Source organism: Lygodium microphyllum, chromosome 11, assembly GCF_053477565.2.
Source record: "Lygodium microphyllum isolate KBCC chromosome 11, Lygodium_microphyllum_v1.1.10, whole genome shotgun sequence".
Taxonomy (NCBI): Eukaryota; Viridiplantae; Streptophyta; class Polypodiopsida; order Schizaeales; family Lygodiaceae; genus Lygodium; species Lygodium microphyllum.
Window position 1 is genome coordinate 158,009,342 of NC_141145.1, and position 144,179 is coordinate 158,153,520.

The following is a 144,179-nucleotide window of genomic DNA, read 5'->3' on the forward strand; positions in this document are numbered from 1 at the left end:
CTCATTTTTAGTGCTTATGATCACAGTTTGTGTTAACTAGGCACAACATCAAGACTCCCAATCTATCAAACATAAGCTGTTAACAAGAGCTTAGACAATGGTCTAGAACTTCAATAACGATTCTTTTCTAGACAACGCTATTTGCCATGCAATCCTTTAGGCATGCAAGTTGCAACATATACCTTCAAAGTGAGAAAAACGCACCTACTATTGCGAGGACATCCTTGAAGCCTTAAATGTTGTTTATAAGTTCATCTCATGGTATCTAAATACAATTGACTTCTTTTGACACACACATTTGGGAAATTCAATCCTTTGAACACTTGCGATGCAGTTTGTTCTTTTTAATATCCTATTTCTGTATGGCATAACATGGGTCTAATGCATCTCATGCAGGAATCAAAGTAAGCATTTATCAATTTGGAAATACATTACTTATGATCGGTACCGCGGTTGGATGGGCAGTGATGTCCTTGCGCGGGGCTTTGTTGCTTGTTGTGGGGTTTCCATCCACGTGTGTCATTTTCCGCTTCATCCTCAATCTTTGTGAGTCACACAAGACTTTGCACCTTGTGCTCAATTAGTGGGGCCAATTGGGGAGAGAGTCAAGTTTACGAATGGGGGATAATCCCGTGAGACAAGTATAGGTTCGCGGCTACGAGGGGGGGGATGTTGAGATGGCAAGCTCAACATGTGCAGACATTGATGATGGACCGCATGGCTAGATGAGTCCTCATGTCTACACTTAGCACATTGGTGGTTGTTAACCGTTAGTCGAACAAGGTGAAAAATCTAAAAAAGCTAAAGCAGAAGACAAAGGCCAAGGAAAAAGTGAAACGGAATATGAAGGCGTGCCAAGAAAAATATGGAAGCACAAGAAATGCAAAAAAGTCCTAAATAAAGGAAAAGGGCGCACAAGAAAAAGCATGAATCAATACTTTTGTAAAAGAGCGCAAGCGCATCATGGTTTAATTTAAAGAGCGCCGAGCTCTCACCCATGCAATTTGTAAAGGTAGATGGGCGGTAGGAAGGAAGCTAGGAAGATAAAAGGGCAATGGGAAAAAGGGCCTAGGCCACGATCAGCCATGTAAAAAAGGGGATAAGGGGATGATCACCCAAAAGGGATTTAGGGTTTTGTATATAAAGTTGAAAAGTCAATGAGAAACTCATTCTTGTGTGTGGCCAAAATTAGCTCTCCTCTTATTCTTCTTCTTCTTGTTCTTGCTTGCTTGAGCTTGTGCTTGAGAGAGGGAGTGTGAGAGTGTGAGGGAGTGAGTGTGTGAGGGTGAGGGACAGTGGGGTGAAGAAGCTCTCCATCTTCTCCTCTCTTCTTCTCTTCTCTTCTCTTCTCTTATCTTGCTCGCAGCGATGGAGCTTGGAGCTTGGAGCAGGAGGATCGAGCTTGCTTGAAGCTTGCACTTGGATCGTGGAGCTTGCTTGAAGCTTGCACTTGGATCGGCATGAAGGTAAGCTCACTACACCCGGTAGGCATGAGAGTGCGTAGGCTATGTGAGAGGTAGCCATTAGCATTCGGCTCGAAACCCTTGAAGCAATAAGCGGTCCGTGGGTCTTGGCGGTTGAGCGAAAGCTCCCACATTTTGGTTCCGTTGTCAGGACAAACGAATTCAAGCCTTGAGCACTTGCATGCTTCAAATCGAGCATCGAAGTAAGGGTTTTCCCCCCAAACCGGTGCTTGAGATAGATAGGTAGGAAGAAATGGAGTTTGAAGAGGTATTCGATCTCCTTAGCAAGTAGGTTTTTGGTTTTTTGGATTTGGAAAAGCATGTTGGAGTAGGGTAGTTATTTGCTTTGTGATTTGGGTGCATTAGGGTAGGAAAAAACAAAGAAAAAGAAGAAAAATAAGCATCAGGGTTTCTGCTGTCATAACAGGACATGAGGGTTTGATTCGTTTGCCGATTTGCATTTTGGAGCTTATTGGGTATTCCAGGTATATACAACTCTTCCTCTCCATCCATAGCTTTGATCTGGAGGTGTGTTTGATAGGCTGTGACCTAAATCGTGTGATTTGAGCGATTTATCATTGTGCCCGCAAAAAACACACCGCGCTCGGCGTGTCCGAGTGACAGTGATTCTGGGCTGAGTCCCAGAATCGGCCCTCGGCCCACTACCACTCAGACCACTTGGCTCGGCCCACCTGACTCAGTCCTAAGACCGCTCAGCCATTCAGCCCTCCGCCCACTACCACTCGGACCACTTGACTCGGCCCACCTAACTCGGCCCTCAGACCACTCAATCATTCGGCCCTCGATCCACTACCAGTCGGACCACTTGACTCGGCCCACTCGACTCTGATACCCACCGCTCGGCCTGTCCGAATTGATCATTCAGACCAACTTTGAAATTCGGCCCTTGGCCCTGCCGACTCGGCCCTCGGCCACTCGGCCACTCGGCCCTCGGCACACTCAACTCGGCCATCGGCCACTCAGCCCTTGGACAACCAGACTCGGACTGGTCGAATTTGACATTCGGACTAGTCACATTCGGCCCTTCCTACTTGGCCCTTGGATGGGCCGAATCGGGTACTCGGCCCCTGCAATTTAGATTTGTTGGGCCGAATTTAGATTTTTTCAAATTTTAGCCTGAAGGCAGTGAAACTAACCAAGAGACCATATAGAGCCGAAACCATATGGTAAATCGATCACTGGGCTGAAACTTAGAGCAAGTAGTTTAAAATTTGGATATAAACGGTCTTTCAAATCACATATGGCAGGTCCTCCTAAACAGACCCTAGTGTAGCAATGGCTCTACACAAGCATGGATTCTTACTTGCAAAAGAGCAACCAAAAGCCCTACCCGGATAGAGACAAACAGAGACCCTAGAACCTCAATGGGCCCATCTAGCCAACAAGGGCTAAAAGGCCACACTGCAAAAACACATATGTGTTGCATTCAAACTGCATCTAGTCAAAGTGGAAAGCAACAACATCAAGCTACAATAGCGAGAATGACTAGATATGACAATCCTGACGATAGATGCTCCTTGAATAGCACTACACTGATGATCCAAGGCACCATTGGAGAATCCACATCTGGTCGTGCAGTTGGGGACTCAAGGGCATTTGTCAGAAGGCTTAAATTTACAAGCCAAGACCCGGAAGATGAAGACATAGTACCACTTGCTTATCTTACGGTCAAACTCACCACGAAAAGAGTGCATACTATCGATGCTCTAATTGATGAAGGAGCCGATTTTAATATCTTGACCTATGAATCATGGACCCTACTAGGCCAACCAGAGCTCACACTGACTAATGCAACTCTTAGCCCTTACAGGGGATACCCACAAGCACTCATAGGGAAGTGCAAAATCCTTGAGACAATTGAAACTAAAAGCTTACCTATCATATTTCATGTTCCTCCAAATAGTGCTAATTGTGAGAAGGGAACCCTCCTTGGAAGACCCTTCAAAAGGGTGACCAAGTGTGAGGCCGACTATGTAGCACAGAGGATACACCTGACACTACCGGGTGTAAGGATAGTCATGACCTTTAGCAAGGGTGACCTCATCGAACCTCAAGGGAAAGGCAAGCAAGATGCTGACATAACAGTCAAGCCTGCTGAAGAGAGCAAGGACTTGTTGGAAGAGTTAATACAAGCACAAGTCGAACAACAAGAACCAGTGAGTGAGGCCATGCCTGAAATAAGAAGGTCAGGAGACAATGCCAAGGACGTCCTTTGGACTTACAAATATCATAGAAGACCCCAAAAGAAGCCCAAGCGATGGAGAGTCAATACAACGCCGTGATGGATATCCAAAGCGTTGCTACGTGCTTAAGGCTATTATGCAGGTAACCGATGGATTTGGGTACCAAAACCCCCTGTTAAACCTCCTTTGTCAACTGAAGGCCAAATCATATCAAGAGCAAAGAAGCATAGGAGGAGATCTAAATGAAAAACTAAGTCTCAAGTCAAAAACAATGGAGTGACCAAGCCCCTCATGATTGAAATCAAGAAACCCAACAGGACCGATTGGAGGGTAGATCCTCAGCCTAGCGTGCTTGACAAGCAGACATCAGATGTAATCGTTGAGGATACGCAAAAGCCACTAGTGCCCAAGGAGCCTTTGATTTCCCAAGAGGATAGCAGGCATCATAGACACAACATTGCTCATGGCAAGGTTAAATGCTCAACAAAGCAAATAGCAAAATCATCTAACAGCCCACGAGCAAATCTCCCAACCAGTGTCAAAGCCACTTAGGAGTCCCAAGTCTCCTACACCCTCTTCCCCTAAACGGACACATGAAGCACAACACTTGTCAAGTGCGGCTACTCAATCCCAATCTCTACCTACATTAGAGCTTCCAAATGTCCAAGAGGCAGGACACGACACCACCCTTAGCTCTCAACCTAAGGATATGCATGTGCAATCCACCATGGCTAGCTCAACTGATACTCGATCTACGCAAGTGAATGCTCTAAGGGCAACAAAAGACATGACCACTTCCAATTGCCCTAAGGACTTGACACCGCAATCCACCAATAGTAGCAAGTCCACTGAACTAGCTACTACTACTTCAAATCAGGGATCACAGTAGTCACACCCCTTGGCCGTGACAATGCCCCTTACGGAACGTATCCTTAGTAGTCTACTTGGGGCGGAGGTGTCGTAACCAACTTCATTAACAACTCCAGCACTTCCAAAGCGCCTAAAGCCTAGACTGGAGGAGTTAAAGAGAAGGGAAGAGCTAGACTCTCCAAAAAGGGAGGTAATTGTACCCTCACAACCTAGCAAGGCTATTCAACAGGCCACGGCTATGTCCCATGAGGACACACCAGAGAAAGGGAAAGTTGAGGCCCAACCAAGCACATCAATGCGACTGACCTAGTTCAGGGTCTTGAGTCATTAAGTTATGCACCTTCACTGACCAAGAAAAAGAGGAGAAAATAGCAAAAACAACAGTAGCTACAGGTGGTTGTGGACACCAAGAGCGCTGGAGAGCTAGGGAATAAAGCATCAAGTCCATCCATCAATGAACCCATTGATGTCTCTCCTAATAGCAGTGAAACCTTAGACACATCCGTGTGCTCTGAAAAATCAAAGCAGCCGTTGCCATCAACAGTTGCTTTCAACACTCAATCCATTGACAATAGAACTCGCATCGACCAATCAAGAGTGGATACAATGTTGTCACAACAGGGTGACAAATCTATACCAGTCACATCCGAGGAGAACCATGAAAAAATAGCAGCAAAACCTCAGAAAAAACGCACAATCCCCGAGAGCATAAGAAATCCTAGCGTTGACCAATCTTGCTCATCTAGGCCTGAGCCCCCAGCTATGCTAAAGCCTAGGCAAACTCCTAGAACCTTGTATGAGATAGCAGCCAAGCAAGCCCTCGTTGAAAATAGAAGTGTCATAGAATGCTTAACTGAGTTGGATGCTAAGCTCAAGGTGTTCGCACGTGTCTACATCCTTGCGGACATGGGCACATTCCCTAAGGAGCAGCTTGGAGAATACTTGCCATTTTCCCTATCTTGGGAAGAGCAAGAACATCTTAACGAGCACTATGATAGGCTCCTGCATGAACGCATGCGACTCATCTCTGACGAGGAAGCCGACGAACTACGCTTAACCGTAACATTCAATTATGTGCTCTACCAACCAAATCTCTTAGAGATAGAGCAATTAAAGTGACAATCGAAGGGTCAAAGTCAATTTGAGAAATATTGGTTTGAAAACCGTGTTGCATTGGCCGAAGTAGGAGCCCAAATCATGATAGTCTCAGAAGAGAGATTGGCCAAATAGTGGTCTCAAAGAGACCCAACCTATGTGGCACCAACTTCCTTTCGAGTGTTAATTGCCATTCGGGGTACGAACTTAGTTGGAACTAGGCAAGAGAACTCTTTAGCCGATAAGGTTCTCACTAGGAGGAGCTACATGTTGCCAGTAGACTCGGACAAGGTTCAATGCTACTCGATGTTGCAAAATATATATCGATATTGAGTAAGTTGCCATGAGTACTAAATGCGTGTGCCACACTTCAGTACAATCCGGAGTTCTACAATTGGCTTTTATCCTCGCGAAGTGACATGGATTCGTAAATATGTATATAAATAAACAATGATTTTTGTGTGATCCTGTATAGACAATATCAACACACACAAGCAATGATAGTCAAGCGCAAGGAGAAGAGTTGGGTTTGACAGGCTAAGCTCCTTAGGTCCTCCTCTCATTACACATTTAAAATTCGTGTGACCATCCCCACCTCCAAGTGAAGGGCATAAAACCCTCATTACCGCCATAGGAAGCCTTGACCAACAACTCTAATGGTGTAGACGGGGTACCGTCCCTTTCTATACACTTTTCCCCCCTTTCCGGTCTATCCTTCCGAGGATGAGCCCTGCCCCACTCCATGACAACCAGTCCACACAACTTAGCATAAGCCAATATCTGCTAATGGCTGGAGGCAAAACGAACATCATCATGGGGGCCATCCCTCTACAACAAACATTGCATGCCTCACCTCTCCCCTCCTCATCATATGCGCTTGATAACCCACTGTATAATCCCTTCCATGCAAATAGTTTTATCCTACCTCGAGGCCTAATCCTTGGTTCACATTTTGTAGGTCCCCCTACAATAGCCGACATGAAGCACCCAATGCAGTTGGCTTGCAAGGACGCTATCCATCGTCGAAGGGAGCATGTAGCAAAAGCGCCTCCGACGGAACGCTACGTACCTACCCTTAAAAGGTATGCAAAGAAACGAAGCGACACCGGCCCAGACGTAGGCCAAAAGATCCCCAGGCCAAGAAAATAGAAGCTTAAGGGAGCACACAGGGCATGGCAACACCAGCCATGCAGGCTCTTACCAGATGCTCGAGCACCAGGTGCTCAAAAGAGGAGAGGGTAGCTCGAGACAAGCAAGAATTTGACGCATTGTTTAAAAGCATTCTTGAAACAGATGCGACCAGGGACTACATCATCCGGATCCTAGCTGACATTTTCCCCTCCCAGCCTCACAGAAGCCCCTCACCAGCACAACCTCAGTCGCCCGACCACCCAGACTCGTCCCGCCTCGTACAAATAGAGTAGCCCCATGTTGTATAAAAGGCTTATCAAATGCTACCTAGCCATGACTTTTTGTCTTTAAATGGTTAAGTGTTGAAATGTTCCCCAATTGTACAAACTTTTCATATCTACGTTTAATATATTTCACGGCTTTAGCAAAAGAAAAAGCTAATCAAGCGCAGGTGATAAGTATCTAAGGCAACACCATGGAATTCAGATAAGTGATGTCTCCTTACATTGCACTGGTTTATTATAGTTGCGGCATATACCATGCATGTACTCTCATGAAGTAACAAGTGGATGTAGGATGATACAGGTCTTTGTGCGAAAGTGTTCAATGCCCGATCACCGCAAGATCATCAAGCCCACAAAGAGCCACGTGTGGTAAGTGTCATCAAGCACGCCATTTAGCCACAGAATGTACACGAAAACCAACCATCCCTGGAGCTTTCTGTTCCTACTGTTTGCAGAAGAACCATACAGAGGATATTTGCTCTCTGAAGGAGATGCATGATAGGAGAAGGAAGGAAGAAGACGCAAGATTTAACTTGCTGGAATCCAAAATGACAACACAGGATATTGGACCCAAGCCTAGAGAGTTTGGTCCTAATTTCGGACCCAGAAGATTTCCATCCCAAAGTTACAGAGGAAGACAGTCTGGCGGTGGTCAAAGATCAGAAGTGGAGTGTTACAGATGCGGAGAAAAGGGACACATTTCACCAAATTGTCCAAATCCCAAAAGGTCAATGGATTACAAGCCCTTATGCAGTCGATGCAAAGGAGAAGGCCACACTACAAAAGACTATCCAAGCCCAGCCCCAGTGAAAAACAGTGCTACTGATAGTCCGGCCAAGGCCCAAGAGCCTACCTCCAATTTAGTGGAATTGGAAGTTGCTGCCATCACGCGTGCAAAGAAGAAGGAACCACCTATCCAGAAAGAAAACAATCCTCCTGCCAGAAGAGTGAAGTTCAATCTTCCACTAGAAGAACAGAACAGAATAGAGCCTTACAGTGTCGTACAGAGCACTACAGTGCCACAGAGAGTCACAGAGATAGTTCCAGAGACAGGACCAGAGGTCCAGGAGATAGAAGAGGAGGAAGTGCCACAAGTGACAGAAGAAGTCCCCATGATGCCCCTGTTGGAAGAAAAAAGGAAAATGAAAATGGGTGTTCCCCCATTCCCTAACCGGTTAGAGAAGCCAGTGGATCCTATTAAGGAATACGATCTGGTCAGAGATCTAGATACCTTTAAACCAAACCTCACATTCCGACAATTATTGATGTTGTCTCTCAGTTGTCGAAAAAGGTTCAAAAGTATACTGACAAGAAGACGTGGCTTAAGGATTGCTCCCTCAACAGCAACCAAGTCCAACAAAGCTCCAGAGCCTGTAAAAGAAGTGGATGTGGCTAACGCCTTCCTAGATCCGGGTACCCCAGAGACTGGCGTGTGGATAGAAGGTTGCTTCATTGCAAATGCACTGATTGATGGTGGTTCATCAATGAACATTATGATAGATGTAACAATGAAGGATCTAGGCTTACAAGGTGTGCAATCAACCCAATGGCTCATCAGACTGGCGGATCAGAGCAGAATAAAGCCTTTGGGCATTCTCCCATACGTGAAGACTACAGTGGCTGGAAAAGATTATTGGCTAACCTATCTAGTGGTGAAGCCAAACTCTTATGGTACATCCTACCCTCTGTTACTGGGCAGACCATGGCTTTTTGAAGCCAGGGCAAGGACGGATTGGTTCAAAGGAACCTTGACCTTGGGTAGAGGACCCAACAAAGTGGTGCTGAAGCTATATGGTTCTCAAAAAGGGCATGGATCCACCTCCTTGGAATTATCTTCTGACTCCCCTAATGAGGCTACAGAGGGAACATCAGCAGACAAAGATGCTGTCAAACAGATCCTTCCCAAGAAAACAGTGGCACGTTCCTTAACAGTGGATACTGTAAGCCAGCTCCCAAAAGATGCAAAGTCCCTGTCAATGGGTGAATACTTCCTGCCTGAACCAGGAACGATTTCCGAAATCACTTCTGACAGTGAGATAGAAGCATGGATGTGCTGCTCTCCCTGTTACATGGCCATACAGAGCCAGAGACAGAGGCAGAAGATGAAACAAAGAACCTGTTCTTCTCTTACAGAGCTCCTACAGAGACAGAGCCAAAGACTGAGACTGAGACTGAAGAGGAAGGCGATAATATTGAAGAAGAAGGTTATGAAAGCGAGATGGAAGGATCTATCCCACTCAAAGAGGTTACATATAAAGAAGAAGTTCCAGAAGCATCAGAAGCAGACGAGCTCATGCTGTGGGATAGAATGGTGATGATACCATTTGGTCTGGTAAATGGATCTTCTCATATGCAAACTTAAGAAATGGTTAAAGAAGAACAAGCCATCTTTCAGTAGTGGCTCTTGCCGTCCTAACCCACCTTTGCCAAGAAAAGATGATGATGATGCACCGTGCCAACAAGCACGAGTCCCACAAACCCAACAGACATCACAGGGTCCCTGTTATGTGACGTTCCTGGATGTGTCATCAGAAGATGAGTCTTCAAGCCAAGAGGTAACTAATCTTGAAACCGAACCCGAAATGGCTCTAATCCCATTTCAACATCTCCAGAGGCAACCTAAGTCTCCACCAAAAGAAGAAGTTGGTTCTAGTGGGACATTAGAAGAGGACACCACTCCCTTGAAGGAGTCGGATCTATACCCAGAAGCAGTCCGCGGGACCTTCATCCATGAAGTAGAAGGTGAAAGGCAGTTAACTTTTGTGGATGCAGATGGCATTGAACGCCACTTGAAGTTGGGTAGCAGCCTCCCAGAAGAGGAGTTGTCAACTTTGTACAACTTGTTGAAAGAGAATTTGGACGTGTTTACTTGGTCCTACAAAGACCTAAAAGGGATTGATCCCACAATATGTCAGCATCATATTGACTTGGAGCCTGATGCCAAGCCAGTACGGCAACGACAGAGGTGAATGAACCCGAATTATTCCACATTGGTGAAAGCAGAGCTGCTGAAGCTTCTGGAAGCCGAGTTCATCTATCCAGTGGCAAATAGTGAATGGGTCTCACCCATCGTGGTTGTACCTAAGAAGAATGGCAAGCTTCGAATATGTGTCGATTTCCGAAAGCTCAATTCCAAGACGAAGAAGGATCACTTTCCGATCCCTTTCACAGACCAACTGTTGGACACAGTGGCAGGACATGAGCTTTATTCCCTTCTGGATGGATTCAGTGGATACAACCAAGTCCAAATCGCAGAAGTAGACCAATCCAAAATAACCTTCACCACAGAATGGGGGACCTACGCTTACCGAGTGATGCCATTTGGGCTCTGCAATGCCCCTGCTACCTTCCAGTGAGTCATGATGGCCGCATTCCAAAATCATCTGCACGACTTTATTGAGGTGTATTTGGATGACTTCTGTGTCTATAGTTTGATCCGTGAACACTGGGGACATTTGGAACAATGCTTTGATCGATGCCGGGAGTATGGGATTTCCCTCAACCCCAACAAATGCATCTTTGAGGTCTCTTCTGGAGTTCTGTTGGGCCACATTGTCTCTGCACAAGAGATATCAATAGACCCTGCAAAGATCGAAAAGATCGCAGCTCTGACAACACCCACCAACCTCAAACAGTTGAGGGGATTCCTAGGTCATGTGGGTTACTACAGAAGGTTCATAGCCCATTTTGCAACAAAGGAAACCTCCTTGCACAAGCTTCTGAGGAAAGATGTAGAGTTTACTTGGATGGAAGAATGTGACAAAGCCTTCAACACTCTGAAGCAGTGTCTGATTGAGGCACCCATTCTGCAACCTCCTGATTGGACGAAGGATTTTCATGTACATACTGATGCATCTATTGAAGTCTTAGGCGCAGTTCTCTGCCAGAAGGGCTCCTCAAAGCTCGATCAACCCATCTATTATGCAAGCCGAAAAGTCACTGATAGGGAATGGAACTACACAGTGACAGAGCTAGAGTGCTTGGCAATGGTGTTTGCCCTAGAAAAGATTCGCCACTATCTGCTGTCCACCCACTTTAAATTTTATGTGGATCATGAGGCCCTATCCTTCCTGATGAACAAAGCAGACGTGAAAGGACGAATGATGAGATGGCTCCTTCTATTTCAGGAGTTTGACTTTGAGGTGATTACTAAGCCTGGTCGTTCCCATGTTCTGGCTGATCATCTGTCGCGTATCCCACAAATTGCAGACGAGGAGCAGGATGATCCAAACCTCCCTGATGCTTCCCTATTCCTGGTAGAAACTGTAACCCCCTGGTATGCAGACATCGCCAATTTGTTGGCACCACTACCCTCCTGGCATTTCTAGTCGGGAAAGGAAGAAGCTTATGTTAGAATCCATCCCCTACACCCTGCTAGGCGATGCACTGTACAAGAAAGGCAAAGATGAAGTGCTCAGAAGATGTGTTGCAGGAGACGAGATTGGGATTGTTCTGAAGGCTTGCCATGACAAGCCATGTGGAGGCCACTTTGCAGGAGAAGCCACAGCCAGGAAGGCTCTGTTAGGCAGGATACTGGTGGCCTACCATTCACAAGGATGCCTATGATTACTGTAGAAGATGTGATGCCTGTTAGAGAATGGGGAATCCCAGAAGACAAGTGCCATGCCATTGCAACCTATCCTCCCCCTAAAGCCATTTGAGAAGTGGGGAATCGACTTCGTAGACCCAATCGATCCTCCTACCAAAGGAAGCAGAATCGATACATCCTCGTATGTACGGATTATGTCACAAAGTGGTGTGAAGCTAAAGCCCTAAAGCGGGACGATGGTAACAGCGTGGCCCTATTCATGTACGAGAATATCATCACCCATTTTGGTAGTCCCTTAAAGCCAGTAAGTGATAGAGGCACTCATTTTATTAATAAAGTTATGGAAGAACTGATAGAACTGTATAAGATCCGCCATCGCAAGTCCACTCCTTATTACCCCAGAGCCAACGGCCAAGTCGAAGTCATGAATCGCATCCTCTGCTCGATCTTGACAAGAACAATTGCCGCACATCATCGTGATTGGGAGGATCGACTTACAGAGGCCCTCTGGGCGTACAGAACCTGCCATAAAGCAGCAATAGGACAGACACCCTTCCAGCTGGTGTATGGTACAGAAGCTGTTTTCCCTGTTGAACTGGAATTACCCTCTTTGAGAGTGGCTATCAAAGAGCATTTGGGGGACGATGATTCATTGCAATGCCGTCTCTTGCACGTGGAATGTTTGGACGAAACTCATAGGATGGCTCTACAGTGCATGGAAGCCACGCAAGCTCGACGTAAGGCTTACCATGACAGTTTCATCAAGCACAAGGAGTTCAAGGAAGGTGACTTGGTCCTAGCCTATGATTCATGATTTGGCAAGTTTCATGGCAAGCTCCAACAGCGGTGGATGGGCCCATATAAGGTACTTGCCGTCAACCCTAATGGCTCTGTCCAAGTGCAGACCGTTGATGCCTCTGATGATCCCTTCCTGATCAATGGATATCGCCTGAAGAAGTACTTCCCTCCTTGGGGATCTTGACGATCAGAGTCACCTGATCCTTTCCCTCATTGGCGTGGCACTGTAACTCTTATGATGCTACTTTTGATAGCCATTCTTCAGCCACTTCTGATGAAGTGGACACAACCCTCTGTCCCCTCAGCCCCACCTTCCAGCCTTGATCTCTTATCCTCTATTTTCCACCAGCGACAGTGGTGAGGTTGGTTCTGACAAATGGTATTTCTACCATTCCCTTGCTTAATTCGAAAGAAAAGAAAAAAAAAACATATCGGTCATGGGAGAAAAGGACTTAGGTCCCTGTCATGCCGACCTATTCTTCGAGAAAAGGTGGAAACACCCTCGAGAGTAGGAGAAAAAGAAAAGAGAGAGAAAAAAAAAGAAAACGAAAAACAAAACTGTTATGGGAGAAAAGGAAGCAATTCCCTGTCATAGCAGGCCTCATTCCGAGAAAAGGTGGCAAACACCCTTGGGTGAGAAGCTGGCTGTGGAAAAGGTGGCAACACCCAGCAGTCCAGAAAGTGGATTCATCAATTGATATCCCCAAGATCCAATTCCGCAGCTGCCTCCCTTGGTACGCTATGTCCTGGGTCTTTCTGCAGAGCGTCTAACTGTCCTCTAGCAGACGCCATGTCCTATCCAACACAATGTTCAATTTGATGGCTACCTCCCTGGGTATGCCTCTTCCACAAACTGACGACGCGATCTTCATCGACAACCCCTCGAGTGATGTGAGCTTTCATCCTAACCGGATGGGGAAGTGAGTATGGTTGCCCTCTGTATCAACAGAGAGTGAGACAGAGGGTGGGGCGAGTAACCAGTATTTTCCCTTTAAATCAAATGAGAGGTGAGAAGTGTGAATGAAGTGTTGCACGCACGGGATGGGCCTCTCAATGCACAAAGCACAATTTGTTTCTGTGCACTGCACCATAAGGCTCCCTGGCCTTCCTTCTCACACCGTATGCCAGCACAGGGAGGGATGCACAGTTGCACCATCAAATGCGCACAAGGCATACAACCTCTGCACAAGTGACCGTGAGGATAACATCAATGGGTTTCAGGAAAGGGCTGCCCTCCTGTATCTATCAACAGAGCGTGAGACAGAGGGTGGGTTGAGTGTGACTGGAGTTTCTTCAATCAATTACCGAGAGGTGAGATTGAGGGACGTTACGATACTTGGAGTCAGGTATGTTCCCGTTTCCCTATGCACCCACGGGATGGGTCTCTACCATCATCACAGGACACGTCACCCTATTCTGTACACTGCACTGTAAGGCTCCCTCGCCTTCCTCCTTGCACTTATGCCAGATGGGTTAGACGCACTAATGCACCATCAACTATGTACCCTGGCATACTCCCTCTGCATCATTCCTCTCTTGATTTCTAAACCGGGTACGAGATATGGGTTTCAATCATTCTTCCTCGAGTGATATTAGTCCTCGGGTGAGTGACAGTTCTTTCATTTCATTTAAGTGATTGTGAGTTGAGTGCAATATCCCTCGACATCGAATTTCCTACAATTCCTTCAACCAGCTACCTCCCTGGGTGCTGCCGTGTGGTCCTTGCCAAGAAGGACATGTACTCTGAAGATACCTTGGTACCTCCTGCAGCCGACAACGACAAAGGACATGCCATCGACAATCAACCTTGATCCTCAACAATATGGGCCAAGTTTTTCTAACCCTACACCTTCTGTTTCTCAGTGACGTTCATGTTTTAAGTGTGGGGACATTAGTGGATGGTCTGTTGAGCGGTCCTAGGTCCCTATTGCTCGGTTAACCCTGTCCGTTAAGGTCTTAAGTGTGGGGACGCGTCCCTGCGCATCTACATTGTATACCCTTATGCATATGCCTCAACCTGCTAATGCATCTTTGCCATGCCTTGCTGCCCACCCACCCGTCCATTTTTCACCCACCCTTGGGGCTGTTCCCTTGCAGTTTTCCTTCATTCCCTAATTTTGCGGTCCTGCCATGTGAACGTACCCTACGTTCACTGAAGTCCACATCCAACTTTATAGCCCTGTTCCTCTCTTTGAATTGCCCATTTTTTCTTTTTACTCACCCATGTTCCGGTGCACGATTTTCGAGTTATTAATTTTTGAAGCCTTTTGCGCCCATTAGCCGGTTTTCCATGTGAACGCACTTTGCTTGCTTCGGAACCGTGATGTGACATCATAGCCCTGACAATCACTTTCTCCCTGACCTTTTTCCTTTTTACTCCATGTCATTTTGATACACGGTTTGTCCAATATTAATTTTGCGGTTTTTCACGACTTTTTCGTGTGTCTTTTTGACAATTTTTCCACGTGAACGGATCTTATCTCCATCGGACCTATGTTTTGATGTGATAGGATTGTCGGGCACATCTTTTTGTACATTTTTCATTTTTCTTGCACCTCGTTCCGATGCACGGATCTTTCGATATTAATTTTTAATTGCGTTTTTGGATTCGTTTTTCGTGTTTTTTGCATGTGAACGCCCTTTACCCCCCCTCAGAACCCCCGTTTCACATTTTCCCTGTCTTCCCCCTGCCGTCCTGCCCACTTTTTGTTTTTACGACATTTCGTTTTGACGTCCGGATTGGGAGATATTAATTTTTATTTATTTTTCTGTGTTTTCACGCGACTCGTCCCGCGCGTGAACGCGCTCGTTTTCGATTTTACGCGTCTCCATGCACCCCGGTCGCATCCCCGTGCCTTGTCCCACCATCCCAGTGCTCTTCCGATCCCGTCACGGCAATTTTTTTTACCCAGCCCCGCGCACACGCGCGGGACGGGTACGCCTTTCTCTCATGGGCCCCCCGCCCATTCTTTTCCCTTGGGCACCCTAACCCATGGGCTCCCCTACCCAACCCTACCCCTACCCTTTCCCCATGGGCCTCCTACCCATCTCCTCCTTTGGGCGCCCCACCCTTCAGGCACCCCACCCCCTTGGACACCCCCCATGGGCCCCTGCCCATCCCCACACCCTTCCCTATCCCCCCCTACCCCGACCCCTTTCCCCCCCAACCGTCTCTCTCATCCCTCTCCCTCTGCGTGTTCCCTCCTTCTTCTTTGCTCCTCCATTCCCTCCTCCTCCTCTGCTCCTCCCTTTCCTCCATTTTCTCCTCCCTCTCCTCCATCTTCTCCTCCACCTCTCCTACCCTCCTCCTTCTCTCCTCCCTTACGCCTTTACAGTGCCCTACCTCCTCGCCGAGCGCCATGTGGATCTCCCACGCCGTGGCCGTCGCTGACGTGGCGCCCGCCTGCGCCCCCGCCGACTGGTGCCCGCCATCCGCCCCGTTGATCTTCGCCTTCGCCACGTGATGAGCCGCCGCCGCCGCCCTCTGACGCCCCGCCTCCCTCCTCGCCAAGCGCCCCACTGTACTCCTCGCCAGCCCGCCGCCATCCGCCGTGGTGACCTCCACGCCGCCTGCGCCCGTCCCGCCGCCACCCTGTGCTCCCTCGCTGACGATGCCGTTGACCCCGCTGCGTCCGCCATTGCCACGTGCCCCTATGCCCTGCGCCGGCCTGCCTCGCCGTTGACCCCCACCCGTGGTCCTCATCCGCCGTGTACCCCGCCTGCCTGCTGACCCGCCACGTGCCACCTGCATCACATTAAACACACCTACCTCATCTAAGCCCCCCTTCCCCCCAGCAAACAAACACACCCCACTTACCCCCATCTAAGCCCCCCTTCCCCCCAGCAAACAAACACACCCCACCTACCCCCATCTAAGCCCCTTTTCCCCCACCACAAACACAAACCCACAGACACACAAATCCCCTTACCCTATCTAAACCCCCCTTTCCCCCCTTCTCACCATCACATTAAACACACCTACCTCATCTAAGTCCCCCTTCCCACCATTACACACCACCCTACCCTGCAAGCCCCTTCCCCCCCCCCCCCATCCCGCACATCCGCAGCCATCACATTAAACCCCCCTACCCCCCTGTAAGCCCCCTGTCCTACCCCAGCAGACCCGCAGCAGACAACCCCCCCTCCTAGCCCCTGTTCCCCCGCAGCAACGCCACCACCGCAACCCCCTCTATAAACCCCCGTCCCACCCGCCGACACCCTCGAGACGCAGTCACACGCGCGAGTGTGTGATTGTTCGATTGTTCGTGATTGTGCAGGATCGGGTGCGGGAGATCGTTAGCTGGTTGCTGACACGCCACTGCCACGCAGCCTATTTCTGCGCATTTTCCCAGATTTTTAATTCACAAACCCGCAAACACTTTAAAAAATAATTTTAAAAAAAATGAACAATAAACAAAAATCATTAAAAAACACTTAAAATTCTAAAAACAATTCTAGAAAAATCTAGAAAAATTTCCACTACTTTTGCAGCAAATTGCCCTATTTTTTCTAACCTGCAAATTTCAGAAAAAAAAATCAGACCATTTTCAAATTCAAAATTCTTTTAAAAATACCCAAAAAAAATGAAAATTTTCCTTAAAAATGGTTAAAAATTCCCAATTAATTTCCAAAAAATTCCTAAAAATTCCATTTACATTTTTATTTATTGTGGCATATTTTCTAAGTTGTAAAAATACTTCATGAAACACCTAAATTCATTAAAAAAAACAAAAAAAAATCATCTTTCATTCAAAACACAACCTGAAAAATATCGAAACAAATCCAGATATTTTTTGGATTGAGGAGAGCGCATTCTTTGCATTCACATACACCCACTACTAGGTATTTTCTCTTTTATTTTTTTTATTTTTTTAGCTATCCCAAAATTCACAGTTAATTATTAAAATGAACCCTAAATACCACCATGGCACGCACATTCGCGCTAAACACACCATTTTTTTTCATAAAAATTAACCCGCCGTTCACTTAGCACGCGCTAAGTGCGCTACAAAAGCACTTTAACATTTTTAAATTAAAATGAACCAGCCGTCACAAGAGCACGCGCTGGCAAAAAAGTGCTTCACATCACCTTAATTTTTAATAAATGAATTTTCATTTAGAGACCCAGTCTGGGTATCGAAGTCCAGGATTTGAATTAAAGCATCGCTTTAATCTAATAATTGGTAATTAAAATTTTAAGAAGGAACCGCCGTTTTCTTGCTAAATGAACATTTCATTAAATTAATTCCCCCTCACTGCACTTAATTTTCCCTTTTTAATGAACTCGTTTCGTGGGATGGGTATGCGAAGTATTCGGAGTTCTCTCCATGGTAAAACCTGTTTATCAAACGTTGTGGTCTTGATATGTGTGGGTTGTGGTTATGTTTTGGTTCAGTTTCTTTGTTACGGTTAAGGGTACGGTGTGTAGTTTTTTCTTTATTGCCTGATACGGGGATTTGGGTGTTTGCATGATGCATAGCATGAAGCTTTCGGTCGAATAAGTGTAGAGGTCATGTCGAATTTTTTCTAGGCTGTGGTTTGCTTGGGGATAGTTGGTCGAGTCACGTTTTATCGTTTTGGTTGCTATCTTATCCTTGGTTTTTGTCTGTTGCTTTGCAGGCATTCTCCTTGATTGTCTGTGTTTGTGGTGTGTGTGTAACCATCTGAATGGCGCCTTCTCACGCTCCTCCCCCTATCCAGTATGTCCCACTAGTTAGTAGGGATTACTCTTCCCTACTCACTTTTGAGCCTCTTACGAAGGTGGGACTCGCTGCTTTTGTCGCTACCTCCTTTCCATTGCTTCCAGAGGATCCATCGATGTGTGATGAGTTTCTGGCCTCCTACAGCAAGAAGTCGGGACTGGTCCAGGGTATTTCCATGTCTTTGACAGCTCGAGGCCTAGGGAAGGCTCTGTCTCTTCCCTCCAAAGGTGAACCCTTTGTTACCACTCGCCAGGTTTTCTCTAACGAAGAGATTTTGAAGTTGTTACAAAAGCAGAACAGGGAAGTGCTAGATGTTAAGAAGGTGATCAACTCTTCAGGAGTTTCCTTTTCCATGATCACTGATTCTGTGTGGAAGTTGGTCTGTAAGTTTCTCCAAGATAGGTTTATGCCTGCAAAAACGCCATCCCATTACTTGTCCAAAGAGCTTTTCACAGCTTCAAGGATGGTGTTAAAAGGAGTAGCCATTGATTGGAGCACTTACCTACTCACTAAGATGGATCAACATTTCGTCAAAGTCACCAGGGGCAATGTTACCAATGTCACCTATGGATCGTACTTGTCTGCCTTCTTGACCTACTCAGGTTTACAGAAGAGTGTCCCTCCACCTCCTCCATTTGATCCAGTACCTCCTCCTCCACCTTTAGATGAGTCAGAACCAATTGATATAAAGGATTTGGATTCTCCGCCTCCCCTGGTCATACAGCGCAAACGCTTGAAGCGGGTAGCGGATAAAGCTCCTTCAGTTCTTCCTTCAGTGCCCATTCCTGCTACCTCTGGCAGTGATCTCCCTGGTTATCTCGCCTGTAATAACCTGTTCAGAGCACATCGAGAAGGTTCGTTGGATATATCAGTCCCCTCATCACTGAACAGTCTAGTCTCGGGAGATGCTATTCCTTTCCTATGTAAAGACATTCAAAGTTCCATTGAATTGTCAGTGATGACAGCCTGTGTTCAACAGCTGTACGCTTCCTTTTATGAAGACCTGATGTAGTCTAAGGACCAGTTGCATAAGGCAACATCCGAGTTAGCCTCTGCTAAGGATATCCTAGCAGATTTATTTAAGTTGATGGAGCAACAAACCCAACTGGTTGCAACCCAAAGAGATGAGATATCTTCTTTGAAGATTCAATTACTAAAGGCTCAATCAGAGGTTACTACCCTTTCAGAGGAGGAGAGGATGTCCAGAGAAGCGCAGGAGTTCCAAACTCTTTTAGATGTCAAACTTTGAGCCTTATAGACTGCTAATGACACAGTGGAATCATAAGCTTCCCAAATCAAGCAGTTGCAAGATCAACTGGCCAAGTCACGGTCTGTTCCTCCAAGCCCTCATGTTTCCTTGATCCCTTCTCTTTCACAGCAGGACTTGGCAGCTCTTCAGAGACAAGCTACCTTGTGTCCTCTATTCCAAGATAAAGTGGAAAGATTGCAATCCAGAATGGACTTGTTATGGTCTACATTTGAGCAGTTTCAGGAATATGTTCCTCCAGACCATTCTTTCTTTGTCCACTACCAATTACAGAAGTTGGCCTTCTACATGAAGCTTTCCACGATGGATCTTCCTCTTCCAGAGGATGGTTGGAGTGGGGCTTGGTCTGCTGAGTTGCTGACAGAGGTGGTAAGGATGGTGTTTGAAGATTCTGTCATGACAGATACCATGTTGATGTCCTATATGTATCTATGAGGAGACTTGTTGATTCCAGATGAGGTGGATATGGCTTGGTATGTGGGAGACATGGTTCTACAAGCTGTTTTGTATGTCAACCATTTGGAGTTGCACATAGCTGACATGTTTCAAAGTTACTCCTCCAAAGTGGCTACTTGTCCTGATAATTCCTGGCATACCATGATTGATTCTGTGGTCCTGAATCAAAGACAGAACACAGCCCCTACCTATGTCCAGAGCACTAATCAACTGAGGGTGGATCTCTTAGCTTATCTTTCCAAACATAATCCATTTGATTCTACCTTTTTTGATGCCTATCAGAGAAGATCTACCTTAGGACCTTCTGTTCCTACCCTACTGTATTACCAACAAATGGCTCACCGATATGATATATATCTTTCCCTCTGTCAATCCAATTCCACAACCATCTTACCCCTTCTTTTCCAGCCTTCATCTTTTCCTCAAATTCCCATATTTACATACTATTCTTTTATTGAGGATAGAGTATTTTTCCCTTCTCCACCATGTCCTTCTCCATCCATTCATGTATCTTCTACCTTTCCTATTTATCAGTTAACACCCTTTCTAAGTGATTCCCTACAATTTTCAGCCACTCCTTCTTTAAATCATTCTTCCTTTTATGATTTTGCCTACCCCTCTCTTCATCCACTTTTCCTTATTCCACTTCCCTCTCCTGCCACTTCTATATCTCAACCACCTCAGTTGGTTAGTGACTATGACGGATTTGATCATCAGATTCCCAGAATAAGGGGATGGAGCTCGAATGATTCCCTTACAAGACCTCAGATAAACTGGCCAGTAATTCCAGGAGAATGGACAGCTGCCAGTCAAGCATATCAGAACTATATTCATTTTGCTCAGCAATATTCCCAGTCTGCAGATCCTTCAGTGAGATTAACTGCTCATTTTGCTTGGTATCTGGCGTATATGCATAGGCATTCTCATAATGATTCAAAGCCTATTCCAAAGTTGTGCATGAATGTCAATGTGAGCATTGATTCCTAGCAGCTGGATATATTGTATTTTCATGCCCTTTGTTTGCCTAGCAGATATCTTGTCCTGTTGGAAAGGATGTGCTGCCTTCAGTTTTTTCAAAATCCTCCCAAGACATTTGTAGATGAATCCTTGTCTATGGATCGTTTCCGAAATCACCAATCTTTTAAGAGGGATCATCTTCATTGATATCTTTGCCATGTATGGTGGATGATTTTTAATGAAAATCTCTCTTTTTGGAGGAGTCATTCAGAAGGTTGTGTTGTGTGTAGTGTTTGTGTTGTGGATTAATTTATGTAATAAGATTGTGGTGATTGCCTATTGGATTGGCTTTTGTGCGAGCTACATTTTTTAAGAATTGTAGTGATGGTGTTGTGGGTTGGAGAGTTGAAGATGATGATGCAGAAGAAGATGAAGAAACCTCTTATATCCTTTACAAGTTTGTTGTGATTTCTAGTTTGATAAAAAGTGTTAATGTATAAAGTGTTTTCCTTTCGTTGTATTTTTATATTAGAGACAGGTTATAAGTTGGGGTCGTAGTTAGATGGACGGTTTTTGAAGATGTATTGAAGATCAAAGATGAGCTTTTGACTGAACTTGTATTCCCTTTTTCTTGGGTCACGAGGACGCTTCCTTATTAAGTGTGGGGATATGTTGAGTGTTGAAATGACCTGTTTTTTGGCTGATTTTTGTTGTTTTTGAGAGCTGAATGGTTGATTTTATGAGATGATTGATTGGTTTGGAAGTGGTTTGAGAGTGTTTTGGATGGGTTGGAACTGTTTTATTAAGTTCATGATGTTTATTAGTAGAGATATGAGGTTTTCATTGGTTCTGTATACCTTCTATATAGCTTCTGTTTTGTTCTGTTTTGTTCTGATTGTCTTTTGTAAGGAGGGATGGATTGATGATTGATAGAGATTGAGATCTTGTGAAAGCTTATTGAATAGTTTTTGAGAGTTTGGAATGGTTTGAGTATAAGTTATGAGGTTTTGATGACCTTTTGTAACCTTCTGTAGGTCTTCTGTAGAGCTTCTGTCTCTCTCTGTACTGTAACTGTTCTATACTGTACTGTACTGTACTGTGACTGTGACTGTGACTGTTCTGTATGCTTCTGTTTGTGTTCTGATGGATGAGAATGTAGCTTGGGAAAGTTTTCTAACCTTGGAAAGAGGTGAATACAAGTGCAAAAGAGCTAAAAGAAGTGAAAGAAGTAGCTGCTGAAGACTCAAGTAAAGACTGGAGTGAAGTGACAGTAGTGAGCTGTGAAAAGACACTGTAGTGGCTCTGGTGACTCTTCATATCAGACATACCTCTTGGGAGGGGTATCCACGACCTAAGAAGGATTATTGTGAGTGATTTTTGAGAGATTGTAGTGAGGATATGATGTATTATTGATGGAGAGAGAGAGAGAAAGTCAAAGATAGCCAATTGTACTAAAATAGAGTGATTGTATATGAGAGATTGAGAAAGAAGACTATGAAGATAATGAAGATGAATACTATGTGATGTATTTCCATTCAAAGATGGTGTATTCCTTTGCTTTCTTTGTTTTATTGATGGATTTTGTTAAGATATTAAAGAATATGGTTGATTCTATCAAATCCGTGGGAGATCTACATGATGCTGCGTGAAGATTTGTTGTGCCTGGTGTTCTTTTCTTCATTGTGATCATATGAAACCTAATAAAAAAGCTTGTTTATGTTACAAGATAGATTTTCTTGCAAGAGAATTCCCTTTTCCTTGGTGTTCCTCTTGGGGCTCCACTTTCCTAAGAAAAAAGAGGCACAGTCCCTAACAGTGGATACTGTAAGCCAATTGCCAAGGGAAGTAAAGTCCTTGTCCATGGGAGAATACCTCCTGCCTCAACTAGAATTAACTTTTGAAATCACCTCTGACAGTGAAATAGAAGCATGGATGTACTATTCTCCCTATTACATGAAAGTCATTAAGACAGAACAGAGGCAGAACAGATACAGAGCAGAGATAGATACAGAGACAGAGCAGAGACAAAATAGAGGCAGAACAGATACAGAGTAGAGATAGATACAGAGACAGAGTAGAGACAGTACAAATACAGAGCAGATACAGAGCAGAGGAAAAACAAAGAGAGAGCGGATACAGAGACAGTCACAGAGACAGTAACAGACACAGAATTAGAGCCAGAGCTAGAGGCAGAAGCAGAGTTAGAAGCTGTGACAGAAGCAGAAGCAGATGCAGAGACAGAAGATCTGTTCTTCTCCTACAGAGCCTCTACAGAAGCAGAGATAGAGCCTCTAGAGGAAGAGGATGAAAATGATGAGTAAGAAAATAAAGTAGGTTATGAAAGTGCAGATGAAGAATTTCCTCTGATAGTGGATGATCTTGTTGATGTGCCTACAGAGACCTCAAAGGTCGAAGATCTCAGGGTGCTAGATGGAATGACCATGGTTCCATTTGGGTTGATCAATGGACCACAAAGTATGTAGAATTTGTATAAGTAATGGATTAAAGGCATAAAAATTAAGTTTACTAGTGGCTCATGTCGCCCTAACTGTTCAGTTCAGAGAAAAGATGATGATGATGCCCCTCGTCAACAGAATCCAAAGCCCTCAGAGCCACGACCCATCGAAGGTCCATGCTATGTGACATTCCTGGATGCATTCTCTAAAGATGAATCCCTAAGTCTAGAAGAAATCACCACACACACAGAAGCAAACAAAGCTCTGATATCCTTCCAGCAACCTCAACAGACAAACGAGTCATCTGTTCAGAAGGAGAACACTGGTTCTAGCGGAACATCAGACGAGGATACCACTCTCTTGAAAGAGTCAGACCTCTATCCAGAAGCAATCCGTGGGACATTTATCCGTGAAGTGGAAGGTAAAAGACAAGTAACGTTCTTGGATACTGACGGTACTAAACGTCACCTGAAAGTGGGTCTCAATCTTCTAGAAGGAGAACTAGTAGTCCTATGAGAGCTACTCAAAGAGAACTTAGATGTGTTTGCTTGGTCATATAAAGACCTAAAGGGAATTGATCCCATAGTATGCCAATATCACATTGACCTAGAGCCTGATGCCAAACCTGTAAGGCAAAGACAAAGGCGTATGAATCCTAATTATTCTACTTTGGTGAAGGCTGAATTATTGAAACTTCTTGAAGTCGAGTTCATCTATCCCGTGGCTAACAGTGAATGGGTTTCGCCCATTGTGGTAGTACCTAAGAAGAACGGGAAACTTCGAATATGTGTCGACTTTCGAAAGCTGAACTCGAAGACAAACAAGGATCATTTCCCCATCCCTTTTACAGACCAACTGTTGGACACAATGGCAGGCCATGAGCTGTATACCCTTTTGGATGGATTCAACGGATATAACCAAGTCCAAATTGCAGAAGAGGACCAATCCAAAACAACCTTCACCATAGAATGGGGGACCTATGCCTATAGAGTGATGCCATTTGGGCTATATAATGCTCCTGCCACCTTTCAATGAGTAATGATGGTTGCCTTTTAGAATCATTTGCATGATTTCATTGAGGTGTATCTTGATGACTTTTGTGTCTAGCTTAATCGGAGAGCACTAGGGACACCTAGAGCAATGTTTTGACAAATGTTGAGAGTATGGGATTTCTCTCAATCCCAACAAATGTGTCTTTGGTGTCTCCTCAAGAGTTCTTTTGGGCTATATTGTCTCTGCACAAGGGATTGCAACAGACCCGGCAAAGATTGAAAAGATTGCCACCTTAACATCACCAACAAACCTCAAGCAATTGAGAGGATTTCTTGGCCATGTGGGCTACTACAGAAGATTTATTGCACATTTTGCAAACAAGGCAGCCCCTCTGCACAAGCTCCTAAGGTTGGACTGATGATTGTGAAGAAGCCTTTAATACCAAAACAGTTTCTTATCCAAGCACCTATTTTACAACCTCCTGATTGGACGAATGAGTTCCATGTACACACAAATGCATCAGTTGAAGGGCTAGGTGCTATCCTATGTCAAAAGGGCCCCTCTAAATTAGATTAACCGATATATTATGCAAGCTAAAAGGTCACTGATAGGGAATGGAACTACATAGTGACAGAGCTTGAGTGCTTGGCAATGGTGTTTGCACTAGAGAAGTTTCGACACTATCTATTGTCAATGCATTTCAAGTTCTATGTGGAGCATAAAGCCCTGTGACTAATGAGATGGTTTCTCCTCTTCCAAGAGTTTGAAGTAGTCACTAAGCCTGGCCATTCCCATGTCCTAGCCAATCATCTATCACGGATTCCTCAAATAGAAGAAGAGGAACATGATGATCCTGACCTTCCTGATGCTTCTTTGTTTCTAGTGGAAATAGTTACTCCCTGTTATGTAGACATAGCCAACCTCTTGACAACTCAACAGTATCCTCCTGGCATCTCAAGCCGTGAGAAGAAGAAGCTTCTGTTAGAATCAGCCCCCTACACCTTGCTAGGCGGTGCACTGTACAAGAAAGGCAAAGACGAAGTGCTACGAAGATGTGTTGCAGGGGATAAAATCGGCATAGTATTGAAAGCATGACATGACAAACCATGTGGTGAACACTTCGCAGGAGAAGCAATAGCCAAGAAGGCTTTGTTAGCAGGATACTGGTGGCCGACCCTCCACAAGCATGCATATGATTACTGTAAGAGATGTGATGCTTGTCAGCAGCAAATGGGGAAACCCACCAAAACAAGTGCCATGCCACTGCAACCCATTCTTTCCCTAAAGCCGTTCGAGAAGTGGGGGATTGATTTTGTGGGTCCCATTGATCCACCCACCAGACAAGAAGCAAAACATATACATCTTAGTATGTATGGATTATGTCACAAAGTGGTGTGAAGCTAGACTTACAGAGGCCCTCTGGGCGTACAGAACCTCCCATAAGTCAGCTACAGGATAGACCCCTTTCCAGTTAGTGTATGATACAGAAGCCGTCTTCCCTGTTGAGCTGGAATTGCCCTCTTTGCGAGTGGTAGTTAAAGAATGCTTCGGAGATGCTGAGTCACTGCAACGCCGTCTCCTGCACTTGGAATGCTTGGATGAGATTCAACGGATGGCCCTGCAATGCATGGAAACTACTCAGGCGCGACGTAAGGCCTACCAGGACAGCTTCATCAAGCACAAGGAGTTCAAAGAAGGTGATCTTGTCCTAGCCTATGATTCGAGATTTGGCAAGTTTCGTAGCAAGCTACAACAACGGTGGATGGGCTTGTACAAGGTACTTACTGTCAATCCTAATGGCTTTGTTCAGGTGCAGACCGTTGATGCCTCTAATGATCCTTTCTTGATCAATGGCTATCGTCTGAAGATGTACTTCCCTCCCTGGGGATCTTGACAATCACAGTCAACCTACCCTTCCCCTTTTGGGCATCGCACTGTCCTTCTCATCGTGCTTCTAATAGCCCTTATGATTCTCCTCATGAGATAGTCTCATTCTGCTAGCCCCTCGCGCAGAAATCTCTCAACCCGACCTTATTCTCTCCTCGTCTGATCCAACAATGGTGGCGAGGTTGGTCCTGATACATGGTATTTCTAACATTCTCTTTCTTCATGAAAAAAAGAAGAAAAAAAACAAAACAAAACAAAACAAACAAAACTGTTATGGGAGAAAAGGAAGAAATTCCCTGTCATAACAAACCTCGTTCCAAGAAAAGGTGGAAACACCCTTGGGCGGGAAGCTGACTGTGGAAAAGGTGGTAACACCCCGCAGTTTAGGATAGCTGACTCATCACCAGTAGAACCATTCTAGCATATAATTCGAAGTCACCTCCCTTAGTGCACTGTCTCTGCAATATCAGTCCGTCTGCCCTTCTTAACATATGACTTTTCTTACAAATCATTGAAGTATGAGATTTGTTGGTTGCCTCCCTGGGTACGCCTCGTCTTTAAAATCCTGCTGTTAGGAACACCTGGCACGATCTTCATCACCAACCCCTTGAGTGATGCGAGCTTTCATCCTAACAGGATGGGGATGTGCATATGGGATGCCCTCTGTATCTATGAGAGCGTGAGACAGAGGGTGGGGTGAGTGACTAGTCTTTCCCTTCAAATCAAATGAGAGGTGAGATGTGTGAATGGAGTGTTGCACGCACGGGATGGGCCTCTCAATGCACAACACACGATCTGTTCCTGTGCACTAGACCATATGACTCCTTGGGCTTCCTTCTTGCACTGTATGCTGGCACAGGGCGGGATGCACTGTTGCACAATCAATTACGCACAAGGCATACAAGCTCTGCACAAGTGACAGTGAGGATTACATCAATGGGGTTCAGTAATGGGCTGCCCTATGTATCTTTCAACCGAGCGTGAGACAGAGGGTGGGCTAAGTGTGACTGGTGTTTCTTTAATCAATTATCAAGAGGTAAGGATTGAGGGACGTTACGACAATTGGAGTCCGGTACATTTCCGTTTCCCTATGCACCCACGGGATGGGGTTTCTGCCATCAGCACAGGATACGTCATTTTGTTCTATACACTGCATTTCAAGGCTCCCTGGCCTTTCTCCTTGCACCTATGCCAAACGGGTTGGATGCACTGATGCACCATCAATTGTGCACCCTGGCATACCCTCTCTACACTATCCCCTTGTCGATTTCTAAATCGGGTGTGAGCCTTGGATTTCATCATTATTTCCTTGAGTGATGTTAGTCATGGGGTGAGTGACTGTCTTTCATTCCATTTGAGTGATCGTGAGTGGAGTGCAATATCCCTCGTCATCGACGAATTTCCTGCGATTCCTTCAACCAGCTACCTCCCTGGGTGCTGCTGTGTGGTCCTTGCCACGAAGCACGAAGAACGTGTGCTGTGACGACACCTTGTTACCTCCTGCAGCCGACAATGATACAAGATGCAACCTCGATAGTCGACATTCCTCCTTGGTAATATGGGCCAAGTTTTTCTAACCCTCCACCTTCTGTTTTTCTAACCCTCCACCTTCTGTTTTTCCGTGACGTCATGTCTTAAGTGTGGGGACGTTGTGGTTGGTCTGATGTGAGGTACGAGGTCCTTGATGTTCGATTTACCCTTCCTGCTAAGGTTTTAAGTGTAGGGACGTGTCCCTGCGCGTCTATGTTGCATACCCCCATGCATATACCCTGTTCTGATCATGCATCCGTGCCATGACTTCATTTTATCCTAATGGGGTCCCTTCCCCATCCTTCCATTTTATTTCACCCTATCCCCGGATATGTTCCTTGATCGTTTGCCTTTATCCTTTGTTTTGTGACTTTTTCATACGAACGCACCCTACGTTCACTGAAACTCACATCCAACCTTACAGTCATGTTTGTCTCTTCAAAATTCCAACTTTTCCTTTTTACCAACCCATGTTGTGACAGACGGTTCTTGAGTTATTGATTTTTGAAGCAATTCCCGTAACTGGGACATTCCAATTTAACTTGACACCCGTGTCTTACCAGCCTTTCCCCCACTTTTTTCTTTTTCCTCCTCCCTCTTCTAACTGTTGGATTTTTAGTTATTAATTTTTATGAGTGTTTTTTGATGTGTTTTTCGTGTTTTTTTCAGGTGAACCCCTCCTAATTCCTTTCCAACTGAGTTTTGATGAACTAGCCCTATGAATCCCTTTCTTTTGGATGTTTTTCCTTTTTACTATCCTCTATTCCGGTGCACGGTTTTTCTTGTATTAATTTTCGAGTCCATTTTCGGGCCCGTTTTTGGGGTTTTTCCCATGTGAACGCATCCTATCTCGATCAGAACTGTGTTTTTCCATGATATAGTTGTTGGACACATTGTTCTACACAATTTTCCTTCTTTACACACTTCATTCCGATGCGCGAATTTTTTGTTATTAATACACGTATGTGTTTTTCGGGCTTTTTTTGTGTTTTTCCCACGTGAACACCCTGATTTTTTAGTCTCGAACCCGGTGTTTCATGTTTCCATCATTTTTCCCTCATCTCCCGGTACATTTTTCCTTTTTACAAATTTTTGATCCGACGAACGGTTCGGGTTTTATTAATTTTTATTCCTTTTTGTCATGTGACCGTGTTTCTCATATCACGCGTGACCGTGCCTGTTTTTGGTTTTATGTGCCTCAAGACGCCCCCGTGGCGTCTGTGGCTTGCACATTGCCGTTCCTGCCCTGTTTGATCCCGTCATTGCAAATTTTTTAAACGCTCGCCCGCGCATGCGTGCAGGACAGGGGTACGTTCTTTTGCACACACACATTTAATTTCTTTTTATTTATAAAAAACACATTTAAAAAATTCAAAACAAAAAAAAAACAAACACACAAAAAAAACCCAAAAAAAAAAACAAACAAAAATTTATTTTTAAAAAATTAAAAAAACACCTACACCACACAATATTCCATGACTTGGAAAAAAAAACAACGAGAAAAAACGAAAAAAAAAACACCTCAATTTCACAATTTTCATAACAACAACTAATAAATTTACACAACCAATAAATTTTTTAAAAAAAATAAAAAAAAAATTGCTGACATGCCGGACCGTTTCTCCTCCACATGCCTCATTCTCCCCTTCTCCCTTTCCCCTGCTATCGCCGTCAACTGCCCCCATCTCAAGCACCAAGTTACCCTTCAACCCGCCTAGTGTGCAGATCGGTCGCAGTATGCTCACGTAGTGAATCCCGGAAGGTCCCCAAGAACAATGAACTCTACCTTTTTGCACAAAAAAACAATGTAAAAGCATGAACGACAAGAGCAAGAGACCAATTGGGTTCAATTTCCCCCCATGCCTTGTGTGAGCGCTTCACAAAGCATGTATTTTATGTATATTTCCATCTTCATGCTCAATAATAGCCCAATTTACAAAAATATGACAAGCTTTTAGCTTTTGAGTTTGCCTTCTACAAAAATAGGAAATAAAGCTAATGGACGGTGCCCCTAGAGTCTGGCACACCCAACATAATGTCCCAAATAGAAATAACATATCCGTGCGCATAGGCGCATACAAAATAATAATCAATAATCAATGCCTCAATAGACATGACAAAATATAGGTGTGGCGCCTATCAAAATATAATCCATAGGTCGAATACTCGCTAGACTCCAATGCTTTCCTCCACCACAGCTGCTATCTCTACACATCAACTGAAGCATTCACAATCGTTAGTAAAACAATACAATTAAACCGAGAAAAGTGAATACCTAGCAGTCTTCAGCTACATAAATAAATCAATTGGTTAGAAATAGATCCTAACCTTAATTTATTACGAGTGCGCACTCTAAACTCATAAACGTTTATTAATTTAATATGTATTTTGCGGAATCACCCATGTACACACTAAATTAATGAAATGCCCGAAAAGGACAGGCGTCCCCATCAACTTCTCGTACAAAGAATCCACTTTGTGTATGAGCCCCGGCATCTAAGTTTACGGAATCCACCGTAAAACCTCACGGAATTCACCGTGGCACGGAATCCACCGCGAAATATGCCTCTTGGCATCATACCCCCGGGGTGGGATAGCAATTGACCTCAATTGCTATTAGCTCAATGTGGAGCTAACAGAGTGGGGAAAGCATTTAAGTCTCTAGCGTGCATCCATTGTGCTTCCTCTACAGGATGGTTCTTAAATTTAACTAGATATCTAGAATACCTTCGGCCAGTTCTAGTGGTCATATAATCAGTGTCTATGATGGCTTCTGGTTCAAGTATTTAAGTCTCTTCCTCTAATAAAGGTGGATTTTCATAAACAGGGTGGACAGGTAATTGGCCTCTAAATGGTCTCAATAAACTAATGTGAAATGTATTGTGAATTTTCCAATGAGATGGTAATTCTAACTTGAATGCATTATCATTAATTTTATGAATGATTCTAAATGGTCCATAGAATCTAGGAGCTAATTTGACAACTGGATGTCTATCTACACTTTGCAGTCTATGTTTTTCTATTCTGAGCCAAACATAATCATCAACTTTGAAATTCATAGCTTGTCTTTTCTTGTTGGCTTGTTTGGTATATGATTGCTGGGCTTTAGCAATCATATCCTTAACCTCATCAAAAATACTGTTATGCATACTAGCAATTTCATCAGCACTCTGAATTCTATTAGACAAAGATGCAACAGGTGTAGATAATCTATATCCATAAATGACTTCAAAAGGTGCTTTCTTTGTAGATGTGTGCGGTGTATTGTTATATGCAAACTGTAATAAATGCAAATGAGTGTCCCATGTCTGAGGTTTAGAGATAGTATATGCACGTAAAAGATCTAGAATGGTGCTGTTTGTGGCTTCTGTTTGTCCATTTGTTTCTGGATGAAATGCAGATGAGAAATCAATCTTTGTGTCTAGATTAGCAAACAGGGTAATCCAAAAATTGTTACAAAATCTAGAATCACGATCTGAAATGATAACTTTGGGCAATCCATGGTTAGTAAAAACAGTTTTCAAAAATAACTGTGCTGCTTGTGATGCTGTTAAAGTTTTCTTACATGGAATGAAATATACTTGTTTACTAAATCTATCTACAATAGTCCAAATCATATCATGGTTAGATTTAGTATTTGGTAAACCAGTAATGAAATCCATAGAAATATGTTCCCAAGGTTTAGATGGAATAGACAAAGGCATGAGTAATCCATACTGTTTACCATGATGTCTCTTAATTCTTTGACAAATCAAACATTCAGAAACGAAATTAGATACATCTGCATCCATATGCGGCCAATAAAAATCTTCAGTTAACATACGTAATGTAGATATGATACCTCTATGACCTTGATATGGGGGACAATGAATTTCATTCAAAACAAAAGATTGGAATGGAATAGTAACACACAGTCTCTTTTCATAAAATATAAATCCATCATTATATGACAATGAATCAACAGGAATGAAATTATTTTGAACTAATTTATTCCAATCAGAATGAAAAGTAATATCCTGGTGATATGTATCTTTCATAGCAATCAAAGAATCAAAAGATATGACAGAAATATTATGAATTGCAGGTCTTCTACTCAATGCATCAGCAACTACATTTTCTTTTCCAGGTTGGTATTGAATGATAGGATGAAAACTTTGAATAAAGGAAGCCCATTTGATATGACGGTCAGAAATTTGGGGTTGGCTAAGTAAATGTCTAATGCTTTGCTGGTCGGTCTTTATCATGAATTCTGAACCCATTAAGTAGTGTTTCCACTGTCTTAATGCTTGTACTACTGCTAATAGTTCTTTGTCATATGTGGAATATTTCAGCTCAGAGGGTTTCAGCTTAGAACTAGAATATGCTATTGGATGATTGTCTTGCATTAGTACGGCTCCTATTCCTGATCCGTTAGCATCAGTCACAACTAGAAAGAATGGTCTATTAAAGTCAGGCAACTGTAAAACAGGGGCATTGGTTAATGCATGTTTCAGTAAGTCAAAGGATTTCTGTTGATTTTCAGTCCATTGATAAACAATTCCTTTCTTGAGAATTTTTGTTAATGGTAAAGCAAGTAATGAGAAATTACGTACAAACTTCCTATAGAAACTAGCAAGACCAAGGAATGCGCATAACTCATGCACGTTTTTAGGAACAGGCCAATTCAATATTGCATCAATTTTCTTAGGATCAACTTTAATTCCTTCAAATGATACAATATGACCTAAATACTCAATTTCTGTCTTAAAGAATTCACTCTTTTCAGGATTTGCAAACAATTGATTTTCTTTCAATAATTGAAAAACTAATGACAAATGCTCATAATGCTCTTTCTCATTTTGACTAAACACCAAAATATCATCAAAGAAAACAATCACACAGTACTGATATTTCAGAAAGATACGGTTCATCATTCTACTAAAAGTGGCAGGTGCATTAGTCAATCCGAATGGCATGACTAAGAATTCGTAATGGCCAAACTGTGTTCTGAATGCAGTCTTAAATATGTCAGATTTATCTAGCCTCACCTGATGATATCCAGACTTAAGGTCAATTTTACTAAATATAGAAGATCCTTGCAGTTTGTCCATAAGGTCATCAACTCGAGGTATAGGATACCTATTCTTTACAGTGATCTTATTTAAAGCTCGGTAGTCAATACACATACGATAGGTATTATTCTTTTTCTTAACTAAAAGTACAGGTGCACCGAATGGAGAACTGCTAGGTCGAATTAAACCTCTATTTAGTAATTCTTCAACTTGACTCTGGATTTCTTTTTGCTCTATTTGATTGTGCCTATATGGTGCTTTGCAAGGTGGTTGTGTGCCAGGGATTAAATCAATCTTATGGTCTTCTGGACGTGAAGGAGGTAAACCTGGTGGTAGGTCTTCTGCAAAATAGTCCTTAAAATATGCAAGAAATTCCTTATGCCTAGGGTGCATATGATTTTCCTTTACTTGCAATTCATTCACCCAAATGAGATATGATTTAGTACTCTTGCATAATGCACGTTTTGCTTGAGTATGCGAAAGCAGTGGAAAAACATTAGATGCATGCATACCATATAATGTAATAGATTTTCCTTGAAAATTAATATTCATTGTGTGTGTGGAATAATCTATATCTGGATTATGCTGGTGTCGCCAAGGCATTCCTAAAATAATGTCACTCGACTGTAATGGAACAACTAAGAAATTTCTTCTTTCAGTGTATGAACCAATTTGAATCTCTAAATCTTGAACTTCTTGTGTACCATTATACCTAGTGCCTAAAAATGCAGCTTTTATGCGATAATGCGTAGGTACAGTCTGTAATTTCAATTCCTTTACCAATTTTGCTGAAATAAAATCATGAGTACTACCGTCATCATGCAAGATAGTCTTTTCCTTTCCATGCACCAAACATTTCATAGTCAATAATGAATGTGGAGTAGGCATACCTGGTAAAGTATCGGAAATAGTAGTAGTGTCGTCCTCATCTTCAGTGAAATCAGGCATATCCTCATGCTCGTCTTCGTCCATGGCTCCAAGATAGTTGATATGAGCTAGTGGCTTCTTTGAATGACAATTTGCTGCGAGATGTCTAGGCTGGTGACATTTATAGCATACTATTGGCTTGGCTTTGGTTACATTATTTGAAATGGCTGGAAGTCTGGATACATTTGGAGTTGCTTGTGGAATAGGCTTAGGATTTGGATTGACATTGGATGGTAATGCAGGTGGTTTAGCCCAATTCTTGCGGAAAGATGGTGAAGAGAAACGACCTGGATTAAACCTTCTAAAATTAAAATTGAATTGTTTAGATCCATAATTACCATTGGCTTGGAATTGCTATGGTCATCTGTCTCTACCTCGTAGCTTATCTTCAGTGTCGTGAGCTAGTGAAATGGCATCTTCAAGAGTAGCAGGCTTGAACATGTTCACTTCAGCGTAGTAATGTCCAAGAAGTCCAAACATATACTTCCGCTTATGTGTCGTCTCTGGTACGTCTTCAAGCATGCGTAGCTGTAGGAGTGCATTCCAAAAACGCTATGTATACTGTGGTATAGGCTCATGATCCCGTTGTTGAAGTAGATCCCATTGCTTGATAGCCTTCTCATGAAATTGCGGTGGAAGGAAATTCTGCATGAACTTCTTTTTGAAATCTTCCCAAGTAGCAGGATATTCTATGCTCTTGCGTACTACAGTCCACCAAAGTGATGCTCTGTCTACCAAATGATTAGTAACACACTTGATTTTATCTTTTTCTGGATAGGTTTCCTCATGGAAGTAGTCATCAAACTGACTAATGAATGATAAAACAGTCTTTCCTTCTTGTATGCCATTAAAAGTGTGGAATTTGAAACTTCGTTTACTTATCTTTGATTCCTTGCGAATGGTTTGGGCTTCAAGAGTGGCGTCGATGGTACGTCGAATCAAATCTTCAGCTTGAGGTTCTTCTTTGTCGGTAGACGCTCTTTGTAATTTTGTCAATTGCGCTTGCAATGCTTGCCTAGCCCTTCGTTCTTCTTCCAATTGCATCATGATTAGATCCAGCTTTTGTTCCATGGTAGGCTCAGATAGGTCGTCTTCAACCATAGGATCATCCATATGTGGTTCCGTCATCCTGTAAAACTCAAAAGACCTTTCTCACTCAAAATCAGGTTAGCGGGATGAGCGTAGCTCAAATTCGGGGTTACAAGGCTATGTGTTTTGGGGTATTTCTTTCTCAATTTTCAGAAAATATGTAATATTTCCTTCTTCATATGCTGAAAATACTTCAGCGGACCTGCGTATAGGTAGAATACTTTGCCACGAACAACTTTGCAGTTCAGAGTTTTTGCGCAAGAACAGCCCTTCTAGGAGTTTTGAGCACTAGTCAGTTCTGACCCCAGTTGACTAGTCTGACTTGCAGAGTTGCAGACTTAGCCGACTTGCAGAGTTGCAGACTTACAGAACTTAGGCTGACTTAGTGAACTTGCAGAACTTGATTACAGTCGACTTGCAGGACTTGAGTTCGGAAGTGTAGGACCCAAAGTTTGTTGACTTGCTTGCCTTGTATGACTTGATGAAAGCTTAATGTCTTAAGCTTAATAGCTTAAACTTAAGAAAGAAGCTTAATGGGGGCAGCACGGCGCAAATCGTGGGGGGAGGGCCGTTTCTTCACGTCGCGAGATTTACGGAATGCTGCCGCTGGCCACGATTTTGCAATTGAAGCTTTCTTAAGCTTCTGATAAGCTTATTGATTATTATTATTAAACTTTGAAGCTTGTTGAGAAGAGGTCACTCTGTTTATCCACGTCTTTGGTGAAGGAGATGATTGCGTAGTCCTCCGCCTGTACAGCCTGGTCCTTTGCGATCTGAGAGTAGAAATAGGGGTTCTTGATCGCCAGAAGTCTGCTTGTATCGACGGTTCGCGACGAGATTGACTGTAGAGCCTGATCGTTCCAGGAGCTCCGCCTTCGCACGAGATGGGTAGCGATTGGAAGTTCTTGATCTCAGCTCCACTTGATACCACTGGTGCGCAGATCAGTCGCAGTATGCTCACGTAGTGAATCTCGGAAGGTCCCCAAGAACAATGAACTCTACCTTTTTGCACAAAAAACAATTTAAAAGCATGAACGACAAGAGCAAGAGACCAATTGGGTTCAATCTCCCCCCATGCCTTGTGTGAGCGCTTCACAAAGCATGTATTTTATGTATATTTCCATCTTCATGCTCAATAATAGCCCAATTTACAAAAATATGATAAGCTTTTAGCTTTTGAGTTTGCCTTCTACAAAAATAGGAAATAAAGCTAATGGACGGTGCCCCTAGAGTCTGGCACGCCCAACATAATGTCCCAAATAGAAATAACATATCCGTGCGCATAGGCGCATACAAAATAATAATCAATAATCAATGCCTCAATAGACATGACAAAATATAGGCGTAGCGCTTATCAAAATATAATCCATAGGTCGAATACTCGCTAGACTCCAATGCTTTCCTCCGCCACTGCTGCTATCTCTACACATCAACTGAAGCATTCACAATCGTTAGTAAAATAATACAATTAAACCGACAAAAGTGAATACCTAGCAGTCTTCAGCTACATAAATAAATCAACTGGTTAGAAATAAATCCTAACCTTAATTTATTATGAGTGCGCACTCTAAACTCATAAACGTTTATTAATTTAATATGTATTTTGCGGAATCACCCGCTATGGAATCACCCATGTACACACTAAATTAATGAAACGCCCGAAAAGGACAGGCGTCCCCATCAACTTCTCGTACAAAGAATCCACTTTGTGTATGAGCCCCGGCATCTAAGTTTACGAAATCCACCGTAAAACCTCACGGAACTCACCGTGGCACAGAATCCACCGTGAAATATGCCTCCTGGCATCACCGCCGCCCACCACTACCTCCATGCGCGCCACCGCCGCCTCCACCGTACGAGTCTTGTCGATCCCCCTCAGGCGCCTGTCGTCCCTTCTCCTCTTCCTCTACTCCCCAAGCAGCAGAACAATGTCGCTGTCGCACCCTATCGCTGCCGTGGACGACCCGCCGCCCGCTACCTTGACATCGCCGCCCCACCTCCCCCAATCGCCCCCGCCCGCCGCCGCCGTGGATGTCACCTACCTCTCTTCCTCTCCTCTTCTTTTTCTTCTTCTTCTTCTTCTTCTTCTTCTTCTTTCTCCTCCTCCTCCTCCTCCACTGCCCACCTCCCTTCTCCCCCTCTCTGGTTCTTCTTCTTCTTCTTCTTCATCTCCTCCTCCTCCTCCTCCTCCTCCTCGCCGCCCACCTCCCTTCTCCCCCTATCTAGTGATGGGACCTAAAATGGGCCGGCACTGGCTATGGCACTAGCCGGACCTCATGCTCATAATAGACAAACACACCCTCACGGCCTCGCGAACCAAGAGCGTCTATCTGATGCTAAAGGACAAACTGCCCTAAAGCCTAATCTATGCATTTATAGTTTATAGTCCAACGTTTCCCTTTCTATAAACTCCACAGAGGGAGAACCCATACACATTGGCAATAAATACCACGATCACATACATGGAGGCAACCTCTCGGTAGAAACACCACGGCCCCACTGCAGCTCTCCTACATCGCAGGGATTAGCCCCTTGATGCGTTGCTCAACATATAACGCAAACGAACACAAACTCCTCTCTTTTATATTTCGAATCCAGGAGATATACCATGTGTCCTTACTTAACAGTCCCTTAGGAAACCGCCCCTCTATCCTACGGCAAGGGATAACCTTACGCTCTCAATCGTGGGTCAAATTCCTAAGAAAACAAGTGCTATGCAGTCCAGGAGCTTTTCCCTTGATACCATGAACTATGCATAGTACATAATGTGAACGGTTTAGTGCACAAACAGAAGAAAATCAGCATTGTGCATCATGTGAAACCAATCTTTTCATGATTTCCATGCTAGCGTTTATGTAATGAAGAGAGAAAAGACACCGAGCCTTACGCTCATGCTGCCTTTCCTTTTATTTTAAAACAACGTCCTATAGGCATGATGCAACCCATAAACCAGATTTTAATTTATATTTTGACGCTCCACCTCCCCTCTCACCCTGTTGTTTAATGTTTTGCATTCGTTGAAAATTAAAGGGTCGTTTTATGTGTGTTTCCTTACAAAGAAAGCGATAAACATGAACGGAAACATAGAAACGAGGGTAAACCGAGGCTAACCTTGTGTTTTACCTTCATTATACGCTATACAAACACACATGTAATTTTTTAGAATTTTCCTTTTACTGTTTCCTAATTTTCTCCCATTTAAAACCCATTTTTCACCTTTTTTGGTATTTTTCCTCTATTTTCTTCAATAAAAAATGACTAAAAATTAAGATTGATTGTGGGCTGTGGCCCTTAGGCTCCTTGATAGAAAAATTTCAGGTTTTGTAGGCATTATGTCTCATGTTTTCCATTTATTTTGCAAAAAAACCCCATTTTTACCCCTTAAATGTGTGTTTTTCGGGTTTTATAACATTAATTTCAGCCATATCACTTATGATTTTCTGATTTTCAGATTATAAACTATTGAAAATCATAGGAAACAATATCATAATGAATATTCAGCCCATGGGAACAATGTTTCATCAATTAAATAGCATAAAAACTCATTTTTCTTCATAAAAATTTGAATTACCGCTTAGGTTACGTGTTTCGGGATTTTGGTTTTGGTGCAGGACTACAGATCAGCCCACATTCAATGTCTAGCATCTTCACAATCAGAAATCTTCTACATCGATCCGGAAGCAATCCGGTTCCAACCGGACAAGCTTTCCTTCACTATTCTTCATTTCCTCTTGCACGCAGGAACAACCCTTTAGGGGAGAGAGAGGGAGGAGAGAGAAATACTAGATCTGGTTCTCTTCATTCCCATAGCCATTTCAGGAGCGAAGACAGGTGATAAGACCGGCAAAGAGGGAGAAGATCGGGGCCATGATCGGTTGCATAGGGTGTTTGTAACCTGCCATCACCCCCATCATGAGAGAAAGCACAAATTTCGGGTGCTTTCTGATGGCGCCTTCTCCACATTTTTTTCATCTTCCTTCTCTCTCCACGATTTTGCCAAGATGTTGCATAAAATTTGGGGGCCCAAACTCCCAAAGGTCACATCCCATTTTGGCCAAAAACTAGTCCACCTCTTCATATCTTGACCGTTTGTTGGCTCCTTCATCCGGCATCCGATTCGAGTGCTATAAAATTTTGCGTGTCTGTCTCGACATCTTGCATTGACTAGCAACTCCTGACAACCCGCACGGTAGTCTGAAAATTTATCAAAAATCCACAAGTGTCGCTCGGGCGCCTTTTAAAAGTCGTCTTTCACTTGGTGCTTAAAATCGTCCTAGCTAGAGCCGCCGCCTTCGATGTTAAATATTTTTCCCCTAAATTCTGGATTTTTTGGCAAAATTTAGGCACATCCCAGGCTCAAAACTCTGCTCTCATTGGCGACCACGGGATAGGGCGACTCAGCCCGTCAAATCCCACAACAGATCTGCACAAAACAACCAAAGGAAACATCAAGCTGATACAAAATAGATACATACTAAAACACAGCACAATGCTCACCCTACCCCCTAACAAAACCAAGGCATGACATCCACAAGGAGTAGGCTTAGCATAAACTGATAAAAGGTTCTAAGCTAGTCACAACTGACTGCTCCAACACGGCCAAACTAAAAAGAACTACCAAAGAGGTCGCCCTAAGTGGTGGTCTGAACTACCTACCTAACTAAGGTCAACACAACCAGGAGCTCCTACTAGGCGAGGACTCCTATAGCCTAATCAAGAGGTATTTTCTTTTAACACATTTCTTCTTTTAGGGTTTTTATTTTTCAATACTCCGGCATGTTAAAAGGAGGGAGTTGAGCGTAGTGACCCAAGGAGAATAGGGCATCGGCCTCAGGTCCTGTCTCGGTACCCAAGAACCTACCAAGCCCTTGCAAGGCGACACTTAATCCTTTTCTGACGCTCACTTTTATTTTCGCTCCAACCTTCCTTACTTTCTTCTTTTCCAGCAAGATGCCATCCCTAGGAAGACAAGGCATCCACCCCAGGTCTGACTCGTCCCCAGGAACCTACCAAGCCTTCACTAAGCGATGATCAACTGCTTATACATTTTCCTTTCTTTTCTTTTCTATTTTTATAGGGGATAGAACCCCTTTTTACACACCTTTGTATATATTTATCCTTTGATATATTCAAGGTTTTTTTTTTGTTCCTCTCTATCATCATCATTTTTCCTTCCGGCAGGCTTCACTAACTGCCTCACAACTAACAAGAACTCCTAGAATGGCTGCCTAGCAGGCTAGCAGAATAGGGTCACTAGAACTGCCTTCTAAAATAGGTCTTTCGATGCTTGGCAATGTCTTTACAAGAGGCAACGACTCAGACCTCCCTCAGATATACCTAAACTATACCTGGGACTTCATGCCTTGGACGCCGGTCCCCAACAAGAGAAGAAAATCCCCTACAAGAAAAGAAAACCCCCTACAAGTACATAGACACATATAGCATAAAAACATGGTACTCGAAAAGGAGAGATATCACCTAGATAGGGCCACGAGAAGCTCCCACGCAACAAAGGCTCCTTCCAAGCTCTTCTTTAAACCTGTCGAGCACAAAACTAAAACAAGAAACCATTAACCGCACCTGTACTAAACAGACGACTGGCCCTCTTGGCCTAACGAAATAAAGCATTTCTCTACAAAACTGATCGGCCCTCCTGGTCAAATGAGATAAAACATTTAAAACCTCGCAAAAATGGCCCTCTTGGCCTAACGAGATCAAACAGAATAGCACCTACACATCCCTCCCTGAAATAGTAAATATATACAATAATATACTCCTTTCCAAGGAGGAAAAAAAATAGGACTCGCAGCCCTAAACTAAATGCATAAGATTATGACCCATCCCTCATGCATATATAGCAAGAGGTGTACGCATAACATGTTGTCTAATCAGCCTATGGGTCCAGGATAACAACACTAGATTGGTCTCGGCTACTCTTTGCATCACCCATATCAAGCATCGCCTGCCATATACTGTATGCTCTGATAACATTCCCCATAAGCGACCGGGTCCTATCTCATTATTGATAGCAACGTCCAAATTAAGACCACAATTAAAGAAAAGGTCTTCTTCATAAGCAAGATTTGCCAAGGAATCCGCAAACTGATTCCAGTAACGTGGAATCAGCTGAAAAGACACTCTCTCAAACTCCTCAAGCAGGGTCATCGCAGTTCAATGATACATACAAAGAATGGGGTTCCACACTGTGTATGTCCCATCTAGCAGATTCAAGATCAACTGGGAATCCCCTTTTACTAACAACCGCCGAATACCACCTTGTTTGGCAATATGCAGTTCCATAATCAAGGCTTTATACTCCGCCATATTGTTAGTGAAAACCACCCCAAGATAAGCAACTAACTTCATCGTAACTCTACGTTGGGGATCTCGGATTACTACTCCAACACTCCCTTTTTTATTAGGGCCCCTGGACACTCCATCAAAATATAATGTATACGTCCACAATGGGTTTAAACAGCCTGCCATCACGAACTCCTCTATTCGTAATTATGATAGTCAAAATTTAACATGTTTAGAGGATGAACTGACGACTCCATCCCAGCTTCTTCATTGAACTCAATAGGGATACTTGTCAACAGTCGTAAGCAGTGATGGCAAAAGACTTTGATCTCCCACACAAAGTTTTTGTCTTCTTGCTTAATCACTTTGTATCCTTTGCTCCACCAGATGAGTTTCCCCTGATGGTATCTCTGCTCCAGATATGGGTGCTCCAAATAAGGAATTAACTGCCCCATCAACCAGCTTTTAAGCTCTTTTGCAGGTCTCAAATCAACCCCAGCATGGACCTGCAATGCATTTTTCTGTATTAGCATACTCAGAAATAATAAGGTTTAATCTTATTAAGATTAACCTTATTCTTAAATTCTACTCCCTGCAGATCAGCTAGTAGAGTCCTAGACCTATTTTTCCCTATCCTCACAATCTTGTAGGGGCCATCCCATCTAGGTTCCAACTTCCCTGGAAACAGCTCCCTACGCGCATCATAGTACAGAACTAATTGCCCTTTTTTAAAGGTATACTTCTTTGCTTTAAGGTCATGCAATTGCTTCATTCGACATTTAGCTACCTCCTGGTGTAATAAGCTCTACAATTTTAGTTCATCCAGGTGGGCTATGGTCGTAAAACATTCAAAGACTGAATCCTCATCTCCCAAAGAGTGGTTAATTGCAAAGCATATGGTTGGCAACTCGATTTCGAGGGGTAACACATACTCTTTCCCATAAACTAATTTAAATGGAGTATGGCAGGTAGCTCGCTTGAGCATTGTATTGTACGCCCATACTACCACATACAACTTCCTGTCCCAGTCTCGTTTCTTCCCCGAGACTATTTTAGACAAGATTTCCACAAGCTGCTTATTAGTACTTTCGACTTGCCCGTTAGCTTGCGGATTATAGGGGTTTGTTTTGTTGTGCTTGATTTGCCAAGCTTCAGTCAAGATTTTGATCACTTTATTCAAAAAGTGGGTTCCACGGTCCGATACTAGTTCCTTCAGTGGACCGAAACGGCAGATAATCTGCTCTAAAAGAAAACTTGCAGTCTCTTTTGCATTGTCCTGCCTCGTCGCCCGCACTTTTGACCATTTTGTGAAATAATCAGTTGCTACTATAATGTACCTCTTCTGGGTAGTAGAGGACGGGGTGATAGGACCCACAAAATCAATGCCCCACTTCTCAAATGGAAGGATAGCCATGATGGGTGTAAGTGGGCGTTTCCGATTCTCTCTGCTGTCATGTCTTTGACAGGTATCACATCTCTTAACATACTCAAAGGAATCTTGGAAGATGGACGGCCACCAATATCGAGCTCTTAAAGCTTTCTGTGCCGTCAACAGTCCAGCGAAGTGCCCTCCACATGCAGAGTCATGGCACTCTTCCAAGATAAAAGGAACCTTGTGAGGCATCACACATCGGCGATAGATATCATCAACACCCTGCCTATATAGTGTCCCTGCGATCAAGGAAAACTTCAAAGCCTATTGTCTAATTTTCCTCTTTTCAAATTTTGATAAACCACCTCCAGGCTCTCCTGTTGATAGATAATGCGTGATAGTAGCATACTAAGATGGGATAGAAGCTGTATCAATTTTAAACATTTCTTCAATATCACTACCTTAAGCCAAAGTCTCTTTCGGCTCCCCGAAATCCACAAGGCATTCCACAATCCCCTACAACCTCAGTGGCTTAATCTTAATCTCATAATCGAACTCCTACAAAGTGATTAACCACTTTGCCAGACGATTAGGCAGTTATAGCTTGCTCATAAGCAATCTAAGCCCTTCTGCCTTTGTATTGAAAACTACCTTCTCATAGAGGATCTAGTGCCTGAATTTTTTAGTCGCAAAGACCATCGCAAGGCACAACTTCTCCATGTAGGTGTAGTTGATTTCTGATATGCCCAATTTTCAACTAGCAAAAGCTATCGGACGATACCACTTTTCCTTCCAGATTTGGGCTAAACAGAGCTGATACTATGCATGGTGGCTGAAAATATGTAAAATACCTTACCTCTTTTAGGTGCTTTTAAAATTGGTGCTTTTACTGGCTCCTGTTTCACATCCTCGAAAGCTATCTTATAAGGGTCGCTCCATTCAAATAGACAGCTAAAGGATAATAAATTCGTTAATGGCAACGTCCTTTCTGCCAAGGCATTTATAAACCTCCGATAGTACCCTATCGATGACAGAAAGCTATGTACCTCTTCCGGAGTGCGTGGTGGACTCATAGTGACTATAACCTTAATCTTTTCATGGTCAATTGCTATCCCTATTGAATTGACCACATGGCCTAGCAATAACCCATAAGGCACTCCAAAGACACACTGAGAGCGATACAAAATTGTCTGCAACACTCAAAGCACTTTCTTAAGATAATCAACATCCTTTTCCTTATAGTTGGCTGCCCCCAGGTCATCGATAAATACTTTCAACTCATCTGGGGAAATGTCACCAAAGGTCTTGTCTGTTGTTCATTGCCATGATCCAAGTGCATTGCACAAACCAAAGGCCATCACATGGTATGCAAAAGTACCAAAGACAGTAATAAAAGTTGTTTTCAACTTGTCCTCTTCTGCAATTGCCATCTGGTTGTAACCCGCAAAGCAATCCATAAACGAATATATTTCCCTACCTGCTAATTGATCCAAAATCTGGTCAATAAATGGCAATGGGTAGTAATCCTTAACCATCTGCTTATTCAGCTCTCTAAAGTCTACACATAGTCGGATCTAGTTGTTTTTCTTCTTCCTGATAACAACTGGTGAACACCATTCTGTATGCTGCACATGGAAAATTAAACCAGCTTTCCGTAACTTCTATAACTCCTCAAACAGCCCGTCCCTCAATTCAAAAGGCATACGCCTTAGTTTCTGACGCACAGGACGACTGCCTTCTTTTACAGGAATAGTATGAATAGCTAGGCTGGGAGGAATGCCTCTCAGCTCGTCATAACTCCAAGCAAAGGTATCATGGAATTTTTGGATCAAGGACATATAGTCCTCCCAATCTGTTGAACTGAGCATGGGACCTAATTTAATTGGCCGCGAATCATTCATCGTGCTAAGGTCCAACTCAATCACATCCGTGTCTCTTATCCTATCTTGCAGCTCTATCGGCTCATTTAGAGTTATTTGATAAATATCCTTTGTAGTGGACCCCTCTTTAGATTCATCACTGGATGATGTCTCACTACCAGATGGATCATCTGCTATTTCTAATTCAGTAGAGGATAAAGGAGCTCTCTCACTTTGAGGAGACTTAGGGTAAGCATCGACTATTACTCGATTAGCACCTCTACCTAGAAATACTCGACCGGTGGGTATATCGACTTGACTGTTTATTCGTAAGATCCAAGGCCTACCTGGAAAGACTCGATAGCTAGGACGTCCTGCAAATCTTATCACCCTAAAGTCCAAAAAGCATTCTACACTTGCAATTGTAACATGGACTTTAGTAACGCAACCTTCCAGTTGTCTTAGACTATCATCATCCATTCTAAGAAGGGTGGAGCTATCTTTTTGGATACCTAGACCCAGCCTCTCCATCAACTCTGAACTCATGATATTGATGGAGGATCTGGTGTCTACAATAGCATGCTCCACTAATATTCCATCCACGTATGTTGGAACCCTAGGGCAATTCTTTTCAGCATGGTTAAACCAATCTTCCCCTACTCATGCTATGCCCAAAGGTTCTACAATATACCCAATACACAGGATCTTCTTGAATTCCTTGCGTACTCCTGGAGATAATTTAATCAACTGTAAGAGGTTCACATCTGGTTTGGCTTCGCAAAGAGAACTTGCTAAATCAAAATCATGGTAGGTAGCCAAAGCTCCCTTTTCTCGCCACACCATTCTTTCTTTTGGTCTCGGGACCGGTTTTGGTGCTTCTTTTTTAGCTCTTGCCTTCTTTCTTGGCACTTCCTCATCCTTCTTAGGATCAACTTTTTTGTCAACATGCCTTAGAGGTTTGCCTTCCACGCTAGGATTCAGGACTTGCGTCCCCTTATCCCCTTGCTTAGGGTTTCCCTCAACCAGTTTTGCATTATCTTTGTCACCCTCTTTAGCCTTTTGGCCTCTTGTCACAGCTCGTAGGTTAGAGGTCTTAGTGTCATTGACGCGTATAGCCTCAATAAGGCTGACTCCATTGCCTTGTGACAACTCTTCTATAGTGGTCTTTCCCCTTTGTAATATTTGTCTTGGTCCATCATTTTGCTGGAGGTTATTACCTTGCGCTCTATGATTAATTGGACCTGGCTATTTACTCCCTTATTGGAGGGAACTAATCTTACTCCAACAGGTAGCAGCTAAGTGGCGCGACTTCCCACAAATATCACATTTAACATTTGGACAGTTTCTAGGGAAATGTTGTCCACCACACCACTTACAGCTGAATCTTGAGGGACCACCCTCTTCAGGGCGTCGACTCCCTATCAGATTCTGCTGCTTCTTCAAGAAATTGACGTCAACAGCTATTTGCCGATATTGTTAAAAAATCATGTCGGTATAATGCTTCATCATATCCTTAACTTCGCCAAGGATATTAGATGTACTCGACTCATAGCCTTGATCGTCTATCCGTCGTTCCATTGGCCTAATGATTTGATTGGGCATTGGTTGTTGACTCACATGAACAACATTAGGGCTCGAAACTTGGCCTCCAACATTTGGTGGAGCCAACTGAATTGCCATAGGCATAGTCACACTACGAGGAGCTGGCAGCAAAGGTACATTTTGAACCATGCTTCCTCTCTCATTAGGGTTATTCATAGGCATCCCTTGACTTCCATTCGTCAATGGTAGATTGCCTCCAAGTACTAAACCTGCATTAAGATTTATTCGAGAGGAGTAGGCCGTTTGTAATCGTGACTCTACTCCTGTCCGTGCGATGGCGGTGTCTATATCAGCCAAAGCCACACTACTCAATTGTACCTGAATATTGAAGTCCAATCCATGCAAGAAGTATTGCAATTGGGTAGCGAACGGAATAGGAATGTAAGTCTGTAACTTATAAAACACTTCCTTAAGCTTCTTAGCATAGGCTTTCACATTCTCATGGGGGTCTTGGCATGTTACATTCAATACACGCAACCAGTATTGGCCACCTCTTTCAGGGGCATATTCTCCTCGGAAAGCTGCATGAAATTGATCAATTGTGGTTATGGTTCCAGACTCTATGCTATGATACCATACCACAGCACTTCCTTTTAATGTCATGTTAAAGAACATCATAAGATGTTCCTCATCTTGAATGCGGTAATTAATGAATTCACAAATGTGAAACTCCGCATCTTCTTCGGCTAACCCATTGAAAATGGGCAAAGAAACTCCTAAAGCTGGCAGATCTGGCGTCCCTGCAGGAATTGCAATGGGTTGTGCCATGACGACAATCGGATTGACAATAGGAGTTTGAACTGACGGGATCACACCCCCACTTGAAGTGGGTTGACTTGGTGGATGAGAGGAAGAACTTACGCTTCCTCCTGCACCTAAAGAACTATGTGCAGCAATTGGTTACTAAGACCACTGCCTCTTATGCGTATCGGACTACTCCTTTGAGGAGAATAACCACTTACGATCTCTAACCGCTGTCTAGCCCTCTCAGCACGTTCTGCTTTTTGTATTTCGGCTTGACGGTCCTTGTCAGAGGATATAAACCAACTTGTTGGTCCCTAAAAACCCCTAGATTCGAGAATCACCACTTGTTGGCAGCTTCCGCAGCAGATGCACCACTGATGGAGCTAAAATGGGCCGGCATTGGCTATGGCACTAGCCGGACCTCATGCTCATAACAGACAAACACACCCTCACGGCCTCGTGGACCAGGAGCGTCTATGTGATACTAAAGGAAAAATTGCCCTAAAGCCTAATCTATGCGTTTATAGTTTATAGTCCAACGTTTCCCTTTCTATAAACTCCACAGAGGGAGAACCCATACACATTGGCAATAAATACCACGATCACACACATGGAGGCAACCTCTTGGTAGAAACACCGCGGCCCCACTGCAGCTCTCCTACATCGCAGGGATTAGGCCCTTGATGCACTGCTCAACATATAATGCAAACGAACACAAACTCCTCTCTTTTATATTTCGAATCTAGGAGATATACCATGTGTCCTTACTTAATAGTCCCTTAGGAAACCGCCCCTCTATCCTACGGCAAGGGATAAACTTACGCTCTCAATCGTGGGTCAAATTCCTAAGAAAACAAGTGCTATGCAGTCCAGGAGCTTTTCCGTTGATACCATGAACTATGCATAGTGCATAATGTGGATGGTTTAGTGCACAAACAGAAGAAAATCAGCATTGTGCATCGTGTGAAACCAATCTTTTCATGATTTCCATGCTAGCATTTATGTAATGAAGAGAGAAAAGACACGGAGCGTTACACTCATGCTGCCTTTCCCTTTATTTTAAAACAACGTCTTATAGGCATGATGCAACCCATAAACCAGATTTTGATTTATATTTTGACGCTCAACCTCCCCTCTCACCCTATTGTTTAATGTTTTGCATTCGTTGATAGGTGAAAGGGTCGTTTTATGTGTGTTTCCTTACAAAGAAAGCGATAAACATGAACGGAAACATAGAAACGAGGGTAAACCGAGGCTAACCTTGTGCTTTACCTTCATTATACGCTGCACAAACACACATGTAATTTTCTGGAGTTTTCCTTTTACCATTTCCTAATTTTCTCCCATTTAAAACCCATTTTTCACCATTTTTTGGTATTTTCCTCTATTTTCCTCAATAAAAAATGACTGAAAATTAAGATTGATTGTGGGCTATGGTCCTTAGGTTCCTTGATAGCAAAATTTCAGGTTTTTTAGGTATTATGTCTCATGTTTCCCATTTATTTTGCAAAAACCCCATTTTTACCCCTTAAACGCGTGTTTTTCGGGTTTTATAACATTAATTTCAGCCATATCACTTATGATTTTCTGATTTTCAGATTACAAACTGTTGAAACTCATAGCAAACAACATCATAATGAATATTCAGCCCATGGGAACAATGTTGCGTCAATTAAATAGCAAAAAAACTCATTTTTCTTCATAAAAAATTGAATTACCGCTTAGGTTACGTGTTTCAGGATTTCGGTTTTGGTGCGGGACTGTGGGTCAGCCCACATTCAATGTCCAACATCTTCACAATCAGAAATCTTCATGTCTACATCGATCCGAAAGCAATCCGATTCGAATCGGACAAGCTTTCCTTCACCATTTTTCATTTCCTCTTGCACGCAGGAACAACCTTTTAGGGGAGAGAGAGGGAGGAGAGAGAAAGACTAGATCTTGTTCTCTTCATTCCCAAGCCATTTCACAAGCGAAGACAAGCGATAAGACTGGCAAAGAGAGAGAAGATCGGGGCCATGATAGGTTGCATAGGGTGTTTGTAACCTGCCATCACCCCCATCATGAGAGGAAGCGCAAATTTCGGGCGCATTTTGATGGCACCTTCTCCACGTTTTTTTCCTCTTCCTTCTCTCTCCACGATTTTGCCAAGATGTTGCATAAAATTTGGGGGCCCAAACTCCCAAAGGTCACATCCCATTTTGGCCAAAAACTAGTCCACCTCTTCATATCTGGTTGGCTCCTTCTTCGTCCGGCATCGGATTTGAATGCTGTAAATTTCTACATGTCTGCCTCGACATCCCGCATTGACTAGCAACTTCTGATAACCCGCACAACAGTCTGAAAAATTATAAAAAATCGACAAGTATCACTCGGGCGCCTTTAAAAGTCGTCTTTCACTTGGTGCTTAAAATCGTCCTAGCTAGAGCCGCTGCCTTCGATGTTAAATATTTTTCCCCTAAATTCCGGATTTCTTGGCAAATTTTAGGCACATCTCAAGCTCAAAACTCCGCTCTCATCTGGTTAGTTACTTTCACTAACCATAGTAATTTCACTAACCCATAGTTACTCTCCCTAACCATAGTTAACTTAACTAAACCTAACTAACCCCTAGTTAATTTAACTAACCCACAGTTAGCTTAACTAACCCATAGTTACTTAAACTAACCCCTAGTTAATTAACATAACCATAGTTAGTCTAACCCAACCATAGTTAGCCTCCCTAATGCTAGTTACATTAACTTTACCCTAGTTAGACAACTAACCCTAGTTAGACTTCCCTAAACCATAGTTAACCTAACTAACTCTAGTTAGACAACTAACCCTAGTTAGACTTAACTAACCATAGTTAACCTGACTAACCCTAGCTTAATTAACTAATATTACTTACACTAACTAACATTACTTAATCGAATTAACTTAACTAGACTAACCTAATTAATCAGACTGACGTAACTAACCTAACTAACCTAGTTGCTTTAACACACTAAACTAACTTAATTAACTTTCTCAGACTGAGTAAGTTAAGTTAATTAATTGCTGAAATCATTTGGAATATTTTTTGAAAGTGGGAATTGAAGAAAATAAATTGCAAAAAATTCAAAATTTGAAAATAACTTTAAAAATTACATGTAAAATGAGTAAAATTCATTAAAAATTAGTAAAAATTTAGAAATAAATCCAAAATAAATCCAAAAAATTCCACAAATGCCCTTACCTCTTTTTACAATAATTTCTCAATTAAAAATATTTTCATAAATGATAACAATATTATTTGAAGCCAAAAATCCTAATTTTGATACTTCACTTCAGTTGGCAAATCATGGATGAATTGACATACATTGTTGACACTTGCTAGATGGCTGAAATTCCACCTTTATACTTCATAACATATTCATGTGTCATATATCCCGATTTAATTATTATTTAAAAAAACAAAAAAGAATAAAAATAACAAAACAAACAAACACAACCAAACACTATACAAAATACAAACACACCTAAAATACAATTGAAAAGGAAACCACAAAAATAATAATATTAATAATCAACAAAAACACTAAGGTACTTTATTTTTTCAAGTCAGTGGTGCTTGTTTTTTTTTGAATGGATTCCTTGCATTTGGGGACTACTCCCTGCGCCTTCAGTCCATTGCATACATACCCCTACTAGGTATTTATTTTTTGAGCTTCATTTATTTTCATTATCTCTTAACCATAATTAATTGCTAAAATAAACTATATTCACCCACTTTTCCACGCGCATTCGCGCTAAACACACAGTTTCTAATAATTTAAAAATCAACCAGCCGTTCACTTTGCATGCACTACATGCGCTTAAGAGATACCTTAATTTTTAATAAAAATGAACCAGTCGTCACAAAAAAGCACACGCTCGCAAAAAAATGCTCCACATCACTATTACTTTTTAATTAATGAATTTGCATTTAGAGACCCCAGTCTGGGAATCGTAGTCCGGGTTTCAATAAAGCACCATTTCACCCTAAAATTTGTAATTAAAATTTTAAGAAGGAACCGCCGTTTTCTTATTAAGGTTTATAACCTAATAAAATGTCATCCATTATTAATAATTTCTTAAAATGAACCCTTCATTAAAACAATTCCCCCTCACTGCACTTTTTTTTCCTTTTTAATAAACACGCTTCGTGGGATGGGCGCGTAAAGTCCTCTCAGCTAAAATTGTTGGTCAAGGTTATGGTCAGGTCGTCCTAATTTAGATTTTTATGGTATTCTAGTTTGCTTATGTGCTACGATTACGGGTACGGTTTGCAGTTTTTCTTTTCTTGCTTGATATGGGGTTTTGGGTGCCTGTTTGTTGCATCGCATGAAGTTTTCGGTTGCATATGTATAGAGGTCATGCCGAATTTTTTCTAGGATGTGGGTTGTTTGGGGTGGTAAATTGGTTATCTACGTCTATGTGTGTGTCCTTCTTTGGATTGATTTCTTTTTTATAGCCCTTCGGTTGTTTTGCAGACATTCTTTGTGATTGTCTGTGTTTGTGGTGTGTGTGTTTTCCATCTGAATGGCGCCTCACACTCCTCCTCCTATCCAGTATGTCCCGTTGATCAGTAGGGATTATTCTTCCCTACTGGCTTTTGAGCCTATAGCAAAAGCAGGACTTGCGACTTTTGTGGTTGCTTCATTCCCATTGATTCCAGATGATCCATCCTTGTGTGATGAGTTCCTTGCATCATACAGTAAGAAGTCGGATCTGGTTCATGGTGCTTCCATGGTATTGACACCTCGAGGGTTAGGGAAGGCGCTATTGATTGGAGTACTTACCTGCTTACAAAGATGGACCAACATTTTGTCAATGTAATCAGAGGAAATGTCACAAATGTCACCTATGGTTCCTACTTGTATGCTTTCTTGACATACTCAGGCCTAAAGAAGGGTGTGCTACCACCACCTCCATTAGATCCAGTTCCTCCCCCTCCACCTTCAGAAGAGTCAGAACCTATTGACATAGAGGATCTTGATTCTCCTCCTCCATTGGTCATTTAGCGGAAGTGCTTGAAGCGTGTGGCAGATAAAACTCTCTCAGTCATTCCTTTAGTCACAATTCCTACTACTTTTGGCAGTGACCTCCCTGCTTACCTCACATGTAATCAGGGCACATAGAGAAGATTCTTTGGACATATCAGTCCCTTCACTGAATAGTTTAGTATCAGGAGATGCTATTCCATTCCTCTGTAAAGACATCCAGAGTTTGATTGAACTTTCAGTGACAGCTTGTGCTCAACAACTGTATGCTTCTTTCTATGAAGAACTGATGAAGTCCAAAGACCAGTTGCATAAGGCAACCTCAGAGTTAGCCTCTGCTAAAGACACACTTGCAGATTTGTTTAAGCAGATAGAGCATCAGACCCAAATGATTGAGACCCAGAAAGAAGAAATATCTTCTTTGAAGATTCAGTTAACAGAAGCTCAGTCAGAGGTCACTAAAATCTCCGAGGAGAAAGAGAGGATGTCCAAAGAAGCCCAAGAGTTTCAGACTCTTTTAGATGCAAAACTGTCAACCTTATAGACTGCTCATAATACAATGGAATCACAAGCTTCCCAAATTAAGCAGTTGCAAGACCACCTAACACAGTCACGGTATGTTCCTCCAAGCCCCAGTGTTCCGATTATTCCTTCTATCTCTAAGCAGGACTTGGCAGTTCTCCATAGACATGCCACCTTATGTCCATTGTTTCAAGATAAAGTGGAAAGATTGCAGTCCAAGATGGATTTGTTATGGTCTACATTTGAGCACTTTCAGGAGTATGTTCCTACGGACCATTCTTTCTTTGTCCACTATCAATTGCAGAAGTTGGCCTTCTATATGAAGCTTTCAATGATGGATCTTCCTCTTCCAGAGGATGGTTGGAGTGGGGCTTGGTCTTCTGAATTGTTGACAGAAGTGGTCTGTATGGTGTTTGAAGATTCTGTGACGACGGATACCATGTTGCTATCTTACATGTATCTACGAGGAGATCTGTTGATTTCAGATGATGTAGATATGGCCTGGTATGTGGGGGATGTGGTTTTGCAAGCTGTTTTGTATGTCAACTATTTGGAGTTGCCAATAGATGACATGTTCCAGTGTTATGCTTCAAAACTGGCTACTTGCCCTGACAATTCCTGTCACTCAATGATTGATTCTGTGGTCCTAAATCAATGTCAGAATACAACTTCTACCTATGTGCAGAGCACTAACCAACTGAGGGTGGATCTCCTAGCTCATCTTTCCAAAAACCATCCATTTGATTCATCCTTTTTTTATGCCTATCAGAGAAGATCTATCTTAGGTCCCTCTATTCCTAGCCTATTGTACTATCAACAAATGGCTCATCGCTATGATACCTATCTTTCCCTTTATCAAACCAATTTAGTAGCTATCTTACCTCTTCTTTTTCAACCTCTGGGTTTTCCTCAAATTCCTATATTTACCTATTGTTCTTTCATCGAAGATTGAGTTTTTTCCCCTTCTCCACCATGTCCTTCTCCATCTATCCATATACCTTCTACTTTTCCTGTTTATCAATTAACACCTTTCCTAGTTGATTCACTTAAATTTTCAGCCACTCCTTCTTTAGCTTATTCCTCCTTTTATGATTTTACGTACCCGTCTCTTCATCCACTGTTACTTATTCCACTTCCATCTTCTGCCACTTCTATTTCTCAACCCCCTCAGTTGGTTAGTGAATACGAAGGATTTGATCAACAGATTTCCAGAAGAAGAGAATGGAGCTTGATTGATTCTCTTACAGGACCCCAAATAAACTGGCCATTAATTCCAGGGGACTGGACAACTACTAGTCAAGCATACCAGAATTACATCCATTTTGCTCACCAATATTCACAATCTCTAGATCCTTTAGTGAGATTGACAGCTCATTTTGCTTGGTATCTAGTATACATGCATAGGCATTCCCATAATGATCAAAAGGCCATTCCAAATCTTTGTATGAATGTCAATGTGAACATTGATTCCCAACCGTTGGATGTCCTCTATTTTCATGCCCTATGTCTGCCTAGCAGATACCTTGTTTTGCTAGAAATAATGTGCTACCTGCAGTTCTTTCAAAATCCTCCAAAAACATTTGTAGATGAGTCCTTCTCCATGGATCATTTTCAAAATCACCAAGCCTTCAAAAGGGATCACCTTCATTGATACCTTTGCAATGTATTTTGGATGATTCTTAATGATATATATATATCTTTTTTTAGAGGTGTCATTCAGATGGTTGTGTTTAGTGTTTGTGTTGTGGGTTAATTGTATGTGATGAGTTCGTGCTGATTGAGAATAATTTGTTCGAGAGCTATTTTCAAACTTTTGATGATGGATGGAAAGCCTATAGTGGAAAGTTGAAGAAGAACCTCTTATATCCTTTACGAATTTGTTATGAATTTTTAAATGATTATCATATGAGTTAATGAATAATGAAGTTTTCCTTTAGTAGTTTTTTTTAGAGATACAGGTAATAAGTTGGGGTCATGGTTTGGAGAGATTATTGAAGATCCTACATAAGATAAAATTGAGCTCTTTAGTGAACTTATATTCTTCTTTTCCTTAGGTCACGAGGACGCTTCCTTTCTAAGTGTGGGGATATGTTGAGAGTGGAAAAAGATTGAATTTTTGACTGATTTTTGTTGTTTTTTAGGACTGAATGATTGATTTTTGATGGATTTAGAGTGATGTATGGTTGATAATGGAAGTGTTTGAGAGTGTTTTGGATGATATTGATTATTTTTTGGAAGTTCATGATGATTCTTAGTAGAGATATGAAGCTCTGTGATATTCTGATAGGTTTTGATAAGGTTCTGATTGGTTCTGTATACCTTCTGTATAGCTTCTGTTTTGTTCAGATTTTCTTCTATATGAAGTATGGATTGATGATTGATGAAGATTGAGATCTTTTGGAAGCCTATTGAATAGTTTTTGATAGTTTGGAATGGTTTGAGTATGAGTTATGAGGTTCTGATGACCTTCTGTAACTCTCTGTAGACCTTCTATAGAGCCTCTGTCTCTGCTCTGTAACTGTTCTATAGCTGCTCTGGTATTGTACTATATTTTTCTGTAGACCTTCTGTAAGTGTTTTGTAGAAAGTATATGTAACTTTGGGAAATTTTTCTACCTTTTGGAAAGGATGAATCTAAGTTCAAAAGAGCTACAACAAATGGAAGAAGCAACTGCTGAAGACTAAGTGACAATGACAGTAGTGAACTACGAAGAGACACTGTAGTGGCTCTGGTGACTCTTCATATCAGACATACCTCTTGGGAGGTGCATCCACGACCTAAGAAGGATTTTTGAGATTTATTATGAGAGTATTGTAGTGAGGATATGATGTACTATTGAGAGAGAGAGAGAGCCAGAGATAGTCAATTCTATCAAAACAGTGTAATTGTATATGAGAGATTGAGAGAGAGAACTATGAAGACATTGAAGATGAATACTATGTGATTGATTTCCATTCAAAGATGATGTATTCTTTGTTCTATTGATGGATTCTATGAAGATGTTGAACATTATAGTTTATTCTATTGAATCCGTAGGAGATATCTACTATGATGTTGCGTGAAGATTTGGTGTTTTCTTTGTTTTGATGATCAGAAGAATGAAATAAAAGCTTGTTGATGTTACAAGATATATTTGGCATAACATGAGAGATGTGATGTTATTCTACACTATCACCAACTCCGGACCTTGTACTATAAAAATTGCTACAAATTGTAGAAGTCCATAACTCACATGATTGTTGCTCTTCCCATTAAAATTTTCTTTTACTTCTCCTATACTAAAATGAACTTAGCATTCCCTTCTCTCCCTTCTTAATTGTTAGCATTAAATAGACATTAAAAACTTAAAATTTCTAACTTCTGCTTCTATTCTACTTCAAAGAAAATGTTTCCTCTATTGGTGTTTCCTGAGCCATGTCCGGGGGGGGGGGGGGGGGGTGAGGGACACTCAGAATCACATTCAAAACTGTGCACAGGATCTAAGATGATAGCTTGTAATACTGAGGGATTTGTTGATCGGTGCTGTTGGCCTGGGTGGACACTGCAACCTGCTCCAGATAGCCTTGCAAGAAGTACCGCATGCATTGGCCTCTCTTTGGAACAAACACGAGTGGCCTTGCGTAGGCTTGCCATAGCTCCTCTGTTTACTCCCCTCCGCCCCGGTTCTAGGGAGCCATAATCATGTTGACAAGGAGGGGGCCCATGAAAGCCATGGAGGGATCGGAGGGGAAAGCAGGGAAATTAGCACTGAGGTTGGGGTTGGGGAAGCTCTGGTAAGAAGGGGGGAAGGGGATGGTTTCAGTAGTAAGCCATGGGGGAAAGGGACACAAGGGGGAGAGAAGGCGGGGAGCACCCTCCAACCTAGTTGAAAAAGTCTTGGCAGATTGCAACATTCTTCCTCATGGCTTGGGTCTCTCTGCAGAGTGTCTAACTGTCCTCTAGCAGACGACATGACCTATCTAACACAACGATCGATTTGATGGCTACCTCCCTGGATACGCCTCTTCAACAACTGACGATGCGATCTTCATCGACAAACAATTGAGTGATGTGAGCTTTCATCCTAACCGGATGGGGAAGTGAGTATGGTTGCCCTCTGTAACTATCAACAGAGTGTGAGTTTGAGGGTGGGGCGAGTGACCAGTCTTTCCCTTTAAATCAAATGAGAGGTAAGAAGTGTGAATGAAGTGTTGCACGCACGGGATGGGCCTCTCAATGCACAAAGCACGATCTGTTTCTGTGCACTGCACCATAAGGCTCCCTGGCCTTCCTTCTCGCACCGTATGCCGGCACAGGGCAGGATGCACAGTTGCTCCATCAAATGCGCACAAGGCATACAACCTTTGCACAAGTGACTATGAGGATTACATCAATGGGTTTCCGGAAAGGGTTGCCCTCTTGTATCTATCAACAGAGCGTGAGACAAAGGGTGGGCTGAGTGTGACTGGCGTTTCTTCAATCACTTATTGAGAGGTGAGATTGAGGGACGTTACAACACTTGGAGTCAGGTATGTTCCCGTTTCCCTATGCCCCCATGGGATGGGTCCTTACCGTCATCACAGGACACGTCACCCTGTTCTGTACACTACACTGTAAGGCTTCCTTGCCTTCCTCCTTGCACTTATGCCAGACGGGTTGGATGCACTAATGCACCATCAACTGTGCACCCTGGCATACTCCCTCTGCACCATTCCCTTGTTGATTTCTCAACCAGGTACGAGATATGGGTTTCAATCATTCTTCCTCGAGATGTGCTTTGATGGATATAGTTAATGGTTTACACATGCCGATATTGAATGGTATGAATTTTTTCCCTGATACTGAGGGATACACGTGCTACTCAGCTAGTGGAGGTTCTAGTGTGGTAGACTATGCAATGGTACACATGAATGATTTATGCATGATCAGAGAGTTCTGATTAGGTGAAAAACATCTAGAATTGGATCATATAGCTTTGGGCTTGACACTTGATATTTTCCACCATGTAGGACATGCAGGGGACACAGTAGGTAGTACTGGTGCATTCCGTATTGATGTAGACAAGAAACAAGTTTAAAAGTGTGATCTCCACCAAAGGTTAGAATCTATTTCTAGAAGCATGTTTTTACTGGAATCTATCTTTGCAACATTGAATAGTATAGAAAAGTTAAAAAAAAAGAATATCTATATCTTCTCAAAGGTATATAGAAGAAAGATACTTCCCCCTAATTATAAAACAATGAAGAGACTTGTGCTAGCTCTTCAACATACTACTTGTATAGCATACTTATGTCTTTTTTTGTGTTATTGCTATGCTTTTATGAAGTTATAAATTAATTGTTGGACAAAAAATAGTAATGTAACAAGCTGAATACACACTGACTAGGGTTTACACACCCCATCACACTGACGGGTATTTAAGGTGTAAGAGCCCTAGATTAGGGCAACCAGTTATTATCAAGATCATACTCTTCACTTTCATCTCCAGCTTCCATGGCTTCCTCCTTCCTTCTCTCCTCTTTTCTCTCTTTCTCTCTCTTCTTCTAGTCTTCTTCCTTCTTCTTCTTGCTCACACACTCTCTCTCTAGCTCTTCTTCTCTCTCCTCTCAGCTTCTTTCATTACAAGTGGTATCGGAGCTTCAGTCTTTGGTCCTTTTCTTATTTTCCCTTTCTCCCTTTTCAAATCCCAAAAACCCTAGTTACTCAACTTACAGATACAGGTACAATAAGAAGGACTACAGTTAACTTCAGATTTTTGGAGCAAGCAAGAGTTATGGCTGGAGACTCAGACATATCTGGAGGTAAAACGGTTAAAATAGCAATTCGTCACTTCTTTTCATGCAAATTTTAGGAGTCTCAAGGCAAGTTGGAGGTTCAACAATTTAGAGAAGGGGAAAAACCACAATTACTTTTTATTTCCAAACTTCTCTCTCTTCCCCATCAAGCTTTTCCCTCAAGCTCCCATGGTGGACTGCCCCCAAATCCCTTCTTCCTGCTACAACCAACCCTCAACCTCAACACTCAGCCCCCCCATAACCTTTTTAGGGTCATTTTCCACCTAGCAAACACCTTGGTGACTATCTTCAACCCATCTGAGACAGAAGGCAGCAGCTTGCAAAATGCAGCGTATTTTGCACTAAGCTGCCTGCCTCCTCCAGCACTCCTGCCCTTCTCCTGCTGCTGCTTTGCCACTTCCCTACCACTCTTGGGCACTGACTCAGCATGCTCCTCTCTTTTCCCCTTGGCATTTTGACCCCGCGAATCAACTCCCATGGTGGACAGTAGCTGGGACAATTTGGAACAACTTGGGGCAGTCATGGATTCTTCAAATTGAAGCCTTCTCTGACCCGAAGAGCTCAACCCACACAAGCCCTTCAACCTATGAATGAATCCTCTCACCCGGAGGAAGACTTGGAGTTCAGCATGCATGGAAACTTTGTGGGCAGCCATGAAAGCTTCCCATTCTTGATGCTCAAGCTCGGGGACAAGCACGGGAGCCTTCCTCATCAGTAGAGGCAGCTTCGGAACTGGATCCTGGGGATATCAACTGATGAATCCACTTTCTGGATTGCTGGATGTTGCCACCTTTTCCACAGCCAGCTTCCCGCCCAAGGGTGTTTGCCACCTTTTCTTGGAACGAGGCCTGCTATGACAGGGAATTTCTTCCTTTTCTCCCATAACAGATTTTTTCGTTTTTCTTATTTCTCTTTTCTTTTTCTCCTACTCCCGAGGGTGTTTCCACCTTTTCTCGAAGAATAGGTCGGCATGACAAGGATCGAAGTCCTTTTCTCCCATGATCGATATGTATATTTTTTCTTTTTCTTTTGTTTTTCAATTTAAGCAAGGGAATGGTAGAAATACCATTTGTCAGAACCCACCTCGCCACTGTCGCTGGTGGAAAATAGAGGATAAGAGATCAAGGCTGGAAGGTGGGGTTGAGGGGATAGAGGGTTGCATCCACTTCATCAGGAGTGGCTGAAGAACTGCTATCAGAAGTAGCATCATAAAAGTGATAGTGCCACATCAACGAGGGAAAGGATTAGGTGACCGTAATTGTCAAGATCCCCAAGGAGGGAAGTACTTCTTCAGGCGATAGCCATTGATCAGGAAGGGATCATTAGAGGCATCAAACAACTGTCTGCACTTGGACAGAGCCATTAGGGTTGACGACAAGTACCTTATATGGGCCCATCCACCGCTATTGTAGCTTACTAGGAAACTTGCCAAATCGTGAATCATAGGCTAGGACCAAATCACCTTCTTTGAACTCCTTGTGCTTGATGAAGCTGTCATGGTAAGCCTTGCGTAGAGCTTGCGTGGCTTCCATGCATTGTAGAGCCATCCTGCGAGTTTCATCCAAACATTCCAGATGCAAGAGACCGCGTTGCAATGAATCATCGTCCCCCAAACGCTCTTTGATAGCCACTCTCAAAGAGGGTAATTCCAGTTCAACAGGGAAAACAGCTTTTGTACCATACACTAGCTGAAAGGGTGTTTATCCTGTTGCTGCTTTATGGGAGGTTCTGTACGCCCAGAGGGCCTCTGTAAGTCGATCGTCCCAGTCACGACGATGTGCGGCAATCGTCCTTGTCAGAATCGAGTAGAGGATGTGATTGGTGACTTCCACTTGGCCGTTGGCTCTAGGGTAATAAGGAGTGGACTTGCGATGGCGGATCTTATACAGCTCTATCAACTCTTCCATGACTTTATTAATGAAATGAGTGCCTCTGTCATTTACCAGCTCTAAGGGACTGCCAAAACGGGTGATGATATTCTCGTACATGAACAGGGCCACGCTGTTACCATCGTCCCGCTTTAGGGCTTTAGCTTCACACCACTTGGTGACATAATCCGTACATATGAGGATGTATCGGTTCTCTTTCCTTCTGGTAGGAGGATCTATCGGGCCTACGAAGTCGATGCCCCACTTCTCAAACGGCTTCAAAGAAAGGATAGATTGCAGTGGCATGGCACTTGTCTTCATGGGTTTTCCCATTCTCTGACAAGCATCACATCTTTTACAGTAATCATAGGCATCCTTGTGAATGGTAGGCCACCAATATCCTGCTAAGCAGAGCCTTCCTGGCTGTGGCTTCTCCTACAAAGTGGCCTCCACATGGCTCATCATGGCAAGCCTTCAGAACAATCCCAATCTCATCTCCTACAACACATCTTCTGAGCACTTTATCTTTGCCTTTCTTGTACAGTGCGCCGCCTAACAGGGTATAGGGGGCTGATTCTAACATAAGCTTTTTCCTTTCCCGACTAGAAATACCAGGAGGGTATTGTTGGGTTGCCAGCAGATTGGCAATGTCTGCATACCAAGGATTTACAGTTTCTACTAGGAATAGGGAAGGATCAGGGAGGTTTGGATCACCCTGCTCCTTGTCTGCAGTTTGTGGGATACGCGACAGATGATCAGCTAGAACATGGGAACGACCAGGCTTGGTAATTACCTCAAAGTCAAACTCCTGGAATAGAAGGAGCCATCTCATCATTCGTCCTTTCACGTTTGCTTTGTTCATCAGGAAGGATAGGGCCTCATGATCCACATAAAATTTAAAGTGGGTAGACAGTAGGTAGTGGCGGAACTTCTCCAAGGCAAACACCATTGCCAAGCACTCTAGCTGTGTCACTGTATAGTTCCGTTCCCTATCAGTGACTTTTCAGACGATATAAGCGGCACCGTTCAAAGACTGCCCGAAGCTTGTTTAAGTGGTCGATCCATGTAAAATGGATACACAGATCGTCGACAAAGACCTCTAACTCCTTGCGAAGCATGTCTTTAAAGATGGTGCACATGAGGCATTGGAAAGTGGCAGGGGCATTGGTCAACCCGAAGGGCATGACTATGTATGCAAAGACACCCCAATCAGTGGCAAAGGCGGTCTTGTGTATGTCTGCAGGATGTACTTGCACCTGGTTGTACCCTGAGAAGCCATCCAGGAAACTGTAAGCTTCCTTGCCTTCCACCCTCTCAAGCATGTGCTCGATATATGGCAAGGGATAGTTGTCTCTCTTTGTAGCAACTTTCACGTTCTTGTAATTGACGCACACTCGATTTTTTCCATTCTTCTTTATCACGATGACTATGGGGGACCCCCCTTCACTCTCATACCGTTTGCTAGCATGACATTAAATCGAGCAGCTTCCATAGGCGGGTTCCCCCAAGTCTGCAGCACTATATGGCTAAGCACACTAACCCCGGCTCCTATGTCTACAATTCCCTTCCTTGTTGTGTCACCCAGGGCTAGGATCAGCAGGACCGCGTGCATCTCAGAGCCTTCCCAAAAGGCATTGACGTGCAAGGATTTAGGCGTAGAGTGCAACGTTAGAATTGACAATTGCGTTTCTGCATCCTGGTCTTGAGGGTCTGCCGTGACCTGCTCTTGTGATCCCTCGACCCACTGTTTAAGGTCCTGCCATAGGGTGGGGTGCTGCCTAAGCATATCTCCTAGGCTAAGTGTTAAAGGGGTGGTCACTAGAGTGGTCAAGAGGTGGTTAGACACTCGTCCTTCTTTTAGCCCTGGCTGCTCGGACCAATGGCTGAAGCGGCTGATCTGCGGCTCTGTTGTGTCTAGACTTGGCCTCAGGGGCACTGCTCGTGGCTTAGTGGCTTCGGCCGACTTAGGTTGAGGCGGTGACCTTGGCATGCTCATGCTGGAGAGGTCATCGATCTCGTCCTCTATGATGGGTTCAGCGTCTGTGAGATGCTGTTGAGCCTCCCTCACCCACTCCCTCACCTTTTCTATGGCCTCTAATTGCCGCTTAGGATGAGGGTATTCCCTATCTTAGCGCTTCCCTTTTTAGCTGTCCTAGGGGCTAAAGTTGCTGCCTCCGCGTCTGAGACTTTCCTCCCAGTAGGTAAAGACGTCGCACTGTCGGTCTTCAATGCGACCTTAGCTTCCGACCTCTTCTTTTTCCACCTGCGGCTTTTCTTTCCTATTGAGGCAGCGTCAATATTGCTAGGTCCTGGCAGAGAGATGTCGGCCTGCTTTATTTGGGCTCGGGTCATAACCCGTAAGGGAATAGGTGTGGCTTCCTTGTCGGGGTTTTTGACACCAAATAGCCCCAATGGGATAGATGGTACATTAGCTGAGCTAGAGGGCAGCTTTCGCTTCGGGCAGTCTATGAAAAGATGGGTGATTCTGCACTCTACACACCTTTGGTCAGCCTTGTCCCTGTTTTGCTGCTCTCTTTCAGGGTAGCGTGATGAGACGTGACCGGGGTGGCCGCAAGTCTAGCAAGTGACCGGATCCTGTGGCTGCCCTCCTAGGCCTTTACCCCGTCCTCGTCCTAACGCCATCACCGGCATGGGTCGATAATCCATGAGGACTGCATTGCCCTCGTCGTCCTGCGAGACGTAAGGGCATATGTAGGTCTCTTCATCACTAGGCTCCTCCATGTAGTGTACTGGAGCGTCGCTTGGTGGGTGGGTCACATAAGGACCAGGCGGTCTAGGAATGCCGGTAGGATTTATGTCCATTCTCAGGACAGCTGGTTTCATATCGTTAGGCGCGGGTAGAGCCAATGGGGCTCCCCTTCCAAAGAATGGCTGCGGCCTGTTAGCTAGATAAGGCTAGCCGTAGGGCTGCGAGTATGGAAGTCTTTGTGGTAGTCTGCAATGTGCGGCATCGTGGCCGAACCTACCACAGTTAGCACAAGGTCTCAACCTAGGGTCTTGACACTCAGTTGGCAAGTGGTTTCCGCCACACTACATGCACTGGATGTGCAGGCGCGTTGGTCATCTCAACATGTCATGTATCTTGGCTAATTCCATCTTGACCTCAGCCGAGCCTTGGTCTATCTCGGTCGCCTTCCCCTTATCTTGAGGTGATGGGTTCGACCGCTCACTAGAGGCTGACATTCCCTCCAAGATTCGCGGGTTAGTCTCCTCTAGAGTTGAGCTCCTAGAGTTTCACTCTCTCAGCTGGTCATCAACTCTGATGGCCTCTTCAAAAACTCTAGCCACTACGTCCCGCTGCAAGCTTGAATTGTCTCCCAATGCCTTATACAGCTCCTCGTCTCTAATTCCGCTGATGAACACAGTTGAAACTGCTCTGTCAGTCGGTCGCTTGCCTAGACGGATTCTCTTATAGAGACTTCTCACATGGGTCATGTAGTCGCGGATGTCATCCTCTTTCTGCTTGACATTCATCAAGTGTACTAGCAGGTTATCGGAGTATCCGGGCTCGGGGAACCTCTTGACGAAGAGATCCTTGAGATTACTGAAGTTGGCTCGCTCCACGGAATCCAGGCTTGTGTACCACATCCTACCCTTGTCGCCTAAGCAAAGCCCGAATGTTTGCGAACGTTGGGTCTGGTCGTTGAGGCCCTTGGCTTCACAGATCTGATCAAACTACTCAACAAAGCTGTATGGGTCATCATGCGGCTGGTACTTGTCGAGTTGCTTGGCCACAATCGGTATTTTGGCCTGGCTCTTTGAGCCCTGGTTTGTCCCTAATCCTGCAAGCAGAGATGTTGCTAGTGCAGTGGCACTCTGCTCTACTGCGGTATTATCCAGTAGCCATTTAATGAGGAGCTCGCTTAGCATCAAGTCTCCCTCTAGTACTCTCTCATGGTCAGTTCGGTTCCGGCCAACCAAGTTCAGCACTCGCTGCACCTCATGCAGCTCCATGCTTTGCCTTTGGCTCCTAGCCTGTTGATCCCTATTATAATCAGCTATGCCTTGCAATGCCTTGCGGGCTAGCCTTCTCTCCTCCTCTAGGTTTGCAACGATTGCATCTGCTGTCCTGCCCCGATGCTCGTACCGGGCATGCGCATCGTAACTGCTCACCATCTTCTGTATAGCATCTGGGAATACACTCAAATCGAGCTCCTCATTAGACTGATGGTCTGAGCTTTCTTCCGTCATGGTCGAATTCTTGCGCCCCGCTGTGATGTCAATTAGGTCGAATAGTCGTGACGGATCCTCGTCATTGGTGCTCCTTGCTTGGTTCTATCCTACGCTTCGCGTGTTTGTCTACGTCCTGGGTCCTCTCCTATTGGTGGGTTCCTTGAGCGATTTATCTGAGTGAGTTCCTTCGATTATTAAATACAAACCTCAATTTATGGTCACTAGGTGAGTGTGTTGTTCCTCGTGCACTTGTGCCCAATCAGGCATTCAGTTTCCTTAAGTGTACTTCAAGTGCACAAATTCAATGTGAGTGTAGCAAGCAATTCCTCGACACCTCACTCACTCTCACTCATTTCTTGCCTGATAGGCTTGTAGGTCCATTTTCCGGCCGTCTAGTCAGGGTTTAGGGTTCCTTGTATGTGTCCTTGTTTGCTTCCGATCGATCAGGTCATTGTGGTTTAGCGGCTCGCATCCTAATCCTTGGGTCCCTCAATTGTCTACTACCCTGCTAAGTGGCTGTGTACCACAATTTCTCTTATCCCGTGTGCCAGAATCACGTTCTGAACGCCCGAAGGGTTTCGACAAGTTGCACTAATGCGTGTTTGCTGGGTCGGGTCAGATTTCTGACAGCTTTGACAAAAAGTTGTATTCGGACCAACTGGTCCGAGTTGCAGGGTCCGAGTGGGTCACTCGGATGGGCCGAATCTCCAGATCTCGCTAGGACGATTTTTATTCGGATAGGCCGAATGGCAGGTTCGGACAGGATAATTCGGATGGGTCGAACCGCAGTTGGCCGAGGACCGAATCAAAGGTATGGCCGAGTCCAAATTTGAAACTCGGACGGGTCGCTCAGATGGGCCGAACGGCGCAAGGCCGAATGTGCCACGTGGTCAAAAAGTTCTAGCTCGAACGGTCCGAGTAGGGTTACTCGGATAGGTTGACTCGGATGGTCCGAGTGCCGACTAGGGTTCCGGTCGAATGGCCGAATGGCAAGGGGCCGAGGGCCGATTTTGGGACTCGGCCGAGAGGCAACCGCTCGGACGGGCCGAACGCGGCGCGACGGAGACAGCGCGATGTCAATTTTGATAGATTCTTGGGATTTACACAATCATACCAAGCACAACCCTCTAGATCCTATCTAGGGGGCTTGAGGGAGGGATTCATATACTTGAATGGGTCGGTGAGTGCGTCGGTGATGTGATCGAATCACACGGCCTGGGGCTCCCTAGCTTTCTCTCTCTCTCTCTCTCTCTCTCACTGAAATGGTACAAATGAGCTCTCTTTTGGCCTCCTGGCTCTTATATGCCTTCCCAACTGTGGCGTTGACGCCCCTGATCACTCTCTTGTCGATCTTAGTCCTCATTAGCGAGCATTTTGCGCATTTTGCACGATTTTCTCCCTATTTTTGCCCTGTTTTGAACCAGTGAACCCTACCCTTTTCCGGTTCGATTTCCTAACTCTAACCTACGCTAAATGCAACAAAAGCCAAAGGCAAAAAAGTGAAATAGATCCTACATGCTTTCCAATCATCAAACAACCAAAATATCCCAAAATACTTACTTGTTCCAAAGTTTAAAAGCACCCAACTTCCTACCTATCTCAAGCTCCGTTTGGAAGGTGAATACCCTACTTCGATGCTCGATGTGAGGCGCGCAAGTGCTCAAGCTTGAATCCGTGGTCCTGGCAACGGAACCAAAATGTGGGAGCTTTCGCTCAACCGCCAAGACCCACGGACCGCTTATTGCTTCAAGCATTCCAAGCGAGCTCTAATGGCTATCTCTCACCTAGCCGACGCGCCGTTGATCCTACGAGTGTTGTGAGCTTACCTTGGTGCCCGATCAAGTACCCTCCTCTCTCTTGCACTCCAGTAGCTCCACGATCCTTGATGCTAGCTCAAGCATCCTCAAGCCTCCTCCATCTCCAAGCTCCATCCTCCATAGCCGTGCACGCAAGAGAAGAAAAGAGAAGAGAAGAGAAGAAGAGGAGAGGAGATGGTGAAGAGCTTCACCCTCTTGATCCCTCACTCTCACACACACTCACTCCCTCACACTCTCACACTCCCTCTCTCAAGAGTACACACAAGCAAGGAGGAGAGAAGAAGAGAGGAAGAAGAAGACTCTTTTGCCACACACCCAAGAATGAGCTTCTCATTCACCTTTCAACTTTATATACAAAACCCTAAATCCCTTTCGGGCGGTCATCCCCTTTTTCCTCTTTTACATGGCCGACTGTAGCCTAGGCCCCTTTTCCCATTTCCCACCATTCTAATTTATCATATTCCCACTAACGCATACACTTTGCACAGGAGTGAGTCTGGCACTCTTTTACACAGATTCGGGGGCACTTCCACATTTTAATGGTGTGCCTTTTCCTCTTTTGTTATCGTGGCCCAACACCGAAGCCTCTTGAGGGTCGTGTCCGAACATTTGAATTTTTCAGGGATTGGTTGCCAGTCAAGGCGCCTTTTTCTACTTTTGCGCATTTTTTGCTATTTTTCCTTCTTCCCAGTTCCCGCTCCTTTGTGCTGCGGTAACGCAGTTGAAAACACGGTAACAAAACCGTACCAAGGGTTGACTTATGGCAACGAATGCAAGAATTAGGGGTCCCAAATGATCTATGCATGGGAATTTACAATATATATCAATGAGTGTTGTGCCACCTCAAAGGTCGCAACGGGCTATCACAAGTATTTGAGAGTAATATGGGAGTCAAACAAGATTGTCCGCTCTCCCCTACATTATTTGGTTTATTAATTGATAAGCTAGAGGAAATACTTCTCATGACTATGAATGAAGAGGAATCCAAAAGCTTGCATATTGGTATGTTTGACATCTTGCTTGTGCTTTATGTAGATGATGTGGTCTTCTTTATATATACTAGGGAATGTATGTAGCAGTTCATGGGGATTCTTGAACGATTTTGTCAAGATAGTGGTTTGACAGTGAACGTAACAAAAAAAAAGCTAATGGCTATGTGTACCAAGCAATCAAAGAACCCACCAAAAGTATATTATGTGGGACAGTCTATAGAGGTAGTATCTACTTTCAAATACTTGGGAATTGTGATACTTGCAGACCATAGATAGCATACATGTGTGGAGCGGCGATTGGCGGTAGGGAAAAACAAGCACTATCACTTTGAAAACAACTGCAGCCATATAGATACTAAATGCTGGAAAATACACTATATGATTTTTGATGCATATGTTCTACAAATGGTATCATATGGCGTGGAAGTGTTGGGGGGGGGAGCATCTCCTCATCTGCATGGAATGGCATTTAGAAGCTGTAAAAAGCTTTTATTCATAGACATTTGGGCATCAAAAGCACCACACCATATGTAATGCTTTTGGAAACTGGCCATCGGCCAATTGAGGTACATGCTATGATCCAAGTATTGAGATATGCCACTCGAGTACGTCAAATGGATGACAGTATGCTCCCCAAATGGGCATGGGATGCTAGCACACACCTACAAAAAATATGGAAAAGTGAAGTGCTTTCAACAAGATGGGTGTTGGATATGCGAAAATGGTTTAAAGGGTGGGGAGTGGATAGATATCTAGATATGGCATCCGAAGATATATGCATGGACACATTTCAATCAGATCTCTTACGAGTGTATCAAGCAAAACATTAAAGCAAGGGAGCAAATGGCAAACTTGCTTATTACAGTATGCATATCTATCCTTCATGTTGGGAATCCTACATGCATGCAAAGGCACACACGCAGCCATATATAGCCAACCTGCTCTTAGTGGTATTTAGACGGAGTATTGCACGACTTGGAACTCAATCATACACTTTATTGATCGAGACAGGTGCATGGAGTGGACAGGCAAGAGAGAAGAGGTTATGCAAATTGTGTGGACTATAGAGTGTAGAATCAGAGGAGCACATGATTATGACATGCCCAACATATGCACACATATGGGCTGACTTTGATATAGCTTTATAGGGGCCACTTCACTAGTTTCTGACCACTAATCCTATATCAAAGTTAGGGGCTCTCATCACTTGCATGTTATGCTTTCAGGAGAACCACGCTGCATAGATCGTTCTTTCACCGTAGCTACCCTTTCCTACCATGGGAGAGGAGAATCATTGTATATCTGGAAAGGTCCCATGGGTCATAATTTGGCCTTTCGTGGAAGAAAATAAACTACTCTACTCTACTCTCTCTCTCTCTCTCTCTCTCTCTCTCTCTCTCTCTCTCTCTCTCTCTCTCTCTCTCTCTCTCTCTCTCTCTCTCTCTCTCTCTCTCTCCCCTTCTTCTTCTTCTTTCACTTTCTTTCCCCCCCTCAATCTCTCTTAAAGTAAGTAAATTTTATCTTTTCCCTATATATAATTCTCTCTCTTTATGTTTACATTCTCTCTCTGCTCCTCTCTCTCTCCCCTTTTATTCTCTCTTTCTCTGCCCCCTTTTCTTCTCCTCCCCTTTCTACTAATTTTCTATGTTTTCTTCTCTCCCTCTCTCTCTTTTAAATTTTACCTTTCCTCTCTCTATAATTCTCTCTCCATCTCTGTCTCTCTCTCTCTCCCCTTCTTCTTCTTCTTTCACTTTCTTTCCCCCCTTGAGTCTCTCTTAAACTATGTAAATTTTATATTTTTCCTATATATAATTCTCTCTCTTGATGTTCATATTCTCTCTCTTCTTCCTCTCTCTCCTTTTATTCTCTCTCTCTCTCTCTCTCTCTCTCTCTCTCTCTCTCTCTCTCTCTCTCTCTCTCTCTCTCTCTCTCTCTCTCTCTCTCTCTCTCTCTTTTGATTGATCCAAGCACGCTTATGTTACCTACATACCTAGTTGTTTTGTAATAGGAACAAGGTCACACTTTTGATTTGCTCCCCCTCCTCTTAAAAAGGGAACGGGGGGGTGGGGGGGAGAAGCGAAAAAATAAAAAAGAAAATTGAGTTTATGTTTTTAATTCAAAGATCCATAAATAAAGATAAATAAAAAGTCCCCAGTAGTTGCACATGTAAAAAGAGAGAGAAAAATAAAATAAAGATTAAATCTTTAAAATAATAAGGTTAAATCCAAAATTTCTCTCCCCCTCTAAAGGAAGAAAAGAGAGAAAAAGAGATAACAGATGTTGAATCCAAAATGAATTAGTAGTTTTACATGGTAATTAAGAGCTGAAGAGAATACATTATGTGTGCTCGATTGCCTTGTGCTAGTTTTTCATTTGTTCTTGTGTTAATTTTGATGGTTGATAAGGAAAATAATTGAGCTATTTAAAGAGCCTCAACCTACAAATGTATTAATTTTGATGTGGTTGACAAGGAAAAAATGGGAGCCTTTTTAAAGAAAAAAACTTGCAAAGAAGTGTTATCCTTAAGAACGAGTTAGTCCCCCCTAAACCATTACTATGACATGCCCTTATTGATAAACCACAAAGGCCTTCCAATTAATCTAGTAAATCTTATAAGAATGAAACATAATAGTGAAATACTTGTTCTAGCAAACCATGTCTTTGTAAGATGCTCAAAGGGGCCAATCACTTTGGCACTTTCAAAACTAGCAATCTATTCATGAATAAACAAGCTTATGTTTCACTGGCCTTTCTCTAAGCCACTCAAATTGCTTCTTAAAGGTGATAAAGACTCCATTGGATAGTTCAACTATGCAAAGATTATTCCCTAGTCAAGATTGAATTGAAGTTACAGTAAACAATCAAATGGATTGGCCTAGGTGAGGAAAACTACCTTAGTCTTCCTATAGCTAACAACCAAATGCAAGCTCTAATCTATCCTAAATCAGTATAGGAAACTTCCCTTAGTGGATGGTGTTAAACCACACTTGCATGTCTTCAAGTCATCATCGACATCAAGATTTGACTCCAAGAGAACGATAATAAAACTCAAGAAGTATCGAATAATAAAGATTGCACAATTTATGGTCAGTTTTTCCTGTGAGTGCATGCTCTAAGGTTTCTTTGATCCAATAATGCAAGGAGCCTATTTTGATCTTGATGGCATCGTAGGATGGTGTTAATATAGCATACAAAATATATATATCTCGATATTAACGAGTAAAGAGAACACCTTATATCACTTATCTTTGAAAGAAGAAAAGTGCCAAATAATCCAAGGAAGGAAACAAAAACAAAGTAGTCGAAGAAAGTGAACTACTAAGGCTAAAATTAATGCCATGAGGCATATTCCACAGTGGATTTCATGAGGTTTTGTGGTGGATTCGGTAAAATTATATTTATTTACCGGGGCTTGTACACAAGGTGGATTTCTTGTGCGAAAAGTCGATGGGGATGCCTGTTCTTTTCAGGCGTCTCGTTAATTTAATGTGCACATGGGTGATTCCATAGTGGGTGATTCCACAAAATACATATTTAAATTAATGGATGTTTATGAGTTTAGAGTACCCACTCATATTAAATTAAGGTTAGGACAGAGTTCCAACTTATTTATTTATTTTGTAGCTGAAGACCGCTAGGTATTCACTTTTGTCGGTTTAATTTTATTATTTTCTAACAATTGTGAATGCTTCAGTTGATGTGTAGAGCAGACGATGGTAGCACTGGGAAGCACTAGGCGATAGTGTGTATTCAAGTTATTTAGAAGAAATTATCATTTTTTATGGGCACACGTCTTAGGCGTTGCGCCAATATTTATTTTGACATGCTTATTTATTAAAGCGATTGATATATATTTATTATTTTATATGCGCATGGGCGCACGATTTAAATATTCATTATTGGTCATTGTATTTGGGCACAACCCGACATTTGGGGGCGGCCAACCGCTTTATTCTTTATTTGGACAAAAGCAAACACAAAAGCTAAAGCGTGTTAATTGTAAATTTGGGCTATTTTTAAGCTTGGAGATGAATAATATATTAAATACATGCTTTGTGGAGCGCTCACACAAGGCATGGGGGGAGATTGCACCCAATTGGTCTTCTTGCTTCATGTCATGCAAGTCTTCTCTCTTGGTTTTTGAGCAAAAAGTAGAGTTCTTTGTTCTTGGGGACCTTCCGGCGCTCGCTACATACGGATACAACATCCGATTTGTACACCAGTGGTATCAGAGCGAAGTTGAGATCAAGGGCTTCCAATCGCTTACCATCTTACGTGAAGGCGAAGCTCCTGGAACAATTGAGATCTATTGTCAATCTCGCGACAATCCGTCAATACTAGTGCGTTCTTGGCGGTGAAGAACCCTCTACTACGTAGATGGATCATGAAGGACCAGTCTCTGACAGCAGCAGAGGACCACCTCCCAAGCTCCTTCATCAAGTTGTTTTTTTTTTCTGAGAAGAACATATAAGGAGTTTTTGATTATTTTCATTATAAAGCTGAATAAGCTTTATAAAAGGCTTAAACTCTCACTTTTAATCGTCTTCGGTGGAAGGATGAACTGATTCCTGCCAACGTCAATAAATGGATGCCGCCATCCTGGTCATTTCGATTCAGGCAAAAGACATTTTACTTAAAGCTTAAAGATTTCTAAGCTTTAAAGTTTAAATTCCTAAAGTTCCAAACTCTCCCATAGCAGGAGTTCGCACACAACAACTCCTGAGCTGGCTATACGGACGAAGTATCTACTTGGAAGAAGGCCGACATCGATTCCCGTAGCCGTAAAGAAGAAAGATCATAAAAAGCTACTTTTTTAAAAAAAAAGCAAGCCTTGTAAACCCGAACTTGAGCTATGCTCATCTTATTAACAGGATTTCGAGTGTGTGAGGTTGTTTGAAATTTTGTAGGATGACCGATCAAAATATGGAAGATTTTATGGCCGAGGGTGATCTACTGAAACCAATGATGGAACAAAAACTGGACCTAATTATGATGCAGCTTCAAGAGGAGCGAAGAGCACGTCAAACTTTGCAAGCTCAATTGGCTAGTCTTCAATGATCTACTGCCGATCAAGATAGACAGCAACCTGAAGATATTATATGATGTACGATCGATGCGACACTTGAAGCACAATCTATTCAGAAAGAAACCAAGATAAGTAAAAGAAATTTCAAATTTCGTACTTTCAATGGGTCACATGATGGAAAGACTGTACTTGCTTTTATCAGTCAGTTTGATGATTTTTTTCATGAAGAACAGTATACCGAAAAAGACAAAATTAAGTGTGTCACTAATCATTTAGTGGATAGAGCATCCCTATGGTGGACTATTGTCTGCAAAAGCATTGATTGTCCTACTATTTGGGAGACTTTCCAAAAGAAATTTTTGCAGAATTTTCTTCCACCCCAATTCTACGAAAAAGCAATCAAAGAATGGGATCTTCTGCAACAAAGAGATCGCGAGCCTATTTCCCAATATACCAAGCGTTTTTGGAATGCCTTATTGCAACTTTGAATGCTCGAAGATGTACTTGAGGTGACCCATAAGTGCAAGTTTATGTCTGGTTTGCTTGGTCACTTCTATGTAGAGGTGAACATGTTCAAGCCAACAACACTTGAGGATGCGATTTCCTCGGCCCATGATGCTGAAGACAAAATTTGAGGACGAGAGACGCGACCACAACAATTCCCAACTAACGGTAACTTCGGTACAAAGCAATTCAATTCTAATTTTAGAAGATACAATCAAAAATCGCTTTGTTCCATCTTCATTCCGTAAATCTTGGACACGACCCCCTGCTTTACCATCAAACACAAATCCAAATCCTAAGCCATCTCTTCAGCCAAATCCCAACATTCCTAAACTCCCCCCTATTACCAATAATGTGTCTAAAGGCAAATCCATAGTCTGTTATAAATGCCATCAACTTGGACATCTAGCGGCGAATTGTCAATCCAAAAATACAACTATTCACATCAACTATTTGGGAGCAACTGAAGATGAAGACCATGAAGAAATGCCAGATTTCATGGAAGACGATAACGATAATGGCACTACTTTAGATATTTTACCAGGTATACCAAATCCCCATTCTTTATTAACGATGAAATATCTTGTGCATGGTAAAGAAAAGACCGTTTTACATGATGATGGGAGTATACACGATTTTATTTCTGCAAAATTGATCAAAGAATTGAATTTACATACTATTTCTACTCATTATCGCATCAAGGGCTGCATTCTTAGGCACTAGATACAATGGAACACAAGAAGTGCATGACTTAGAAATTAAAATTGGTGATTGTGTTGAACGTAGAAATTTCTTAGTTGAGTCTCTGCAATCAAGTGACATGATTTTAGGAATGCCTTGGCGTCATCAATATAATCCCGATATAGATTATTCCACACATTCAATGAAGATTCATCCTCATGGAAAACAAATCACATTGCATGGTATGCATACTTTTGATAATTTTCCATTGCTTAGTCATACACAAGCTAAACGTGCATTAAGAAAAAGTAGCAAATCCTATTTAATCTGGGTGAATAAAATTGAAGTTAAGAAAAATAAGATGCATCTTAGGCACGCATAATTTCTTTCACAATTTAAAGACTGTTTTGCTGCTGACTTACCACCTGGTTTACCACCCACACATCATGAAGATCATAAAATAGACTTAATTCCAGGCTTTCAACCACCATGTAAAGCACCTTATCAACATAATCAAATTGAACAGAAAGAAATTCAAACTCAAGTTGAAGAATTGTTAACTCGAGGACTTTCTAGGCCCAGTAGTTCTCCATTTGGTGCACCTATCCTATTAGTTAAAAAGAAAAACAACACTTATAGAATGTGCATTGATTATCATGCCCTAAATAAAATCACTATAAAAAATAGATATCCGATCCCTAGGGTAGACGATCTTATGGACAAACTACAAGGGGCTGCGATATCTAGCAAAATAGATCTTAAATCTAGATACCATCAAGTACGACAGGATACATCAGACATTTTCAAAACTGCATTTAGAACTCAAATTGGACATTATGAATTCCTTGTTATGCCTTTTGGATTAACTAATGCACCGGCCACATTTAGTCGTCTGATGAATCATATATTTTTGAAGCATCAACATTGTTTCATTGTTTTCTTTGATGACATATTGGTTTTTAGTAAGAATGAGAACGAGCATTATGAAAATTTATCTTTGGTTTTCGAATTACTGAAAAAGAATCAATTATATGCTAATCCTGAAAAGAGTAAATTTTTCCAAACACAAATTGAATACTTAGGACATATTGTTTCATTTGAAGGTATTAAAGTTGATCCTAAAAAGATAGAAGCAATTTTGAATTGGCCGATACCTAAAAATGTACATGAATTACGTTCTTTCTTAGGTCTTGCTAGCTTTTATAGAAAATTTGTGAGAAATTTTTCATTGCTTGCATTACCTTCAACAAAATATTAAAGAAAGGTATTGTGTATCATTGGTCTGGAAATCAACAAAAGTTTTTTGATTTACTGAAACATGCTTTAACTCATGCTCCTGTATTACAACTCCCTGACTTTAATAGACCATTTTTCCTAGTAGTCAATGATGCTAGTGGATCTGGAATAGGAACTATCCTTATGCAAGATTCCTATCCCATAGCTTACTCTAGCTGTAAGCTTAAACCCTTTGAACTTAAATATTCTACCTACGATAAAGAATTGCTAGCTGTAGTACAAGCTTTACGCCAATGGAAACACTATTTAATAGGATCTGAATTCATGATTAAAACTAACCAACAAAGTATCAAACATCTCCTTAGTCAACCACAAATATCTGACCGACACATTAAATGGGCTGCCTATATTCAAAGTTTTCATCCACTTATCCAATATCAACCCGGAAAAGAAAATGTTGTTGCCGATGCCTTGAGTAGAAGACCAACTATTCATAATATCTCTGTGATATCTTTTGATTCTCTTATCCCTATGAAAGATACCTATGACCAAGACCCCAGTTTCAAGCTGATTGGAAAAAACTAATTAACAATAACCTGATTCCAATTGATTCATTATCTTATGCTGATGGATTTATGTTTTATGAGAAAAGGTTATGTGTAACTCTTCCCTTTAGATCATTTGTGTTGCACGAAATTCATTGTCCCCCGTATCAAGGCCATAGAGGTATCATTTCCACTTTACGTACTTTGATTGAAGATTTTTATTGGCCACAGATGGAATCCGATGTTTCTAACTTTGTATCCGAGTGTTTAATTTGTCAAAGAGTTAATCAACACCATGGTAAGCAGTATGGTTTGTTAATGCCTTTACCGATCCCTGAAAGACCATGGGAGCATATTTCAATGGATTTTATTGCTGGTTTTCCTAACACTCAGGCTAATCACGATATGATATGGACTATTGTAGATCGATCTAGCAAACATGCATATTTCATTCCATGCAAGAAAACATTAACTGTATCTCAAACTGCTCAAATGTTTCTGAAAACTGTTTTTACTAACCACGGTTTGCCAAAATTTATTATTTTTTATCTGATTTTAGATTCTGTAATAATTTTTGGACTACTTTGTTTGCTAACTTAGGAACAAAGATTGATTTTTCATATGCATTTTATCCTGAAAAAAATGGGCAAACAGAATCAGTTTGTTATGACCTTTCAAAGGCCGTCCACCCTATTTATGAAAATCCTCCTTTGTTAGAAGAAGAAACTGAAATCCTCGAAACTTGAGACTATTTTAGATACCAATTTTATGACTACTAGAAATGGTCGTAGATATTCTAGATATTTGGTGAAATTTAAAAATCATCCTGTTGAAGAGGCCCAATGGATGCATGCTCATGACCTAAGTGCTTACCCCTCATCACTGCTCGCTCCACATTGAGCTAATAGCAATTGAGGACAATTGCTATCCCACCCCGAGGGTATGATGCCAGGAGGCATATTCCACGGTAGATTCAGTGAGGTTTTGCAGTGGATTCTGTAAAATTATTTTTATTTTCCGAGCCTCGTACACAAGGTGGATTCCTTGTGCGAAAAGTCGATGGGGACGCCTGTCCTTTTCAGGTGTCTCGTTAATTTAATGTGCAAGTGGGTGATTCCATAGCGTGTGATTCTGAAAAATACATATTTAAATTAATGGAAGTTTATGAGTGTAGAGTGCGCACTCATATTAAATTAAGGTTAGGACAGAGTTCAAACCTATTTATTTATTTTGTAGCTGAAGTCTACTAGTAGGTATTCACTTTTGTCGGTTTAATTTTACTATTTTCTAACAATTGTGAATGCTTCAATTGATATGTAGAGCAGATGGTGGTGGTGCTGGGAAGCACTGGGCCATAGCGTGTATTCAAGTTATTTAGAAGAAATTATCATTTTTGATGGGCGCACGTCTTAGGCGTGGCACCAATATTTATTTTGACGCACTTATTTATTAAATCACTTGATATATATTTATTATTTTATATGCGCATGGGTGCACAATTTAAATATTCATTATTGGTCATTGTATTTGGGTATAACCCGACACTTGGGGGTGTCCAACCGCTTTATTCTTTATTTGTACAAAAGCAAACAAAAAAGCTAAAGCATGTTAATTGTAAATTTGGGCTATTTTTTAGCTTGGAGATGAATAATATGTTAAATACATGCTTTGTGGAGCGCTCACACAAGGCATGGGGGGAGATTGTACCCAATTGATCGTCTTACTTCATGTCGTGCAAGTCTTCTCTCTTGGTTTTTGAGCAAAAACCAAAGTTCTTTCTTCTTGGGGACCTTTTGACGCTCGCTATGTACACATATATCATTTGATCTGTGTACCAAAAATTAGCCTTAAGAATCAATGAATGCTTGCATGCCAAGTTGCATGAGCATGGCTGAAGGTAAAGTAAAGGTGCAGATGTTTGGCTATAAAGAGGGAGTCTGTCATCCTCTTGAGGCGACTGCGGCTCATGTGGACAGATTAGGAGGACTGCATTTGAAGGGGGGTGAGGTTTCGGGGTCAGGAGGAGGTTTATAAGCTAGTTAGGAATCTGCATCATAATTTTTTTCAGGAAGCCTTTTTGGCTGCCTACCTGATAGTAGAGCAGTTAACATATGCAAGGCGACGCCTCCTCAATACTAGTACAGGGAGTGAGTATGTATAATGTACGTAAGGATATCACCTTCCTATTACAGCGTGATTGGCAAAGCAAATTGGGAGAGCCCATAACTAGCACTTGCAGAAGGGAAGGCTAACTAGCCACGACGTGGAGCAAGTCGACGAAGTGATAATTTTGAGAGAGCAGTTGGAGAGTGTTCATCTGTAGTGCAGCACATATCCAAGGAACAAGTAGGATATTTAGAACATCATAGCTCTAGGGCTTGTTGCGATGATATTGGAGAGAGGTAGTCATCTGAAAGACAAGCCCCTTCATGGCTTCTAGTTGTGATGCTTTGTAACGGACTTGTGTGAACACGAATGAGGGTAGCACTCATGTCAAATTCTAGAAGCAATTCTAGCATGGGATTGGAAAAGAGATAGCAGGCATGCATCAGGATATCATTGTGTGTTCTAGCAGGTTATTTGATAACGGTAGTAGTATATTTGATAATTGGTAGCAGTATTGACTAATGATTGGGATTCCTCATGGATCAGGATTCATAAGGCCGCTACATGTTGAGAAACCTACGAGGGGGGTGGGGGGGAGGATGCGTGGTGGACTTAAAAAAGAATATTAATTACATGATGGTGACTAGCATCATGATCGGTAGAAGGGAAGCATCGCAAGAGGCGAGTATCACGCTTGTTTCCCCATATAGCACTCCACCCTAGTATGATTTCAATATCATATCCTGCATGAGTACTATGGCATCGCCTATCAGATAGCCAAAATGGTTATTTTATGTCATCTTATCTTACTACTATATTATTTTGGTTGTAGGTTCGGAAAGCCCTAAACTTTCAGAGGGCTTCCTGAACCTACAACCTTTTCCAAACCTTTATTTTTTAATTATCTCTCTCTAATTAAAACCCCCTCTCCTCTCTCACGTATAATCTCTCTTTTTCTTTTCCCCTCCCCTTTTTAATTAAATTTCTCCCCCCTCTCTCTCTCTCATGTGTAGGGCCTAAGTTCTCTCTCTCTCTCTCTCTCTCATTTAATTAAATCAAACTTCTTTTTAAATCAAAAGTCTCTCTCTCTATCTCTCTCTCTCTCTCTCTCTTTGTTATGTTAAACTTTTTAATTTAAACTTTCTTTTTAATTAAAGACTTTTAAAAGCTTTTTTAAATTTAAAAAATGAGAGAGAGAGAGAGAGAGAGAGAGGGAGGGAGAAGACGAAGAAGGATAAAAGAAGAAGAAGAAGAAAGAGAAAAAGACGGAGAGGGGGGAAAGAGGAAAGAGAATAGTATTTTTTAAATTAAACCTTTTTCTTCATCCCCCCTCCCCTCTCTCGCTCATGTGTAGGGCCTAGCTCTCTCTCTCTCTCTCTCTCTCTCTCTCTCTCTCTGTGTTAGATTTAACTTTTTAATTTAAACATTTTTAATTAAATATTTTTGGACATAGTTTTTCACACACTTTGAGAGGGAGATATAAAAAGAAGAAGAAGGAGAAGGATTTAAAAAAAAGAAGAAAGAGAAAAAGGCGGAGAGAGGGAGGGAAAGAGAAAAGAGAATAGTTTTTTTTTAAATTAAACCTTTTTTATATAGTTTTTAACTTAGAGAGAGAGAGAGAGAGAGAGAGAGAGACAAAGGGGAAATATATAATTTGAAATACAGAGAGAAAATAGGGGGAGAGAACGGGAAAGATAAACACAAAGAGAGAGAGAATATAGAGAGAAAAGAGAGTGAGAAAAAAACTTGAAAGAGAAAGAGAGAGAAAAAGAAAAATAAGGAGAGAGAGAGAGAGAGAGAGAGAAACCGAGAGAAAGATACAAAGAGAGCAAAACAGAAAGAAGAGAGAGAGAGAGGGGGAACTGAGAGAAAGAGAATTATAGAGAGAGAAAATATAAAATTTAAGAGAGAGAGGGGGGGAAAAGAAAAAATGAAAAGAGAGGGGAGAAGAAAAGGAGAGAGAGAAAACAAGAAGAAGAAGAGAGAGAATTTAAACATAAAGAGAGAGAGAGAATTATAGAGAGAGGAAATATAAAATTTAAAAGAAAGAGAAAAGAAAAAAATTTAAAGAGAGAATACAAACAGAAAAGAAGAGAAAAAAGGAAAAAAGAGGAGAAGGGGAGAGAAGGAAAAGAGTGGAGACAAGGGGAAGAGAGAGATTTATAAAAGAAATATTTCTTTTTCAAAAGGAAATCTAGAAACTCACTATTGTTGGAATCAACATAAAGTTACTGTCTTCTTGGAAAATGTTTCTCCTCCCTCATCGTAATATAGACTGACCATGGCATAAACAATCAACATGGTGGAAGGATTGAGTGATGATGAGAAAGAGGAGTTTCTAAAGGCCAATGCAAATTTATAACCATGGTGCCTAATTAATGTTTTGTCGATCAATGAACAGTATATGTAGTCATAGGGTCTACCACATAGACCTCCGGAGAAGGAGGAGAGTTTTACTACAAAGAATTAGATTGAGTACTACGAGTTAGCATTATAGCCCTAGTAGATCGAGTTGAGTGGATCTCACCAATTGTCATTATCCCCAAGAAGAACAAGAAGTTGAGAATTTTCATGGACTATAAGAAGCTTAATACTGCCACCATTCGAGATCCATTCTCCATTCCTTACGTTGACAGTATTCTAGATGAAGTGAATGGTCACAAGATGTATTCTTTTCTAGATGGATTCATGGATACAACCAAGTTTGGCTTGCTCCGAAGGATTAGTTCAAAACAACTTTTGTTATAGCATGGGGTATCTTTGTGTGTATAGTGGTGTGGTTTGGTCTAAAGAATGCTTCAACTTCTTTTCAAAGGAACATGTAGGAGATATTTGGTCCCTATTTGACTGATTTTATGAGAGTTTTTTATATGAATTTAGTGTGTTTGGAAAAGTATTGCTCCATCTGATGCATCTTTGGTTATCTCTTATAAAATGCAAAGAGATAAGTTTAAGTATGAATCCTTTAAAGTGTATATTTGCTGCTTGAGGAGGTGTTTTTCCTAGTGATATTATTTCCAAAGATGGCATTGATGTTGACCCCACAAAGGTTTTAGTCATCATATAGGCCATACTATTGGATTCACCATTCACAGTTATCCAATTCTTGGGATATATCCAATGGCATGGGCATCACCTTCAACTATTTGCACATTTAGCTATTCTCTTAAATTAGTTGACATGTGTGGCTAAATCTGTTTTTAAATGGAATGATGAGGCAAACCTAGCATTTTGATGCCTTAGGTTGTTATCGTCCTGAGCCTCGATAGTAATCCCACCAAATTGGAAAAAATAATTTCATGTCTTTGTTGATATGTTTGATGTGGCTATTGGCAGTGTTCTCATGTAGGAGGATTCCAATGCGTGGTTCCGACCAATATTCTATTAAAGCAATGCGAAGAAGAATTACTCCATCACTGAAAGGAAGTACCTTGGCATGATTTATTCCATAAAGAAATTTTGGTATGATTTGCTAAGCCATGCTTTTATTTTTCATGTGGATCATGTTGAGAAATAACAAATGATGTATGCTCCAGGAAGAGATGTCATGAATCCCATATACATAGTGGAGAAAAAGGGAACCATCATGAGCCTATAAAGTGATGTACCTTCTTATCATTCAATGAATAAAATACTATTATACTTTGTCCCTTTAGTCATAGTCAGTGTCATACTCAAGATTGTGTTTATCAGTCCAAGCTTCCATCTTGGAACCTAATTCACTTAAGTAGTAGTTGGTTTCTTTAATCTATGACATCATGAACATTGTCTTTGTGTTCCATCCACCATAGCCATGCTCCAAATCCATGCATTTCAACATGGTATCAGAGCTCAGTTGATGCTAGAAGGCATATTCCACGGTGAATTCCGTGAGGTTTTGCGGTGGATTCCGTAAAATTTTATTACCGGGGCTCATACACAAGGTGAATTATTTGTGCGAAAAGTCGATGGGGACGCCTATCCTTTTCGGGCATCTTGTTAATTTAATGTGCAAGTGGGTGATTCTATAGCGGGTGATTCCGCAAAATATATATTTAAATTAATAGATGTTTATGAGTTTAGAGTGCACACTCGAAATAAATTAAGGTTAGGATTGAGTTCTAACCAATTTATTTATTTTGTAGCTAAAGACTACTAGGTATTCACTTTTATCGGTTTAATTTTATTATTTTTCTAACAATTGTGAATGCTTCAGTTGATATGTAGAGCAAGCAGCGGTGACGTTGGGAAGCATTGGAGAATAGCGTGTATTCAAATTATTATCAATTTTTGATGGGCGCGCATCTTAGGCATGGCGCCAATATTTTGGCGTACTTATTTATTAAAGCGCTTGACATTTATTTATTATTTTTGTATGTGCATGGGCGCACGATTTAAATATTTGTATTGGACATTGTATTTGGATACTGCCCGACTCCTTGGACGCCCAACTCCTTGGGTGCCCAATAGCTTTAATTCTTTAGTGGCACAAAAGCAAACACAAAAGCTGAAGCATGCTAATTGTAAATTGGGCTAACGTTTTTAGCTTGGAGATCAATAATATATCAAATACATGTCTTGTGGAGCGCTCACACAAGGCATGGGGGGAAATTGTACCCAATTAGTCTCTTGCTTCATGTCGTGCAAGCTTTCTTCCTTGTTTTTTTTGTGCAAAAGTAGAGTTCTTTTGTTCTTGGGGACCTTTCGGCGCTCACTACGCACACATACGACGTCTGATCTATGCATCAGTGGTATCAAAGCGAAGATGAGATCGAGAGCTTCCAATCGCTTACCATCTCGCATGAAGGCGGAGCTCTTGGAACGATCGAGCTCTACAGTCAGTCTCGTGGCAAATGGTCGATACCAGCGTGTTCCTGGTAGTCAAGAACCCCCTACTATACACTCAGATTGCGACGAGGGACTGGCCTCTGCAGGCGGAGGACCATGCGGAAAGCTTCTACATCAAGTCGTTGATTTCTTCTGCTCAGATAAGAAATTTCTATCCATTGCCATTAAAGCTTGGAGTATAAGCTTAGAAAGCTTTAAGGGAAGCTTTTAAAAAGCTTAAACCACCATTTTTTTCTATCGGCAGTGGTAGTATGTATTGCATGTCGCCAAAACAGACTACAACGTCCTCTTGTCCTCAAAAAAATCATGAATTATAAAAAAAAACTAAAGCTTTAGAACCCCAAAGGTTCTAAAGCTTCCAAGCTTCAACTCCAATTACTTACCATAGCGGCAGTTCCTATTAGATTACACATGAACCTGTTTTCAATTCTTCGGAAGCCCCTGTTCACACCTGTGGACTAACAGAACCAGATTCTAGCAAACAATTGGCAACACACAGTTTATACGCAGGATTATCTTCTTAGAAGATGACCGTGATATCAAATTTCGCAATCGCAAAGGAGAGATACTACAAAAGACAATTTTTTTTAAAAAAATAATCCTTGTAAACCCGACTTTGAGCTATGCTCATCCCGCTAACAAGGTTTCGAGTGTGTGAGGTGTTTTGGAATTTTGGAGGATATCCGATCGAACCATGGAAGATTTTATGGCTGAAGGTGACCTACCCGAACCAACGATGGAGCAAAAACTGGATTTGATTATGATGCAGCTTCAAGAGGAACGAAGAGCACGACAAACCTTGCAAGCTCAATTGGCCAATCTGCAACAACGATCTACCACCGACCAAGATGGATGGCAACCTGAAGATCTTATATGACGTACAATCGATGCAACACTTGAAGCGCAATCTATTCGAAAAGAAACAAAGATAAGTAAAAGAAACTTCAAATTTCGTACTTTCAATGGATCACGCGATGGAAAGACTGTACTTGCTTTTATCAGTCAATTTGATGATTATTTCCATGAAGAATCATATGCTGAGAAAGAAAAAATTAAATGTGTCACTAACCATCTAGTTGACCAAGCATCCCTATGGTGGACTGTTGTCTGCAAAAGCGTTGATTGTCCCACTACTTGGGAGACTTTCCAAAAGAATTTTTTGGAGAATTTTCTTCCACCCCAATTCCACAAAAAAGCAATCAAACAATGGGATGTTCTACAATAAAGGGATCGTGAGCCTATTTCACAATATACTGAGCGTTTTTGGAATGCTTTATTGCAACTATGAATGCTTGAAGATGTACCTGAAGCAACCTATAAATGCAAGTTTATGTCTGGCTTACTTGGACATTTTTATGTGGAGGTCAATATGTTCAAGCCAACAACTCTCGAAGATGCAATTTCCTTGGCCCATGACATTAAAGATAAAATTCGAAGACGAGATAAGTGACCACAACAATTTCAAACTAAAGGTAACTTTGGTTCAAAACAATTCAATTCAAATTTTTGAAGATTCAATCAAAGTTGTTTTCTTCCATCTTCATTCCATAAATCTTGGACACGACCACCTGCTTTGCCATCAGACACAAATTCAAACCCTAAGCCATCTCTCCAGTCAAATCCCAACACTCCTAAACTTTCTGCCATTACCAATAATGTATCCAAAGCAAAACCCATAGTTTGTTACAAATGTCATCAACCTGGACATCTAGCGACCAATTGTCAATTCAAAAAGCCAACTGTTCATATAAATTATTTGGGAGCAATAGAAGATGAAGAACGTGAAGAGATACCGGATTTCACAAAAGACGATGACGACATTGGTACTACTTCAGATACTTTGCCAGGTATGCCAAATTCCCATTCCTTATTAACAATGAAATGTCTTGTGCATGGTAAAGAAAAGACTATTTTACATGATGATGGGAGCACACACGACTTTATTTCTGCAAAATTGGTCAAATAATTGAATTTACATACTGTTTCTACACATTATCGCATCAAGGCCGCAATCCTAGGTACAAGATATAATGGAACACAAGAGGTGCATGATTTAGAAATTAAAATTGGTGATTATACTGAAGGAAGAAATTTCTTAGTTGTGCCTTTGCAGTCTAGTGACATTATCTTAGGAATGCCTTGGCGACATCAATACAATCCTGATATAGATTATTCTACATTCAATGAAAATCCATTCGTAAGAAAACAAATCACATTGCATGGTATGCACACTCTCAATAAATTTCCATTGCTTACTCATACTCAGGCTAAATGTGCATTACGGAAAAGTAGCAAAACCTATTTAATATGGGTGAATGAAATCAAGGCTAAAGAAAACCAGATGCATCCTAGGCACGCACAATTTCTTTCCCAATTCCAAGATTGTTTTGCTATTGATTTACCACCTGGATTACCACCTGTACATCCTGAAGATCACAAGATAGATTTAATTTCTGGATCACAACCACCATGTAAAGCACCATATAGACATAACCAAATTGAACAGAAAGAAATTCAAGCCCAAATTGAAGAATTGCTAACCCGAGGACTAATTAGACCTAGTAGTTCTCCATTTGGTGTTCCTGTCTTATTAGTGAAGAAGAAAAACAATACCTATCACATGTGCATTGATTATCGTGCCCTAAATAAAATTACTGTCAATAATAGATATCTGATTCCTAGGGTAGATGATCTTATGGACAAGCTACAAGGATCTACCATATCCAGCAAGATAGATCTTAAATTTGGATATCATCAAGTAAGATTGGACACATCTGATATATTTAATACTTCATTTAGAATACAATTTGGACACTATGAATTCCTAGTTATGCCTTTTAGTTTAACTAATGCACCAACCACATTCAGTCGTATGATGAATCGCATATTTTTGAAGCATCATCATTGTGTCATTGTTTTCTTTGATGACTTATTGGTTTTCAGTAAAAATGAGAATGAGCATTATGAACATTTGTCTTTGGTTTTTGAATTATTAAAAGAGAATCAATTATATGCCAATCCAGAAAAGAGTGAAAATTTTCAAATAGAAATTGAATATTTAGGACATATTATTTCATCTGAAGGTATTAAAGTTGACCCTAAAAAGATCAAAGCAATTTTAAATTGGCCGATACCCAAAAATGTGCATGAATTACGCTCTTTCTTAGGTCTTGCTAGCTTTTACAGAAAAATTATGAGGAATTTCTCATTGCCTTGCATTACCTTTGACAAAACTATTAAAGAAAGGCATCGTGTAGAATTGGTCTGACAATCAACAAAAGCCCTTTGATTTACTGAAACATGCTTTAACTCATGCTCCTGTATTACAATAACCTGACTTCAATAGACCATTTTTCTTAGTAGTTACTGATGCTAGTGGATCTGGAATAGGAGCAGCCCTTATGCAAGATTCTCATCCCATAGCCTACTCTAGCTGCAAACTCAAACCCACTGAACTTAAGTATTCTACCTATGACAAGGAATTGCTAGCTGTAGTACAAGCTTTATGTCAATGAGAACATTATTTAATGGGATCTGTATTCATGATCAAAACTGACCAACAAAGCATTAGACATCTCCTTAGTCAACCACAAATATCTAACCGACATATTAAATGGGCTACTTTTATTCAAAGTTTTTATCCACTTATACAATATCAACCCGGAAAAGAGAATGTTGTTGCCGATGTTTTAAGTAGAAGACCGATTATTCATAATATTTCTGTGATATCATTTGATTCCCTTCTCCCTATGAAAGATACTTATGACCAAGATCCTACTTTTCAAGCTGATTGGAATAAACTAGTTGCAAATAATTGGATTCCTATTGATTCATTGTCTTACACTAATGGATTTATGTTTTATGAAAAAAGATTATGTGTGACTGTTCCATTTCGATCATTTGTTTTGCATGAAATTCATTGTCCCCCATACCGAGGTCATAGAGGAATTATATCTACTTTGCTTACACTGATTGAAGATTTTTATTGGCCACACATGGATAGGATGTATCTAATTTTGTATTTGAATGCCTAATTTGTCAAAGAGTTAAAAGACACCATGGTAAACAATATGGTTTACTAATGCCTTTATCAATTCCAGCACGACCATGGGAACAGATTTCAATGGATTTTATCACTGGTTTACCTAATACTAAAGCTAATCATGATATGATTTGGACTATTGTAGATAGGTTTAGCAAACAAGCATATTTTATTCCATGTAAGAAAACCTTAACTGCATCTCAAGCTGCTCAACTATTCTTGAAAACTGTTTTCACTAGCCATGGTTTGCCAAAAGTTGTTATTTCTGATCGTGATTCTAGATTCTGCAATAATTTTTGGATTACTTTGTTTGCTAACTTAGGAACAAATATTGATTTTTCATCTGCATTTCATCTTGAAACAAATGGTCAAACAGAAGCTACTAACAGTACCATTTTAGATCTTTTGCATGCATACACAATTTCAACACCGCAAACATGGGATACATATTTACATTTACTTCAGTTTGCATATAATAACACACCACATATAGCTACACAGAAAGCACCATTTGAAATTATTTATGGATATCGATTGCCTACACATGTTATATCATTGTCAAACAAAGTTCAAACTACTCATGATATTGCTAAAATGCATGCTACTATTTTTGATGAAGTTAAAGATATGATTGCTAAAGCCCAGCAATCATACACAAAACAAGCTAATAAGAAAATAAAACCTATGAGTTTTAACGTTGATGATTATGTTTGGTAACAAATTGAAAAGCGAAGATTACAAAGTGTTGACAAACACCCCGTTGTAAAATTAGCCCCTAGATTTTATGGACCATTCAAGATCATTCACAAAATCAATGACAATGCATTTAAACTAGAATTACCACAACACTGGAAAATCCACAACACCTTCCATATCAGTTTATTACGACCTTTTAGAGGACAACTACCTGTACACCCTATCTATGAAAACCCTCCTTTGCTAGAAGAAGAAACTGAAATCTTTGAGCCTGAAACTATTCTAGATACTGACTTTATGACCACTAGAACTGGCCGTAGATATTCTAGATATTTGGTTAAGTTTAAAAATCATCCTGTTGAAGAGGCCCAACAGATGCACGCTCGAGACCTAAGTGCTTTCCCCACACTGCTAACTCCACATTGAGCTGATAGCAATTGAGGACAATTGCTATCCCACCCCGGGGGTAGGATGCCAGGAGGCATATTCCACGGTGGATTCCGTGAGGTTTTGCAGTGGATTCCGTAAAATTTTATTACCGGGGCTCATACACAAGGTGAATTCTTTGTGCAAAAAGTCGACGGGGATGCCTATCCTTTTCGGGCATCTTATTAATTTAATGTGCAAGTGGGTGATTCCATAGCAGGTGATTCTGCAAAATACATATTTAAATTAATAGATATTTATGAGTTTAGAGTGCGCAGTCGTAATAAATTAAGGTTAGGATTTAGTTCTAACCAATTTATTTATTTTGTAGCTAAAGACTGCTAGGTATTCACTTTTGTCGGTTTAATTTTATTATTATTTTAACAATTGTGAATGCTTCAGTTGATGTGTAGAGCAAGCAGCGGTGGCATTGGGAATCATTGGAGAATAGCGTGTATTCAAATTATTATCAATTTTTGATGGGTGCGCATCTTAGGCATGGTGCTAATATTTTGATGGGCTTATTTATTAAAGCGCTTGACATTTATTTATTATTTTTTTATGCGCATGGACGCACGATTTAAATATTTGTATTGGACATTGTATTTGGGTACTGCCCGACTCCTTGGGTGCCCAATAGCTTTAATTCTTTAGTGGCACAAAAGCAAACACAAAAGCTAAAGCGTCCTAATTGTAAATTGGGCTAATTTTTTTGAGCTTGGAGATCAATAATATATCAAATACATGTTTTGTGGAGCGCTCACACAAGGCATGGGGGGAAATTGTACCCAATTAGTCTCTTGCTTCATGTCGTGCAAGATTTCTTCCTTGTTTTTTTTGTGCAAAAATATAGTTCTTTTGTTCTTGGGGACCTTTCGACGCTCACTACGCACGCAAACGGTGTCTGATCTGTGCACCATCAGTCGAGCATGACTACGCTCAATTCAGATATTCTCTCTGCTCCTCTAGTCCCTCTCCATCTCAGAGCAGTATTTGCTCAAGATCTCATCTTCCACTTCTATCTTCAGTTTATCTTTAAGTCTGCCATAGATAGTCTCCTTTGAGCTCCTGGCTCTCTATATATAAGGCATAACTTCATGAGCTTCCTTCTAGGGATTTGATCCCTGACTCTAGGCACTTCTATCTGGTACATCATGGCCAGACATTGTTGATCAAAGAAGCCATCATTGCAAAAATTTGCTGCCTGTTTTGCACATGTGGCCTGGTCGTACAACCTTCGCCACATCTATAGTTCACAATCTTGATGATTTTCATGGGGCAACTGAAGCTCTACCTCTAAGCTCTCTCCCACTCAGAGGGTTTCCCAAATGGCCATCTCTGTAAGACAGAATCAATAAAAAACCACGTCCATGTTTGCAAACCCTAAAGGGCAGCCATAGCTATTTCACTTGAAGCTCACTTTTTCTTCATTTTTCTCTCCTACCACTTATATCAAGCCTACTGCCACTCTAATTCACTGATTTAATCAGTCTCGAGCAACATTTTCCCATCAACCCAATATAAGGAGGGGAGACTTTGGAAGATTTGAAGACCTCAAGACCAAGCATCCAACACTAAGCTCAAGTCCTTCTCCCACTTCAATTTTTCACTTCATTCCAACTCAGTGAAGTCTATGCCACTCTTATTTGAGTTCTTACTTAGTTCCCAACAAAGCATCACTTAAATGAACAAGAGGAATCAAATATCAAGAATCAAGCTAGTATCTTTTGATACTACAAAGTGGGATTTGACACTGTCATCACTTGTGTTTTTTTGGCACATTCAAGAATTAACTCATTTCTAGTCTAATCTCAGTCATTTGATGTTGATGCCATACACAAATATTTTTAATGTAGAATTCCCAATTGATTAAATCCCTTGTAAGCCGCAATCTCATTGTAAAAGAATAGACACTGCTCGAGTATACTTGTTGCGGTAAGACCTCCTTCAAAATGTCTGAACTTGAGCAAATAGCCAAATTCAATGGTGAAGGCTTTCATGGCTGGAAAGAAAAGATAATGTACCATCTCATGAGAAATGATCTTTGGGATATATTTGAGGGATATATCTGAGGATGATGCAAGAGATGCAAACAACAAGAAGGAAGATGATGAAGACAAGTTCATTGAAGAACTCAAGACAAAAGAGTGGAAAAAGACAAAAGAAGGAAGATGAAAATCTTGTCTCTACTCTCAGCAATATACCTAATTTATCACAAAAAGATATTGAGCACTCTCTTCTTGATGAAGAGAATAAACAGAAAAACAAGAATGCAAAAGATGGTGTCCCATCATCTAGGGATCGAAAAGCTCTTATACACCAAAGGAGATGCTGTACCGAAAGGAAGAGGCCAAGGATTCAACTCCGACAACAAAGATCGGATGATCTAAAGGAAGAGACCAAGGATTCAACTCCGACAACAAATTTCGGATGACACGCCATTATTGTGGTAAGACTAGCCATATAGCCAGTGAATGTTTCCACCGTAAAAGAGCAAAACAGATGCAAAACGGTAACCATCAGAAATAGTTCATGAATGAAAGAGAAGAAGAAGAAAATGCTTCTGCTATCAACAACAACTCTGACAGATTGTTTTGAAGAAATTACCTTTCCCATAGTGGATCTTATGTTTTTCCATATTGGATTTTGTGTCCCTTAGTGGATTTGCTTTGTAAAACAAAACCCTTGCCAAAGATATAAAGTTTCAACCTTTAACTTGACTAGGCTGCCTATGAGCTGAGCCATGTCATCATGTAGGGGGGCCAAAAGCCAACAAATGTAGGAACTCATCATTTGAGGGGGGGTGTTGAGGAATCATTAGGGGAGTTTTGAGGTCTCAAAAATGCCTTGTAAGCGATCCTAAAGAGAGAAAATATTTTAAGAAATAAAATCATTTTTAGATTTTTTTAAAATTTTATATTTTGGTAAGTAAATATATAAAAAATTGTTAATAAGTCATTGTTGCGATATTCTTGTGGTCACATAAAACCTAGAAATCTAAGCGACCATAAAGGTGACAAAGATTGTCATAAAGAAGATGTTACTCATCCTCATTAAAGTGAAAACTAATATTCAATTTGAATTTTGTTTGACATTTGATTAATTCCATCCATTCTCACTCTCTTCTTTCTTTCCCATCCTTACTAGTTTCTTCTTCGTTTTCCTTCTTGTTTCTAATTCGCATAGTTTTTCAATCCAATATTCTAATCACATCCTTAGCTATGGATCAATCATCCAATGATCTTTTGTATCTCTAGTAAAAGACCTCTCTATCATCTTCATATTGAGTTGGATAGTGAGTATGAACGAATAAGGAAGAGAATAAATGTTATAAGATCTGAAATACACGCTCAACTTTCTTATATACTTAAAATATATATGGTTAGTATTATGCTGGCGTAGAGAGAGAACATATGAGAGAAAAGAAAGATGTAGAGAGAGAGAGAGAGAGAGAGAGATATTGGCAATACACTAGGGACTGGGAAGATGGGCTAGTCCCCCCCTTGTGGAGTTATATTATTGACAAGGAGCAAGATCTTCTGTTATACATAAACCAGTTCTTACTTGTAGATCAAGATCACGATTCCTTGCACGGTATACAACTAACTAACACTTGCAAAACTTAGAAGTTGGCACCTTTTGATCCTTCTTGAGTCTCCTTCTCTCTTACACAATATGTGTAGGGCTCTCCTCTTGGAGCTTCATTTCAACAGAGCTTCTGCAGCACTTGCACCTTCTCTTCTCCTCTTGGAACTTGATTTTAGCAAAGCTTCCGCAACACTTGTACCTTCTCTTCTCCTCTTGGATCTTGATTTCAAGAGAGATTTTGTAGCACTTGATTTTCAGCAGAGCTTTCGCAACACTTGCACCTTCTCTTCTCCTCTTGGATGCATGCAAAGTGATGCTTCCTTCGCCTCTCCCACATCCAAGGAGATCCTGGACCTCTTTTATAGGCTTTCAAGAGCTTCTCTTCTTGGAGAGAGACTTGATTGCCAAGATTGGAAAGGTTGATCTTCATGCAAGATGTGGTTGTTCCAAGACCTACTCCGCAGTACCAATTTCAAAATATCTCTCTGTGTGTTGCTCGGATGAAAAAACGTCCAACACTAAAGTTGTAGATCTCGTCATTTTTGATAACCTGCTTGGGCCGTGTTTAGAGATGGCTTTTCTATCGCGATATATTTTAAAAATGGATTTACCTTTTTTATTTTAAGAAAAGCAGCTTTTTTAACTCCACCCTTAACTTATGGTCCATGCAACCACCTTGAGCTATAGATCAGATGAGTTCATTAGATTGCCTTGGGCCTCAACCTTAAGATTGAATTCCACACAAAAGCTTGTGTCATTTTAGACCTTAGAAAGAGAAAAGAACTTCTCTCCTCACTTCGAGAGGATCATGTCTCTCGTCTTTCTTAGTGAGAGAATTGCCTCTCTCGTCTTTCTTAATGAAATAAAAGACCTTAAACCTTGACTTGTAAGGGAGAGGATGACCCCAAATGAATGCAATGCTCATTATACACAAGTAAACATTCCAAGGCGTCCCTAGATGTACACATAAATACATAAACACAATGCTAATTCACTTCCTCTTCTTAGAACTCAATCCATCTTCATTTATATGTAACTCCTAGGTTCTTTTGTACACTCCTACACTTGGGAGACAATTCTTTCCCCCTTCATAACTTGTACTGCATGTACCAGATATCCCCGTCACAGTGCTTTAATCACCCCATTAAGTGATGCACTAGGAATACTGGTCTCTAAATGGTCTCATGGCCATGCTAGTTCATCATAAACACTTAAAGAAAAGTGAGTCATTAATTTATTGACATAAATTTATTAAATAGAGAATGCATAATAAGCAATCAATTTAGTGACATCCATTTGGCTTCTAAACAGTTGATCTCAGCTATAGAGAGGATACATAGTCCTTAAGAAGATCTGGAAAGTCTTGTAGTTCTCTCTGAGTCATAAACTGAGCATCCAATGGGGGATAATTCTTAAACTTAACCAGATACTTCCGTAATACCTTACCTGACCTTAGAGTATTGTCCTGATGGTATAAAATTCTTTCAGGCACAAGGAACTCTTCTGTTTCTTCTATGTCATGTAAATCTTCTTTGATTGTTTCCATTGGAGGTTCTCCAATGTAGGGACGTAGTAAAATTATATGGAAAGCATTATGAATGTTCCAATGACTTGGTAGATCCAAACAAAAAGTCACATAGTTTATCTTATCTATAATCTTGAAAGGGCCATAATAGTGATTAGAAAACTTAACCACTTTACACTTTTGACCTTTCTGGTTCTTCAAGCGAGCCTTCTCAAACTTAAGAAGAACATACTGTCCCAACTTGATATCTAACTTACGAGGATGCTTATCATCTTTTTGTTTATGCTTCTCTTATGTCCTTCATATGGGGATGCATGTGCTTCATTCATTACCTTGTGTCGCAATGGTAATGCTATGCAAATTTCTTGATGATGATACAAATAACCATCTCAAATCGAGTAAGGTGTAATCGATTGACCTGAGTTAATCTGATCCCATATGGTTGAGAAGTCGGAATCGGTTGCACACATTTTGGGTAAATCCATGAACTCGTTATAGTAAACAATTGTGATTGCATTCACTCGAGGTCATCGTGATAGAGCATCTGCTACCACATTCTTTGTTCTAGATGTGTGAAGGATTTGAAAATGAAACATAGATAAGAAATTGTCCTAGCGCATCTATTTCTCTGAGAGCTTCTTTGAGTGAGGAAGTATCTTAGACTTTGGTGATCTATTTTAATAACAAAATCTGCACCAAGTAAATAGTGTTTCCATACTTGAAGAGCATGTACCACTACCATAAGCTCTTTCTCATATACTGGAGCATGTAGCTCATGGTCCTCGAGGTGTCGGCTTTCAAATGCTACTGTATGATGCTCTTGATTAAGCATAGCTCCAATGCAATCCCCAGAAGCATTGCAGTGAACTTCAAAAGATTCTTGAAGATCCAAAACTATGAGAACTAGTTCTTGAGTCATAAGAAACTTAATTCTTTCAAAGGCTTGTAGTTGCCTTGATCCCCAATAAAAATGCATTCGCTTCTTAGTAAGGTCATGTAGAGGAGATGCAACATACACAAAACCTCGTATGAACCTCCTGTAGTATGAACATAGGCCCAAGAAACTTCTAACTTCATGTACAAAAGTAGGTGTAGGCCAATCAAAAATGGCTTGAATCTTCTCAGGATCCATTCTCACCAGATTGTGAGAAACAATATGGCCCAAGTAATGAATTTTCGAAAGGAAATTTTCATTTTTCTTAGCATTGACCTGTAGTCTTTGCTTGCGAAGTTCTTGAAAAACAATAGATAGATGTTTTCTATGCTCCTCTTCAGATCATGAAAATATTAGAATTTCATCAAAGAAGACACATGTGAACTTTGAGTGAGGTCTGAAAATTCTCTCCATCATTCAATTGAGTGTGGTGGGTGCATTAGTCAAACCAAATGGCATGACTAAGAACTCGTATAGTCCAAATGTTGTACGAAAAGCTGTCTTATGAACATCTTCAGGTGCTATCCATATCTGATGATAGCCACTCTTGAGATCAATGCGACCAAAGATACTAGCCCCTTGCATACACGGATATGATCTCTGAACAATATCAGCAAATAGCCGTTGACGGTAATTTCTTAAAGAAAAAATAGAATCTGATAGGGAGTCGACACCCCAAAGAGGGTGCACCCTCTGGATTCAGCTACAAATGGTGTGGTGGGCAACATTATCCACGTAATTGCCCAAATGTCAAGTGCGACATTTGCGGGAAGTCTGGCCATTTAGCAGCCACTTGTTGAAGCAAGATTAGTTCCCTCTAGCAAGGCATTCGGCAACCAGGGCCTATTAATCATCGTGCGCAAGGAAACGATTTTCAGTAGGATGATGGGCCAAAACAAATACTCCAAAGGGGTAAGGCTATTGTTGAAGAACTGCTAGGCGGTAGTGGGGTGAGCCTCATTGAGGCCGTGCAGGTTAATGGCATTGAAGCTTCTAGCCTACATGCCGTAACAAGAGGCCAAAAAAATAAAGAAGGCGACAAAGATAATGTAAAACCTGTCGACGGAAACCCTAGGCATGATGATAAAGGAACGCAAGCTCTAAATCCTGGCGAGGAAGGGGGACCTTTGAAGCCTGTGGAGAGTAAGGTTGACGCCAAGAGAGATAAAGAGGTGTTGAGAAAGAAGGTGAGATTTAAAAAAGAGGCAATAAAGCTGGTGCAACATCCTAAAGAGCGAATGGTTTGGTGTGAGAAGCAACCTTTAGCAAATTACCATGAATTTAAAGACATCTTGTGTACGGGTTATATCGTAGAACCCTTGGAAATAACACGGGTAGGGGATGACTCGTTTGAACATGCAGAAAAGCACTACCCAAGGGTTGCAGCCTATGTTGATGGGATTCTAGTGGATAATGCTGTCGTCGACACGGGATCCTCAGCTAATAGTATGAGTTCTGAGTTGATGGAGATGTTGGGTCTTGCGATTCAGAAAGATGCCTCCACAATCCTTAGAATGGCTGACAATAGTCTGAGACAGTCGGAGGGCTGCATTACTAAAGTCCACGTGACAGTTGCCAACATAGAATGCATGTTGGACTTTAGGGTAATCCGATTTGTAGGGCGTCCGAGTTACCAAGTATTGCTTGGTTGACCCTGGATTTTGTAAGTGTCTCTGTCAAGTAGATATACCCGCTGGTAGATTGATATTTGGTAGAGGTGCTAGACGTGTGGTAGTCGATGCATATCCTGAATCGCCTCAAAGTGAGCGAGCTCCCCTGCCTTCTATAGAGTTAGAGACAATGGAAGATGTGTCTGCAAGTGAGATGTTGTCGACGACTGACGAATCCAAAGAGGGATCGACCATAGAAGACGTCTATCAAGTAATGTTGAATGAGCCATTAGAAGCTCAAGATAGAATAAGGGATGTAGATGTTATCAAGCTAGACCTTGGTACGCCAGATGATGAGTGGCCAATAGAGCTAGGGTCCATGCTTAGTGCGGAGGAACGAGAGGATTATGTCACTTTGATCCAAGAGTTCCACGATATTTTTGCTTGGAGTTACGATGAACTTAGGGGCATCCCTCCCAGCCTCGATGTCCATACAATTCTGTTGAAGGAAAGAAGCCGTCCTGTGCGACAGAATGTCAAGAGTATGCTGTTTGAGTTGTGGGATGGGCTGTTCAAGGAGTTACAGAAATTACGAAAAGTGAGTTTGATCTTCCCTGTGCAACACACTGAATGGTGTTCACCAGTTTTGATCAGGAAGAAGAAAAATAATCAAATCCGGTTGTGTGTGGACTTTCGAGAGTTGAACAAGAAAACAATTAAGGATTACTTCCCACTGCCCTTTATCAACAAGATTCTGGATCAATTGGTGGGTAGGGAGATATATTCATTCATAGATTGTTTTGCAAGCTATAATCAGATGGTGATCGCAGAAGAGGATAAGCTCAAAGCGATGTTCATAACAATCTTTGGGACCTTTGTGTATCATGTGATGGCATTTGGTCTATGCAATGCCCCTAGTTCTTGGCAACAAACTACCGATAAGACCTTTGGTGACATTTCCCCTAAGGAGCTGAAGGTATTTATTGATGATTTAGGGGCAGCCACTGTGAGAGAAAGGCAGTTGATTATTTTACGAAAATGTTTTGAGCAATGCAGATAATTTTGCATAGCTCTCAATCCAAGGAAGTGCATTTTTGGCGTACCTTATGGGCTCATGATGGGCCATGTAGTTATCTCGGTAGGGATTGCGACGGACCCTAAAAAGATCATAGCTATAGTCACCATGAGTCCACCACGCACCCCCAAAGAAGTCCACAACTTTCTGTCATCCGTTGGATATTATCGACGGTTCATAAACGCTTTGGCAGAAAGAACGTTGCCATTGACAAATTTGTTATCCTTCAATTGTTTGTTTATGTGGAGTGACCCTTGTAAGGTGGCTTTCGAGGATGTAAAGCAGGAACTCGCAAGAGCACCTGTGCTGAAAGCACCAAAGAGGGGTGAAATGTCTTATATCTTTTCAGCAACTACCATACATAGCATTAGTTGTTGTTCAGGCAGATGTGGGAAGAGAAGTGGTATCACCCGATTTCTTTTTCCAATCGGAAGCTGGGTGTATCCGAAATTAACTATACTTATATGGAAAATTTGTGCCTTGCGATGGTCTTTGCGACTAAAAATTTCAGGCACTACATCCTTTATGAGAAGGTTGTCCTTTATACGAAGGCGGAAGGGCTACGACTGCTGATGAATAAGCTACAACCGCGCGACTGCTTGGCAAAGTGGTTAATCACTTTGCAGGAGTTTGACTATGAGGTTAAGAGCAAGCCACCCAGGTTAATCACTTTGCAAGAGTTTGACTATGAGGTTAAGAGCAAGCCACCCAGGTTGCATGGTACCGTAGAGTGCCTTGTGGACTTTGGGAAGCCAAAGGAAGCTTTGGCTAAAGGCAGTGGCAGGGACTCATTGTTCAAGTTTGACATGGCATCTATTCCCTCCTGGTATGCGGTGATAGCGCATTATTTGTCAACGGGAGAGACTGGAGGTAGTCTATTAAAGTCAAAAAAGTGAAAGATCAAGCAGCATGCTTTAAAATTCACAGTAATCGTAGGCATGGAGTATCGGAAAGGGGTAGAGGATATCTACCACCGATGCATAATGCCTGACGAGGTCTCTTTCATCTTAGAAGAGTGCCATGACTCTACTTGCAGAGGTCATTTTTCTTGGCGGCTAACTGTGCAAAAAACCTTGAGGGCAGGATATTAGTGGCCGGCCATCTTCCAAGATGCATTCAAGTACATTAAAAGATGCGACATCTGTCAACGACATGATAGCTGAGAGAATTGAAAGCGACTACTCACTCCTATTATGGTGATCCTTCCATTCGAGAAGTGGGGGATCGACTATGTGGGCCCTATTACTCCGTCGTCCATTGCATAAAAAAGATATATTATCGTAGCGGTTGATTATTTTACTAAGTGGTCAGAAGCACGTGCAACACAGAAAGATGATGCAAAGGAAACCTCCAGTTTCCTATTAGAGCAAATAGTATATCGAACAAAGGGACACATTTTTTGAACAAAGTGATAAAAATCCTGACTGAGGCTTGGCACATCAAGCACAATAAAACAACCCCCTATAACCCACAAGCCAATGGGCAGGTCGAGAGTACCAACAAGCATCTTGTGGGCATTTTGTCTAAGGTAGTATCGGAAAAGAAACGCGATGGGGACAAAAAGTTGTACATGGTAGTGTGGGCATACAATACGACATTCAAACAAGCTACTTAGTCACACCCCATTCAAGTTAATATATGGAGAGGAGTGTGTCCTACCTCTAGAGATCGAGTTGTTGACGACAAGATTCGTGATCAATCATTCTTCGGGTGATAGGGATTCCCTCTTAGAGTGCTTTATGACTTTGGCACACCTCGATGAGATTAAATTGCAGAGCTTGCTACATTAGGAGGTGACCAAGCGTCGGATAAAGCAGCTCCACAACCTAAAAGCAAATAAATACACTTTTAAGAAGGGGTAGCTAGTGTTGTACTATGATGCGCATAGAGAATTATTTTTAGGAAAGCTAGAGTCCAAATGGGGTGGTCCTTATAGGATTGTCAGGATCGGGAATAATAAATCCACAGCATTATTGGAAAATCTTGAGGGTGTGGAGTTTCAGAATAAGGTTAATCTTAATAAGATTAAACCTTATTATTTTTTATTGCACTAATGACATAAGTGCCTTGTAGGTCTATGCACAATTGATTAGACATATGCAAGGAAACAATGATAGAGGTTAATGGGTCGATTGATCCCTTATTTGGAGCACCCATACTTAGAGCAGCGATATCATTAGGGAAAGCTCATCTGGTGGAGTAAGGGCTATAAAATGATTGAGCAAGACGACGGGGCATTCGTTTGGGAGATTAAGGTCTTCTGTCATCACTATTTGTAGAGTGTCCCTATAGTCTTTAATGATGAAGGTGGGATGGAGCCGTCAGTTCATCCTCTCAATATGTTGAATTTTGACTATCATAATTACGAATAGGGGAGTTCTAGATGGTTGGCTATGTAAACCCATTGTGGACGTACACATTATATTTTGATGGGGCATCCAGGGGCCCTAATAAAAAAGGGAGTGTTGGAGTAGTTATTCGAGATCCACAACGTAGAGTTACAATGAAATTAGTTACTTATCTCAGGGTAGGATTCACTAACAACATGGCAGAGTATAAAACCTTGATTATGGGACTAAATATTACCAAGAAAGGTGGTATTCAACAGTTGTTAGTAAAAGGGAATTCCCAGCTGATCTTAAATCAACTCAATGAGACATATACAGTCCGGAATTCTATCCTTTGTGTGTATTATCGAACTGCTATAACCCTATTTGATGAATTTGAGAGTGCATCTCGTCAGCTGATTCCATGTTCTTGGAATCAGTTTGCAAATTCACTAGCCAATTTTGCTTATGAAGAGGACCTCTTCTTCAACTGTGGTCCTAGTCTGGATGTTGCTCTTGATAATGAGATAGGACTTGGTCATTTGTGGGGAATGTTATCAGACCACGCGTTATATGGCAGGTGATGGTTGATATGGGTAATGCGAAGACCCATCTACCACTATTATCCTGGACCCATAGGTTGGTCAGACGACATGTTATGTGTACGCCTCTTGCTATATATGAAGAGGTATGGGTCACAACTTGATGCATTTAGTTCAGGCTGAGAGCCCTATTTTTCCCCTTGGAATAGAGCGTATTTTCATATGTCTGCCTTCTTCCAAGGTCGGGATCTATATGAGCTGGTTTGTTTGATTTTTTTAGGCCAAGAGGGTCAACTGTTTCAAGGTTTTAATGTTTGATTTCTTTAGGCTAAGAGGGCTAGTTAGTTTGCAGTACAAATGTGCTATTTCTTTAGGCTAAGAGGGCCCTATGTCTATTTGGTGCTTGTGGCCATTCTAGGTGGTTTCGTCCCCTTTCCGAGTTTTTCGTCCCTTAAGCAAATAACGATACATGTGTAAGGGGGTACTTTTTGTTGGTTGGGGATTGGAAATCAAGGCATGACGTCCCAAGTTCAGGTTCGGTATGTCTATGGGAGGTCTGAGTAGTCATTGCCTCATGCAAAGGCATTGTCAGGCACTAAAAGACCTGTTTTCGAAGGAAGTTCTAGTGACCCTGTTTTGCTGACCTACTAGGCTGCCATTCTAGGAGGTCCTATTAGTGTGAGGCAGTTAGAGAAGCCTACTAAAATAATGATATAAAGGAGCAAAACCCTAAATATCTGAGAGAAAATCTATGAGTATATGGAGGTGTGTAAAAACGGGTCTAACCCCTATTAAAAAAATATATAGAAAAGGAAAGAAAGAAAAATCCTTGAGCAAATGTTTATCGCCTTGTGAAGGCCTGGTAAGTTTGTGGGGATGAGTCAGACCCAGGTTTGATGCCGTGTCTTCCTAGGGGCGGCAACTAGCTGAAAAGCAAAGTAAATAAAAGAAGGTTGGAGCAAAAATAAAAGTGAGTGTTAGAAAGAGATTAAGTGTCACCTCGCAAGGGCTTGGTAGGTTCTGGGGTACCAAGATAGGACTTGAGGCTGATGCCTTGTTCTCCTTGGGTCACTACACTTAGCTCCCTCCTTTTTACACGCCCGAGTATGGAAAATAAGCAGCTAAAGGACCAATGTGCTAAAAGATAATATTTGTTGATCAGGCTATAGGAGTCCTCGCCTAGTAGGAGCTTCTAGTTGAGTTGTCCTTAGGTAGGTAGTTCAAACCACCACTTAGGATGACCTCTTTGATAGTTCTTTTTAGCTTTGCTATGTTGGGGTAGCAGGTTAGTGACAAGCTTTAGGCTCTTATCAGATTATGCTAGGCCTACTCCTTGTGGATTTCATATCTTGGTTTTGTCAAGGGGTAGGGTAAGAGCTGTGATGTGTTTTGATGTGTATCTATTTTGTATCAGCTTGATGTTTCCTTTGGTTGTTTTTGTGTAGATCTATTCGTGAGATTCGACGGGCTGAGTTGCCCTATCATGTGGTCAGCAATGACAAATAATTTTTGACACCAAGAAGTGCTTAAAAATAGCCAAAAATTTCAAATTTCAGGGGAAAAATAGGCTTCGTCGAAGGTGGTAGCTGCAATCAGTACGATTTTAAGCGGCAATGCCCTAAAAGTGCTTTAAAGACCCAACGAGAGACGGTGGGGAGATTTTCATAAATTTTTCGACTATCAGATGAGACTTTGGGAGATGCTCGGTAGTGGGGGACTTTGAGACAAACGCCCAAGAATTTTCAGATCACGAATCGGAGGCCGGACGATCGAATGGGGGTGCCCAAGGTCTAAAGCCAAAAGGGACTTAGTAAAAATAGACTTAATGGATTAGGGGGGGTGTGACCTTTGGGGTCTCCATCCCCCAAATCGATTTTTGGGGGGGGGGGGGGGTTTGGCGCAGGCAGAAACCAAATGCCATGGATGGAGGAGGCGACGATTTGTTGGAGGGGGCATGTGGAGCTTCAAAGCACCCCCCCAACAGGTTACATACATGATCTCCCTCTTCTTTGCACTCTCTATTGCCTAGCTTCGCACATGAGATGGCTACTTGAAGATGAAGAACAGAAACCATTCTTTCTCTCTCCTCCCTCTTTCTTTCCAAGAGGCAATCATGTGGGAAGAATCAAGAAGAGAATCGGGTGGTGAATTCTTGTCCGACATGGTACCGGATCACTCCCGCGAATCAATGGAGGGCTAGAGTTGGCTATTCGGAGGTGGGCTAAGCCTTGAATGAGGGGTGATCTGCAATCCCGCATTAGATTTTAAAACCCGTAAAGAAGAAAAAAAAATGGTAACTCTATTTTACAAAGGAAAATTGTTTTTTTAAAATATTTGATTGAGTCAATGATGTTTTTATGGAGTGAAAATTGCTAGACATGCTGCTTACTATTTGTTCTATGCTTGCACAGTGAAAAAATAGAAAAAATAAGTCAAAATGTTTGAAATAATTTTTAGAAACTCGTAAAACACTGTTTTTATGAGAAAAATGGGGTTTTTGGTGTTTTCGGGTGGGATAAACCAACACACATGGGATAAAATACCAATAAAATCTATATTTTTTCTATTCTAAGAATCAAGATCCATGGCTCTGAAAATATATCAATTTTTTATTGGAAAAATAGAGAAAAATGGAGAAAATTAATATAAAAATAGGAATACACCTTTTAAAAATAGAAAAAAATATAATAAGTGATTGTGAATGTATGGTAGTGGAAAAGCATGAGGTTTGGCCTCAGTTTGCTCTATCTATTTGTCATAGTGTGTAATTTTTTTTCTTTTTATATATTAAACCATGAAAAAACAACCTCTACACCTATGCAACGAAGCAAAACTTAAATGGTGAGGGGGAGGAGGCTTTTGTGCAACCGTTTGAGGGTTGAAATAATACAAAGTATGATTTTTTTTCTATGCATACCATTTAGGAAACGGCCTATTTGGAAATAAGAGATTTAGTAGCACAAGGTTCGCCTTGGCGCTAGATTCTTGCAACAAAGCATATACGTATTAGTTGGAATTCATGAAAAGATTGTTTGCATACCAACACATAGGTTGATTTCGAAACATAACTATTTGTGCATAATGAGACATCCACTATTGCATTGATCATATACATATGGTATCAAATCTTGGAAATGCATAGAATTTTTTTGAATTATAGTTGGCCCACGCTTGAGAGGGTGAGATTCCCCTAGTTGTTCATTTCTTAGGGGAAATTATTGGTGAGGAAACATGGTATCTCCTGGATCTCGTTAAAAAAAAGAGGAGTCTTGTGCGAGTGTGTTATATGTAAAAGCAGTGCATGTAGGGGCCAATCCCCAAGATGTAGGAGAGCTACAGTGGAAACACGGCATTCAACCGATGGGGTGCCTCCTATGTCTGTGATATGCCAATATGTGTGGGATATCCCCTTTGAGGGATTTTGGGGAAGGTACCGTTGGACTCTTATCCTGTTACAAATGCAATATTAGATGTATCTAGTGTGCATTTAGTTATTAGAGACGCTCCTGGCCCGCGAGGCTGTGTGGTGGTGGAGATGTCTGTTGTGTGCATGAGGTTCGGCTAGTGCCATAGCCAGTGCTGGCCCATTTTGGTCCCATTAGAGGGTCTCTATTAGCTTGATGAATAGAGAACTTTCATCAAATCATTGTAATCATTCAATGTCATTTAGTGTTCAATCAAAACACAACATCTGGTGGCTAAGAGCATTCAAAGTAGATACATAGGATTTTGATATATTGTATTGGGTTTTTCATTGAACACCAATACTTGATGTTATTAAGAGACAACAAGCAGGAGAAGAGCTATTTGTTGAAGGATTTGGAAACCATAAGATTGAGTGGCACATAGCTGGTGACTTAAATACACTTAAATGTATGTACAATGTATCAGAGGGAGCCAACTCTAGATCTCCTTGGCTATATTGCATGTCCCCAACCATACAGTTGAACTCAAGCAATTGGAATAGAGGTCTCTCTATGCACAACAAGGATCCACAATTTAAGTCAGTCCTAGATATTCCTTTAATGAATACCCATATTTGTACACTTCATGCACTTTGTAGGATAATTGAAAACCTTATTCATATTTATATAGGATTTGCATGGAAGATGAAGCCATTATTAGCTAGAACAGATGCTATAACGAAGATTGAAAAAGTCTTATCTACAAGTGGTTTGTATGGTGGTAATATTGTTATTGAACCAGATCTTCAAAAGTCTAAAGATGGAAATTGTGTCCTCAAAAAGCCATCTTTTGGTGGAGTGAAGGCTAAAGGTTCCTAGACTTTCATGGGAGACTTGGTAAGATAAACTTTAGGAATGGTGGCTCAACTATTAGATACAATCAGTGGAAGTGCCTACATAATGCAATTAAGGATCATGCTGATAATGGACACAAGCTATTCCTAGACAAAGTATTCTTTTATTGTGATAAAACAGAGTGGAATGATGATGATCTCAAAGACTTCAAAAACCAATTGAACCTTTTTAAAAAGCCAATGAAAAAAGCTTGGGGTAATCAACACTTCACTCACTATATGGTAAGAATTTTACATATATATGTCTCTTTATTGTCTGACTCATATAGGTTTTTCTAATTCAATTTCTTTATTTGTTAACTATACAACATATTTTATACAACCATGCTCCATATTCTATCAAGAAATATGGATCTCTATCTATTTGGTCAACCCAAGTTATGGAAAAATCACATTATCAAGCAAGAACAAAGTACTTTAAACACATAAGCCATGGAGGTGGAAGATACAAAGAAAATAGTTTATTAGAGGTCTTTCAATGGTTCTACAAAAAAATTTGGCACAAATTCAAGCTCAAAGACACAACCGCATCATGTTATACATCATCTTTGGCAAGGACAATATCCACTGTTACCCAAAGAAGAAAAGATGGATATTTAAACGCTTGTGCAAACCAAAGATATTCAGAATGGTTACAAACTAGACAAAGAGATGGAAAAATATGGGTTTCAAGAAACCCTTAACATCTTTTAGTTTGACTCTATTGCAAAAGAGTCTTTAGTTTCAAGGAATTCACTAGATCCTCTAAAGGAATCTTTTATTTCATCCCACTTGATGAGACCTCTATATTTAAGGAACTCTTGTTTCCTATCATCTGGAAGGAGCTTCAAATTCTTGGCATCTTCTACATGGGAGAGCAAATAAGAGCCAAGAACTCCAAAGTATCCTACCCTAGATCCACTGTATCTAGGGATGAAGCCAAAAACTCTTACAACTTCTTCCTTCTCCACCAAAATTATCTTGTTTGAACTTCTATTAAAAGCTTGGGATCCAATCACCTTGGAGATAAAAGCCATTATTGGTAAGCTTGGAGAGCTTGACAACCTTCTATGATAAATTGCAACTATTTGATTATTTAAGCTTCGAATATAATGACCAAGACCTTGACTTTTTCCAAGCTTCAATGGCCTTGAGCCCTTGGCTCTTCCAAGAAAGTTGTCTGCATCTTCAATTTCTATATGCACAGTAAATCACAATAGTATAAGATGTCAGTAGATAAACATCCAACAATATTTGTCTATAATGCATAACATGCTCTAATATAAATCACAATGGGTATCTTATAATTATCTTTCATACCTTAGGGTTTTCATCTTCTTCAAGAAGACTATCGTCATATAGATTTATTGAACTTTTTGGTTTCTTCTCTAATGGAGACTTCAGATTCTCTTTATACCCCATGTTATCGATATCAAGTCTCTACTAAATTTGTAAGTACTCTTCCTTTGTTAGGTATCCCCCCCTTTTCATATTCTGCAATCTGATTAATACAAGAATGCAAGGCTACAGAGCTGTCTTGAAAATTCTCTCCCTCAACATCAAGAGTTGCTAGTAATTCCTCTTCATAAACTATAAAATTCTTATCATTTTGACCCCATGTTGCAAGGATTGCCAAGCAATAATTTTCTCTAATATAAAAAAGGTATTGAATATAATTTAGCAATACATATCTCTTTTTGTTGATGAGATAAGTGGAAAATGTTGGGATGCATTCAAGAGGACCTGTTTCAATCTCTGCACTCAACTCTATCTCCTTTTCTTCCACTTTTGTAATGTTCTCACTTTTAAATAAAGCAACATCAAATCCCTGCACTAATTGGTTCTCAATATCCTCTTGAAATATTTTTCCCTTCTCTTCAGCTTCTTTGTCTTTGCATGCAATATTCTCTATCTTCTTCTCTTGTATTGTATCTGAAGAACAACTATCCATATATTGAAGATATACAAGAAATCCAACATCCTTGTGTACAAGAAGACATTGATGCTGATTGTGATGAAAAGGGCATTCTCCTTTCCACTTCTTGAATTCCTCATCAATAAGGCTAAACCTTGTTTGCAAAGTTGTTCTAGCAACATTGGTAGCTTCCATTACATCACTATAATGGACAAATCCCTCAATCTCTAGGCCTTCCACATGTCTATCATAAAACTCCCTAAAATCCTTCAATTTATCTTCAAGATCCTTCAAGAGATTTTGGAAATCAAAGGGAACATTGAGCATATCTTTGATGCAAACAAATCTAGATGAATTTCCAATTGCATGAAGAAAATCAAACAACTTTTCATCATAGGTATCCTCCAAATCCTCCTCCTCCATTCCCTCTAAAGAAAACTTCCTTTTAGTCATCCTGGTTACTCATAAAACCAAATTTAGAAAACAAAAATAAAAATTAGGGGCATAATATACAAATCCACATTTGCTCATATCCAGAAGACTAAAGAAAGATTGCTAAAAAAATTTAGTCAAAACCTACAAGGCACTGTTTTTGTATTTTGACAAATTTAATGTGTTTGTTATGTAAGATATTAACATTACCACCATGCAAACCAATTGTAGATAAAACTTTTTCAATATTTGTTATAGCATCTGTTCTAGCTGATAATGGCTTCAGTCTTCCATGCAAATCCTATATAAAGATGAATAAGCTTTCCAATTATCTTACAAAGCACATGAAGTGTACAAATATGGGAATTCATTAAAGGAATATCTAGAAACTGGCTTAAATTGTGGATCCTTGTTGTGCCTAGAGAGACCTATATTCCAATTGCTTGAGTTCAACTCTATGGTTGGGGACATGCAATATAGGGAAGGAGATCTAGAATGGATTCCTTTGATACATTGTACATACATTTAAGCGTCTTTAAGTCACCAACTATGTGCCACTCAATCTTATAGTTCCCAAATCCTTCAACAAATAGCTTTTCTCCTGCTTGTTGTCTCTTAATAACATCATGTATTTGTGTTCGATAAAAAACCCAATACAATATATCAGAATCCTCTGTATCTACTTTGAATGCTCCTAGCCACCAAATGTTGAGTTTAGATTAAACACTAAATGACATTGAGTGATTGTAATGATTTTATGAAAGTACTCTATTCATCAAGGTAATAGTGACACTCTCTAGTTTTGTACATTTTAAAATCTCACTTTCATCAAGTTTAACCACAAATCTAGCCACTCCTTGTGCCTCATCTAGTGACAAGTTATAGAATCTAATCATTAAGCATTGTAGCGTGGGCAAGTCAAGGAAAATATTGTTAAATTCATTGAATACAACTTCCTTTTTCTTGCCCTTGAAGCTAGCCTTGATATGGAAAGGGTCACCTAGAATCTCCATTACTTTGTTATTCACTCTTTGTCTAATAGTTCTAATCACAGATGGCCTTGGAAGTATGCAATTACGTACTTGTCCTTGCTTCATATTTGACTGTAAAAGCTGAAAAAGTTGTATATAAGCATCTCAAGTGATACCGATATTATCTATTGTCTTCTGTACTAACTCAGTATCCAAAGAATGATCCTTTATAAATGACTCCAAGTATTGTTTCTTTGTCTTTTTAAATTTATTTTCTCCAACATATCTTTTGAAACTATTAAAGGAAGAAGACGATAATAAAACAGAGATGCTTTCAAAGAATCTCTTTCACTTGCATTCGGTTGAAGAAGAGACCTAAACAACATCAACATCACAAATCAATACAAGTAATTATAAACAAAGTCATATTTCATATTTTTAAAGTGGAAAAAAATGTACATTGGTGCTTGGATTCTTTTACTACAACCACCTCCTCATCATCTGAGACTCTCAATATTTCTAAGAGCCTTTTGTCGATTTCGAAGTCCTAAAATAGTTTGCTTTCGTTGATAAGATTTGATGCATTTCTCTAACAAGTGAATCCTTTGTTGATAGCCTTCTAGCTTCTGTAGTAACTCATTGTTATGTTTTGATAAAAGATGGTTCTCCAATTTGAGGACATCCTTTTCTGCAACCAAGTTAATTGTATAACCTAGAAACCCATTATAACCATCACCAATGAACCTCAATAATGAAGAGCTATTATAGAAAGGCGGAGTGCTATTTTTGCTAGCATCTTTGGGATATAGCCTACTATCTAACCAGAGATCAAGATTCCATCCTTAGACTTTTGAAGATCTGGTTGAATAACAACATTACCACCATGCAAACTATTTGCATATAAGACTTTTTCAATCTTTGGTATAGCATCTATTCTAGCTGATAATGGCTTCAGTCTTCCATGCAAATCCTATATAAAGATGAATAAGTTTTTCAATTATCCTACAAAGTGCGTGAAGTGTACAGATATGGGCATTCATTAAAGGAATATCTAGGATTGGCTTAAATTGTGATCCTTGTTGTGCCTAGAGAGATCTCTATTCCAATTGCTTGAGTTCAACACTATGGCTGGGGACATGCAATATAGGGAAGGAGATCTAGAATGGCTTCCTTTGATACATTGTACATACATTTAAGCGTCTTTAAGTTACCAGCTATGTGCCACTCAATCTTATAGTTTCCAAATCCTTCAACAAATAGCTCTTCTCCTGTGCAAAAAAAAAGTCAATCCATTAAAAAACAAGGGAATAAAGCAAGAAAATTGGGATAGAGATGATTGGGATGAGCTATGCAAGTCCACAATTATATTATCTTTGTTTACTAGGCTCTCGAGTGTGGGACAACACATCAAACCTACTTGGAGCTTAACCCATCTCCCAATTACACATGCACATGCACAAACACTACACAACAAAGTAGACATGCCCTCAAGAAGAGCACATTAATTGCAGGGTTTTGAAGATCCATGGTTACTAAAGATTCATTAGAGACCCAAAAATATTAGTAGCTTGTCATGTTGTATATCAATGCAACATCCATAACCCCTTTATGGCCTCCTCAACATTGACCAATAGTCTATAATGACACTTTTATTACCCCCTAGATGTAACAACTTCTTAGAAAATCCATGCCATCATGACCATCCGTAGCACTTAGTTTTGCACCACGATATGCCATGGGACTAACACTCAACTACTAGGAGGGGGTAATGTTAACCCTCATAAACATTCAAAGGAGTGGAAGCATCCACGAATTATGTGCAACAATTTTTGGGGTTTACATGCCATGTAATGGTCTTTGTGTTGAAGTTGTTGTTTATGGAAAATGAGGGCGAGGCTCACTCACTCCCTTGTCTCTTAATAACATCCGGTATTTGTGTTCGATAAAAAACCCAATAGAATATATCATAATCCTCTGTATCTACTTTGAATGCTCCTAGCCACCAAATGTTGAGTTCCGATTGAACAGTAAATGACATTGAGTGATTGTAATGATCTAATGAAAGTACTCTATTCATCAAGGTAAATGACCCTCTCTAGTTTTGTATATTTTAGAAACTCACTTTTATCAAGTTTAACCACAAATCTAGCAACTCCTTGTGCCTATTCTAGTGACAAGTTATAGAATCTAATCATTAAGCATTGTAGGGTGGGAAAGTCCAGGAAAATATTGTTAAATTCATTGAATACAACTTCCTTTTTCTTGCCCTTGAAGATAGCCTTGATATGGAAAGGGTCATATTTGACTGTAAAAGCAGAAAAGCTGTATATAAGCATCTAGACTGATACCAATATTATCTAGTGTCTTGTGTACTAACTCAATATCCAAAGAATGATCCTTTATAAATGACTCCAAGCATTGTTTTAAATTTCTTCTTCTTCAAAATATCTTTTGAAACTATTGAAGGAAGATGATAATAAAACAGAGATTCTTTCAAAGAATCACTTTCACTTGCATTCAGTTGAAAAAGAGACCTAAACAACATCAACGTCACAAATCAAGACAATTAATTATAAACAAAGTCATATTTCATATTTTTAAAGTGGAAAAAAAATTACCTTTGTGCTTGGATTCTTTTACTACAACCACCTCCTCCTCGTCTGAGACTCTCAATATTTCTAAGCGCATTTTGTCGATTTCGAAGTCCTAAAATAGTTTGCTTTCGTTGATAAGATTTGATGCATTTCTCTAACAAATGAATCCTTTGTTGATAGCCTTCTAGCTTCTGTAGTAACTTGTTGTTATGTTTTGATAAAAGATGGTTCTCCAATGTACTAACTCTAGAGGTAAAGATTTCAGTGAAAGAGACTTTTTATGAGATTTCTATGCATGCTTACCATAAACACAATGATCACAGTGCTCAAAATCAGCATAACAAAGACAAGGCAAGTAACCCAAACGAGAAAGTACTTTCATTCCTGTTTGACTCATGTGTCCCAATCGGCCATGCCACAAGGAAAAACTTGGCTACTCGATCACGGCAACAACATGTTTATGCACACTAGATACATGGAGAGGATATAAAGTATCGCTCTTTGAGCCTCTGGCAATAACCCTAGATCCTCTGCATATCTTTCATTTCCCATCGCCAAAGGTGGTATGAAATCCATCATCATCTAGCTATCCAATACTAATCAAGCTCTTCTAGAGCTGAGGTACATGCCTTACATTCTGAAGAGTGAAGACAGATCCATGCTGAAACTGCAGTTGCACAGTGCCAATGCATGCAATGTCACATGCATAATTGTCCCCAAGATGGACAACACCATGTCGACCTCCTGTATAGTTTGTAAACCACCCACGGTGAGGGGTAACATGAAAAGAGGAACTTGAATCCGAAATCCAAGTGTGCATGTCATCATCCGTATCGACTATCAAAGTATGTGCATTGAAACATGAAGAGACAAAGAGTATATCATTCCCACTATCGCTCTCATGGCTAACTGCATTCACCTCTTTGATCTTTACACTGCTCTTCTTAGCAGGCTGACTCTCTTTCTTCTCTTCCTTGCTATCATCCATCTTCTTGCCCTTCCCTTTCTCTTTCTTCCATTTATAGCAGTCACGTTTGAAGTGACCCTTCTTGCCACAGCGATGGCATTCAACATCCTTATTATTACGTGATTTATCATGTCCCTTGCCTATCAAATTTTCCCTTTCTGCTCATTAGGATCGAAAACGCTTCAAAAAAGACACTTGTAAGAAAATGATTAAGTTGCTAATTAGTTGAGATTTTGAAATAATGAAAACACCAAATTTGGTTGCTCAAATGTGATTAATGAGAGAATATTGAATTCATTAAAGAGCTAAGCCATTTATTGTCCCTCATCTTTAATTTATGTCAGGTTACCTTTTCGATTATTTTTTGTCTTGGAACTTGGGAGAATTTGTAATTTTTGAGAAATGTCCACCTATATCATAGTTTGTCTACTCCCGCGTCTTCTTTTCACACGCTCTTTCTCCATTCTCTTCTTTCGCCATTCTCTTCTTTGTGCTCACTTTCTTATCACTGTGATTGTTGATCTGCTAAAAATGGTTGGTCAAGGACTTAAAGGACACAATAAAACCAAACGAAATTGTAGAGACATGTGATATTGCGGGCATTAGTAGAAAAGGTTATCGGGCTATCTCAAGATTATGGTTTAAAAATCTAAAATGTAATAAAATAAGTGCATTTGGGTTATCTCGAGCCCTAAGAGTATCGGTTGCAAGGATTTCCATGAATCATAAGATTCCATAAGTTTTCAGGGAATACATTCATATTGAAGCATCTATGCCATATGAAATGACAAAAAGAAAATCTAGTTTTGAATACAATGTATTTAACAATATATGGGTTGATCTAAGAAGAGTATAGATAGCAATGGTTCACATGTATAGACCCACGTTAGAGGAATGTCACGGTGTTTTGAAGTTTGCCTTGAAGTTAGATGAAGCACAAATTCAAAAAAGACAAAAGATGGAAAGAGTTAGCATTTGCATCATGAACAGGGTATTGGAATATAGCAATGGTGGGGGTAAAGCACCAGTGCATAAGTTCCAGTCTGAGATGGAGATTTGGTGGGTTGGTGCAGCTCAAGTACCAATTTGAATCATCAAACACTGAAATTATTATTTACTCATACAGGTATTTCAAACATTATTAAGTCTCAAAGTGAAGGATAAATGTTGGTTGTTGATGGGGTTGGTAATTTTAATGTGGAATGGCACATGAGCGCTGACTTGAAAACTATGAAATGTATGCTCGAAATATGTAATGAGATAAACACAAAATATCCTTGTATTTATTGTATGGAAAGTGTTGGGTCTAAAGATTGGAGCAACTTGCGCCTTGTAAGAAGAGCCCCAACTAGAGACTCTATAGATCTAAGTTTAAAAAAAACAAGGAAGATATATAGGATCCAATTCTTTCAATTCCTCTTACAAATGTTCATATATGTACTTTGCATGCAGAGATTGGAATTATTGATAAACTTCTTAGGTTGCATCTCGACTATTTTTCTTCAATAATGGTCTTAGCTTTGAATTGGGCAACATCTAGTTTACCAGCAATATATGCTTCTTGCTCAGGGTCCAAACATTCCTCTGCATCTTTATCATTTCTACCTCGTCCAAAAGGTAGAAGCTAGAACATTTTGGACCCTCTAATTGTTGTTCATCAAATTTCACAAGACATTTAACAAGAGTATATGCAATGAATGCACCTGTTTTTGACATTAGCCTGCATTTCCTAGAATGAGCAAAACAAAACAAATCTGAGGTACAAAACATGTCAAGAGAATGAGATGTACACTTTCTTGAAATCAAAGCCTTCTCTGAAGGTGAGCTCCAAATAGGTATGTGAACATATTCCTTTTAACTACCGAAAATGCAAGACTTCAAACTCAGCAAACTCCTTCAAGAAAAACTTCTTGCATGAGTTCAACACATGGTCAATATTCTAATCATGGTTGAAAATATCCTTTGTAGTTCTGTAATAAGATAACTCCATGCCATTCTGAAGAAGAAAGTCTAGGAGCTTTTCTGATGGAAAAACCTCTGTGATGTGAGATGATCCAGAAACTCTCAATGGTAACTTGCCTTTGACTGGAGACTTCCTAGGCATTTCCATACTTGTTTGCTGCTGCTGAACAAGGAGAGGAAGATGTGGGAATTATAGGGGAGAAGGCAACACAACCAAAAGCCCCTGTTGACCCTAATGACAATCTTATTATTTTCTTATTAGGGGTTACCTGCTCTTGGGAGCCTGTAATATCCTTAGGTTCAGACATCAGTGAAAGCACGATATGACGCGAAAGTGTACACCACCTCACAAAAAATGCCTCTTCGCTTTATATTTGCGGATATATGATATGGCGCAAGAGTGCGGAAGTGACCTCAAGAACAATACATCCTCGCTTCTTATCAAGGGGTGCACGAAACGACGCAAATTGACATATGAAAAACTAAAAGTGGACCTCAACTCTAGCTAGGCTTGATAATTTTCCAAAAAAATCATAAATGTCTGATTACTTGTTTATATAGAGTGAAATCTATTTGCCACGTGGAAAGCCACGTAGACATCCACGTGGATAACCCGCGCAAAACCTAGCCAATCAAATTATCAAATATCGATGCCACATGTTGCCTATCCGCAAGTATAAAATATCGATGCCAGCTTATGTGGCTCACTTTTCAAATCCACGAGTGCGAATACATAGCAATGTTAGTTCAACGATTGTCGCATCACCCTGTATCGGTCATCCGCAAATACGGTGCGAGTAGGTGATTTTTGAACCTACGCTTCACTACATTTGCACCATATCAGCCATCTACAAATACGGCTCGAGTAGGTTGATTTGGAACATCTGCTTCACTCCTTTCGCGTCATATCAGTCATCTGCAAATACGACATGAGTAGCCTAATTTAGAACCTACGCTTCACTGCATCGCATCGAGCACCTTCATTTCGAACTCGCACTTCACTTATATCGTGCCGTATTGGTGATCTGCAAATACAGTGTGAGAACCTTGATTTCAAACATATGCTTCATTCCTATCATGCCATATCAGTGATCTCCAAATATAGCGCGAGTACCTTGATTTTGATCGCAGCTTCACTCCTATTGTGCCGTATTGGTCATTTGCAAATATGGCACGAGTAGCTTGATTTTGAACCTACACTTCCCTCCTTTCGCACCATATATGTTGTTTCTGTTTGGGGTTTAAGGTTTCTTATTTATGGTTTTAAAATGTTCTAACTTATCTCATTTTCTATCAGGTCATGGCTAGGACAAAGCAAACTACAAGGAAGGTGTATATAGACAGCAAAGATAGTGAGGAAGAGACAAGGCCAACAGCTCCTCAATCTTTACCACTTGAGATCCCTCCTACCCCTAGTTGCCCTCAGTCTCCTACCATGGAATCTAAGCAATCTATTGCAAAGATAGTGTCTTCCCTGCCCATAGTAAGCTTCATTATGTACAGTCCTCCCCTACAACTCCCAAGTTTCCAACCTCCCTTAGAGTCCCTATTCAACAAATAGAGCAACCTAGACCCTCTTATGCTCATGGAGAAGAATACCCTTCCAAGTCCAAGAGAAAGAGGAAGTCTCGATTTTATTATGTCCAGAAATGTTTTAGTGAGATAAGGAAGGCACAAAGAGCTACACAGCATGTGATTCCAAGGTCTTGAAAATTCAAAACTGAATAACCTCTCAAACTGACTGAGATTGAGCTCCAAAGATCATGCAAAGCTTCTCAAAACATCACCATAATGTTCTAGCATAGAAACATATCAAATTTTCTAACAGTGAGGTATGTTGTCTCGAATATGTAGGAAATTGTCCTGAATGTATAACAATAGACCTGTAGGTAAAGCTGGTCCAAAAATGAGCTTCAATCACTGCTCAAATGCATTCCAGAATCGAATCCAAGCATGTAACATCAACCATAAGCATGAATACATGGTATAGAATGCCCGAGACCAAGTCTAAAAGCAAGACATAATGCATACGCAATCAAAATGTCATTCAACCTTGTTATTCCAGCAACCAAATATCTATCAAAACTAAGAAAAATGATGACTCTAATCACCCCAAATTGGTCTCTAATCATTGACATAACATCTCCAAGTCATGTAGCACCAAATGGGCATCAGATAGTTATCACATAAGTGAATCATAAGCATTATTCACTCAAGAAATAGTTTTTGCCCTATCTCCAGCCACAAATATGTGTGCAAAATGAGTCAAATCCTTGCCAAGATTAGCTTGAAATGGCCTCAAGACAATGCCACATGGTTTCCAAAGTATCCAACATCAATATACATCCAAATAGCTATCATATGAGCATCAATCTCAAGAGAGCAAGTGTTTCCCTATTTATTAGAGATCAAAATATTGTGTATTTCAAACCTGAAAAGTTGAATGTATATATGTCCCAAGTGTAATACTACACTTCAATGCTCAATGTTAAGCATTAAATGCAAAGTTTGGAGCACACCCATGATGCCAAATGAAGAAGAGCAATTGCTGCTGCAGGGCCTGAGCATGCTGATGAAAACCAGATTTGCATACCCATGTTGATGCCTTCAGCCTTGAAGAGATTGGAATGCTAGTCCAAGTGTTGGAGATGATGGGGAGGGTCCCCAAGTGGCCAATGATGGCTGCCAACCAACTCAAATGAAGAGGGAAGCTTCAAGATTCAAGAAGAAGCTTCAAACCTTGATGCCCTGCCTACAAACTCTTCACAGTGAACTCTTCTTCAACTTCAAGCTCCTGCACCTGAAGAAATGACAAGATCCTGATTGCCTAAATCAAGCTGTGATACCACTTTGTTGAGTTAGTTGCAATGGAGATTTTGTGTAGAGATGTAGGTTGAGAGAGACAAGAGATAGAGACACATGATTTGTGGTATTGAAGAGTGTACCTCAATAATGATTTCAGATAGGTATATGTACTATGTATAGCCTGGCTCTTACAGGTGGACATAAGCATTGCCCTTTATCCCAACAAACTATTCAAGTGGAATACTTGGGCATTAAATTTGATGATGTATTATTAGACAGAGCAAGATACGAGTTTGTGCGGATTATAGAAAATTGAATGCAACAATAATAACTGATCCATTCCCTCTTTCGTTTACAGATTCTTTATTGGATGATGTAGCGAGTCATGATATCTACAGTTTTCTAGATGGTTTCTCAGGATACAATTGGATTCGAATGCATTTGGATGACATGGAAAAAATCACTTTTATAATTGAATGGGGAGTATTTGTAAGTATTGTTATGAATCTTGGGTTAAAGAATGAACTAGCAGAGTTTCAAGGTGCAACACACAAAACATTTGATCCATATCTTACTTTTTTTATGAGAGTTTTTGTAGCTGATTTCTCTGTGTTTGGCAAAAAAGTAGACCATCTGCAACATCTTAGGCTATGTTATGAAATATGCCATCAATTTGGGATGTCTCTTAACCCATTTAAATCAAATTTTGCTACTAAAAAGAGGGGCAGTTCAAGAAGTGATGCACTTTGTGGGGAAAGTGAAATGGCATTGTAGGTATGTTCAGTATTTAGCTCATATTAGTGCTCCGCTAACTTTGCTTACTAAGAAGGGAGTTCAATTTGTATGGAGGCATGATCAAGATAGAGCTTTTGGTGTATTAAAGAAGATGCTTGTAGTGGCACCGATTTTACAACCTCCGAAGTGGAACATTCCATTTTATGTATTTGTTGATGCATTTGACATTGCGGATGTAGTCCTAATGCAAGAAAGAGTTTCAGGATGGTTTAGTCCTATCTACTATGCAAGTAGAAGGCTAACAACAGTTGAGAAAAATTACATAGTGACTGAGAGAGAAGCCCTTGGAATGGTATTTACATTACTAGGGAATCAAGTAATTTTTCATGTGGATCATCAAGCTTTATTATACCTCATTAATAAACCACATCTTAAAAGAAGATTGGCAAGGCGGATGCTTCTTTTTTGCAAGAGTTTGAGTATAAAATAGTTCATGCACTAGGCAAAGATCATGCAGTAGGCTGATTTCTTGAGTAGGATTGAATCATGAGACCTTGCACAAGGGGTAAATGTTCAATTGCCTGATAGGAGAGTTGTTTAGTGTTGAGATACATCAATTCAATTCTTTCTATGATCAAATACTAAATTTTCTGCTTGATGGAGTGATGCCTACATAATTGTTAAGGGATCACCATAAAAGGTTGGCATTGCAGAGGAGATACTTTCAGGTTATCATGGGAGTGCTTTATAGAAGGGGCATTGAAAATGTGTTGAGAAGATGTGTAACTGTTGAAGAACAGTCTACTATACTGCATGAAGCACATGCAAGACTAACATGCGGTCATTTCTCAAGTGAGATTAGAGGCAAGAAGATTCTTCAAGCTGGTTTATGGTGGCCAACAGTGCTTAAAGATGCTCATCAATATGCAAAGGAGTGCATTATCTGTATGTGGGAAGGTCAACCTTAGCCTAGAGATAGGATGTAGGATCATCCGATTTTTCCTTTAGAGCCTTTTCAAAAAAGGGGTATTGATTTTGTGGGCCCTATGAAACCAACATCCCGTGAGAGTAAAAATCAGTACATTTTAGTATGTACGGATTACTGCACTAAGTGGGTTGAAGCCAAAGCCTTTTAGGATAATAAGCCAACAAGTGTAGCACAATTCAAATAATGACTCGATTTGGCAGTCCTATAGAGTTGGTAAGTCATCATGGTAAGCATTTTTTGAATGAAGTGATTAAGGAGCTGTCTTCTAAACATATGATTTTGCATAAGAAATCAACACCTTACCACCCTCAAGAAAACAGGTAGGCCAAGAGTTCTAGCAAGATCTTGTTACAGTTTCTTAAGAAGAAGGTCATAGATAATCGTAAGGATTGGGACACTAAATTAGATTCAATACTATGGTTTTTTTGCACAATATATAAGGTGTCAATAGGTTCAACTCCATTCAAGTTAGTTTATGGCCTTGAAGTAGTGCTAGATCTAGCCTCCCAAATTGAGCATAGTGTTTGAAGTCTCTCATAGAGCATTGCTATTAGAGGTGGTTATTAGACCCTACATCAAAAGCTTTCTTAAGGTGGTTGTTATATCCTCCATTAAAAGTTGTCTTATAGACTTAATGGAATTTTTAGTTCCTAGCCGGAGAGTGGCAGTAACTCATAGATTATGTCATGAGGATTCAGTGCATCATACGTTATAGCAATTGATGCAACTTGAAAAGGATTGGATTATAGCTCATTACCTTTCATTGCTGGCACAGTTAAGAAGACATGCATGGGTCAACCAACACATTAAGAGCAAGATATTTAGGGAAGGATATCTTGCATGGTATATAATTCAAAGCTTGGCAAGCACCTAGGAAAGTTGAAGTTGTGGTATACAAGTCCGTATGAGGTTGTCAAAGATGTAGGCCAAGGAACTTTTGTTTTGGCTACATTGTAGGGTGGGATAATTAAGCCAGTAATAAATGGGTTCAAATTGAGGAGATTAGTACAACTAGATTATGATGACTCAACTCAAGAGGTTCGCAGAAAGCTGACAATTGTAGTTAATTTGTTTCAGCCTTTCGTAGTGTTACTTGATACAACAAGTAATGGGCTTTTGCCTAATATGGAAGCCTATGATTTTTTGACTCTTATGATTGTTTGTATGTTTGCATGGGCTGATTCTTTGCATGGATTACCACTCTATTATTGTGAAATAGTGGCTATCATTATTATATTTCAAATTATTTTTGGTTTTCATGAGGAAGCTACTCCAATCTTGACTTTGTTGTATGAGGTGCGGGATATTTTGGAATTGCTTGTAGTCTTGTTGCATCTTGTTGCAAGCACTATGGAACTTCATGAAGTGGTGATATTATCCAGAACTAAGGCTTGATCATGGTAACTTAGCTTATGGTGGATATAAATCCAATGGCTTTTTACAATCTATAATGACATGGGAGAATATTGTAATAGCATTGGTGGAGTATTGTTTGAAAGGATTCTTGAGCACTAACCATGAATTTGTGGATGATGGGACATTGAAGCAACTTATTTTAACTGAAGCTATTTTACCATTGGAACTGAATGAAGTCATCAAATTTTAGTTGGATGAAGCCCAACTAAGGGGACAAAAGACACGTGTTAAAGTCACTGAGAATACTTTGTGTAATTAGTATGTAACACACTTTCTCTTTTTTGGGATTTTGACTTAATGTGAAGTTGGAAAAGAGGAAAGTATGGCTAAAAGGGCACGATGCCTGCTAGTGCATGTAATTGGAGAAGCACAAAATCAGCAATGCCATAGCTCAATTCAACGTCTTTATCTTTCTTCTTATTCTCCATCTCTCTTGCAACCCGATTGTGAGTAGGTCATTGTTGGAGCCAACATGGTGAAGACTCGAAAAAAGAAGGCACAAAACTTACCTGTCAAGAGGAGGCGATAGTAGCCAAGACAAGTTCATGATGAAGAAGAGGAGTGGAATGATAGCCCTTTTGAAATTACTCCTTCCAGGATAAAGGAGACCACAGCAAAAGCATCATCGGTCATGTCCATTGATGAAGATGGTGAGTTGGAAACACCTATGATAGATTGTACTATTTTTATGGATATATCATAGCCTAGCACTAGAGGCTAGCTGATGCAAATTTTCTTATTGTATTTTTGTTGAATTACCTTGGGAATCATGGAGTAATAATGTACATGCAAAACAACATCTTGCTATACTTAGGGAAAGTGATAAAATTGGGGGGAAGTTGGAGATTACACCTTCTCTTTTGTCTCAAGTTTTTTCTCTTGATCTTAGTGATCGTCCTAAAAATTGGAGATGCACAAATGAGATTATGCAGCAGGAGTTTGGGAATGCCACAAGTGCAAGAAATCAATATGTTCTAAATAATGCCAATCCCAAGAGAATGTTCTTTATTAAATGTTCTATGGAAAGGTTTCTTCTCTTTATCAAGACAAATACAATCACCAAAGATACATTTGGAATCCTTTGGTATCCCAAAAATGTAGATATCCCTAATTGGCTAGGTACTCTTCATGACAAGATTATGCAAGAAGTACATGTACCCATTGTTTGAAAGCAGCAACAGAAGAGGTGAATTGGATTGATGTTAGCAGCCTTATATGCTCATTTACAGGTGGTATGCCCCAACTATTCAATTATCTCTTGGGAACTCACAAAAGGGGGATAAGCTTAGTGCATTCAAAAAGCAAAAGCTAGTGGATGGTATTCTTGTGGATCTTTATGACATGGATTTGACTCACTCTAATGCTTTATTAGATGGTGAAAATGGTCAAGGCAAAGGATTTGTTGCTCCTTTGAATATGGGTTATTCTTTACATGATATATTTAATGCTGATGTGGGTAGTGCTATGCCTTTGAATTTTTTTGAATGGTTGAATGATGATGCTAAGCATGATGTGGTTCATGAAGATGTGGTCATAACAGGTATGCAAAAGGAATTTCGAATTTCTAAGGTGAAAATGGAGACTATGTCCAAGCAATCCGACTATATGCAGCAGGGAAATAGTACGTCACATGACAGGAAAGTATTGGCAGCAGGTTATATTCCTCATGACCTTGAGGAAGCATGTTCATTTGTGTTTGGATTGCATAGGTTTATGGTTGACGTGAATGCATGTGGTGCTATCAAATTGGATGTTTTTCAATCTTTGCAAGAATAGTTGTCATGTATGAAGTTTGAGAGGGATATTATGCTCATTGAGAGGGATAAAATGAAGTTGTATGCTAGTGAAGTGGATGCTTTGAGGAGACAAATTGATCATTGTGGTGATATGTTGTCTAAGTGCAAGATATCCTTGGCTGCTTTCAAGGAGTGGACTACCACTACGAAGGCAAAATTTCAGAGTGAGCTTGATTTAGTGGCTCAACAAGAGAATGCCAAACTCAAAGCTGAGAGGATTCTTCTAGATGCTTAGTTGGAACCTTTGCTTAAGGTTCAGCATCTATTGAATGACTTGGAAGTTGATTTGGATGGTTCTGTATTTATGCAGCAAGATTTGGCTACTATGAAGACTGCTTTGATTAGGGTTATGCATGATCAGTGGGTTTCTATTGCTAGGAGGATGTCTCAGGTTATTTCTCGGCCCTATGCAGTATTGTAGTAATCATTTCGTTTTGAAAATGTGAAAGCATTGATTCATGAACAGGATATGCTCAAGGAGAAGCTTGATGGGATGTAGGCTAAGTATGATAAACTTTTGGACATGATTACTAGATTGCAAAGTGTTAATTAGTCTGATCATGCTGAAAATCAATCTTTGGATATTGATGTTGTCAAGGCTAATATCATTAAAAATTTAAAGAACAGGGAGCTTACAGTTGACAGGATTCACGACATGGATTTTTTGCCTCTTGTATCTCATGAGCAACATGCTTAGGAACAGTCTATCACTAACTCTCATGATGCTCATGAGCCTCACAGTTCATGAGACACTCTCTTGTTCTACTATCAGACTTTGTTTCTTTTTTCCATCATACTTACTATGTATGCATATTTTGTGACTATCTTTTGAGGGGATTATGCAACCATTTAGAGGGCTATAAGTATCCTCCTATAGAGGCTCTACTTATCATTACTCTTTGTGGCTTACTTCATGGTGCAAGGGTATGAGTAAGGTATAATTTTTCTCACTAGATATATCAATGTTTTTAGATAAGGCATTTGACACCATGGATCATGCAAGGGTTCGAGTCATGGCTATGCCAATCATCCATTGGGCTGTGTTGCTAAGTGTTAGCCATGGATTCACACTTTATACATCATGTTTTCCCTTCATATGGTTAGTACCTTAGTCATAGTAGTTCTATATGTGGGGAAGCCCTTAGATGCCTCATGAAATTATGGTTATGTTAGTAGTTTTCAACATGGCTTGATAAGGCAATTGGTTTCATTCTAATTTTTTGGATCATTTCTGATATTCATGACCTGTGTATGGTGAACTCATATTATGATATATAACATCTAACAGTTGGCTCCATCATTCATTATGTTTTTGGTCTATTGCCAACATGTTCTTTGTGTTCTATTTCTTCTAAGTATTAGTGATGAAGTATGTGTTCTTATATTTCTATGTGATTATATTTGAGTTTTCTATGAGTTTCCTGATACAGGATTATGTATTTTCTGTATGAAGCACTACCTGCCCTATTATGCATCCTCTATAGATAAGGGCAGTAAGACCCCAAAAGTCTAAGCATGATACCTTGAAGTTCTTTGTGGAGGCCCTGTATCTATAGGCAAAGGCGTTTAGTGTATCAAAAAAGGTAGCTTATGTCTTCTTCTCTCCTTTTGCTCTTCCTATTACTTGGGTGCATGTGTTCCATGACTGCCTCTTTCTAGATGTAAAATGGATCAGCCAACACAAAAACAATGAAGGTAATGTGTGGCCAAAATTTTTCTTTACTCTTTTTTGAGCCTGCCATCATCTATCCAACCCAACAACTTCCACCACTTGCTTCACAAACATCACTTGTGATGGGCATTGCTTAGTCTCAACTTGAGGCTAGTGCCTCATAGGATTCCAATCCCAACCCTCACTAGGACCTGGTGGTGAAGAGCTCAGAAGACCAAGTCCTCCAAAAAGAGGATCCAACATATAAAGACCCTGCTAGGCTAGCACTAGAGCATCGATGCTAGCCCCAGGAAACCCACCCATTCAACTCACCCAAGAAGTCCAGTTTTGCAAGTAGTTTGTCCGCCAAACTCGTCCTCCTCAAATCTAAAGGAGAAAAGCACTAGCAGGAGGAAGAACCCTCCCAAGAAAACAAGCACATCACCAGCACTTGGACAACACTTACTAGACACTTACCAGTCTGAATGGCACCTCCACTATTGCCACTCAACCTTCTACTCTTCCTCCTCAGCAACTTATCATTATCTCTCCAAAGATTAACTAGAAAATGGCACATCAGTCCCTCACCTTTGTCAATGGGTTCTTGACCTGATAGCAATATCAACATTAGGAGCTCAGCACCCAAGTGGAATGCCTCAAGCAGGCCAATACTCCCCTCTTCAAACAGCTCCAACAGAAGGATGCCACCTTCCATGAACACTAGCAAAGGCTGGAGGCATGCCAACAAGTGAAATTGGCATTTGCAAATGACATCTGAGATAGAGCATAACAGTTGGAGAAGGAAAATGTCTTCTTTCATACATGTGTAGTAGGCAATGGCATAACCACATGGTTTGACCCCGCTCAATTTGGAGACCATTGAGGAACTCCAATGGGATTATGAAAATGAGTGGTGGCTGTTCAAAAAAGCTACAGCGTGAACTCCAAGCCACACACGTATCATTAGACTTGCATGGTTATAGAGATATAGATTGGGCTAGTAGTATCTCAAACACGAGGTCTATCAATGGTTTAATGTTTTCCTTTGCAAGGTTGCTATTACTTAGAGCAACAATAAATATCCAATAGTTGCCTTGCCTAGTATAGAGGTAGACTACAGAGTTATTGTAATTGCAACATGTAGCTTGTGTTACATTCATTGTGCCACCTACATCCCCAAATCACCCACGTAGTCCACCCTTAATTATGGTACATTCATTGTGCTACCACTTCTTCCCTTAGCAGGTTCACCCTTAGTGACCCTTATACATACATTGTGGTACTTTCATATTAGTCTTTTATCATGTCGTGGACTTAGTTTTTTTGTGTGGAAGAAGAAGAAAGAAGAAGAAGAAGATTTTAGCCCCGCCGATCTCTCTATGCACTCAAGTTTCCATTGTCTTTGTGTGTGTACTCTTGGTGTCTTCATATCTCTCCTCTCTCATCTATTTTCATGCCAAGCATCAACATGACCATATAGCATACCTAAATAGCATGTTGGCATTCAATACATAGACATTCACTATGAATGCTTGTTGTTCAACCTTTGTTACAGTAAGAAACTCTTCAATGACTGAACTAATCAAGCTCTAATCAGCCCAAAATCCTTTCTCGAGCATCAATACATCATTTGTGCACAAGAAATGGGTCCCATAAGCACCAATAGAGCATAAAACAAGTAGATTCTTGCTATCCAACATCCTCAATCAAGTCACCCTCATGTACACTAAGCTTAGCATTAACATGCAAAGGCATAGAGATAGGTTTGCAATTAGCCATACTATACTTCTTCAATATATGCAACATATATTGTCTCGACAACCATGTACCCTCTAGAGTCATGATTATCTCTATATCAAGAAAATAGTGCAACTCTCCCAAATCCTTCATCTCAAATTTATTCTTGAGGAGACCCTTCACATGGTCAATCTCTATCTCACTATCACCTATGATGATCAAATCATCCATATCTATAGTAATGACCACAACACTTGCATCACTCTCATGTACATGGAGGAGTGATTAGCTTGTACTCTGTGAAATCCAATGCTAATAAGGTAGTCTACAATCCTATCATGGTAATCCTAGTGCTTGCTTCAGCCCATACAAGGTCTTATGAAGTTTGCATATACATAATCTAGATTATTCTCATCCACATAACTAGGTGGTTGCTTCACATAAACTTCCTTTTGATTCTCTCCTTGAAAAAAGGCATTCTTAACATCCATTTGATGCATGATTCAACCCTTTGATGCAACCACTACTATGATAGCCCTAATAATTCTATGCACACCCTTTGGCAACTAGTTTTTCCTTATAGTGCTTAATAGATCCACTGACTTATGGTTGACCTTGTAAATGCATTTGCAACCAATAACTTTCTTACCTTTAGGTAAAGACACCAACTTCCATGTGTCATTCTCCTTAAGTGCAGTCATTTCTTCATCCATAGCACGATCCCAATACTCATTACCCACTGCATCCTTAGAAGAAGTGGTTTCCATATCCTAATAACCTTAGCCATGTATGCATATTGATGAGCTACATAGCTATTATATGTCAATTGCTACATTGGCTTTCTTAGTCTACTTGACTTAGACTTGTATGGACCTAGATCACTACTAGGTGCGTTAGCATCCTCTTATGCCACATATTAGATGTTTTAATACAAAAAATCCCAAACTTCTTGTCCAAGCTCTGCGCACAGAGCCATTTGAATCAACATCAATAGGAGAGAAACCTAATGATATATTTGTCATAATAGGTGAGTCCCCAACTTTCACTTTACCTTTTCTTGACATTTGTGATGTACTTGGTGGAGTAACCTCTAACCTCAATCTACCAAGGTCTATCAATAGAACCATGACTAGGAGACTCTTATGGTCCACTCAATATATGTGAATGCTAATTTATTTTTCCAATAGCTACACTCTCAGGCTCATTAGTCCCAATTTCATTTTTCACATTATATACCAAATACTCATTTCATCAAAAACAACATCCATGAAGTTGATACCCCACTTCTCGAATAGCTCATGTGTAACATGGTCATGCGCAACATGGTCATAACATCTATATCCCTTTTCCTCAAGAGAATATCCCACCAATACATATTTTTCTACATTGGGATCCAATTTACTATGCAAATCATCACAAATATGCACATAAGTAATACATCCAAATACTTTTAGATATGGGACTAATTTGGCTTTCTACCTATAAACTTCTCTTCAAGTGTCATACATGTACAGGTAGAAACAATGATGATATATGTACTTATTTCTTTTTTTCATTTCTAATTTCAATCTTCTTTTTGAAGCATTTTTAAAAATGTAGCCTTTCTTACCACAATACGAGCACTCCTTGCTATCACCAAAATTTTGTTGCCTATTAGAATCTACAACTTAGCCTCTTTGACTCCCCCTTCCTTGGAACTGTCCTCCTCTATTTTGTTGTGCATCATAACTTTGACCATACGACTACCACCTTGGCATCTGCTAGGACCTCTACCTCTACTAATAGAGTAAAGCACTTGTTCAAACTTATTCTTGCTTTGAGAAGAAGAGAAATTGAATCCAAGGTTCTTCTCCTCAATTATCAGCATAGAAATTAAGTGTGCAAAATCAAGGGTATCATCCCTCGTATTCATAGATGACCTAAAGCTCTTGTATTCATCTATAAGTCCGTCTAATTATGCACACACAACATCATCATCATCGACTACCACATTGATAGATCCAAGAGCTTCCACAATATTCTTGATCTTCAAGGCATAATCATTAACGCACAAGTTCCCTCTTTTTACTTAGTTCAGCTCTAACTTGAGCTGTAGCTCTTTGGCCTTTGTGTTTACTTTGAATAGTCTTGCTAGATTCTTCCATGTAATAACAAGGGTATTAGATTCCTATAAATAGCATATTATACTATCACACAAAAACAATGGAGACTAAGCATACAAAGAGATATGGCTAAAGTCTACAATATGATAAAAGGCTAATATGAAAGTATCATAACATATGCACATGCGATCACTAAGTATAAATGAGCTAAAGAAAGAATAGATGGCACAATAAAGGTGCCATAACCAAGGGTGTACTAACATGCCCATGAGTAATATTCTGCTACATCACCAAGGCTCATTGAGAATGCCAGCTTATATAGACTTCAACATGACATTGATGTTTATACTGTGATATGATTATGTTGAGCTATATAGCTTGGGTTTGAGCTTGGTTAGCTGCATTTAGTGTGTGGCTATTTGCTTTAGTGGTTTCCACTTGCAAGCGCTTGAAGACATATTGAAGGTACATGCTCTTGGATGTATATATGATGTATTTTAGGCACTCGAATACTATGAGCTCTGTGCATTGAAATTCCTTTATTACTTTGGATACTCCAAAATTTCCCCAATTGGAGTACTTGATATTTTCTTTATAGGGGTTGGTTCATTTGAGTCAATGGTGGGAGACTATCGTACGCTCTCTTGGTTTATGCATATGATATCGTTGCATAGGTTTATGATTGTGGGCTAATTTTCCTTCAACTTGGACACTTGTACCACTTGTTGTCAGTGGGTTGTCAGTATAATGGCTACATGCTTGGCATGCATATTGTTATGCATCTATGTACCTGACACCCTAGATGTTTTGATAGTCTTTGGTACTCTGTTGTTTATGCCCTGAATTTACACAATTAGCTACATTGTATATCTTGATTGCCACCTAGTTTTTCCTAATAGTGGAAGCTTTCTCTTTTGCATGTTTTTGTCTATAGCTGCCTATTCATTTACTATAATTTTATGGACAGCCATGCAAAAAATCAATCTTGAACTATTTTTTTGAGAGCAGACACTTACATTCAACACTCTAGTGCTTCTTCCTTGTGGACAATAGTGTATTAGCTTTGTGTTTCTTCTAATGCATGCTTTTTTGGCTTGGTTTTTGGGGCTAATTTGATGTTGTTGCATTAGCATGTATACTCTTTTTTTGGTAGACATAATGGCAGGTGCTTCAAATGCCTTTGATGATAGTACTATCTTCAACATAGAGAAGTTGACCATTATCTTGTTACTTTCAAAACATATATACTTCAATATCATTGAGACTAAGGGTGGTGCTTATGCATTATGGAAAAACATTTATGATCTCTATGATAAGCAGAGTCTTGCAACCCAATTGTATTGGATTAAGAAACTCATTGACCTTTATATGAAGGAAGGGATGTCTATGTCTTCTCACTTAAATTAGTTTCATTTTATTTTTAATAGTCAACTTACTTCGTATGGCCTTAAGTTTGAGGAGAATGTTAAGTTTCTTTTCTTGCTTGTCACACTACATGAACCTTGGATAATCTTTCGCACTACTATGAGTGCAAAATCTCCTAATGACGACTTTATGCTCAAAGATGTAGTAGTTGCTTTGCTTACAGAAGAAGTGAATAGGAAGAATGTTAATGTTGCCCATACTTCTCATGCACTTACAATGAGAGATAAACATGGTGCTAATGGGAATAATAATCATGGTAGAGACTCACAACCCAATAGGGATAATGCAAACACATAGTAAGTCCCATGGTTCTAAGTCCTCTCTTACTTATCATTATTATGGATAGTAGGGTCTCATAAAGCTACATCACCGTAAGATGCACAATGATAGGTGCAAAAAAGGCAAAGAAGAAATGTAGGATAATACACCTTTTGATGATCTCAACATTGTTCCTAAGTTTAGTGTTAAGAGAAAAGAGATAAATGCTTTGGAGTATAGCTCAAATGATTGCATAATTACTGCTTCATCACTTGATACTACTTAGTTGCTTGATGTTCAATCTACTTATTCTGAGCAATAGCTTCTTGATTTGAGTGCTTCTTTCCATGTTCCCTACATTTTCATTGGTTTTATACCTACCACATGTTACAATTTCCTCAAATTCATGGAAAGATGGTAATCCGAACACAGAAGATGCCTATAGAAATGCTACACATAACATTTTGTAATGGCCATTTGAATCAAATCAAGCCAAAATTTTGCTTCAGGAGTTCTTATTCTTGTTAAACTTGTCCCTACCTCCTATTATTTTTTATGAAACCAAGATTGGATGGAAGTTTCTCTCATTATTAAAGAGGGCCCTATACAAGCCCTCCTCTACATTTACTAGCAGTACCTCTTTTTATAACTACCATAATTATGATAAATATTACTACTTTCCAAGGTTCCAACATGTGGAGACCACCAATCTATAGTTAGTTGTTGATAAACATATGATTGGTATACTTGCAAAAGGTATCAAATATGTTGATAGTTAGTTATTGTCAGACTTGATAAATTAGCCCCAAAAGTAAGCGAAAAGATATTTAACATAGTAAGATTGGGCCAATACATTGCTATCATAAGCAAGAATCACTAGAGTGCTAAATACAAGTGTTTTCTCTCAAAGAAATGGCTCAAAATTAAATTTCAGCATGGTTTTCCTCCATAAAACTACAGTAAATGAGTATATAACTATAGGAAAAAGATCAAGAAATACAAATCTCTCACTATCATGGATATACCGATAGCAACCATACAATGCAACTATTTATGCCCATTTATTAAATGTTATTGCAACCTTAGTGGGCATAAATTTGAGTGGAAGAACAACTCCATCCTCTGATTCAATCATGCATTGTGGCATGCTTAATGTTGATTCCATCTTCCAGGAAAAATCTCATTGAATGCCAATCTTACTATTCTTTAAATGGATTGTATAGAGGCACATGATGCAATTAAGGCATCATTGGTTTTTTCTTATTTCAAGGAAGCGGTTCTCACTACAACAAAAAATCTAATGATCAATAGAAGTACACAAAAACCATCCTTGGAAACTTAAAAGGAGATGTAGTAGCCTCATTGAGAGATGTTTTAGAAACAAAAAATGCTCCAAAAATATTAACAATGTAAAACCATGGACCATAACATGGCTCCAAAATCTCGCCACACTATAGTTGATGCCCTCAAGGTCATTATCATCCAAAAAGTTTTGGAACTAAGATTATCTTTGCATTTGGGCAATCCTTTAATAATATATATATCACCTCTAAAAGTCATAAAGAAAAAGGGGCTCTTTCTTGATGATTGTATTTATATTGCTAAGAAACTCCTTTTTGAATAATGCTACAAGTAGTAGCTACTCAAATGCATGGAAAGATGGTAATCTAAACACACAATATGCCTATGAAAATGCTATACGTAACATTTTGTAATGGCCATTTGAATCCAACAAGCCAAAATTTTTCTTCCAAGAGTTCTCATTCTTCCTAAACTTGTCCCTACCTCCTATTATGTTTTATGAAATCAAGATTGGATGGAAATTTCTCTCATCATTAAAGAGGACCCTATACAAGCCCTCCTATGCATTTACTAGCAATACCTCTTTTTATAACTATGATGGGACCTCAAATGGGCCAGCACTGGCTATGGCACTAGCCAAACCTCATGCTCATAACAGACAAACACGCCCTCACGGCCTCGCGACCAGGAGCATCAATCTGCTACTAAAGGACAAACCGTCCTAAAGCCTAATCTATGTGTTTATAGTTTTATAGTTTTGTAGTCCAACGTTTCCCTTTCTATAAACTCTCCAGAGGGAGAACGCATACACATTGGCCATAAATGCCACGATAATCACATACCTGGGAGGCAACCTCTCGGTAGGAACACCGCGGCCCCACTACAGCTCTCTTACATTGCAGGCATTAGCCCCTTGATGCGCTGCTCAACATATAAAACAAACGAACAAACTCCACTCTTCCATTTAGAACATATTCTAGGAGATACCATGTTTCCTTACCAAATAATCCCCCAAGAAACGAACGTCTATCCTACGGCTTAGGATGCCTTTCCACACTCGAGCGTGGGTCATTATAATCGAAAACAGGTGCTATGCATCCAGATTTTTTTTCCTCTGACACCATGATCAACATGCACATGCAAAGTGAATGACTCTCAAGTGCTCAAACATAATTTTAAATCAGAAACATGTGGTGTGCACAACCAGGCTTTCAAATGCATTTACCTTATAGGGTTGCAGCAATGCAAGGATAGCACCGAAACAACACTCGTGCTACTATCCTCTTAATTAAAATACCACAAACCCTATGTTATGATATGCATCAAAAAATCAGCAATAATCAACACGCAAATCACCATTCAAACATCCCAACCCCCTATGTTTAGGTATTGCTTTCGTTGCATAGGTGTAGAGGTTCATTTTGTCATGTTTTGATGTATAAAAAGTGATAAATCACAAACTTTTACAAAGAGATAGGGCAAACTGAGGCTAAACCTCATGCCTCGCCACACCATACATCCACAAACAATCATTATATTTTTCCTTATTTTTCCAAGACGTATTTCTATTTTTCCCCTTATGTTTATCATTTTCTTGATTTATTTGGCAATAAAATATGGTATTTTCTGATTTTTCTTATTTTAATTACTTTAGCATATTATCATTCAATTTATCTTCCATTTTTCCCCCATGGGAACAAATTTTACCCACCCGAAACGGAAAAACAATCATTTTACCGCTAAAAATCCGCATTTCGAGTTTACGAGAATTAAATAAAGCATGTAAATTATTGCAAAATCAAAATTTTCTAATACACAGCAATTAATCATGATGCAACTAGCACACAAATAAATTTTCATCCAATAAAAACATAATTATCATCATAAACTATAAAAAATCCTTCATTTTCTTCATAAAAATGGTCATATCGTGTTTTTACGTAACCCGAGACGGCTTGAATGACTGCATAACCAGCAAATGGAGCCTCCATTGCTCTCAATCCAATGTTGCACTTCAATCTTCAACATCTCCATCAATCTCCATCACCATTTTCTTCATTCCCCTTCCCGGTTCCTCTTTCAAGATGGTACACATGAACAACCCATAGAGAAGAGAGAGAAAGAATAGATTCTGTTCTCTTCATCCAGATAGCCATTCCTCGCGTGAAGACTGAGGATAAGATCAGCCAAGAGGGAGAAGTTGAGGCCCAATGTCGGTTGCATGGGTTGCTCAAAGCGTGACATCATGACCATGAGGGAGGAGGGTGCATTTTTCGCCGCGTTGCTGATCACACCATGTCCTCCTTCTTCACGTCTTTTTTTCATGATTTTTTTTTTTTGGGAGGGGGGGGGGGGTTAAAGGTCCCAAAGGGCACCCCCCCTTTGGTCCTTAAATTTTTCCACCTTTTCGTATCTTGGCCAATTTTTGGTCCCTTCCTCGTCCGGGCTCCGTTTCAGCCTCTGAAAAATCCTACACATCTGGCTCCGCATCCCGCACTGACTGGCAACTCCTGGGGAATCCCGCACAGTAGTCGAAAAAATTATCAAAAATCCACAAGTGTCGCTTGGGCACCTTTTAAAAGCCGTCTTTCACTTTGTGCTTAAAATCGTCCTAGCTGTAGCCGCCGCCTTCGATGTTGAATATTTTTCCCCTAAATTTCAGATTTTTTGGCAAATTTTAAGTACATCCCGGGCTTAAAACTCCGCTCTCATTAGCAACCACGGGATAGGGTGACTCAGCCTATCGAATCCCACAATAGATCTGCACAAAAAAACCAAAGGAAGCATCAAGCTGATACAAAAATAGATATATATTAAAACACAGCACAGTGCTCACCCTACCCTTGACAAAACCAAGGCATGAAATCCACAAGGAGTAGGCCTAGCATAATCTGATAGAAGGTTCGAAGCTAGTCAATAACCGACTGCTTCAACACAGCCAAACTAGAAAGAACTATCCAAGAGGTTGCCCTAAGTGGTGGTCTGAACTACCTACCTTACTAAGGACAACACAACCAGGAGCTCCTACTAGGCGAGGACTCCTATCGCCTGATCAAGAAGTATTTTCTTTTAACACATTTCTTCTTTTAGGTTTTTATTCTCCCATACTCGGGCATGTAAAAAGGAGGGATCTGAGCGTAGTGACCCAAGGAGAACAGGGCATCGGCCTCGGGTCCTGTCTCGGTACCCAAGAACCTACTCACAAGGCAACACTTAATCCTTTTCTGATGCTCACTTTTATTTTCGCTCCAACCTTCCTTACTTTCTTCTTTTCCAACGAGACGCTACCCCTAGGAAGACAAGGCATCGGCCCTGGGTCTGATTCATCCCCAAGAACCTACCAGGCCTTTGCAAGGCGATGAGCAACTGCTTATCAATTTTCCTTTCTTTCATTTTCTGTTTTTATAGGGGTTAGAACCCCTTTTTATACACCTTTGTATATAGTTATTCTCTTTTGAGATATTTAGGGTTTTTTCCTCTCTATCATCACTTCCCTTCGGCAGGATTCTCCAACTACCTCAAACTAACAAGAACTCCTAGAACGGCTGCCTAGCAAGCTAGCAGAATAGGGTCACTAGAACTACCTTCTAAAATAGGTCTTTTAGTGCTTGGCAATGTCACTACAGGAGGCAACGACTACTCAGTCCTCCCTCAGGCATACCTAACCTAAACCCGGGACTTCATGCCTTGGACGCCGGTCTCCAATAAGAAAACAAAATTCCCCACCAGTATACCGATACATATAGCATAAAAAACACGGTACTCGTAAAGGAGAGATATCACCTGGATAGGGCCACGAGAAGTCTCCGCTGACATAGGCTCCTCCAAGCTCTTCTTTGAACCTGTCTAGCACAGGACTAAAATAAGAAACCATTAACCGCACCTGTACTAAACAGACGATTGGGCCTCTTGGCCTAATGAAATAAAACAGAATAGCACCTACACATCCCTCCCCGAAATAGTACAGATATACAAGAATATGTTTCTTTCCAAGGAGGAAAAATAGGACTCGCAGCCCTAAGCTAAATGCATAAGATTATGACCCATCCCTCCTGCATATATAGCAAGAGGCGTACGCATAACATGTTGTCTAATCAGCCTATGGGTCCAGGATAACAACGGTAGATTGGTCTCAGCTACTCTTTGCATCACCCATATCAACCATCGCCTGCCATATATTGCATGCTCTAATAACATTCCCCACAAGCGACCGGGTCCTGTCTCATTATTGATAGCAATATCCAAACTAGGACCATAGTTGAAGAAAAGGTCTTCTTCATAAGCAAGATTTGCCAGTGAATCCGCAAACTGATTTCAGTAACGTGGAATCAGCTGAAAAGACACTCTCTCAAACTCCTCAAGTAGGGTCATCGCAATTCGATGATACATACAAAGGATGGGATTTCGCACTGTGTATGTCCCATCTAGCTGATTCAAGATCAACTGGGAATCCCCTTTTACTAACAAACGCCGAATACCACCTTGCTTGGCAATATGCAGTCCCATAATCAAGGCTTTGAAACCCTACCCCGAGATAAGCAGCTAACTTCATCGTAACTCTACGTCGGGGATCTCGGATTACTACTCCAACACTCCCTTTTTTATTAGGGCCCCTGGATGCTCTGTCAAAATATAATGTGTACATCCACAATGGGTTTACACAGCCTGCCATCACGAACTCCCCTATTCGTAATTATGATAGTCAAAATTTAACATGTTTAGAGGATGAACTGATGGCTCCATCTCACCTTCTTCATTAAACTCAAAAGGGATACTTGTCAACACTCATAAGCAGTGATGGCAGAAGACTTTGATCTCCCACACAAAGGTTCCGTCTTCTTGCTCAATCACTTTATATCCTTTGCTCCACCAGATAAGTTTCCCCTGATGGTATCTCTGCTGCAGATATGGGTGCTCTAAATAAGGAATTAACCGCCCCATCAACCAACTTTAAGATCTTGTGCAGGTCTCAAATCAGCCCCAGCATGGACCTGCAATGCATTTCCCGGTGTTAGCATACTTAGAAATAATAAGGTTTGATCTTATTAAGATTAACCTTATTTTTAAATTCTACTCCCTGCAAATCAGCTAGTATAGCCGTAGACCTATTTTTCCCTATCCAGACAATCTTGTAGGGGCCATCCCATCTAGGTTCCAGCTTCCCTGGAAATAGCTCCCTACGCGTATCATAGTACAGAACTAATTTTCCTTTTTTAAAGGTATACTTTTTTGCTTTAGGTCGTGCAACTGCCTCATCTGACGTTTAGCTACCTCTTGGTGTAATAAGCTGTGCAATTTCAGTTCATCCAGGTGGGCTATGGTCGTGAAACGTTCAAAGACTGCATCCTCATCTCCCAAAGAGTGATTAATTGCAAACCGTATGGTTGGCAACTCGATTTCGAGGGGTAACACACACTCTTCCCCATAAACTAATTTAAATGGAGTATGGCCGGTAGCTTGCTTGAACGTTGTATTGTATGCCCATACTACCACATACAACTTCCTGTCCTAGTCTCGTTTCTTCTCAGAGACTATTTTAGACAAGATACTCACAAGTCGCTTATTAATACTTTCGACTTGCCCATTTTCTTGCGGATTATAGGGGGTCGTTTTGTTGTGCTTGATTTGCCAAGCTTCAGTCAAGCTTTTAATCACTTTATTAAAAAAGTGGGTTCCACGGTCCGACACTAGTTCCTTCGGTGGACCGAAACGGCAGATAATCTGCTCTAAAAGAAAACTTGCAGTCTCTTTTGCATTGTCCTACCTCGTCGCCCGTGCTTCTGACCATTTTGTAAAATAATCAGTTGCTACTATAATGTACATCTTCTGGGTAGTAGACGACGGGGTGATAGGACCCACAAAGTCAATGCCCCACTTCTCAAATGGAAGGATAGCCATAATAGGCGTAAGTGGGTGTTTCCTATTCTCTCTGCTGTCATGTCTTTGACAGGTATCACATCTCTTAACATACTCAAAGGAATCTTGGAAGATGGATGGCCACCAATATCCAGCTCTTAAAGCTTTCTGTGCCATCAACCGTCCATCGAAGTGCCCTCCACACGTAGAGTCATGGCACTCTTCCAAGATGAAAGGAACCTCGTCAAGCATCACACATCAACGATAGATATCATCAACACCCTGCCGATATAGTGTTCCTATGATCAAGGAAAACTTCAAAGCCTGTTGTCTGATTTTCCTCTTTTCTGATTTTGATAAACCAGCTCCAGTCTCTCCCGTTGATAGATAATACATAATAGCAGCATACCAAGATGGGATAGAAGCTGTATCAATTTTTAACATTTCTTTGATATCACTTCCTTCGGCTAGAATCTCTTCGGCTCCCCGAAATCCACAAGGCATTCCACAATACCTTGCAACCTCGGTGGATTACTCTTAATCTCATAATCAAACTCCTGCAAAGTGATTAACCAATTTGCCAAACGATCAGGTGGTTGCAGCTTGTTCATAAGCAATCTAAGCCCTTCCGCCTTCGTATAGAAAACTACCTTCTCATAGAGGATGTAGTGCCTGAATTTTTTAGTTGCAAAGACCATCGCCAGGCACAACTTCTCCATGTAGATGTAGTTAATTTCTTATATGCCTAATTTTTGACTAGTAAAAGCTATCGGATGATACCACTTTTCCTCCCAGATTTGGGCTAAACAACAGCTGATAATATGCATGGTGGCTGCTGAAAATATATAAAATACCTTGCCTCTTTTAGGTGCTTTTAAGACTGGTGCTTTTACTAGCTCCCGTTTCACATCCTTGAAAGCTACCTTACAAGGGTCGCTCCATACAAATAGAGAGCTAAAGGATAATAAGTTCGTTAATGGAAACGTCCTTTCTACCAAGGCATTTATAAACCTCCGATAGTACCCTATCGATGTGACAGAAAGCTATGTACCTCTTTCGGAGTGCATGGTGGACTCATAGCAACTATAACCTTGATCTTTTCAGGGTCACTTATGATTCCTACTAAACTGACCACATGGCCTAGCAATAGTCCATAAGGCACTCCAAAGACACACTTCTGTGGGTTAAGAGTGATAAAAAAATTGTCTGCAGTGCTCAAAGCACTTTCTTAAAATAATCAACATCCTTTTCCTTACAGTGGTGGCTGCCCCTAGGTCATCGATAAATACTTTCAACTCATCTAGGGAGATGTCACCAAAGGTCTTGTTTGTTGTTCGTTGCCATGATCCAGGTGCATTGCACAATCCAAAGGCCATCACATGGTATGCAAAAGTACCAAATATCGTAATGAAAGTTGTTTTCAACTTGTCCTCTTCTGTGATTGCCATCTAGTTATAACCCGCAAAGCAATCCATGAAGGAATATATTTCCCTACCCACTAATTGATCCAAAATCTATTCAATAAATGGCAACAGGTAGTAATCCTTAACCGTCTGCTTATTCAGCTCTCTAAAATCTACACATAGTCGGATCTGGTTGTTTTTCTTCTTCCTGATGACAACTGGTGAACACCATTCTGTGTGCTGTACAGGGAAGATTAAACCAGCTTTCCATAACTTTTGTAACTCCTCAAATAGCCTGTCCCTCAATTCAAAAGGCATACACCTTATCTTCTGATGCACAAGATGACTGCCTTCTTTTACAGGAATAGTATGAACAGCCATGCTGGGAGGAATGCCTCTCATCTCTTCATAACTCCAAGCAAAGATATCCCGGAATTCTTGAATCAAGGACACATAGTCCTCCCTTTCTGCTGAACTGAGCATGGAACCTATTTTTAATTGGCCGTGAATCATTCGGCGTGCCAAGGTCCAACTCAATCACATCCACGTCTCTTATCCTATCTTGTGGCTCTATCGGCTCATTTAGAGTTATCTGATAAATATCCTTTGTAGTGGACCCCAATTTAGATTCATCACTCGATGATGGCTCACTACCAGATGGATCATCTGCTATTTCTAATTCAGTAGAGGATAAAGGAGCTCTCTCACTCTGAGGAGACTCAGTGTAAGCATCGACTATTGCTCGATTAGCACCTCTACCTAGAACCACTCGACCAGCGGGTATATCGACTTGACAGTCTGTTCGTAAGATCCAAGGCCTACCTATAGAGGCTCGATAGCTAGGACGTCCTGCAAATCTTATTACCCTAAAGTCCAAGAAGCATTCTACACTTGCAACTGTAACATGGACTTTAGTAACGCAACCTTCTGGTTGCCTTAGACTATCATCAGCCTTCTAAGAAGGGTGGAGCTATCTTTTTGGATGCCTAGACCCAGCCTCTCCATCAACTCTGAACTCATGATATTGACAGAGGACCCAGTGTCTACGACAGCATATCCACTAGTATTCCATCCATGTATACTGGAACCCTAGGGTAATTCTTTTCAGCATGATCAAACCAATCTTCCCCTACTCGTGCTATGCCCAAAGGTTCTACAATATACCCAATACGCAAGATCTTCTTGAATTCCTTGCGTACTTCTGGAGATAATTTAATCAACTGTAAGAGGTTTACATCTAGTTTGACTTCGCAAAGAGAACTTGCTAAATCAAAATCATAATAGGTAGCCAAAGCTCTCTTTTCTCACCAAACCATCCTTTCGATTGGTCTCGGGACCGGCTTTGGTGCTTCTTTTTTAGCTCTTGCCTTCTTTCTTGGCACTTTCTCATCCTTCTTAGGATCGACTTTTTTGTCAACCAGCCTTAGAGGTCCACCTTCCACGCCAGGATTCAGGACTTGCGTCCCCTTATCCCCTTGCTTAGGGTTTCCCTCGACCGGTTTTGCATTATCTCTATCACCCTCTTTAGCCTTTTGGCCTCTTATCACGGCTCTTAGGTTAGAGGTTTCAGCGCCATTGACGCGTACAGCCTCGATAAGGCTGACTCCATTGCCTTGTGACAACTCTTCTATAGTGGTCTTTCCCCTTTGCAGTATTTGTCTTGGTCCATCATTTTGCTGCAGGTTACTACCTTGCGCTCTTTGATTAACTAGACCTGGCTGTTTACTTGTTGGAGGGAACTAATCTTACTCCAACAGGTAGCGGCTAAGTGGCCCGACTTCCCACAAATATCACATTTAACATTTGGACAGTTTCTAGGGAAATGTTGTTCGCCACACCACTTACAGCTGAATCTTGAGGGACCGCCCTCTTCAGGGCGTCGACTCCCTATCAGATTCTGCTGCTTCTTCAGGAAATTGACGTCAACAGCTATTTACCGATATTGTTCAGAAATCATATCGGTGTAGTGCTTCATCATATCCTTAACATCGCCAAGGACATTAGATGCACTCGACCCATAGCCTTGATCGTCTATCCATCGTTCCATTGGCCTAACAATTTGATTGGGCATTGGTTGTTGACTCACAGGAACCACATTAGGGTTCGAAGCTTGACCTCCAACATTTGGTGGAGCCAATTGACTAGCCATAGACATAGTCACACTGGGAGGAGCTGGCAGCAAATGTACATTTTGAACCATGCTTCTTCTCCCATTAGGGTTATTCATAGGCATCCCTTGACTTTCATTCATCAATGGTAAATTTCCTCCAAGTACTAGACCCGCATTAAGATTTATTAGAGAGGAGTAGGCCATTTGTAATCGTGACTCTACTCCTTCTACCCGCGCGATGGCATTGTCTATATCATCCAAAGCCACACTGCTCAATTGTACCTGAATATTGAAATCCAATCCATGCAAGGGCAGCCGGCAGAATAGGAATGTAAGTTTGTAACTTACGAAACACTTCCTTAAGCTTCTTGGCATAGGCTTTCACATTCTCATGGGGGTCTTAGCGTGTTACATTCAAAACACGCAACCAGTATTGGCCACCTCTTTCAGGGGCATATTCTCCTCGAAAAGCTGCATAAAATTGGTCGATTGTGGTTATGGTTCCAATCTCTATGCTATGATACCATACTGCAGCCCTTCCTTTTAATGTCATGTTAAAGAACATCATAAGATGTCCCTCATCTTGGATGCGGTAATTGAACATTGATCTTTGGAATTCATAAATGTGAAACTCCGCATCTTCTTCGGCTAACCCATTAAAAATGGGCAAAGGCACTCCTAAAGCTGGCAGATCCGGCGTCCCTGCAGGAATTGTAATGGGTTGTGCCATGACGACAATCGGATTCGCAATAGGAGCTTGAACTGATGGAATCACACCTCCACTTGATGGGTTACTAAGACCACTACCTCTTATGCGTATCAGGCTACTCCTTTGAGGAGATGTCACAACTCTATAGAAACAGAATTTGTATCCTTTTTCATTAATTTGTCTATATAATGATTTATTAAATTTATTTCCTTTGCACTAATTAGATATAAAGAAAAGTGCATTGGAGCTGGCCACTGATGAGTGGTCACAGGTTATGGTGGACCCACACGGTGGGTTAGAGAAAAGATAGTTCACACTTCCACCTATATGACCCGATTGGGCGCCTGTGACTAGAACTCACGCATATCAGGGTTAGACTCGCACACAGAAAGGATTGATGCCTTGAAGTGTGGGCTAGATCCACCAGAACAGACAGTTACAATCAACAAGATGGCATGATCATGAAATGCTTGTATAATGTGCATGTATGGGCTGAAAGCTTGAAATGCACATTTCTTTGCATAGGAAAGTCACATGAAGATTCGGATACCATTTTTGCGATGTACACGGAAAAATCTTTCATATGATACCCATATTGGGGGGGTCCCTAAATTCTAGGAGATCCCTAAATTTTAGGAGGTTCCTAAATTTTAGGAGCCTCGAATTAGCCTAAAAATGTGTCCTAAAAAATAGGGATGTCATTCTAAAAATAGTAAGTTCTGTACTCTGACTGTGCTTACTAAATTTGGTTGTTTCTATTCTTGACAGTATTCAACCCAAAAAGGAAGGCCATAGAGAAGAGACAAGTGTCAAGACACTTGTCACACAAGTTTCCAAGTGTCCCACCACTTGTCACATCTCATGACATGTGGCTGGACACTTGTCTTGTGCTACTCCACTTTCCCCTTTTGTACTAGCTCTCCCCTCTCCTATAAATAAGAGCTCGTTTTTCTTCATTGATCATCATTTTTCTTTGCTGTAAACTCATGTAAAGAACCCACAGATAGCCAGAAACTGGCCCCATCCATCCCCATCATCATCCCCCACTTCTCCATTATCAAATTCCTCCATATTCCCTCTTCTATCACTATTGTTTTACAAGATAGCAAGCCTGTAAATTCATTGCAGCACCTTCTTCTTGAGCTTTTTCTTCCATTTTAGCTACAAGAAGCAAGCTCTATCCATGTACTGCTGATCAACGATGGAGAAAGGCTGAATTCCCTTTTTTTTCTTCTCTCATACTGTAAAGAAATCAGTTCTTATCATTGCATAATAGATAATGCATGTGTGTTTGTACATCTTTGCATGATCTTGTGAGAGTGAGAATTACTTCTTCTCACTCTCAGGTTGATTGTAACTGAGCTCTTCCCTAAGGGACTTGGGTTGAGCAGAAATACATTCCTTCGGGGGGGGTTGCCCATCTTCAACCCTCAATCTTGTCTCCATTACTTTTACATTTTCATGGTTGTAATTTTGTGAGTAATTTTCATTTTCAGCTTTAAGTGTTCATTCTCTTTTATATTGAATTTTGAAAACAAGCAAATATCATAATTGTTAAGCATACTACGTTGTTCGGGGCATTTACAGGAGAATAGTGACTTACAATCTCCAACCGCCGTCTAGCCCCCTCAGCACGTTCTGCTTTTTGTATTTCAGCTTGACGGTCCTTGTCAGAGGACATAAACCAACTTTTTGGTCCCTAAAAACCCTAGATTCGAGAACCACCACTTATTGGCAGCTCCCGTCAGACGCACCATTGATGGGATCTCAAGTGGGCCGACACTGGCTATGGCACTAGCCGGACCTCATGCTCAAAACAGACAAACACACCCTCACGGCCTCGCGGACCAGGAGCGTCAATCTGCTGCTAAAGAACAAACTGTCCTAAAGCCTAATCTATGCGTTTATAGTTTTATAGTTTTGTAATCCAACGTTTCCCTTTCTATAAACTCCCCAGAGGGAGAACCCATACACATTGGCCATAAATGCTACGATAATCACATACCTGGGAGGCAACCTCTCGGTAGGAACACCGCGGCCCCACTGCAGCTCTCCTACATCGCAGGGATTAGCCCCTTGATGCGCTGCTCAACATATAAAACAAATGAACAAACTTCACTCTTCCATTTAGAACGTATTTCAGGAGATACCATGTTTCCTTACCAAATAATCCCCCAAGAAAAGATCGTCTATCCTACGGCTTAGGATGCCTTTCCACACTCAAGTGTGGGTCATTATAATCGAAAACAGGTGCTCTGCATCCAGGTTTTTTTTCCTCTGACACCATGATCAATATGCACATGCAAAGTGAATGACTCTAAAGTGCTCAAACATAATTTTAAATCAGAAACATGTGGTGTGCACAACCAGGCTTTCAAATGCATTTACCCTAATGCCTTGCGACGATGCAAGGATAGCACTGAGACAACACTTATGCTACTATCCTCTTAATTAAAATACCACGAACCCTACGTTATTATATGCATCAAAAAATCAACAACAATCAACAAGCAAATCACCATTCAAACATCCCAACCCCCTACGTTTAGGTATTGCTTTTGTTGCATAGATGTAGAGGTTCATTTTGTCATGTTTTGATGTATAAAAAGTGATAAATCACAAACTTTGACAAAGAGATAGGGAAAACTGAGGCTAAACCTCATGCTTCGCCACTACCATATATCCACAAACAATCATTATATTTTTTCTTATTTTTCCAAGATATATTTTAATTTTTTTTCTTATTTTTTCTATTTTCTTGATTTATTTGGTAATAAAATATGCAATTTTTTATTTTTCTTATTCTAATCACTTCAACATACTATCATTCAATTTATCTTCCATTTTCCCCCCATGGGAACAAATTTTACCCACCCGAAACAGAAAAACAATCATTTTACCGCTAAAAACCCGCATTTTGGGTTTACGAGAATTAAATAAAGCATGTAAATCATTGCAAAATCAAAACTTTATGATACACAACAATTAATCATGATGCAACCAGCACATAAACAAATTTTCATCCAATAAGAACATAATTATCATCATAAACTATCAAAAATCCTTTATTTTCTTCATAAAAATGGTCATACTGTGTTTTTACGTAACCCGAGACGCCTTAAATGACTACATAACTAGTAAATGGAGTCTCCATTACTCTCAATCCAGTGCTGTACTTCAATCTTTAGCATCTCCATCAATCTCCATCACCATTTTCTTCATTCCCCTTCCCGGTTCCTCCTTCAAGATGGTGCACATGAACAGCCCATAGAGAAGAGAGAGAGGGAGGAGAGAGAAAGACTAGATGCTGTTCTCTTCATCCAGACATCCATTCCTCGCCGAAAGACCGGCAATAAGATCAGCCAAGAGGGAGAAGTTAAGGCCCAATGTCAGTTGCATGGGTTGCTCACAGCCTAATATCATGATCATGAGGGAGGAGGGCGCATTTTTCGCCGTGTTGCTGATCACGCCATGTCCTCCTTCTTCATGTTTTTTTTTCATGAGGGGGGGGGGGGGGGGGGGGGGGGGGGGGGGGGGGGGGGGTTAAAGGTCCCAAAGGGCACCCCCCCTTTGGTCCTTAAATTTGTCCACCTTTTCGTATCTTGGCCAATTTTTAGCCCCTTCCTCGTCCGGGCTCCGTTTCAGCCTCTGAAAAATCCTGTGTGTCCGGCTCGACATCGTGCACTGAGTAGCATCTCCTGGCATCCCACACGACACTCGGAAAAATTATCAAAAATCCACAAGTGTCGCTCGGACGCCTTTTAAAAGCCGTCTTTCACTTGGTGCTTAAAATCGTCCTAGCTGCAGCCGCCGCCTTCGATGTTGAATATTTTTCCCCTAAATTTTAAATTTTTTGGCAAATTTTAAGCGCATCCCGGGCTCAAAACTCTGCTCTCAAACTATCATAATTTTTTTAAATCTTACTACTTTCCAAGGTTCCAACATGTGGAAACCATGAATCTATAGTTAGTTGTTGATAAACATATGATTTCTATACTTGCAAAAGGACTCAAAAGGGATTTGCTTAATTTTTGGATATTGTCCTTGCTAAAGAAATCTTATGTCTCAAATAAACTCTTTATGGAAATGGGACAAATAGGGGATTTTCAGATATATGAACATGATATTATTATCTTAAGAAGACTTGTTGATGAGATCTTTGTATCTAGGGTTGATAAGTCCCCTAACAATCCATCACTCTTCTACAAATATCTAAGTACTTCATTGGAGAGATTTGACGGGGATGATTTTGAGGAATTCCACTTAATTTTTCCAACTATTGTTACAAATGTGAAAGATAAACTTAATGTATTCAATCTCTCTCCATCTAAAAATGAGGAGAAATTGCCATTCCTCATGGGCATATTAAAATTCCACAAAATTGAGTTTAGCTGGCTCACAAATGCAACAAGCTACTTCTGATCCCAATACACCTCTCTTCTCATGGGCATTCTAACTAACTGCAAGGATGTATTTAAGGATATTTGTGAAAATTTAAATAAGAAGATTGCACATGTTAGGATATAACATCCAATCCTTTTGGATTATGAACTCTAGTTAAGAATGTTTATTAATCTCTGTGATAACATTGTTAGGGTATATCTAGTAGACATCATGAATTATTATGAAAATATCCCTCATGAAGGTGATAATGGCCTCATTACCATTATCAACAAGATCAAAATGTGTCCTTCCAATGCAAATATGCAAATATATTATCACTTGGAAATGGAGTATGGAAAGGGACCGAGGGCCACACCTCCCAACATCTCTCATTTACAAAAGAATATTGTACATGTCTTAAATCATGGACCATTAGTAACCTACTTATATGCCTAGCTAGCACCATAAAGAGACAAAACAAAGGCATTCCTATGGGCTTTATTTGTTCGTCACTTGGTGCAATCTATATCTATCATTCTTTGAGTATATTTTTTGTAAGGAGCTTGTTATATCCAACAAATATGACATTTTGAATCACTTTTCCACACATTCAAGTCGTATGATGACCTCCTTATGCTCAATGTATGCAACCCTATTATATTCTTACAGAACAATCTGGACTCCATTTTTACAATGTAAAAAGGGGTTCCTCTTAATTTCAACTTCTCACACAATGATTTTTTCTATTATGATATGGGGCACTTTATTTCCACTACTACATGCTCTCTCAACTTTAAGATATCATGTAATTATAGGAACACCATCATAAGCCTACATATGAAAAAAGGAATTGCCTACACTTTTCATCCAATCGATATATCCATCATGCTAGTGACTATCCTATTGATGGGTCTCACATCTATATTGTATCCCAAGTTAGCCCTATTTTGTACTCCAATAACCATGTTATCACTACATGTGCTATCATCTGCACTCTAGTTAGGAGGTTTGTTGTTGGGAATGGGTTTATTAAGGCACAACTTTGGAAATTAGTATTGGAAGCTCTTACCAAAGAATACCCCTTTCTAAAATTGGATATGCAATAACTAATATCCATGCTTAGCTAATAGGTGTGTGCCTAGGACCATAACACAACTTGTGGATGGTCCCTTGGTACCACGTACGTTTTCAACCTCCCTTTGAGCAAGGGATGAGCAGAGTGTTACATTGTTGGATGGATTTCAATAGGTTATGGGTAAAACCTTTCTTGCAATATAATGATGATGGTTTATATGGATTCACTAAATTCATGAATGTTTAGCAATGCTAAATTAACAATTGTATGTCCTTATCCATTCATGTTCAATAGTCTTGCATCATCTTTTCCCTTTAAGTGTATGTAATGGGGTCAAACATGGATATTTTGTTCATTTTTTACCAAAAAAAAAGTAAACAAACACATACTTCCCTCGATATGCTATTACATATGGTAATATATGGATAACAATAACTGTTAACCTTGGAATGTTGGTATATTTGCACCTTATGATCACTCTTCACCTCTCCATAAAGCTAGCCATTAGCATGTGAATTGTTTGGATAATTGTAATATAGTACATTAGCTAGGCATCTATTGCATCTATATAAGCTTACAAATAAAATCTCTGGGGTTTGCCAAGCTCTTTGAATTGACATTATAGACATTCTAAATAAAATATTATAGTGATATAAGGTATCCTTGATTCTAATTTTGCACTTATAGATGATGATAACCATGATAACCCCCCTTTTTTCATGAACAATTTTTTCTATTATTATCATATTTTGGCAAATGTTTTGAGCCGTATGCTTCAGCTGTTGGTAGTTTGATGTATGCCATGGTTGCTACACGTCTTGACATTTCCTTTGCAATGGGAGTG